Source organism: Oncorhynchus clarkii, chromosome 23, assembly GCF_045791955.1.
Source record: "Oncorhynchus clarkii lewisi isolate Uvic-CL-2024 chromosome 23, UVic_Ocla_1.0, whole genome shotgun sequence".
NCBI classification, from domain to species: domain Eukaryota; kingdom Metazoa; phylum Chordata; class Actinopteri; order Salmoniformes; family Salmonidae; genus Oncorhynchus; species Oncorhynchus clarkii.
The window spans coordinates 7590386-7734564 of NC_092169.1; the positions used below are offsets into that span (position 1 = coordinate 7590386).

Sequence of the window (144179 nt, forward strand, 5' to 3'; positions counted from 1 at the left end):
CTGTATCGACGCATGGTCTGAGGCACTTATACGTGAACGTTCTCTCTACGTGCTTATTTGGTAAAAATGTAGAAAGGCGATGCATTTGGGACGATCGTCGTAAAGCTTCATTTACATCGCAACGGGGTAACTGGGTTACTTACTGCATCAACTTCTGTCTTTTTATTAACCCATGTAAATATTACAATAAAAACAGATTTGTGGAACCAATAACGTTATCTAGGCTACATCAAGTGAATGAAGGTAGGCCTATATGAAGGTAGGCCTATATGAAGGTAGGCCTATACAAATCAATAAAAATACACAATTTCAAAAAAATACTTTTATTTCTTTATCCAGGTACTGTTTTCCTGATATTACTGTTATTACAGTGTTGTTATTATTGCTGTCATTGCGGTGAAATTGACCTCTGAATGACATTCAGTATCAACACAACTAAAGTGCTTCATAATTGTGCCATTTGATAATCTGTGTATTTTAGTTTATGTTTTATATCAAATGCAGGTGGTGGGGTTTACACCCTAACCACCACCTTTCAAAAATATGAAATGAAATGTAGGCATGAGGTTTGTACATTTTCCCTAATTGTTTTTTAGAGAAATTGCATTTGGATTTATCATGTAACACGTTTCTGCAGGAGAAGAGGTGATATATCCTCTCCTTGGTCCTCTCGCTTCTTTTTTGAAATATCATTTCAACAACACACAAATCAAACAAAAGTTGAATAAAACATGAAATATTTTCTTATATTTAAAATCAAACAACTTTATAAAACATATGTCCAAATACAATTATTAAGAAATAAGACAAGTACACTGTACACCCCTAATGTGATGGGAATGTTGCGCATCTTTGGAAAATAATTGTCTTCCAGGTGAACATAATTTCCACGCAAATGTCCAAGCTCACTGTCTGCAACCAGGATTCATTTAGCTTTCATCGTCTGAATCACTGTTGCGAATGGGATCCCTTTGGGGCGACGATGACTTCAAAGTGCTCTTGCTGCTGTCCTGCTTAGAGGTGCTGGATAGGTCTATTGCCATGTCCTCGCTGTCGTCTATACCACGAGAGCGATTTGGCCAGGACATGTCGTTGTCTTTCCCTTTAGTTTCCTCGGAGTTAGTATCCGAGTGGGTAAACTCTGGCATTCCTGGGGACTTCTTTACTATATCCATGGACTTCTTGTGCATTCCTGCGTAAAGTGATCAAAATGAAAAACAATTAGTCTCAGCGCAGCCTATAGCAAAATAAAGCAAAAAATAAATAGACATTAGGCCCATAGGTCTATTTGTTAACTAAAATGTTGGCCTAACATTTAGACCTTTATCGTTATAATGTATACGTTATGAAATGTGTTGGCTGAATTTCCATAAAACATTGCTCGGATACAAAACACATCTCAGCTATGTATTCAAGTGATTAAATACATATTTGAGTCTTATATTATGAATAAAGCAAACAACCTGCTGGCTCACCTAGAAGCCAGGGAGCACAGGAGCCCATCATCCCGCTTTTGGCGGAGTTGATGATTGATTCTGGCAGAGGGATGGAGTGGCGGACCATGGCACCGTAGAGCCCATACTCTGCCATCACACTGCTGCGTCCCCAGCACTTCTCACGTTTCCTCCACTTGGCCCGACGATTCTGAAACCAAACCTGGAAAATAGGAACCAATGTTAGATATTTGGACAATTTTGCAGATTAAACTATTTCAATAAGGCAGTTGTAAATTTGCACGCTCGTTCAACCTTGTAGTAGCCTACATGTTGTTATAAATAGCATACCTGTATTCTGTCCTCAGGCAATTCTGTCTTCATTGCTAACATTTCCCTGGCATACACATCTGGGTAATGTGCCTCATGGAATGCCTTTTCCAGCTCCTCCAGTTGATGAGAAGTGAACACAGTTCTGTAATGGATGGATTTTATTTTTATTGAAAGCATTAGGACACCGGCGTCCTAACGGCATTCATTGTACTTATTTAATGTAATAGCCTACTCAATTTCTCTTTTAGCTCTGGCGCAATAAAACTGCGTCATATGTACCAACCTGTGCCTCCTTTTCTTTCTCTTCTGTGAGTTCCCTGAGTTTTTCGAATCGTTTCGTTCACCAGAGAGACATTCGTCATCTAAAAAATAAACGGGAAACATATAGGCTATTAAAGAATAACAATCAAACCCAAATACAACATATAATTGTTAATTTATAATTGTACAGAAAAGTTCAATAAATCGAGTGCTTGTAAATGGAATATAGAGTCATCAAATTTAGCGCGAGTCGAAAATTGTTATTTTGGATAGGTTTAACATTCAATCAACATCTTAATTTTGAGAGATAAAATTACGCTACGTCAATCTTGAATGCATTGAATATTTTAAATAAATTGAGCTACATGAGGTTTCAGCACCCCCTGAGAATACATGCTAAGTGGACAGCTAACTGTAACTGTAAAGTCAACCATTTGAAATGAGCTGTACCAGAGTAGGCGTCTCTTTGTTGCTCCATATTCTGCATGAAATGGCTCTCCGTCCTGGACTGAAGGAGGGGTATGTGACTCGGTAGGAAGCAGGGGCCCCCCGGAGGTTGCTGAGCCGCCAAACTGCACAGGAACCCCAGACCAAGAGGCAAGGATCCTCCAGCGAAAGGGAATCCCATCCCAGCGCTCTGAACATCCCCGTGTCCTCCTACTCCATAAGGTCCGGATGGGCGAGGCTGGAGATCCGTTTCAAGACCCAGTAGGTCCGTGATGGCAAAGCCTTTAGACCTAAACCCAGATCCATGAAGTCGTGATTTATCGATCCCAAATGCAGGCGCCAGCATCTTGACTTTGGGCTTTTCGTCCTCGCCATCCTCTCTTCCTATCATGGTTGTCATTGTAAAGGTCTATACTTCTCTTTTCCCTGCAGCTTGGGTGATGAGGTGGCAGACATATGGGAGGACAATTTATCCCTGTGTTGTGTCCCGGGGGATAACCTCCAGTGACCAATCAGAGCGAACCTGACCCGTCAAACCGAAAGGAGGCGTTTCCCTTTTTCAATCCTAAAGGATTAATTGCCACCAATTTTGACTCAAATCCGATAAGGATTTTATCCTCTGTCCCCTCTATCTGAACTGGTCCTAAGTGTTTTTCTCTGATGTCAAATGGCATTTATGTAGGTCTCCAGCTAAACAATAGTGCATGCTTTACATCTTAAAAAATCAACTTTATTTTAAATGTTTATAAACATTTTTCAATGATCAATCTTCATTTTATCTCAATCTGCTGTTGCTGTGCTATGGTCATTGCTCAGTGAAGTTTATTTATTTTATTTGTTTTCTAAATGTGTAAATGAGGAAACATACTATCCTAACGAAAATCGCTGTTTGCCCGTGCAGTGAAAATGTGAGAATAGCCTCTTGACTAGGAGTAGTCTAGCGTAATATATAGCCAAACTGGGAATAGGTTTAAAAGACAAAAAATATGAACATTTGAGAATAAATTCAAGTCATAGGTTTATTCTAATCACTCTCTGGGATTGAATTAATTGAATGTTAAATTAATTTAGGCGAATAATTGTATACTAAACTACAGCAAGCTAATGATGCAACCTGCAGAATAAAGAACAAGAAATAGCCTGGAAAGGTGGCCTGACGATGTCAGTTGACACATTTCGAAAAAAAGAAACTGTCAATGCAACATCTCAATGATTTTTGATATTTTACATATAAATATTTTGCTACATTTCTTTGCACCACAAGGTGAAAATAAATGTAGGCCTATGCCTGACAGAAAAATGATCATGAAGAAAATCTATCATTTCCATGCACATCACATCTTGCGTTCAAAGGACTTTTACAAATGATAGTTTTCAACATTTGATTCAATCTTTACAACTCTGGGCCTTGTTTCCCAGAACCTTCATATAGTTAAAGAGAAACTCCACTAAAAAAACGATATTTTTGTATTTCTTTCATTAGTCCACTGTTGATAGAGTCCCAAAATGTTTTGCATGTCAGCTGTCAAGTTTTAAAGATATTGGACTTTTGAGAAGCAAAGTGTCACCGGCCACATCATCATGGTGATGAAAAATGCCAATAGACCTGCAAAATAATAAGGAAAGTATGCATTCATTTAATATTAAAGAAAGGTCCAAATCTCCCAGACAAGATGTTCTGGATTAACAAACTATAGTCAAACCTCCATTTGGGTAATTGGTTTTTGAATTAGAGGGTTATTTGTTTCTGTTTTAATTTACTTAGCTTTAAATAACCAACAAAGTTTGTGCAATAAAAAATATCACCAATTAGGCCTAACTGGCCTAACTGTGTTATGCGAAGTGGAACAGGGGAACCCAAGAGCAGACTCAGACGAGGAGACTGGGATGAAGTAACCAAGGTATTTATTGAAACACAGGGGGGAGAGGGAGTGCAGGTCAGGGGAAGCTTGGGCGGGTTGCTGGAAACCAGGTGCGGAGGCTGAGGCTGGAACGAGAGGGGTTGGGACAGCATAAGCAGGTCCCGAGGGGGAATCCAAGGGAGTAGTAGAGTGGGGAATCCAGGACAGAATACCAGGATGAAGATACATGGGACTAGAGACAGGGACCAGAGTCAGAGCGGGCAGAACTGTAGCAGAGAGGAAAACAGTGTCAGGCAAGGAAAACAGGCACAACAGGATAACAGGATCTGAATAGTAACAAACGTCTAGAAATGTCGACTGACTGAGCAGAGATTATGATCTGGCAGGGTGGAAGTGGCAGGGCGAAAGTGGCAGGGCTGAGTATTTGTAGAGGTCTTGATTGTGGAACAGGTTGCAGCTGGTGGGGATCTGCTCTGACTCCAGCACACCTGTCTCCGCCCACACAATCACACACACATAGAGAGAGAGAGGGAGAGAGTACTGGGGGAGTGGCGGCAGGTCAAGGAGACACAGGATGAGCAGTAGAGGGCGTTGCAGGAGCAGATGTGACAAACTGAAGATGTAAAATCAAGGTGATAACAAATGGAGACTTAACAGCATTTCACTCACAAAATTGACCTTCAACAGGCTACCCTTTGTAGAAATTTTATCAGTGTACTTTTGCATTGCATATGGGTCATTCTTAAATTGAGGTGATATTTGGGCAGGTCATTTATAAAACCAAATTTTTCTGCGTTTTTATTTATTTAATTGTATTTGGATACATCTCCCATTCTAAATCAACTAATATGGCAGCTTAATGACTTGAAGGCTGAAATTACATTTTTCCATAGACTTTAGTAATTTAATATTAGCACTTGCAAAAAGTAAACTTAAAAATGTCAAAAATTTGATGTAAATGTATGTTTTATTTTGTTTATTATACTACCCTCTATGGAGGACCAAACCTGCCGTAATTAAAAATAAATAAATATATGAACACATAAATAGATACATAAAATACTAACCTAAACACTGCTCTGTCATATTGAACGCACACCAGGCAAATCCAATTGATCCACCAATGATGTTAGATACCACCCACATATGTTTACTTGACACCCCCTCCTTATCATATTGGAGGAACAAATACAGCAATAAATAAATGAAGAAATAATATAAATGAATACAATTAAAGTGTGATTCATTATTTAAATAATTACAGTTTTTATCTATTTATGTGTGCATTTATTCATCCATTTATTCATGTATCTATTTATGTGTGTATTTATGTATTTATATGTGAATTCATGTATTTATTAATGTCTTTATCTATTTACTGTATGTGTACATTTATTTATTCATTTATTTATAATTATGGCAGGTTTGGTACTCCATAACATTGTCAAAACGTCATGCCTTTTAACATAATGTAAAATCCCATTACATAGAGAATGTTGCAAAGTGGACTATATGTAGTAACTTACTTTGAAGAGATTGTGACTGGGTCTAAATAGGTTTTTGGCGTTTGGTAGGCAAATTTTTAATTTTTTATATTTTACTGCCATTTCCTGAAAGTCAGATTCTTCCCACAACCCAGCAATAAAAAGTCAGCTTCAGAAGTATCTGTGTTCACCACATTCTGTTAGTTTATCATTCGATATAGTCGCCAAACTTGTATGGAGGGAATTGTTTACATGTTGTCAAATGTGCCAAAAATATGTTGGAAATATGTGCCAAAAATGCTGTTTATGTACATGGTTTAGTAATTTACAGATATAAATATGACAAAGTATATATCCACAAGCTGCTTTATGTAAGTTCCATAACAAAATGATGAAACCAAAATATTTAAGATGACTTCATCCAGTGTCCAGAAAAATAGATTTGCAGTAGATGTAAATATGCACATATTTAATGAGATATCGCCTCATTAGTAATTTACAGATATAAATATGACAAAGGTATAGCTCCACAAGCTGCTTTATATAAGTTCCGTAACAACATGATGAAACCAAAATATTTAGCCTGACTTCATCCAGTGTCCAGAAAAATACATTTGCATTAGATTCAAATATGCAAATTGTTAATGAGATATCGCCTCATTTGCATATAATACAATATTTCAGAAAAGTTGTAATAGAAAAAAGTATTATATTGGTGTCTATATTCAACTGTGATATGAATAAGGGAAATATATGCTCTTTTAGGGTGTGGTGCCTTCCTTTAAATAATTTGTACTATTATGATAACATTGCGCCACCAGTAGTGAAGGAGTAGTAACACCGATGAGACATTTTAGTTATTGAGGATTTTCTAAGGTCATTAACCTGAGAATCAAGCTTTTAAAAATAATTTACTAAGGTTATATGATTAATAATTTTGCTCACAATGTTATTTCCCTCCTTATAAAGTGAGTAACACCAAGTGACACTTTGAATTAAGACACACCAAATGATCAATGGAATCTTAAAATGGAGGGTGTGATTAGCTAATTATTGTATTTAATATAGACCCCTCCCCACGATAACAGTTTGCCACTGAAGGGAATGCTCAAGGTCCTTGTATATCTTTGTAATGAGTGATTTTCAAGGCGGTAACACCAATGGCATAAAACTGAGGGACAGAAATTATACTAGTAAAAAAAAAAAAATTTTAATAGCGTTCCTTGCTTTTATTGATCTGTACAATATATTTGATACGTTTTTTAAAACAATTGTATAGCATTAAAAATAATAGATCTATATTATCTATATTATCCAAAAACACGTCACTACAACTTTATACATGACTGGGATGAGCCAATTTGATTACCCTAAGACTGCAGGAAATGTAAACTTGTAGTGTATTAAATAGTCTTCTGAAGCTTGACATTTCCATTTAAGAATGTTAGACTGAATTATAATCCACGTAATAATTCATATTTGCTGTTGCTGCAGGATTATTTTCCTGCTGTATGAAACTGGCTCAAATTAAGATCCTACATCTGTATGATGTGTAACTGTTTGTAATTTGAAAGTGTTTTTCATGGTTGCAATGGAAAGGGATGTCAAATGCCACCGCATTTCAAGAACCAGCCATCTCCTGAAGTCATCAATGTAAAGGAATTTCGTCTATTTTTCACCCATCTTTTAACCTAAATCCAATGACATGGTGACATTTTTGCGTTGATTTCACGTTGAATTCACGTTAGTTGACAACTCAACCAAATGTAGATCAAAACTAGACGTTGAACTGACGTTGTGCCCAGTGGGCCTCTTAGTACACTTTCACTGAGGCCTGAGAACCATATTTAGAGAAAATCTGATGTTCTAAATAAAGTTTGTAATCTGACCCTTCGCCAAATGTCCTGTCTGAATAGATATTAGGATAAGTTTGTTTTGACATGGACATGTATTATCTTTATTTCTGCAGTTAAAGTTAATTCTGAGGTCTGGGAAGACAACGAAACTCCTTATGTGGACAAGTAAATCGGGAAATTATGACCAGGTATAAAAAAAACTTCCTCGTCTGCCCAATGACTTTTCATTTAAGGAGGTGAAAGTGTATCGAGTCAGTCTCTGATTTAAAAAGCAATTAGAGAAATCGTCTTAACCAAGATAATTACACCAAATGCATTACCTTTGTTTAATCTAGCATTTGAATGGAGCTGTGTGAAATCTGCTTTTAGGGAACGTATCTACCAAAGAGCACGTGATGTGTTTTTCACACAGCCTTAGATCGAAATGGTTGTAAATAGCTAATAGTTCGTTTATACTAGGAAAATCGTGGGATTTGAACATGATAGGCTGTGAATTCAGTTATTGGAGATAAGAAGTGGGCCATCCTAACATCGAATTATCCGAATTTCAAATGATGTAAAATAGATGATTCAGGATAATCCACAGTTAACATCAGATAAGCTTTTTCAATGTCAATTAAGAGGTAAGTAACATAAAATGATTTATTCTCATCCCATAAGATTAAATCAATGTCCTCAATGAATCATTATGCATTAGACTTGTGGGCATGCAGTAACAATGATCAGGTTTACTGCATCGAAAATAACGACAATAAGGCCAATAAGAATCTATGCAGGCCTGTAAACCCAGACCCATAATGTACACCAGCACCATCATTAGTAGGCTACCAGGATTGGTATTCAATTTGTTTCAGCAGTTTCTAAACCCATATTGCAGAATCTTAAAATTAACACGGGGTAAATTTAGGAAAATTAAATAAACACAACACCCTCTTTAATTTGATAGAAATAACACCCTTAAAATACTCCGAATAAAACATCCCACTTCCCTTAAAAGGGCGCTTGGAGTGAATTGAGCGGAGGGGGGAAAAAAACATTATTTTAAAGGCCAGATTGCAAGACTGGGTTTCATAGTGTCATCAAATGGGATTACATGGGATTAAGCTAATCAGTAAAAGTTATCTGCTCAATATTTTCCAGATAATATTTCTAGGTGATTCTCCACAGCCAATATTAATAAGCTCTTAAAGAACATAACATCAAAAATTGCATTTTGCTCAACTTTTCTCCGGCTATCCCTGGCACATGGAGGTCGTTTGATTTATAGATGGGCCACGTTCCTGACATATACAGTGCCTTCAGAAAGTATTCATACCCATTCACCTGACATGCTAACCTTGAACCATTTCAAGGATAGCTTTTCTTTTTTTTGGGGGGGGTTATGATATTTCTGCCTCTGTAACTTTTTCACTCATCATTATTCACGATTCATTCATGATTATCCGTAATCATAGTAGCATCCACATTAATGTAGAAGTGTTTAGAAACATATTCTATTCTTATTTACTATATAAGTGACTGCAAAATGACACAATACATTATTTACAGTTCATTTTTATTGGACACAAAATAATCTGAAACAAACCCAAAACACACTGCAAATGCATCCAACAAGTTTGTAGAGTCACAAGCTTGATGTAATCATCGTATGCTAGGAATATGGGACCAAATACTACATTTTTGACTATTTTGAGTCGGTTCACCCGATATAGATTAAAATACCCTCAAATTAAAGCTGACAGTTTGCACTTTAACCTCATAGTCAGAGCAACACTGGACCTCACTGTATTTCAGATCTCTTGACCATGGACAGTCTTCTTCCTCAAGGACTGTTGGTACTATACACAAGGCAAATCTGGCAGATGGACAAATCCTCTCTGGGGTGGGGGCATGGACCGATGGGTGTGACCTCATGATGCACACTTGACAAACGTGTGGTGTAAGCAGACAGACTGGGCTGAGTCCAGATGTTTGAGCCTTTCTATTAAGATTCATCAGGATTTGTAATCACCAAGAACATGAGACACTGCTGTCGTAACATAGCAATGGAGAGAGCTCCTTACTTCCTCATCAGCCAATGTTAAGGACCCCCTGCTGTTCTCTTCCTGATCTTGTTGTCTCTGCATCAGGACAGTCTCTTATGCCACTGCTTATTTAGCGCTCAAAGACATGTGGCGTCACACTGTGAGACATCTCTTTGAACACCCCACCCTCCACAATTACTTGGCTAAGACTCCCCTTCCAGCAATCTTTATCTCATGAACCTGCCATGAAGGGTCTAAGCCATTGAGGAGTGGGGGTTCTAAGCTGACATATGTAGTTGTTTTAAGAAGGGCATGCCATGGATCACTTAGCTATTGGATTTAGAATTTTAGGACTCCTTTAGATATATATAAAAAAAATGCTACAGACGGTTTCGTGAGAAGACCGATTTTCGGGATGTCTCCTGGGCTCTGCCACTTTCCACTGCAGATGCGGAAGGGCGACAGGCGGATTGAGACGCAGCCCATGCAGATATCTCTAGTTTAAACTGACGGAATTTGATGTTACTTAGATTGATGCACGGGTGCATCAATAGACTCTAGGGGTTAAGGCGAAGCAGATCTCGTAGTTTTGTCAACCTCACTTAAAGCATGCTCTGTTGCACATAACACACATACAGTATGCATGCATGCATGCAAGTGCACGTGCATGTGCACACATACACACAAGACACCACCCTGCTGCCAGCAGAAAACTGCACATTAATGGACTGTAAAATCAGTTTTTACATCATTTTCATATATATATTCTTTAGTACAGTATAATCTTCTGTATAATGAAAACATTACGCAACTACAATGATTGCTAAACATGTGCAGATTTACAAAGGGTATACAATGTGTCCACCTCAGTTTTGATTGTATGATTTAAAAATGTACTTACAGTGTTAAGGTTTAGTGCTCATCCAAAATCTACTAAAGTGTGTGTGTGTGTGTGTGTGTGTGTGCGTGCGTGCGTGCGTGCGTGCGTGCATGCGTGCGTGCATGGCATGGGGTAAGGTCGCATAAACCGCTGCTCACTTCAGAAACCTATGTCATATTTAATTTTCAACATGGATTATAATTATATCAAGAAGAGGATTCATTGATTTTGGGGGATGAATAATGTTCAGATTAAGGTTTTTAGATTCTTTGCTCTCAGAGCTTTTATCCTGATCCAGATTTCTGTCGGTTTAGCACTTTATCTTTCTTTCATATCTTAACATTTTTAGAGTTTTCTCGGCTTTTGGTTTTGTAATTAATTGCTTGTGTTCTGTAAGTACAGCAACCTTTAATTCCATTGGATGACTTGATGATAGATTGAAAAGGGGCCCATGGTTGCATCTGTTAAAATCAGCTCCTGTCCGTAATCATCACCAATAAGGGGAGTCCATACCCAAAAGGTCACAGCATGTGTGATGGACGCATTAGGCCACATTTCATTATTTATCTTGTCTTCTTGCTCTCACGTTAACATATACATTTATGTATTTTTCTCTATTGTATAAAATATTTTATACAAACTTCAATGGTTGCTTTTTATTCTCCATTGTTTCGTTTTTTACAAAAATATAACAGACATCCTGTCAATCACTTTATTACAGAATCAGAGAATATTTAGGCTCTATAGTTAATTTAAAAAATATTTATATTGAAGGTTAATTGTAGCAACAGTTTTTCTTCCCATCTCTGAATAACAAAATCTGATCTACAATAAACGCTATATCTACTTATTGATTCTGAGAAAGAAGAAAACAACAATGACAACAACAGTACAATAAAAGCATATAAAGTGCCTTCAGAATGTATTCACACCCTTTTATTTTTTCCCACATTTTGTTGTGTTCCAGACTAAATTGATATTTTGTGTACTTGATCTACACACAATACCCTATAATGTCAAAGTGGAATTATGTTTGTAGAAAATTTCAGAAATTAATAAAAATGTAAAATCTTAAATGTTTTGAGTCGATAAGTATTCAACCTCTTTCTTATGGCAAGCCTGAATAAGTTCAGAAGTAAAAATGTGCTTAACAAATCACATAATAAGTTGCATAATCTCCTTCTGTGTTCAATAATTGTGTTTAACATGATTTTTTTATGACTAGCACGTCTTTACCCCACACATACAATTATCTGTAAGGTCCCTCAATCGAGTAGTGAATTTCAAGCACAGATTCAACCCCAATGACCAGGGAAGTTTTAACAATGCCTCACAAAGAATGGGTCGATGAGTACATTTCAAAAAAATAAAAAGCAGACGCAAAAGTTATTGATTAGGCTTTGGATGGTGTATCAATACACCCAGTAACTAAGATATAGGCATCTGCCACGTCGTAATAATGATGATTGGACCAAGGCGCATCGTATGTTGAGTTCCACATATTGTAATGAAAGTGAAAATAAGCAACGAAAAAAACAAATAAACAATAAACTAACAACGAACCTGACTACAGATATGCTATGTGCACTAACTCAAAACACATACATACAAACAATATCTCATAACCCACAGGTGGAAAAAATGCTACTTAAGTATGATCCCCAATTAGAGACAACGATAACCATCTGCCTCTAATTGGGAATCATACAAATCACCAACATAGAAAATCAAACCTAGAACCCCACATAGAAAATATAAACTAGAACAAAACACCCTAGTCACGCCCTGACCTACTCTACCATAGAAAATACAGGTTTTCTATGGTCAGGACGTGACAGCACCCCCCCACCCCAAAGGTGCGGACTCTGACCGCAAAACCTGAAACAAAAAGGGAGGGTTAGTTGGGGTGTCTAGTGTCGGCTCTGGTGCGGAACGAAGTACCCGCTCATCTGCCAGCATCGGGGGCGGCTCTGGTGTGGGACGAAGTACCCGCTCATCCTTTGGATCCAGCCATGGACCCAGGCTGAACACTTTGTCTGGACTGGGCATCGGCGCAGGGGAAGGCTTCCGCCATGGAGCAGGACTGGACGCTGTGCCTGGACTGGGCATCAACGCAGAAGAAGACTCTGGCCTTGGAGCTGGACTGGACGCCGTGCTTAGACTGGGCATCGGCGCAGGGGAAGGCTCCGGCCATGGAACTGGAGGTTTCAAACCGTTGACCGTCGCAGGAGGTTCCGGACCGTGGACCGTCGCAGTAGGTTCCGGACCGTGGACTGTCTCAGGAGGTTCCGGACTGTGGACCATCGTTGGAGGTTCCGGACTGGGAACTGTCGCCGGAAGCTCTGGACTGGGAACTGTCGCCGGAAGCTCTGGACTGGGGCTCGTTGCAGGAAGCTCTGGACTGGGGCTCATCGCAGGCAGCCTGGTGCGTGGGGCCGGCACTGGTGTTACCGGGCTGGTGACATGCACCTCAGGGCGAGCGCGAGGAGCAGGCACAGGACGTACTGGATTGGGGAGGCGCACTGGAGGCCTGATGCATGGGGCCGGTACAGGTGGCACCAGACTAGTGACACACACTTCAGGGTGAGTGCGTGGAGGAGGCACGGGACGTTCTGGACTGGGGAGACGCACCTCAGGGCGAGTGTGAGGAGCAGGTACAGGACGTACTGGACTGGGGACACGCACTCCAAGGAGAGTACGAGGAGCAGAAACAGGACGCACCTGTCTGGGAAAGCGGACTTGAGGGAGAGTGCGAGGAGCAGGCACAGGACGTACCGGACTGGGGACACGCACTTGAGGGAGAGTGCGAGGAGCAGGCACAGGACGTACCGGACTGGGGACACGCACTTGAGGGAGAGTGCGAGGAGCAGGAACAGGACGCACCTGACTGGGAAAGCACACTTGAGGGAGAGTGCGAGGAGCAGGCACAGGACGTACCGGACTGGGGACACGCACTTGAGGGAGAGTGCGAGGAGCAGGCACAGGACGTACCGGGCTGGGGAGACGTACTGGAGAACTGGTGCGTATAGCCGGAATCAATGGTACCGGAACTTTAACACACTTCTCAGGACGAGTAGAGCTGACTCAGGTGGCACCAAACTGACAACATGTTCCTTTAGTCCAAATCCGTGCATCCTCCACCAACTCAACAACTCTCCCATTTCTCTCTCCTCCAAATTCTCCTTCTTCTCCCAGACTGGCTCTGGTTCACTCCTCAGCTCCGCCGACTGCTCCATATTCCCCCCCCCAATAATAATTTCTGTGGCCTTCCTCCCCGACTTCGTCACTGTCCCTCCTTCGCTGCTTCCGCCTGCTTCCATGGCTCTTCTCCCCAGCCATTATGTCGTCCCAAGTCCAGGATGTTCTCTCCCTAGTCTTCTCCAAAGACCAGGATGCCATTACTTCCTGGGCACGCTGCTTGGTCCTTTGTAGATGGGATATTCTGTCACGTTGTGTGTGTGTGTGTGTGTATACTTTTAATGAAAGTTAAACTAAGCAACGAAAAAAACAAATAAACTAACAACGAACCGTGACTACAGATATGCTATGTGCACTAACTCAAAACACATACATACAAACAATATCCCATAACACACAGGTGGAAAATATGCTACTTAAGTATGATCCCCAATTAGAAACAACGATAACCAGCTGCCTCTAATTGGGAATCATACAAATCCCCAACATAGAAAATCAAACCTAGAACCCCACATAGAAAATATAAACTAGAACATAAACCCCTAGTCACGCCCTGACCTACTCTACTATAGAAAATACAGGTTTTCTATGGTCAGGACGTGACAGAATCCTTCCTAACTCAGTAGCCCAAGAGGAAGGAAACTGATCAGGGATTTCACCATGAGGCCAATGGTGATTTTAAAACAGTTACAGGGTTTCATGGTTGTGATATGAGAAAACTGAGGATGGATCAACAACACTGTAGTTTTTCCACAATACTAACCTAATTGAAAAGAAGGAAGCCTGTACAGAATACAAATATTCCAAAGTATGCATCCTGTTTGCAACAAGGCACTTAAGTAATACTGCAAAAGATGTGGCAAAGAAATTAACTTTTTGTCCTGAATACGAAGGGTTATGTTTGGGGCAAATCTAACACAATACATCACTGAGTACCACTCTTCATATTTTCAAGCATGGTGGTGGCTGCATCATGTTATGGATATGAGTGTCATCGGCAAGGACTAGGGAGGTTTTTGGATCAAAAGAAACAGAATACAGCTAAGCACAGGCAAAATCCTAGAGAAAAACCAAGGTTCAGTCTGCTTTCCAACAGACACTGGGAGATTAATTCAACTTTCAGCAGGATAATAACCTAAAACACAAGGTAAAATCTACACTGGAGTAGCTTACCAAAACGACACTGATTGTGCCTGAGTGGCGTAGGTACAGTTTTTACTTAAATTGTCTTGAAAATCTATGGCAAGACTTGAAAATGGCTTTCTAGAAATGGTCAACAACCAACTTTACAGAGCCTGAAGAATTTAAAAAAGAATAATTATCAAATATTGTACAATCCAGGTGTGCAAAGCTCTTAGAGACTCACCCCAAAAGACTCAGCGGTAATCACTGCCTAAGGTGATTCTAACATATATTGTCTCAGAGGTGAGAATACTTATCTAATCAAGATATATTAGTTTTGTCTTTGTAATACATTTGTAATAAATATTATAATTTTTCATCCACTTTGACATTACAGCGTATTTTGTGGAGATCGTTGACCAAAAATTACAATTAAATCCAGTTTAATCCCACTTTGTTACACAACAACATGCGTAAAAAGTCCAAAGGTGTGAATACTTTCTGAAGGCACAACAGCAGTACAGAGATGTTAGATCGGCATTCAGGCCAGCGAGTTCAATCTTGGTTTCATCAGACTAGAGAATCTTGTTTCTCATGGTCTGATAGTCTTTAGGTGCCTTTTGGCAAACTCCAAGCGGGCTGTCATGTGCCTTTTACTGAGGAGTGGCTTCCCGTCTGGACACTCTACCACAAAGGCCTGATTGGTGGAGTGCTGCAGAGATGGCTGTCCTTCTTGAAGGTTCTCCCATCTCCACAGAGGAACTGTGGAGCTCTTTAAGAGTGAAGATCGGGTACTTGGTCACCTCCCTGAACAAGGCCCTACTGCCCCGTTTACTCAGTTTGGCTGGGCGGCCAGCTCTAGGAATAGTCTTAGTGGTTCCTAACGTCTTCCATTTAAGAATTATGGAGGCCACTATTTTTTATTGTATTTTTTATTTCACCTTTATTTAACCAGGTAGGCTAGTTGAGAACAAGTTCTCATTTACAACTGCAACCTGGCCAAGATAAAGCATAGCACTGTGAACAGACAGCACAGAGTTACACATGGAGTAAACAATAAACAAGTCAATAACGCAGTAGGAAAAAAAGAGTCTATATACATAGTGTGCAAAACGCATGAGGAGGTAGGCAATAAATAGGCCATAGGAGCGAATAATTACAATTTAGCAGATTAACACTGGAGTGAAAAATGATCAGATGATCATGTGCAAGTAGAGATACTGGTGTGCAAAAGAGCAGAAAACTAAATAAATAAAAACAGTATGGGGATGAGGTAGAGTGGGGCAAAAAGTATTTAGTCAGCCACCAATTGTGCAAGTTCTCCCACTTAAAAAAGATGAGAGAGGCCTGTAATTTTCATCATAGGTACACTTCAACTAATCCAGAAAATCCCATTGTAGGATTTTTAATGAATTTATTTGCAAATTGTGGTGGAAAATGAGTATTTCATTACCTACAAACAAGCAATATTTCTGGCTCTCACAGACCTGTAACGTCTTCTTTAAGAGGCTCCTCTGTCCTCACTCGTTACCTGTATCAATGGCCTGAGGAGGTAGGAGGAGGTAAAATTACAGGCCTCTCTCATATTTTTAAGTGGGAGAACTTGAACAATTGGTGGCTGACTAAATACTTTTTTGCCCCACTGTATTTCAAGGCCTACCTTCAAAGTCAGTGCCTCGTTGCTTGACATCATGAGAAAATTAAAAGAAATCAGCCAAGACCTCATAAACTAAATATTAAACTTACACAAGTCTGATTCATCCTTGGGAGCAATTTCCAAATGCCTGAAGTTACCACATTCATCTGTACAAACAATAGTACGCAAGTATAAACACCATGGGACCACGTAGCCAACATATCGGTCAGGAAGAAGACGCGTTCTGTCTCCTAGAGATGAACGTACTTTGGTGCGACAAGTGCAAATCACTTCCAGAACAACAGCAAAGGATGTTGTGAAGATGCTGTAGGAAACAGGTACAAAAGTATCTACAGTGCCTTGCGAAAGTATTCGGCCCCCTTGAACTTTGCGACCTTTTGCCACATTTCAGGCTTCAAACATAAAGATATAAAACTGTATTTTTTTGTGAAGAATCAACAACAAGTGGGACACAATCATGAAGTGGAACGACATTTATTGGATATTTCAAACTTTTTGAACAAATCAAAAACTGAAAAATTGGGCGTGCAAAATTATTCATCCCCCTTAAGTTAATACTTTGTAGCGCCACCTTTTGCTGCGATTACAGCTGTAAGTCGCTTGGGGTATGTCTCTATCAGTTTTGCACATCGAGAGACTGACATTTTTTCCCATTCCTCCTTGCAAAACAGCTCGAACTCAGTGAGGTTGGATGGAGAGCATTTGTGAACAGCAGTTTTCAGTTCTTTCCACAGATTCTCGATTGGATTCAGGTCTGGACTTTGACTTGGCCATTCAACACCTGGATATGTTTATTTTTGAACCATTCCATTGTAGATTTTGCTTTATGTTTTGGATCATTGTCTTGTTGGAAGACAAATCTCCGTCCCAGTCTCAGGTCTTTTGCAGACTCCATCAGGTTTTCTTCCAGAATGGTCCTGTATTTGGCTCCATCCATCTTCCCATCAATTTTAACCATCTTCCCTGTCCCTGCTGAAGAAAAGCAGGCCCAAACCATGATGCTGCCACCACCATGTTTGACAGTGGGGATGGTGTGTTCAGGGTGATGAGCTGTGTTGCTTTTACGCCAAACATAACGTTTTGCATTGTTGCCAAAAAGTTCAATTTTGGTTTCATCTGACCAGAGCACCTTCTTCCACATGTTTGGTGTGTCTCCCAGGTGGCTTGTGGCAAACTTTAAACGACACTTTTTATGGATATCTTTAAGAAATGGCTTTCTTCTTGCCACTCTTCCATAAAGGCCAGATTTGTGCAATATACGACTGATTGTTGTCCTATGGACAGAGTTTCCCATCTCAGCTGTAGATCTCTGCAGTTCATCCAGAGTGATCATGGGCCTCTTGGCTGCATCTCTGATCAGTCTTCTCCTTGTATGAGCTGAAAGTTTAGAGGGACGGCCAGGTCTTGGTAGATTTGCAGTGGTCTGATACTCCTTCCATTTCAATATTATCGCTTGCACAGTGCTCCTTGGGATGTTTAAAGCTTGGGAAATCTTTTTGTATCCAAATCCGGCTTTAAACTTCTTCACAACAGTATCTCGGACCTGCCTGGTGTGTTCCTTGTTCTTCATGATGCTCTCTGCGCTTTTAACGGACCTCTGAGACTATCACAGTGCAGGTGCATTTATACAGAGACTTGATTACACACAGGTGGATTGTATTTATCATCATTAGTCATTTAGGTCAACATTGGATCATTCAGAGATCCTCACTGAATTTATGGAGAGAGTTTGCTGTACTGAAAGTAAAGGGGCTGAATAATTTTGCACGCCCAATTTTTCAGTTTTTGATTTGTTAAAAAAGTTTGAAATATCCAATAAATGTCGTTCCACTTCATGATTGTGTCCCACTTGTTGTTGATTCTTCACAAAAAAATACAGTTTTATATCTTTATGTTTGAAGCCTGAAATGTGGCAAAAGGTCGCAAAGTTCAAGGGGGTCGAATACTTTCGCAAGGCACTGTACATGACCTAAACGCTGCCAGTTTCTGCATAATTCAAGCAGGCAATGAGCCCCGTCAGGTCTTTTTAAAAATGGCGGGTGGGGAAGCGAAACTAATGCGTGATAGTGAGAAGGAGAGATGTTGTGTGGGACAATTGCTTTTTTTCACTCGATCTGTCCAACTTACCACCTTATCGCCTCTAAAATGTAAATAAAACACTATAAAGAGTTTATATATTGTGTCATTACATACCTATTTGAAAGTTTGCGTCGAATTTGAATCTGGTTTTTAGGGCGGTGCTAAAGTGATCTTAGAAGTAAACAGCGGCTTTGAGAATGATGATCGCATGCAATGATGACGAAAAAAATGACTAGGTATCCCCCCTTACCCCCGTCACTGTCCATTTCTTGATTTTAAAGAATAATAGAAGTGGTGGAGAGAGATTGTAAGTCAGAAATAGTTGCTTTATGCATGTACATTACAACATGACACGTCAAGCTGTAACGGAGGGTCAGTTTTTTCAACTTTTCTCCAATACTATAGGGCCATTACCATGTCGAACAACGCTTGAATAGGAACCTAGTTCACACCCCCAATTTTGATGTCAACACAGTCGCTACAGTCCCATTAGTTTTCTTTGTAGCCTTGTTTGAATGTTGCGGTTGCACACATTTGTACGGAACGGGGTGAGTTTACGTTAGCTCAGTTAGCAAGCTCTATGAAAGCCTTTCTGGATTTTTGTTGTAGATTCCGTCTCTCACAGTTGAAGTGTACCTATGATAAAAATTACAGACCTCTACATGCTTTGTAAGTAGGAAAACCTGCAAAATTGGCAGTGTATCAAATACTTGTTCTCCCCACTGTACATTAAACAACCTGCCCAAGACAACTCTTGTTTGGATTCAGTCTTTGCCACTGCATTTCTTAATGACCAAGCTGTACACCACACTATCTACCAAGAGAGTTCTCATCTATATTATTCGTAGCCGTCTATTTACCACCACAGACCGATGCTGGCACTAAGACCACACTCAACCAACTCTGTAAGGCCATAAGCAAACAAGAAAATGCTCATCCAGAAGCGGCACTCCTCGTGGTCGGGGACTTTAATAAAGGCAAACTTAAATCAGTTTTACCAAATTTTTACCAGCATGTGCAACCGGAGGGAAAAAAACTCTAGACCACCTTTACTCTACACACAGAGATGTGTACAAAGCTTTCCCCCGCCCTCGATTTGGCAAATCTGACCATAATTCTATCCCCCTGATTCCTGCTTACAAGCAAAAACTAGTGACTAGTTCAATACGGAAGTGGTCAGATGACGCACGCGGATGCTATGGTTCAGGACTGACTGTTTTTCTAGCACAGACTGGAATATGTTCCAGGATTCACCCAATGGCATTGAGGAGTATATCACCTCAGTCATCAGCTTCATCAATAAGTGCATCGACGACGTCCTCCCCACAGTGACCGTACGTACATATCCCAACCAGAAGCCATGGATTACAGGCAACATCCGCATCTGGCTAAAAGTCTAGAGCTGCCGCTTTCAAGGAGTGGGACACTAATCAGGACGCTTATAAGAAATCCTGCTATGCCCTCAGACTAACCATCAAACAAGCAAAGCGTCAATACAGGATTAAGATTGAATCCTGCTACACCGGCTCTGACGCTCGTTGGATGTGGCAGGGCTTGAAAACTATTACGGACTACAAAGGGAACCCCGACGCAAGCTGCCCAGTGACACAAGCCTAACAGACGAGCTAAATGCCCTTTTTGCTCGCTTTGAGGCAAGCAACACTGAAGCATGCATGAGAGCACCAGCTGTTCTGGATGACTGTGTGATAACGCGATAGCCGATGTGAGCAAGACCTTTAAACAGGTCAACATTCACAAAGGCAGGGCCAGATGGATTACCAGGATGTGTACTCAAAGCGTGCGCGGACCAACTGGCAAGTGTCTTCACTGACGTTTTCAACCTCTCCCTGACTGAGTCTGTAATACCGCCATGTTTCTAGCAGACCACCATAGTCCCTGTGCCCAAGGAAGTGAAGGTAACCTGCCTAGATGATTACCACCACGTAGCACTCACATCGGTAGCCATGAAGTGCTTTGAAAGGCTGGTCATAGCTCACATCAACAGCATCCTCCCGGATACCCTAGACCCACTCCAATTTGCATACAGCCCCAACAGATCCACAGATGACGCAATCTCAATCGCACTCCACACTGCCCTTTCCCACGTGGACAAAAGGAACACCTATGTGTGAAAGCTGTTCATTGACTAGAGCTCAGCGTTCAACACCATAGTGCCTACGAAGCTCATCACTAAGCTAAGGACCCTGGGACTAAACACCTCCCTCTGCAACTGGATCCTGGACTTCCTGACAGGCCGCCCCCAGGTGGTAAGGGTAGGCAACAACACGTGTGCCACGCTGATCCTCAACCCTGGGGCCCCTCACGGGTGTGTACTTAGTACCCTCCTGTACTCCCTGTTCACCCACGACTGTGTGGCCAAACACGACTCCAGCACTACCAACAGTGGTAGGCCTGATCACAAACAACGATGAGACAGCCTATAGGGAGGAGGTCAGAGAACTGGCAGTGTGGTGCCAGGACAACAACCTCTCCCTCAATGTGAGCAAGACAAAGGAGCTGATCGTAGAATACAGGAAAAGGCGGGCCGAACAGGCCCCCATTAACATCAACATGGCTGTAGTGGAGTGGGTTGAGAGTTTCAAGTTCCTTGGTGTCCACATCACCAACAAACTATCATGGTCCAAACACACCAAGACAGTTGTGAAAAGGGCACAACAAAATATTTTCGCCCACAGGAGACTGAAAAGATTTGGCATGGGTCCCTAGATCCTCAAAAAGTTCTACAGCTGCACCATTGAGAGCATCCTGACAGGTTGCTTCACCGCCTGGTATGGCAACTGCTCGGCATCTGACCATAAGGTGCTACAGAGGGTAATGTGTACGGCCCAGTACATCCAGGACCATCCAGGACCTATATAATAGACGGTGTCAGAAGAAGGCCCATAAAATTGTCAGAGACTCCAGTCACCCAAGTCATAGACTGTTTTCTCTGCTACCGCATGGCAAGCAGTACCGGAGCGCCAAGTCTAGGACCAAAAGACTCCTTAACAGCTTCTACCCTCAAGCCATTAGACTGATGAACAATTAATCAAATGGCCAATAGACTGTAACATTAAGTTTGATTTGATTTGAACTCTTGTTTGGCTTCAGTCATGGCCACTGCATTTCTTAATGACCAAGCCGAAAATGAGGCCAAATCAGGAAGTTCAGCCCTCCTTTAATGTTTACCATGATGTTTCAAAACTGTGATTTGCTAATGAATAAGCTCTTCAACAAGTTATACTATAGAGTACTATAAAATACCACTCGTACAGTTACCTAGGGCAAATTAAGTTGGTATAATATCATCAAACTTTTGGTGAACTCTCAGATAAATGTTTATTCTGGTTGCTTTACCAGAATGTTTCGTTGGTGCATTGAGCATGATTAAACCATTGTTATAATATCCCATACATGGTATATAAGCAGTGACGTCGTGAGCATTCAGTCATTGAATTCAAACAAATGTATGGGGCACTGAGACTCTGTAGACCCAAATCCTTATCTCATACACTGTTGGGCTTATATGAAATTCAGCAAATTCAATTGGTAAAATAAGCGGCAGCGATAAAGCAGCAATCAAAACTCCCCCAGTTTAATCATACAGTAGATTAAAAAAATAAACATTTGTATAAAGCCAGTAAAAGCATTGTGACCTTTAATATCAGGACAATAACAGAAAATACATTTAACTGGTAAATCTGTTTCAATCAGTTTCAATCAGAAAATCTGATTGAACTGTAAAACATAACTTTCCCCGGGAAACGTGCTAAATGATTTGTGTTGCCTTAAGGTCATGGGTCAAATTACGGGTCAATTGTCACCCCAAGTGTCGATCAGTATGGGACACATACCCAATAAGCAAGTACCTTGACTCAACTTGAAGCCTAGCCCCTTTAAATGTGAGTTGTTTCATTACATGATAAACTGTTAATTTAATTGTTTTTCACTTACATTACATGATTACCGCAACAACCCAGGGAATCAAATCACTTAATGCATTACTGTCTACAGGATGATGTATTGAGGCCAGGCCAGGCACTCAAGCTCCTTTAGCACAATGACTGTTGATATTTGCTTTTAATTTAAGCAATTCCAATCCAGTACAAGACTCATTAACGTGCCAGTAGATTAACTCATTCGAAGCAGAGGTTATCCTCCCCTTAATGCCTTTTTCATGAAGGATAATCCGAGTTAACTTGGATTTAGGGCCTACAATGAGATAAGCAGCAAATATTAAGTGATGACCAAATAAATAAGATGCCTCCTGATGCAACCTGTGGTGTGGGTCCTGGCTTTTGTTGTCTGATCTCGCAGAGGTTGATTGTTTTTGTAATTTACAGCAATTCCACTGGAGGCATTCAATTTGCTTAATTTGTAATGTGTGTTATTGTCAGTCATTGTAGCTAAGAGCTCGGAGGTGATACACTGTATTTAGGGAAAACATAATGATTTTTGAGGTAGCCATTTCTGCGACACACTAATGTATAGGCTGTGACTTTTTTTGTATGCGACATGCTGACTTTACCATAAACTGCGGGAAAAATGCGCGGACTTCAACATTTTGAGTATTAAAGAATGGGAACCCATTTACCATTCCCAGTGTAAAATGGTGTAAAAATAAATACATTTTAAAAAAATAAAACATTTCAATTTTTTTGGGGGGTGTATGCAAAAGTTCACAACGTGGTGTTTGAGTGTGGTCTTTTCTTTTCACTGCTGTAACTTCTTCCTTGATAACATATTCATGACTAAAACACATTTTGAGTCTCTACGGAATGAAATAAATGATCATATCATGGATACAACCAATTCTGACCAGGCATCTGGTGGGGCATCCTGGGGGGATGTCAAGGAGCATATGCATAACATTAGCTGGGGAACAACTGTTTCACCTCGGGGAGGGAGAGGGTCGTAGAACCAACTGTGCTACTTCTGTTCTCCCTGTCCGAGGACTGCACGCCCCACTGCACAGCCACACAGGCTCTAGAACACAGGCCAATGCTACTCTGTGCATGGATGGTAGAAGATGGCCATGCACTCTGCCATCTGTGTTAGAAAGTCCAGTTTAGCCACAGACAGTGTAACGTTGCAATAAGAAGGGTAATACATTATTTCTATTTCTATGGGTAATACAACAGAGAGATGTGTAAAACAAACATGATGATAGTGTAAACTCAATTGTATCCTGGGGAACATTCAATGAGAATGGCAACTGCATTGACAGTGAAGCTTTTGGCCTTCATGTAACAGTGCAAACGATATAAACAATAGGTGTAATTAACTATGACCTTTGCGGACTCTTTTCTTTGCAGCGTTCATTTTGGAACAGTTTATTTGAAATTAGTAATACAAAAAAAGACAAATAGAAAACAAATGCCATGTACTCTCATTGGCCACCAAGCATCTCCGAATCAGCTCGTAGTTTTATTTTAGATTTCACAGACTTGAAGGTTAAATTCATTGTCATTAATTGTGAATTAATGTTTGCATTTTAAACCGATTTTCTTCTTATTTTCCTTTTCCCCTCTTTTCCAATCTGTTCTTAGCCTCATTTACTCTAATCCTGCCACACAGTTGGTGGGGAAGGACGAAGCGGGCACACGCCTGTAAGACAGAGACAAACGTTAATGGGAGGCATTACTGCCCTGGACACTTTATACACATCACCCAGTAACCCCCCTCTTCCCCTGCTTCCCTTATCCCCCCTCCCTTCCTCTGGTCTGTATTGAGGTAGTAACAGCCAGGGAACGATGAATGGCTAATGAACTCCCGATAGCACCCACCAAGGAGCATCTACAGTGCCTTTAAAGGTGAAAATGAGCTATATTCAAGCCTAATGTATATTTTGTATACTTTTACTCTGTCAGACATACAACAGCTTAATGTTATTATTTTTAGTTGACCCCTTTTTTCCCCAATTTCATGATATCCAATTGGTAGTTACAGTCTTGTCCCATCGCTGCAACTCCTGTACGGACTCACGAGAGGTGAAGGTCGAGAGCCGTGTGTCCTCCGAAACACAACACTGCCAGGCCGCACTGCTTCTTGACACACTGCTCGCTTAACCCGGAAGCCAGCCGTACCAATGTGTCGGAGGAAACACCGTACAACTGGCGACCGTGTCGGCGTGCATGTGCCCGGCCTTCCACAGGAGTCGCTAGAGAACGATTGGACAAGGACATCCCGGTTGGCCAAACCCTCCCCTAACCCGGAAGATGCTGGGCCAATTGTGCATCTCCTCATGGGTCTCCCGGTTGCTGCTGGCTGTGACACAGCCCAGGATCGAATCCGGATCTGTAGTGATGCCTTAAGCACTGCATTGCCTTAGACCGCTGCACCACTCGGGAGACACTAATGTTGTTGTTTTTGAGAGATTTACATATTCATTATTGCAAAAGAGTGAAACAAATTCAGGCTCACTTGTACAGAATTCCCTGATCAGTGACGTGGATGTGGGGTAGAGCATTCGTGGCAGGTGTGCCCTCTATCAAACTTTATGGTCACGTGAGGACGGAGGGCACTCGTGGCAGGTGAGCCCTCTATTTAACTCTATATATGGCCATGAAGGTATATATAGGTATTTATATGGCAGATTTGAGGGCGCTTCCTTTCAATCCGGATCCTTCACCCAGATAGAGTTGAGCAATCGAGCACGCCAAACAATTCTCATAACAAGAAACCTACACGCATTATTGAAATAGAAACCATACAAACATACTCTACAGACCCACTGGCTAGTCCATCCTAATTAAAGCCAACCAAGTCACTATTCAAGACTGGCTACAACTGTCAATGTTCATTCCATGCCATGTAGCATCTTCCTAATCTGAATATATAAAGACATTCATAATTGCATCTCTGCCTCCGTCCTGCTCTCTAACTGGAGTCTCACATTAAATGGGCATCATCATAACCCTCACCTAAACCTCAACCTCAATGAGTTTGTTTCCTGGAGACTAACCCAGGTCCCTGGAAGTCTGGCCCTCTGGCCTTAGGGAGATAGGGGACTACTGCCTGCCCACTGCCCCACATGAACATACCCAAAGTGGCAGATTGAAGACAGATGGGGGTATGAGGAGCACGGGTCTTCATTTACTGAGGAGGAGGAGGAAGATGAAGAGTGGCTGAGTTGGGTCAATCTTTTTAATCATCAAATGATAACACAAGACATCTGCTGCCAGGGCCTCAGTGCCAAGGGTCTGGCGACACGTCGAGGAGTGTGCCAGGCTCCTCTAATCGTACCAAGGACTTGCTTTATTCCTCGATATTCCTGTGTGTTCACAGTTCAATCCCAATACACCCCCCCCCCCCCTCCCGCCCCCCCGCCCGCGCCCCCGCTCCACATACTATTTAATAATCTTGTGTAAATACTGCTGTAGATACAGGTATTATCAAAAAATGTAATGACTGGTGCAATCTGTTGTGAAAATAAATCCCCCAACCTCACAGCTTGAGTTTGGTCAGTTTTGGATAAAAGAGAGGTATAAAATATTTTTATCATGACGCTAAGCATAAAGACACATGGCTTAGTCTTTGCATGCAACCTGATAAATGTGGAACAAAACCCAGATTTGTGTCATGGCCAGAGAATGGAGAATTAGATACTAATAACTCGGTAATCCATCAGAAAAATTGTACTTTTCTATTCTTCTTCCCTCGCAACATGGACCATATGTCTGGTACTGGGCCATATGTGATCTGTTCTACCAGACAGAAAAGGGGCAAAAGCAACAAACAAAAAAAGTATTAATCCTTCGACTTTTTATAGCACAGTTATTGTTTGAATCAAGGGCAGATTTTGTTTTCATTTTCTTTGTAATACTCTTAAGGTTCCTCCCTATCTCTTACACCCAGTCTTCACCCAGTTAAAGCTGACCTCTCGCCCCTTGAGCTGAGAGAGGATTTTCATTCCTTTAACCTTATGACCAACTGATGTTTTCAATAGTTTGTAGAAAGAGAAAGGGGGGGGGCACTAAGCTAACACATGGATTTGTTTTAAGATGATCATACCATGGATCATTTAGCTATTTTAGGACCCCTTTAGGTATCCATTTTTTATATTTGATAAAACATTGAATTTGGCCTTTACTACTATAGCCCATATAAATGCATCGAAGAACACATTCATAAATGGCAAAAAAGACAGTCAGAAAATAAATTGTGCGGACGCTACAGACGTTTCGTGAGAAGACCGATTTTCGCAATGTCTCATGGTCTGACAAACACTGTTGCGGCTCAGCGACCTTCCACCGCAGATGCGGAAGGTCAACATAGGCGGATGTGTTGGATTGAGACACAGCCCTGATATCTCTAGCTTAAACTGACAGATTTTGATGTTACTTAGATTGATGCGCGTAAACAGACTCTTAAGAATGAGTCTCTCCATAATTGACTTGATGATCTAATTACCACACATGATCTAATTACCACACTTTGAGAAGGTGGAGAGAGAGGGAAGAGTGAAAAAAGGAGAGATAGAGAGCTTTCACCCTAAGATGAACTGAGTCCAACAGACAGGTTTATAGCTGAGAGGAGAATGGCAGCATTTTGAGACTGGCTAACTGAAACAGACAGATTATTTTAATAGAAGTGGGGGTGAAGAATGGGGGGGGCTTCCCAACAATCTGTTGGCTTCCCAACAGCAGTGAATCAAGAAGACCAGAATAGTATATACCTTACGTTTTTAAGTTTGCAGGACTCCATTTCCCTCTCTCTCTCTCCATATCAATCTTGAACTAAAATTTAGCCCTGATAGGAGATTGGTGAATTAGTGACCCTTTGCCTCATCAAGCAACAAAGATGCTTACAGGTCAAGGGAGAGGGGCCATTCGGAGAAATGATCAGGCAGCCTATTGGGATCCATACAGACGGGCCTAATAAGGCGACTATCCGAAAAATAGGGGTTCTCTGCCATGTCCCGATACCTAGCCCCTTCTATGTGATAGAACGTTGGAGAGGCCACCTCGCTATATAAATACTGTTCTAAGGAACATGTAGGGCTACTGTATAGGAAAAAGGTAGGGGGGATTAATTTCATAAAGTTCATAGAAATGAATAACAAAATAAAACTATATGAGAAATGTCCTGAACAAGCAAAAGTTGAACGCGACAGTTCTTTCAGTGCCCTTTTAGAGCAGGGATGGGCAACTTTGATGGGGGTGAGAAACAAAAAATCTGATTTCATCATGAGTGGCCGCAGTTGCTCACAGGTCTGCGTACCCACTTTCCAAGGGGTGCAATTTGTTTTACATCTATTCCACCTACGAACCCCATCTAGCGGGCGTCGCTATTGTCCATTTCTAAGCTTGCCAACCGCTGAAAAACATCCAAAAGAAGAAACAACACAGAATTAGAATTGGAGACATGCCGTTTTGATTTTGAACATTCATTGTGTGGACTAAAGATCCATTGAACTGAGTACCCAACTCAAGGGTCCACTCAAAATGGCTGAACTCCATTCTTTGAGCATTTAACAGTAGCTGCCATGGAGTACCATGAGGAGATCCAATGAGGAGAATAACCGGCTACGGAGACGCTGCGGATCCCAGCAGAGATACAACTGTGTAGAATAGGCTCCCTCCAGTTCTTTCTCGCTGTCTCTGAGGAGGTTACTCTGAGCAGCAGCACTGTGGTAAGGACTGTCCACAAAGAAAGAAAACAGGACGAAAATGGAAAGAAGAAAGAAAATTAAGACCCAGAGATCATCTGTCAAGAGATGGGAACAAAAAGGCAGGATCAACACTGTTAGGAATGAAAAGCAAGACCTCTTTCTTGCTGTGGGTTTCAGATAAATTGATGTTATGGATTTACTTTTGTAAAACGTTTAATGTCAATACAGTTTTTATTATATTTTACAATGATGTAATTATCTTTTTTTTTCTTTTTTTTGAATTTTACCCCTTTTTCTCCCCAATTTCGTGGTATCCAATTGTTGTAGTAGCTACTATCTTGTCTCATCGCTACAACTTCCGCATGGACTCGGGAGAGACGAAGGTTGAAAGTCATGCGTCCTCCGATACACATACCCAACCAGCCGCACTGCTTCTTAACACAGCGCGCATCCAACCCGGAAGCCAGCAGCGCCAATGTGTTGGAGGATACACCGTGCACCTGGCAACCTTGGTTAGCGCGCACTGCGCCCCGCCCGCCACAGGAGTCGCTGGTGCGCGATGAGACAAGGGCATCCCTACCGACCAAGCCCTCCCTAACCCGGACGATGCTAGGCCAATTGTGTGTCGCCCCACGGACCTCCCGGTCGCGGCCGGTTACGACAGAGCCTGGGCGCAAACCCAGGGACTCTGATGGCACAGCTGGCGCTGCAGTACAGCGCCCTTAACCACTGCGCCACCCGGGAGGCCCATGATGTAATTATCAAACTGTACAGAATATTTTAGGAAACCATGGATTGAAGTCCAAGGAAATAATGGATCCAGCTGGACTGCAAATACAATTGTATGGCTCTATTCAATCAAGCTTTTATGATTTCAGTTTTTTGCAACACAGGACAACACCTTCGGATCCATACACTAAAGGAAGTAACAAATTCATATACACGGTAACTTCAAACATGATAGAATAATTTGAACTTTGGATTTATCCCAGAAACGTACTGGTTTTGAATTGTGTTTTCAATGTTAAGCCACTTTTCTGCACTTTTCTTGAAGTGCATATGAAAAGTATTATAGAATGCGGTTCAGTTTCAAAGGTAGCCTTCATGCCAATATCATTTTAGTTGTGCAAAAATGTGATCCTTGTCTGACGTTTACAGTTTTCAAACTTGACCTCATTCTAACAGCACAGTCAGTTTTGATATGTTTTTATTCTACAAGTGGCCATACATTTCTGTATTGTTTCCTAAAATGCCAATTATGTCTCAATTAGCATTTTGCATACCGAAATGTTATTCAGACACTTTTGTAGAAAGATGTTGGTTAATTGAAGAGATAGCAAATTAGCATATGTATGTGCTTTGTAACTTTTTTTGTCAGATTGGCACGTGTACCAATTCTGGTTTGTGCACCAACATGGCTCCACAAATGCATGGCTGGACGGTTGCTGCTTGGATTGAAAGAAATGGCTGAGACATGGTGTCAGTACGGTGGTAACCCTTAATCATTAGCCATTACTGCTAATGCCAGCCGACATGATTGTATTGTGTGTCATGTCTGGCTTGGCCTCACTTTAAGGGTGTGATTATGGACTATATAAGGAGGGGCCCCATTAGAAGACTGCACCCAGACTTCGAGACTACTAGGGGTCATTATAAACCATTGTCTAATTGACAAAACTTTAATCCCAGTCGAGGAGTTGTTTACATGAACAAATTAGGTTAATCTATCCTGGGCTATTTGCATAAATGTGCATTTTTTAAATAATTACTGGGCCACCGTCAGACTGCGTAGGGTTGATTTGCAGGTGGATGAAGCATGGCCAGACTATCGTATCCTGTGCCATAGGCTCATTTAAACAATGGACCAGCAAAACAATTAACAACACAACCAAGAAGGCCTGGTCTTCAGCATCATTTGTGCTAGTGACCTCAGGCATTATCACTGTCTGGGAGGAGAATTATAGGGCTGCAATTACTGCTATTGCTTACGATGCCCTTTGGATTCAATTATTTCAGTCATTTAAGGTCACATAGGGTAGCAAAGTAGAATTAATGTGATGAAAAACTATGTTAATTGTTTAATTTATTTAATTAAATTGTTTCGGTTTTATGTTAATGTCTGGAAATATAATTCTGTAAACGTAGTTGTACTGCTTTGTTGTTCTTTCTTCAAATCCATTGGTGCTTTCATGTTTTTAATGAACATTTTGGATTTACAGTGCCTTCGGAAAGTATTCAGACCCCTTGACTTTTTCCACATTTTGTAACATTACGGCCTTATTGTAAAATGGATTAAATAAAAAAAATCCTCAGCAATCTACACACAATTCCCAATAATGACAACGTGAAAACAGGTTTTTGGACATTTTTGCAAATGTATTAAAAATTAAATAAATAAATACCTTATTTACACAAGTATTGAGACCCTTTGCTATGTGACTCGAAATTGAGCTCAGATGTATCCTGTTTCCATTGATCATCCTTGAGATTTTTCTACAACTTGATTGGAGTCCACCTGTGAAAGATTATATTGATTCGACAGGATTTGGAAACGCACACACCTGTCTATATACAATGGCTTGCGGAAGTATTCACCCCCTTAGCATTTTTCTATTTTGTTGCCTTACAACCTGGAATTAAAATTGATTTTTTGGGGGGGGTTTGTATCATTTGATTTACACAACATGCCTACCACTTTGAAGATGCAAAATATTTTGGGGGGTGAAACAAACAAGAAATAAGACAAAAAACTTTGTAGAGCCACCTTTTGAAGTAAATACAGCGGCAAGTCTCTTGGGGTATGTCTCTATAAGCTTGGTACATCTACCCATTGGGATTTTTGCCCATTCTTCAAGGCAAAACTGCTCCAGCTCCTTCAAGTTGGATGGGTTCCGCTGGTGTACAGCCATCTTTAAGTCATACCCCAGATTCTCAATTGGATTGAGGTCTGGGCTTTGACTACACCATTCCAAGACATTTAAATGCTTCCCTTAAACCACTCAAGTGTTGCTTTAGCGATATAATTAGGCTCATTGTCCTGCTGGAAGGTGAACCTCTGTCCCAGTCTCAAATCTCTGGAAGACGGAACCAAGTTTCCCTCAAGAATTTCCCTGTATATAGCGCCATCCATCACTCCTTCAATTTTGACCAGTTTCCCAGTCCCTGCCGATGAAAAACATTTCCACAGCACGATGCTGCCACCACCTTGGGGATGGTGTTTTCGGGGTGATGAGAGGTGTTGGGTTTGCACCAAACATAGTGTTATCCTTGATGGCCTAAAAGCAAACGTTTTGTCTCATCTGACCAGAGTCCCATATGTTTTGGGAGTCTCCCACATGCCTTTTGGTGAACACCAAATGTGTTTGCTTATTTTTTTCTTTAAGCAATGGCTTTTTTTCTGGCCACTCTTCCATAAAGCCCAGCTCTGTGGAGTGTACTGCTTAAAGTGGTCCTATGAACAGATACTCCAATCTCTGCTGTGGAGCTTCGCAGCTCCTTCAGGGTTATCTTTGGTCAGTTTTTTTGCCTCTCTGATTAATGACCTCCTTGCCTGGTCAGTGAGTTTTGGTGGGCGGCCCTCTCTTGGCAGGTTTGTTGTGGTGTCATGTTCTTTCAATTTTTTTATAATGAATTTAATTGCGCTACGTGGGATGTTCAAAGTTTCAGATATTTTTTTATAACCCAACCCTGGTCTGTACTTCTCCACAACTTTGTCCCTGACCTGTTTGGAGAGCTCCTTGGTCTTCATGTGCCTCTTGCTTGGCGGTGCCCCTTGCTTAGTGGTGTTGCTGTCTCTGGGGCCTTTCAGAACAGGTGAAGTCGGAAGTTTACATACACCTTAGCCAAATACATTTAAACTCAGTTTTTCACAATTCCCGACATTTAATCCTAGTAAAATTTCCCTGTCTTAGGTCAGTTAGGATCACCACTTTATTTTAAGAATATGAAATGTCCAAATAATGGTAGAGAGAATGATTTATTTCAGCTTTTATTTCTTTCATCACATTCCCAGTGGGTCAGATGTTTACATACACTCAATTAGTATTTGGTAGCATTGCCTTTAAATTGTTGAACTTGGGTCAAACGTTTCGGGTAGGCTTCCACAAGCTTTCCACAATAAGTTGGGTGAATTTTGGCCCATTCCTCCTGACAGAGCTGGTGCAACTGAGTCAGGTTTGTAGGCCTCCTTGCTCGCACACGCTTTTTCAGTTCTGCCCACAAATGTTCTATAGGATTGAGCTCTGGGCTTTGTGATGGCCACTCCAATACATTGACTTTGTTGTCCTTAAGCCATTTTGCCACAACTTTGGAAGTTTGCTTGGGGTCATTGTCCATTTGGAAGACCCATTTGCAACCAAGCTTTAACTTCCTGACTGATGTCTTGAGATGTTTCTTCAAAATATCCCCATCATTTTCAGACCTCATGATGCCATCTATTTTGTGACATGCACCAGTCCCTCCTGCAGCAAAACACCCCCACAACATGATGCTGCCACCCCCATGCTTCACGGTCAGGATGGTGTTTTTCGGCTTGCAAGCCTCCCCCTTTTCCCTCCAAACGTAACGATGGTCATTATGGCCATACAGTTATATTTTTTGTTTCATCAGACCAGAGGAAATTTCTACAAAAAGTACGATCTTTGTACCCAGACATATGGGGAGGTTTTGGAGCAGTGGCTTCTTCCGTGCTGAGCGGCCTTTCAGGTTTTACTGTGGATATACTGTAATTGATTCTGTTGGAAAGGGGAGAAATTGTGCTTTACAATGGTATTGACATTACAGTTGATCTGGAAGTATTACATTTTTGGGGCGCTAAAATAAGTGCAATTGTACGGACCAAGGCGATGTACGAGTTTATGTGAGTTTACGTTAGCTAGCTACCTAGCTAGCTCCTTCTTTAGCTTGCAGTGTGACTAATGTAAGAAAAAATTGTTTAGAAAATTTAAATGGATTGTTCAGTAGAATTAATGTCATGTCTGTATTAGATATCATTTAATTGACAATACTAATGTTAAATGTTCTTGGCTAGACAAGCAATGCGTTGCTTGCAAGCTAGCTAACTTAGCTAGCTTTAGTGAGGGTTGGGTGTCTGAAAGAATTTATAGCTAGCTAGATTATTTATAACATATATTAGCTCTATTTTTGCCCACCTACAGTGGTCTGGAGCCTCAGCTGCCTATTGACAGACCCCAGGCAATGTAAGAAGTATTTTGTATAATTTAGCTAGCTTGTTCCCAATGAAATGTGTTCATGAACATTAACCCTTTATTTATTCTTCATCTTGTGTGAAATTGATTCACTGACTCTCTGTCCCAGCATTATCCACAGGGTAACTGTCAATGTGTGAGTTTGCAATGGACACTGGAGGTGAAGGAATCTGCACTTTAAGCATCAATTTTATGTTCATGAACATTAACCAGTAATTCTTCATCTTGTGTGGAATGTTTTCACTGACTCTGCATTATCCACAGTGTAGCTGTCAACTTGTGAGCCTGAAAATGGACACTGGAGGTGAAGGAATCTGCATTGTAACTATGAATTTGACATTCAAATACATACTTTTGAAATACAGATGTTAAGTGCACAAAGGTCATTTAAACATTATATTTTGTGTTTCAGATGTGACCTTACAGTGATTCCCATGTCGCATTTCAGTTATTATACACAAAAGTTATTTGAGCAAAAAATAAAGATTATTGAAAGCACTTTTAGTTGTCAGTCATGTGCTATTCATTCAAATTTGTCAAAGTGATTTATTGCTCTACTTTTAGTTTTATGCATATCATTTTAATGTAGCCTAGCTCCAAAATGTAAGGTAAAAAGACAACATTTCCATTCATTAAAATACATGGCAATGTATATTTATGAAATATTTATGAAATATATTTTGGAACATATTTTACTATTTTACACAAATCATTCAAATCCAGACAGAAAATATTTACACAACAAGCAATCTAATATCTCACAGTCAAAACTCTCCGTCGTTTAGTTCACCATTCTGCGATTCTCACTGCATGCGCTCAAAATGTATTTCCATACTATATATTTAAACATGCAGTTGCTGTCGGAAGTTTACATACACATTTGCCAAATACATTTAAACTCAGTTTTTCACAATTCCTTGTCACGGTCTTCCTCCTCTTCATCTGAAGAGGAGAGGCGAGAAGGATCAGAGGACCAAAATGCGGCGTGGTATGTGTTCATAGTGAATTTTAATAAAGAAAACACTGAACACTGCAACACTATACAAAAACAATAAACCAATGACGACCGTGAAGCTACAAATGAGACCTGTGCTGACACAAGCCACTAACATAGACAATCACCCACAAACAAACAGTGGAACCCAGGCTACCTAAGTATGATTCTCAATCAGAGACAACTAATGACACCTGTCTCTGATTGAGAACCATACTAGGCCGAAACATAGAAATCCCCAAATCATAGAAAATCAAACATAGACTGCCCACCCAACTCACGCCATGACCATACTAAATAATGACAAAACAAAGGAAATAAAGGTCAGAACGTGACATTCCTGACATTTAATCTTAGTAAAAAATGCCATGTCTTAGGTCAGTTAGGATCACCACTTTATATTAAGAATGTGAAAATGTCAGAATAATAGTAGAGAGAATGATTTATCTCAGCTTTTATTTCTTTCATCACATTCCCAGTGGGTCAGAAGTTTACATACACTCAATTAGTATTTGGTAGCATTGCCTTTAAATTGTTTAACTTGGGTCAAACGTTTTAGGTAGCCTTCCACAAGCTTCCCATAATAAGTTGGGTGAATTTTGTCCCATTCCTCCTGACCGAGCTGGTGTAACTGTGTCAGGTTTGTAGGCCTCCTTGCTCGCACACGCTTTTTCAGTTCTGCCCACACATTTTCTATGGGATTGAGGTCAGGGCTTTGTGATGGCCACTCCAATACCTTGACTTTGTTGTCCTTAAGCCATTTTGCCACAACTTTGGAAGTATGCTTTGGGTCATTGTCCATTTGGAAGACCCATTTGTGACCAAGCCTTAACTTCCTGACTGATGTCATTAGATGTTGCTTCAATATATCCACACCATATTCTTTCCTCATGATGGCATCTATTTTGTGACGTGCACCAGTCCCTCCTGCAGCAAAACACCCCCACAACATGATGCTGCCACCCTCGTGCTTCACGGTTGGGATGGTGTTCCTCGGCTTGCAAGACTCCCCCTTTTTCCTCCAAACATAACAATGGTCATTATGGCCAAACAGTTCTATTTTTGTTTCATCAGACCAGAGGACATTTCTACAAAAAGTACGATCTTTGTCCCCATGTCCAGTTGCAAACCGTAGTCTGGCTTTTTTATGGTTGTTTTGGAGCAGTGGCTTCTTCCTTGCTTAGTGGCCTTTCAGGTTATGTCGATATAGGACTCGTTTTACTGAGGCTATAGATACTTTTGTACCTGTTTCCTCCAGCATCTTCACAAGGTCCTTTGCTGTTGTTCTGGGATTGATTTACACTTTTCGCACCAAAGTACGTTCATCTCTAGGAGATAGAATGCGTCTCCTTCCTGAGCGGTATGACGGCTGCGTGGTCCAATGTTGTTTATAGATGAACAGATGAACGTGGTACCTTCAGGCATTTGGAAATTGCTCCCAATGATGAACCAGATTTGTAGAGGTCTACAATTTTTTTTCTGAGGTTTTGGCTGATTTCTTTAGATTTTCCCATGATGTCAAGCGAAGAGGCACTGAGTTTGAAGGTAGGCCTTGAAATACATCCTCAGGTACACCTCCAATTGACTCAAATGAGGTCAACTATCAGAAGCTTCTAAAGCCATGACCTAATTTTCTGGAATTTTCCAAGCTGTTTAAAGGCACAGTTAACTTAGTGTATGTAAACTTCTGACCCACTGGAATTGTGATGCAGTGAATTATAAGTGAAAATAATCTGTCTGTAAACAATTGTTGGAAAAATGACTTGTGTCATGCACAAAGTAGATGTCCTAACCGACTTGCCAAACTATAGTTTGTTAACAAGAAATGTGTGGAGTGGTTGAAAAATGAGTTTTCATGACTCCAATCTAAGTGTATGTAAACTTCCGACTTCAACTGTATATATAAACTGAACAGTACTGGAACCAAAATCAAACCTTGTGGAACGTCACATGTGATATGTATTTCTCTGAGTTATGTTCACCAAGGGTGACAAAACACTCTTGACCAGTTAAATAGGTATAAAATAATGTGTCTGTTTGAAAACTAATTTCTTAAGAATTTTGCTTAAGAAGGAAAGGTTGGAAATTGGTGGAAAATTGCTAAGAGCTGAAGAATCTAGATTTATTTTCGACAGAGGGGGTTTCCCCATAGCAGTTTTTAGTGCAGTGGGGAAAATGTCTGTGAACAAGGAGTGATTAACAATAGCTTGCACTTCTTCAGATATGCAATTAAAACTGTTTTGAAGAAGGCAGTGGGGATAGGATCGAGAAAGCAGTTTGAAGGCTTAAGTTGTGATATCACTTTCCTGAGCATGCCTGTGTCAACCAGGTAAAATAAACCTGTAGTGCCGTTGCGTGGTAGGCTAGGGCACATATCATCAAACTTCTCATCAGATCTTAATTGACTGATAGCCAGACTAATCTTATCTCTGAAATATGCCTCAAACTCATCACATTTACATGTGGAGGAATGTTCACATAGGTTTGAGGGGGTAGGATTTATCAAACCATCAATGGTCGAGAAGAGCACTCTCAAATTATTCTGATTTATAGTGATCAAGTTAGAAAAATGTGCTTGTCTGGCCTTTCTAATTACCTTGTTATATATGACAAGTTCTTCTCTCAGAATATCATAATGGACCTGCAGCTTTGACTTTCTCCACTTTACCTTTGTGCAATTCTGTGGATGTGGCCTTTTTCAACCTTACTGGAGCTATGGTTGCCCTTAATTGTGCTTTTAAAGTGATCAACTAATTCATCACAAGAGGAAGTCAGAATAGGTGGTGGAGTATTGTTCATACACTCAATAAACTCAATAAAATATGTAGCAACTTCAGAGGTAACATAGCGTTTCTTAATGATGTGTGTAGATGGGTGAGACATTTTTTTGTTGAATCCTTTTTGAATTCAGGCTGTAACACAACAACATGTGGAATAAGTCAAGGGGTCTGAATACTTTCTTCGGAAAGTATTCAGACCCCTTAACTTTTTAATGGGTCTGATTCTACAAGCTTGGCACACCTGTATTTGAGGAGTTTCTCCCATTATTCTCTGTAGATCCTCTGAAGCTCTGTCAATTTGGATGGGGTGTGTCGCTGCACAGCTATTTTCAGGTCTCTCCAGAGATGTTTGATCAAGTTCAAGTCCAGGCTCTGGCTGGGCCACTCAATGACATTCAGAGACTTGTCCCGAAGCCACTCTTGCATTGTCTTTGCTGTGTGCTTAGGGTCATTGTCCTGTTGGAAGATTCCTTCACCCTAGTCTGAGGTCCTGAGCGCTCTGGAGCAGGTTTTCATCAAGGATATCTTTATCCTGACTTGTCTCCCAGTCCCTGAAAAACATCTCCACAGCATGATGCTGCCATCACCATGCTTCACCGTTCAGGCCAAATAGTAACATGTTGGTTTCATCAGACAAGATAATCTTATTTCTCATGTTCTGAGAGTCCTTTAGGTGCCTTTTTGGCAAACTCCAAGCGGGCTGTCATTTGACTTTTACTGAGGAGTGGCTTCCGTCTGGCCATTCCACCATAAAGGCCTGATTGATGGAGTGCTGCAGAGATGGTTGTCCTTCTGGAAGTTTCTCCCAATTCCACACACAGAGAAACTCTGGAGCTCTGTCAGAGTGACCATCAAGTTCTTGTTCACCTCCCTGACCAAGGCCCTTCTCCCTGATTGCTCCCCGGGCAGCCAGCTCTAGGAAGAGTCTTGGTGGTCCCAAACTTCTTCCATTTAAGAATGATGGCGGCCATTGTGTTCTTCGGGAACTTCAATGCTGCATACATTCTTTGGTACCCTTCCCCAGATCTGTGCCTCAACACAATCCTGTCTCGGAGCTCTACTGACAATTCCTTTGTCCTCATGGCTTGGTTTTTGCTCTGACATGCACTGTCAACTGTAGGACCTTATATAGACAGGTTTGAGCCTTTCCAAATCATGTCCAATGAACTGAATTTACCACAGGTGGACTACAATCAAGTTGTAGAAACATCTCAAGGATGATCAATGGAAACAGGATGCACCTAAGCGCAATTTTGAGTCTCATAGCAAGGGTCTAAGTATTTATGTAATTAATTAATTAAAACATCTCTAAAATCCTGTTTTCACTTTGTCATTATGGGGTATTGTGTGTTGATTAATGAGGGAAAAAAAACAATGTAATCAATTTTAGAATACGTCTGTAACGTAACAAAAAAAATGTCAAACGTGAAGGGGTCTGCCTACTTTCCGAATACACTATGTATAAGTATATGAAAACGGCAAATGTTGTAATATGTCCATGTATTTTGGTACATATAAGACTTAAACATATATTTATGTATCAGTAATTTACTTATACATAAATACATTTACATTTACATACATGTTGTTAAAATACATGTAAATATAGAAATTTTCTGTATGGGGATATATCTACATATTCAGTTCATAAATAACATTAACATTTGTGATCAATGGTACAGTAAAATACCCTGATACAATCTGCCAAATCATAAATTAATTGATCAAATCATGGAAATAACCTTTATTTTGAGAGTGCAAGCTATGGTAATTGCATTTACATTCACGGACAATTCTCAGTGGAGTTTCCCGAAAGACAGATGGTTGGTCATATAAAATGTCTCCAAGCTAAATAAACAGATTGGGACAAAAATCCTGATCTCCACATTCATTTTAAACGGAATACCACAGATCATGTGTGCCATTAAAATTAAATATTTTCATAGCTTAGATGTCAACCTTATATTGAATCAGTGATATATATCTCTGGTCCATAAAATGAGTGAGAAAGCTATTCCCGGAAGGGATTACGCTGGAACCTCACACTTCAAGTGACAGAAAGACTACAAGAATTTTAATTTAATTTTAACATTAATTCTGTGCAGTGGTTGAAGGTGGCAATATGGGCACGATCTACAGTATAAAACTCAGTTTTACAATTGAGTGTGTGATATATCTTTTGATGTGCCAAAACACGTAACCCTCAGATTGCATGACACATTCCACTGCTGCTCCACATACCATTCATGATTCCTCCCCCCCCCCCCCCTTCTCCTTATACAATACATGGCATGTAAAAATAAGCCAGGTTAGGCTAACTTAATTTTCCTTAAGTGAAAGTCTCTCAGTGAATTCTAAATCTCTCCTCCCCACCTGCTCCCCCAACAAGGGATTAGCCATAGTTGTGATTCTTCCCTTTTTTCATTTAATAAACAATGTCTGCAGATTAGCCTGACGATTCAGAACACATCAAATAAAGAAAATTGCATTAAATTATCACATTAATATTATTATAGTTCCCCTGCCTGCACTCCTTTAAATCATTATATAATGAATCAAAGTGGTATTACCCACTTATCCCTTTTATTTCCCATTTATAAAGGACCTGAGCTAGTAAATATTGGATTGGAACTGCATAATGCAATCAGCTATAAGTGAAATACTGGAGTGGAGACAGGACTATATTAGCAATAGCCTCCACAAAGGGCAACCAAGGTCCTGTGCCTACATGGGTTGAAAAATAGTGGAGGTGTTTGGGTACTTTTGTATAACGTTTTAAGATTTTCTGACATAGGTGATGCTTAAGAGTGCTGAAAGTAACCTGAAGTTTTCACCTGGACCTTTGGCTCAGTTGGCAAAGGATGGACATATGAAATTGGGGGACACTAGTGTCAGCCCGTCGTTAATGATTATGCAGTCAGTTTCCATGTATGATGGCAAATTTGGTAAATGACTAGAATGTAAATGTAAGCTCCTTTGGACATGTTCTGTATTTTCTCTGGTTTTACAGTTTGGATTGTAGTATCAACACCTCACCAAATCCCACATTATTTATATTGGAGAATACAATCCAAAATCAAAAGGGGGGTGTATATGTGAGAAAGAGGAGAGGATTCAGTCAACAACCATGTGACTTGTAGTTACTTGCTATATATCTAGGCCACATGATAAGGAGGATTATTAGGAAATAATTCAGGGATTTATAGGGATATAATTCAGTGTAAATACAGTATATTAGAATAGTAAGTAATAGAAGATTCCACTTTCATCTTTTAAATCAGGGTTCTCAAAGGATTAGGAGATGGGCAGCATGGACATCTGGCCTGAGCTACCTTTAATTTTTCTAAGTAAATATGTGTATTTTATGTATTTCTTCGAGCAAAGCATTGGCTGTTTATAAATTCCTAAGGTCATATACCATCATTCTGACTATCGAAGATGTATTGTTATCTTTCATCCTCTTCAGTAATTGGGATAATAATATTCAAAAGAGCTGTTTAATTCAAAAATCTAAAACCCAAGACTGAAAGTCTGTAATCCAGCCTTTCTTGAAGCATACTGTACCAAACTCTGCAAAAAGAAATAGACTACTGATTAATCTCATTGGATTATTTACGTTGCCTTCAACATGATTGACCAGTAGAAAAGAAATTAAAATGTGTGTTCAATGGGATTTTCTAGGAAAATCCTGTTATGTTAGTTGAAAAACCACTTTGATAATAAGGAATGACTAATTCTCCAAAAGTCGATTAAATGTCATCTCATCCGATGTCGCCCTGTCCTCATGAAATACAGCAGGTCATGGCTTTTGCTGAGGTTATGTATATTTAGATTTACCAATAAGAGCTGGATTAGACACATTTTTTCTGTAAGGGGTTTTCTTATTATTCAGGGTATAGGCTACTGCTCACCCGTGTGTCAATCTAAGTAACAAAAAATATCCCCGTCAAAATCTGTCAGTTTAAACTAGAGAAATCTGATTAGTATGGGGTGCGTCTCAATCCTCCAAATCCGCCTATGTCGGCTTTCCGCGTCAGCGGAGGAAGGTGGCCGAGCTACAGCGGTGTTTGTCAGACCATGAGACATCTCCAAAATTGGTCTTCTCACGAAAACATCTGACTGTCCGAACGGTTTGGCCTAAAAACTAACAACAGTGTTCTCCGTTATGCTCTACAACCCACACGGAACTCATCTGAAGGTAACCCATACAAATGAATGGAAGCACGGAGGTAAATTTGTGCCAACAAAACTATGGGGTTAAATATGTAAAAAAAAAAAAAATCCTAAACGTTCTTATAGGTCCTAAATATAGGACAAACACTTCAAATCCTTGTTCCTTATGATGAATAATTGAATACTAATATCTGACTGTCTTGAAGGGCATTCAGGTGCGTACATTATTTCCCTTCATAAACTGGGTAGTTCGAGCCCTGAATACTGATTGGCTGACAGTCATGGTATATCAGACCATATACCACGGATATGACAAAACATTTATTTTTACCTCTCTATTTATGTGGTAACCTGTTTATAATAGCAATAAGGCCAAAGCCTAAGGGCTGTTTTTAGGCGTAACACAACAAAAAATTCAAAGGCTTTCATTCTCACATGTTCTATTTTTGAGCTGCTTTTGAATGCAAAAGTCGACTTGAAAACATTATTAGCATTACTGAATTCGATGTTCATAATAGCAAGCTAGGACTAATGGTTTGGTTAGCTAAACTAGCAAGTCTGTTTGTTTGGTTACCAAGGCAACTAATGTAGCTATCTAGTAAAATTGCCAGATTGAACACATTTCTACATGCAAATGAACACATTTCTAGTGGCAAATTATAGCCATGGTATATAAGGGTTATAATCAACAAGGGGGTCTATGTGTTCTCTGGAAAATAATGCAACTCTGTGGAAAGTAAGTTCCACTCCTTTAGCGTAACTGTGTGCATAGAAAACAAGCCATTAGGGAAACAGAAATGGTCAAATATATGTTATTGAGTCATCCTAGTTTTAACAGTAATCCCACAAAGCTGTGTCAACCTGCTGTCTTTATTTACTGTGACTCAAGAGTCTGATAGAAGAGACTATGATGCTAGTTATGAAAAGAGGGACATTTTGAAAAGTCCTAACCCATTTCTATCCACAATGAAGGGAAGCATAGTCCGTGCATTAAGATATTTGGACAATATTTATCTCAATCATCCTCTGTGTTGAGTTGATTTGTCGATTTCTATATTTGGAATTTGAAAGGAAAAAGTGCTTTATGACATTATTAGAATTCAACCCTCTACAGACTCACCTAAGTGAACCCTCCTTAAAATATAGGAATATACACATGGTTTGCACTCTACTACTACCACTACTTTTACTACTATCTATCTATTCCAGTACTACTACTACTACTACTACTACTACTACTACTACTACTATTAGTAGTTTACTGTTTAGAACATTGAGAAAACACTACCAATATTATGTAGTTATATTCTTACTGCACCTCGTGTTCACAATAGCTTATAAGCAATTTAATAGTAGTACTAGTAGTGGTTACCACTTACCGTGTGGTTAAAAGTGACTAGATAGAACTAAGGGGGCAAAGACATTCCTTGAGAATCCATGATCATAGGCATGATGGGAGCAGAAGCAGGTCAGAGGGGCTCTTTCCTCCCCACGCAGACATTTCTGCCTCGCTTAACAACTTAGTTGGATTAGTCATCATTCCATTGAAAGTGCCCCTTAATGATCTGAAGTAATTGTTCTAAATGTCATTTGTATGTAAATCTCTGTGCCGATTAGGATCCACTCAACGTGCTTTTGTTATTATTATCATTATTATTAAAATGTTTGCTCATGGAGGAGAAAGATTACAGAACCATCAAGCATGTTGTCTGACCCATTAACTGATAAAAAGCTGTTAGGGGCTTAAATATTAAATTACATATATGGACCACAGAGTGATGAAACTGTACTATTTCTCTACCTCATGAAGAGTGTAAAGGCTTTAGACTGCAGAAAGCTCAGAAAAACGTCCTGAGAGAGAGAGAGAGAGAGAGAGAGAGAGAGAGAGAGAGAGAGCGAGAGAGAGAGAGAATAAATAAAATAAAAAAATAAAACCTGGTCCTTTTTTTAAATATATTTTTGTTACAGTTCTTTTCTCATAATTTTTTTTAGTGTCGATTGGCATAAATCCTGACTCCATGCAGCACACTGAATTGTAGATTTGTTATTTTATGCTCCAATTATATATCCTTTGAATAGTTATGACATGGCGTCCTCTACATCTGCAGAGACTTTGAATTCTGGGACTCTAATTGAATATCTACAAAACCATCACCAACCTCTCTTCAAATTCCCATAGCCCCTCAATGCCAGTCATTTATTTACACTGAACAAAAATATAAATGCTACATGTAAAGTGTTGGTCCTATGTTTCATGAGCTTAAATAAAAGATCCCAGAAATGTTCCATACTCACAAAAACCTTTTCTCTCAAATGTTGTGCACAAATTTGTTTACATCCCTGTTAGTGAGCATTTGAGCCTTAGTCAAGATAATACATCCACCTGACAGGTGTGGCATATCAAGAAGCTGATTTAAAAGCATGATCATTTCACAGGTGCACCTTGTGCTGGGTACAATAAAAGGCCACTCTAAAATATGCAGTTTTGTCACACAACACAACCGCAGACCACGTCTTCACCTGTGGGTTCTTCTGAGACCAGCCACCCGGACAGCTGATGAAACCGAGGAATATTTCTGTCTGTAATAAAGCCGTTTTGTGGTCAAAAAACGAATTCTGATTGGGAGGGCCTGGCTCCCAAGTGGGTGGGCCTATGCCCTCCCAGGCCCACCCATGGCAGTGCCTCTGCCCAGTCATGTGAAATCCATAGATTAGGGCCTAATGAATTTATCTCAATTGACTGATTTACTTTTATAAACTGTAACTCAGTGTAGCCGATGTGAAATGGCTAGCTAGTTAGCGGTGGTGCGCGCTAGTGGCGTCACTTGCTCTGAGACCTTGAAGTAGTGGTTCCCTCTGCAAGGGCCGCGGCTTTTGTGGAGCGTTGGGTAACGATGCTTCGAGGGTGACTGTTGATGTGTGCAGAGCGTCCCTGGTTCGCACCCAGGTCGGGGCGAGGAGACGGACGCAAAGTCTATACTGTTACATTGATGCTGTTGACCCGGATCACTGGTTGCTGCGGAAAGAGGAGGAGGTAAAAAGGGGGGTGAGTGTAGCGGATGTGAAATGGCTAGCTAGTTAGTGGTGGTGCGCGCTAGTGACGTCACTTGCTCTGAGACCTTGAAGTAGTGGTCCCCGCAGCTTTTGTGGAGCGATGGGTAACTATGCTTCGAGGGTGACTGTTGACGTGTGCAGAGCGTCCCTGGTTCACGCCCAGGTCGGGGCGAGGGGACGGTCGTAAAGTCTATACTGTTACATCAGCAATATCTTCAAAATTGTTGCATGTTGCATTAAAAATGTGGTTTCACAAATTGAAGTTGATGCAGTGATGCAGATGCAGATGCACTGTGCAGTCATAGGATATATTTGTCTGATTAATCGATTCTAACAATGGATAAGAGTTGTTTTTGTTTTCTCACAGACAAATTATTTACTTTCCATAATAAATTTGCCTACTTGTGTGGCTTCAGGTAGGTAGGTAGTTTAACAAAATCTGGACTAAATAATTGTCAGAATTATGGTCACAGGGTTTTTGGGTAGTGCCAACCTTCAGTACTGGAAATAATCTTGCCACTTTTAATTTGCCAGATAATGTACAAACCACTTTTGAGCCTATATAGAAGCTATTTGGTATTTTGCCGGGTTAATCTGCTAGTCGGAACAAGGAAACTCGAAAATGTCGGACTTGTTAAATGGATGCAGTTATACACGTACCGCGTTCAACCAGTCAGCAAGTCGGACATTTTTTCGTTTTCTAATTCCGACTAGTTTATGAACGCGGCATTTTCTTCACACGTCATCACTAAAACACACACTGATGTAATCAAACAGAGACTTGGATTGGATAGAGGTCCGCGCACCAAGCTAATTAATTATTTGACATGAGTTTTCAAACTATCGTCCCAGATAGGAACACCGAAAATGCGAATGGAATCAGAATAAGTAGCTAGCTAGCTATTTATGCTACACGCATAGGATTTGCTCTCGTAAGTTGTCTTCAATATAAGCAAGCCAGGAACAAAGCCAGTTAGCTATTTGCTACACTAGCTAACGTTAGTAAATGTTGTTTGTCTCTTACTGTACTACAATACAGTGACATCTAGCCTGCCAGTATTTACACTATCCTACTTAAGATTTCATGCTAGCAATTCAAAAGGGAGAACATTACAGTACCTAGTAGTGTACGTTAGTTAGTCACTAAAGCAATTAGCTAGCTTATTTAGCTAGTACTAAAACGGTGTTTTATAGCTAGTGGCGATGGTGTTGAAAAGCTTGAAATTATGTATACAAGTAGCTAGCTAAACTTTGGTGGCCCCCGTGATGTCACCTTTCTAACAGCCCTCTATCAGATCGCTAACTGCTGTATGTGTTTCATTTTTAGGACGAACGGCCTTCAGTTCTGTATGGAACTGCAGAATGTGCCTTACACACACCAGTCACCATGAGATTACCAAAGTTGGCCAGTGTTTTTGTCTTCTTGGGCTGCCTGGCAGCTTACCTGATGTTTGTTAAGCGCCACTATGATGGTGTAAGGCCAGCCATCTCCAAAATACCACCTCACTTCCCACACAGATTGGGCTTGTTGGGCAGTCCCAACAGACCAACATCCTCAGAAGTGGTCAGCGGACGTTTCCAGTATGGCGTTATGTTTGATGCTGGGAGCACAGGGACAAGGATCCATGTCTTCAAGTTTCAACTGGAGGACAACGGTACAGTACACGTGTGCATTGTTGAAAACAAATATATTACACTGGGAGAGGTAGAAATGTTACCTCCATACTTCTGAACCCAAAATTAAAACGCTGTCTCTCTTCCATCCATTAATGGACTTGTTTTGGTGAATAGTATTATGAATAGCATCTGCATATGTAGTTGACCAAAATGGATCAATTAAATGTAGCTCTGCATTGTTTTTAGAATTTGTAATCTATGTGTGGCAGCAAAAGTATTAATTACAGATTTGAATCCATGTGAGACATGTAAGGCTTTCAGGCTTAATTTGTATTATGTGCCTCATATTAGGCTTACGCTACCCCATACCAGGAATCCCCCCAAAAAGTTACTGTAAAGCATCGCCAAATGGCTTAGTTACCGCATTATTTGAACATTAAGCTAAATAATTTAAGTGCTCTTTTGGCTTTATTATTAAACCAATGATTGTTATATTCTGATGGCTACCAAGCACCTACTATTTATGTTGAAATAGCCCTCATTGTTTTTCCACAAACACGCAACATGTCAAGTAGAGGTTCACAGAAGCAATGTAGAAATTCTGAGAAGATAGAACATGTCAATTTTTATGGCAGTGTTATATAGGCTACTTTATAATATCACACCGCTTGCCATGGGTTTCTGCTTTGGTGGTAACTATTAGCATTACTCAAGTCTACATTAGCACCCTACAATTCTTTCAATTGTGAATTAAATGTCAACTGTATTTCACTGCAATGGGCTTCATGCTATTTGTTCTGTCTTTTTCTACAGAGGCTCCTAAATTGGCACATGAAACATTCAGAGCAATAAAACCAGGTCTATCTGCATATGCCGATGACCCAGAAAAGGTTACCAACTTCATATATCTATTTGAAAAGAACAGTCAAGATACTCCTAAATGTAGACCATCTCTTGTTATTGCACTGACATTATCTTTAGAAATCTAATCTCTTGGTTCCACTGTGGTTTGTTTCTTAGTGTAAAGAAGGGATCCTGGAGCTGTTGGCTGTGGCCCAAGGCAGCATTCCCTCCTCCGTATGGAGCAGCACTCCTCTGGTCCTCAAGGCCACTGCAGGCCTCCGTCTTTTGCCTGGGGAGAAGGCCACACACCTACTGGACAGGGTGAGCCTTTCACCACTGGCCAATGTCTGTGGACTCACTGCGTCGATATATTGCCATACCACAAACACTGCACAGTTCCCACTCTTTCACCTTGTGGAGTTAGCATTTCCGTTATCTGTTTTGTTACATTTCACCCCGATTTCAGATTTTACATTGGAAAAAGACGAGTTGTGCTGGTAGGTTGGCAGCGGTCAAATAATGAGTTGCCCACTTACAAATGAGCTAGGCTATGTAATTGCATAACTTGTCTAAATTTACCCCATGCTGTTGGTGGTCCTCCTGGTACAGTAATACCATCAGCTGAAAGCAATTAATGACATGAATGAATTGCATAAGTGACCTCTTTGTTTGATCACCTGTCAGTGTTCCAGGTCCTCCACGCCTTTCACAGATCCTCCTCTGCACCTCTTTCTTTTTTCTCTCTCTCTCCATTTAATAGCCTATGACAGCTTCACCTAAGGACTACACACCCTAAACCTGTTTAGTTTGTAGTTGAACTATTACGTGGCCAAGTGTTAACACACCCAACTCCTTTTTACAACAATGAGGGGTGTGAATTGAATGCACGTCATCCTTGTCCTAAAGATGCATAAATGTGCTATCTATACAGCTCGTGAATAGTAGTATTTATATATTGCAAAGTTGATTTCATGTAGATAATACCTTATAGAAAGAATTGTGTCATGTACATGAAGAATGTACAGTTGATGTTGGAAGTTTACATACACCTTAGCGAAATACATTTAAACTCAGTTTTTTACCATTTCTGACATTTAATCCTAGTAAAAATTACCAGTCTTAGGTCAGTTATTAAGACCACTTAATTTTAAGAATGTGAAATGTCAGAATAATAGTTGAGTGATTTATTTCAGCTTTTATTTCTTTCATCACTCAATTTGTATTTGGTAACATTGCCTTTAAATTGTTTAACTTGGGTCAAACGTTTTGGGTAGCCTTCCACAAGCTTCCCACAATAAGTTGGGTGAATTTTGGCCCATTCCTCCTGACAGAGCTGGTGTAACCGTGTCAGGTTTGTAGGCCTCCATGCTCGCACAAGCTTTTTCAGTTCTGCCTACACATTTTCTACAGGATTGAGGTCAGGGCTTTGTAATGGCCACTCCAATACCTTGACTTTGTTGTCCTTAAGCCAATTTGCCACAACTTTGGAAGAATGCTTGGGGTCATTGTCCATTTGGAAGACCCATTTGCCACCAAGCTTTAAATTCCTGACTTATGTCTTGAGATGCTGCTTCAGTATATCCAGATAAATTTTCCTTCCTCATGAAGCCATCTATTTTGTGAAGTGCACCAGTCCCTCCTACAGCAAAGCACCCCCACAACATGATGCTGCCACCCCGTGCTTCACGGTTGGGATGGTGTTCTTCGGCTGCAAATCTCCCCTTTTTCCTCCAAACATAACGATGGTCATTATGGCCAAACAGTTCTATTTTTGTTTCATCAGACCAGAGGACATTTCTCCAAAAAGTACGATCTTTGTCCCCATGTGCAGTTGCAAACCGTAGTCTGGCTTTTTTATGCCGGTTTTGGAGCAGTGGCTTCTTCCTTGCTGAGCGGCCTTTCAGGTTATGTGGATATAAGACTCGTTTTACTGTAGATATAGATACTTTTGTACCTGTTTCCTCCAGCATCTTCACAAGGTCCTTTGTTGTTGTTCTGGGATTGATTTGCACTTTTCGCACCAAAATACGTTAATCTCTAGGAGACAGAACGTGTCTCCTTCCTGGGTGATATGACGGCTGCGTGGTCCCATGGTGTTTATACTTGTGTACTATTGTTCGTACAGATGAACGTGGTACTTTCAGGCGTTTGTAAATTGCTCCCAATGATGAACCAGACTTGTGGAGGTCTACACTTTTTCTGAGGTCTTGGCTGATTTCCCATGATGTCAAGCAAAGAGGCATTGAGTTTGAAGGTAGGCCTTGAACTACATCCACAGATACACCTCCAATTGACTCAAATGAGGTCAACTAGCCTATCAGAAGCTTCTAAAGCCATGACATCAATTTCTGGACTTTTCCAAGCTGTTTAAAGGCACAGTCAACTTAGTGGATGTAAACTTCCTACCCACTGGAATTATAAGTGAAATAATCTGTCTAAACAATTGTTGGAAAAATGACTTGTACAAAGTAGATGTCCTAACCGACTTGCCAAAATCATAGTTTGTTAACAAGAGACTTGTGGAGTGGTTGAAAAACGAGTTTGAATGTCTCCAACCAAAGTGGATGTAAACTTCCAACTTCAACTGTATGTGGAAAACAGCTTCCAAACATGGTTGAGGAAGAACTGACCTTAAGCTTTCTATCTAGGTGAGGGAGGTGTTTGGGGAGTCTCCATTCCTGTCCAGAGGGGACAGTGTGTCCATAATGGATGGCACTGATGAAGGTATGTCTGGCCCTCACCCACTTGTAGTTATACAAAACATGTCATTCCCTTGCAGGTGTTTCTAGTGTCATGTACTGTGGGACTCACATTTTTGTATACAATAAAACCTTTATTTTTATTTTTTTTTGTTATAGATGCAAGATTCCCCCTTAATCCAATTAGAATTCAATGTTTTTACACTGCACCCGGTCTTAGTGAAGCAATATTTCCATGGCCTTGCCAATTTAAGGACATTTCCTTTTTTTAAATCCTGTGTACATCCTGTAACAACAGTGACTTTTTGATGTAGAACATTTTTTTCTCATTTGATAGTTCTTCTAATTCATAACCATTTCTAGATGTTCTTTCGTCTTGCATGATGAATTGGAGGTAACATAAGTTATCACAGGACTGGATATTTGGGATCACTGATTAGGATGTTTCTGCACAGTGTTGCATTGACTCTGAGAGAGAGGTCACTCAGTTTGACCCTGCCCTGAATTACCCAATGCATACAGAGGCACTTAGCGGATTATGGGAAAAAAGCTAGTTAAATGTGTCAATCTCCGCTTTAACCTCCATGACTAATTACAGCAAAACTTTTGACAGGAGTGCAGAATTAATACAATTTGTAAATAATGGAGTTGGGACTGGACTGGAGCCCTCTGTGTCCAGTGGAGTGGCCTAGATGGTAGAGGCCCACTCTGGTCCATTACTGGCTTGTTTGAGCAACATCAAGCTGTTTGGTGACAGGCTATGTTTCTGTGGCTACTAGGTTCTGGTCCTTTTGCCTGGTATTGACCATTCAATTCTCTGCAATTACTGTGGGCATTAACGCTTTAATAGGATTGTTATATTGAAATAAGATATACATTGGTGTTTTGTGTTGAAAGCCATGTTTGATATAGGCACAAAAGCAGTACATAAAATATTTTAAATCCAATCCTTTTAAAGTAGTTTATACAAGCAATTATGGGCATGTAGGATAATGTTCCGTTTAATCTCTGCAAACCGAGTATCCTCCATTTGATTTCTGAGGCTGAAAATGTTGTCTTCTTCCCCAAGTCTATCAGCTTGTTACAGTGGAGGTGACCTGACCCTTGGAAAATACCTTTTATGATTACTGAATTCACTTTGAAGTTCACGTTTTTGTGCCTAATGGACAAATTCCTCTGGCGTCATTGCTGAGCTGTAATGCTAAACTCCAGCTCGATCCATAACCGGATTTCACTGCCTTATTATCAGTTTGATTTTTGCCGCTCTTTCCCCAGACGCTAATCCTAGTGGAGATTACACATGCTTCTCTGAATCGAACAGACTTATACAAAAATATAAGTGGTATTTGAGGGAGGACGGAGGGATAAAGTGGGCAAAGTGTATGGTATCTAAGCGACAGTGTTTTGGTCATAATGACTACTAGCGCAGCACTCTTTTTAAAGTTGTTTGTTTGTAAATGTCAGTTGCTTCTTGACATCTTACTGTAAGAGTTTTATCCTAAAGCTCCTATGATATAGTTCTGAGTCCATAAACTAGGAAAGGGTTGTTAAAGGCACTAATGCACACAATGGAGTCCTACTCACTGAGTGCAAACATAATGTATATAGCATAATCTCCTCATTTGACCTAAATAGTTGACCCCTAAGCACTGTTGCATGACTAACTGTTAAAGGTTAGACATTTTCTATTTTTTGTTTTTTTGTTTAAAGGATTTCAGTACAAACTATGTAAGAGGGATGAGGTAATCACCATCTATTTTTTTTCTTTTTTTTCCCCTCACAGGGATCTCTGCTTGGATCACTGTCAACTTCCTCATAGGTGAGATGCTTTCAAACTTTGTTTACTGTCAGTTGCTAATGGCATAGACAGCATTGGTAAGGATCGATATAGAGTAAACTCTTAGATTAAAGGTGTACTAGATGTAAGATAAAATATATTCCAGTGGGAATGTGACCATCTACTAGGGGTGTGCATCTTTCCCTTTCAAGACGATTTGATACGTATCTAGATGCATGGGATACGATACTGGAGCCATATGTTTTAGTTTGGAACGATTCAGTGAACTAAAGGCCAAGACGTCCTGTACTGACCCCACCACCCTCAGGGGCCCTGGCCCCAAGCTCAATGTTCAGAACAGGCTTTACTCTGGTACATAAACAGAACACCAGCTAAATAGATTAATCTGGACAAGAAATGTTGATTACCTGTTATTGGATTAGCCTAGCGCTGCATCCCCAGTTCCTCCTTGGTGACCACACTGGCACCCCCCCCTGCTCTTTCTCCCCTTCTCTCTCTCCTCCTCTCGCTCTCTCTGCAGGGGGTCTCCACGGCTCTGACACACCCACTGTGGGGATGCTGGATCTGGGAGGGGGGTCCACCCAGATCACCTTCTCCCCCCAGGATGAGGTACAATAAGGCGACTACTGTGTTTGATAGGGAATGTGCATGCCCGTACACGCACGCACACACACATACACACACACACAGTAGATAATGAAGCCAGATCTCTTCTCTAAAGCAACACAAACTACCGGGATGTCCTCTCATCTTAGGGCTTAATCAGCAAATGCCCCGCTAATCCTAAAGGGCTGGTAAATAAACGTTGTTGGACATTAGGTTGGAGGGGGATTTCTTGTTCCTTAACTAGGTCAGGCCTTGTACGCGAGGGATTGAGGACCAATTTACCATGTCATTACACTGCTTTTCAAAGAGTTTAAACTCTCCCGGCAAGCCGTTCACGCCGTAGGGGTGAAATTGGTTTTGCAGATTGCAGCAGGTTTTTTTTTTCTCTCTCTCTTCTTATTGAGTAGTCCTTGTCTGTTTGATGTCAAACAGCACAGTGTGATGTTTGTTGTATAAGCTCTAGCTGGTCACCCAGGAATTGGGGTTCATATAAGAAAGCATGTACCATTCTGACGTTTTTAAATCTAGAAATGTTTTGTTTGCAAATGTATAAAGCCACACAATTTTATGTGTTGCATCTTCTCTTTCTCTCCAGAAAACCATCCAGACCTCACCCATCAACTACATTACATCATTTCAGATGTTCAACAGCACCCACACACTCTACTCACACAGGTACTATCGTGCACTATGTTTCGACGGATAATTGGGCTTTGTGGAAAGCCCTCCTCCCTCTTTATGTTAAACCTACGGTGTGATGCAAACGGCTATATTATTGCAGCTGTCAATATATATTTTTATTGAAATGATTCCTACCATTAAATTTTTTGTTTGCATGGAGTTTTAAGAGAATCTGTAGCACAAATGTATATGGCAGTGTGGTGTGTGTGTGTGTATATATATATGCGCGCTCTGAAGTACACTCTTTGGCTTAATAATATCTTATACGAAGGCTAAGTGCTAAAGCAGCTTTGGTGGGACATTTACAGTGGGACATTTACAGTGGGTATCATAAGTATTAACCCTCCTTGGATTTCTTTCATATTTTTTTGTGTGTTTGGGATCATAGCTTGACAGCAATTTTTGTCATAGATTTTCAAATGGAGTTAAGTCAAAACTGTGACTTGCCGTTATTGTCCTGCTGAAAGGTGAATTCCTCTCCCAGTGTCTGGTGTAAAGCAGGTTTTCTAGGACTTTGCCTGTGCTTAGCTCTGGACCGTTTCTTTTTATCCTGAAGAACTCTGCCGATGTCAAGCACACCCATATCATGCAGCCACCACCATGCTTGAAAAGGAGACAGTTACTCAGTGACGTGTTGTTGGATTTGCCCCAGAAGGTTTTGCATTTTGGCCAGAACGTGTATGCCTTTGCTGTGTTCTTTTTTTTCTTCAGTATTATTTTAGTGCCTTGTTGCATACATATTGGGGCGGCAGGGTAGCCTAGTGGTTAGAGCGTTGGACTAGTAACCGGAAGGTTGCGAGTTCAAACCCCCGAGCTGGCAAGATCTGTCGTTCTGCCCCTGAACAGGCAGTTAACCCACTGTTCCCAGGCCGTCATTGAAAATAAGAATTTGTTCTTAACTGACTTGCCTGGTTAAATAAAGGTAAAATAAAAAAATAAAAAATAAAAAAAAATATGCATGTTTTGGAATGTGTTTTCTTTTTACACTCATTTAAGTCATTATTGTGGAGTCTCTACAATGTCGATCCATCCTCAGTTTTCTCCCATCACAGCCATTGAACTCTGTAGCTGTTTTAAAATCACCAATGACCTCATGGTGACATCCCTGAGCAGTGTCCTTTCTGTCCTGCAGTTCAGTTCAGAAGGACAACTGTCTTTGATATCTGGTTGGTTTATTACAACATCCACAGCGTAATTAACTTGACCGTGCTTCAAGAGATATTCGATGTGTTATTGTTACCCATCTACCAATCACTGCCCTTCTTTAAGGCTTTTGAAAAGCTCCCTGGTCTTTGTAGTTGAATCTGTAGTTGAATTTCAATACTTGACCGAGGGATGTTACATGTATGGGAGACGAAGGAAGGGGTAGTCATAAAGTTATGTCAACTCATATTATTTCAGAGTGAGTCCATGTAACTTGTTGTTTTTTTTTATACCATATTTTACTCCTTAACTCATTTAGACTTGTCTAAACAAAGGGGTGAATACTTACACAACGACTATATTTTTATTCATTTGTAGAATTATTTTTCTTACTTTGACAGTAATAGAGTTGTGTAGATCAATCACAAAACAATCACAATTAAATCTGTTTCAATCCCAACAACAAAATGTGAAAAACTCCAATGGGGTAAATAGTTATGGTACATACTGTAGTTTAGTTTTTGGCACTGTGGAGGGCTCTACCTGCTTTCCTGAAATGCAGCCCTCTCTGTGCTGTTGTTCAGAGAGTGAAACAGGTGTATTCTTTCTGTCCTCGGGTTAGTGTATGACCCTGCTACGTTTTTTGGCATGTTGCACAAACTGTATGACTACACACACTCTGACACCTCTCTCACTCTCTTATTTCTGTGTATCACAGACTGATTCTGCTTTCTTTTTTCCACAGCTACCTTGGTCTAGGCTTGATGTCGGCAAGACTAGCTATCTTGGGAGGAATCGAGGGACAGCCTTGTATGTGGTTTTTCAATTTGCTTTCATCGTTGACTTTTAAAGACCCTGCCCGTCCCGATAAATAAGCCATTATCTAATCTTTTAATAACATGGACCAAGATTAATTCCTTGCATGCCAGCTGTTGCTGTGATGTAGTTGATGCCTGGCTTTAAGAACTGCCAGCAGTCGAATGCCCCGGATGCAGTTCTCCATGGGGATTTTCATTTTATACACTTGAATTTTAATCAGATTTCTTTGATATATTTGTTTGTTGTATAATCTATTTATTTTCAATGTTCCCTCAATTTATTTTTGGTTATAGGGTTGCTTTAGTGTGCCACCAGATGTCGGCCAATAGTCTCAAAACCTGTTGGAGCACAGCAATTTCAGATGCTCTGTCCCCTTACGGCTTTATACTTATTGTGGAAATTGTTGGCCGAACGACAACACCGCATTAGTTCGATGTTTATTTTTGTAAAATGTAGACTTCTCCAGCCATAGCTTTCATATATATATCCCGCCTGTGTACCAAAACATGACTTATGCTGGTCAGGTCAAAATTCAATGTACATTCTCTCTGTTCTATTTTCAACAGTAGAGGGCAGCAGCACAGAGCTAGTAAGCCCCTGCTTGGCCCCGGAATACTCTGGCCAATGGGAACATGCAGAAGTTCTGTATACTGTGAAGGGCCAGAAGGCAGGTACGGTAAAAAGAGAATAATAACTAACTTAAAATGAATATTACTAACTCTTAAGTACCAATTGTTACGCCAGTTAATGAACAATTAATTGCCTGTCAGATCGTGACTGATCTGACCCATTTTGGTGTGTATAAACAGTTTTGATTCTGTTTCAGGAGAGCCCATGTATGAGTCATGCCTTAGGAAAGTGGAGAAGATGCTGTATAGAAAGGTGAAGAAGGCAGGGGAAGCCAAAGATATGGAATTCTATGCCTTTTCCTACTACTATGACAGAGCTGTGGATCTGGGTGCTATTGGTAGGAACCCTACCTGCCTTTTGCCACAAATGAATATGCTGCCCAGTTTTCTATAATGATATCTTAATTTAGTAACTGAATGTAGTTCTATTCTAATCACCCCACTAACTCAGATGAGAAAACAGGAGGGACTATAAAAGTCAGCGACTACATTGATGCTGCCAACAGAGGTAAGACGGCGCCCTCATGCGGCAGTTTTGTGTACTGTATGTGGTTCACTGCTACCAAACTGAATTTTGAGTAGAAACATGACTTATCCCTTATTCATCAACGTTTAGGCATTCACACATTTTTAATAAATAAGTAATCCAAGTTCTATTGGAATTTAGTGAATACTTGCAAGAAATCAGCATATAGTATGCTAATTTACAAGCATGTCTTGCTTTCTCGCAGTGTGTAACGGAATGGCGGTTACTTCAGGAGAGAATCCTTTCCTTTGTCTGGATCTAACCTACATCTCTGGGATGCTGCAAGAGCTTGGTTTCCCCAAAGATAAAGTATTTAAGGTAAGAACCAAATGCAAATAAAAGCCATTTATCATTCATTCGAAATTAACTGTGATGGTGTCGCACTGAGGCTGTGCATTTCCATGGGTCTGCATCCGACGGCCAAAGAGAACTGTGATTGGTGTGTGTTTTCAGCTGGCGAGGAAGATTGACGAAGTGGAGACTAGCTGGGCTCTGGGGGCTACTTTCCACTACATCGAGTCCCTCCGCAGTCAGTGAGCTGCCAGTCTCTCCTCTCACTTATCACTGCCCATGACGTGCCAGTGATTCTGTGCTGCAAAGTATGTTCTGGGAAAATGATTGTAACTGTTAAGTTTTATCAAAATGTGAGTTTATATTACCAGTCGCCTTTGGATGTTTGACTTATCTTTTGGCAGGTGTGATTGTTTTGTACTTATAAAGGAATGTTAGTTGTATAGTAATCAAGCACATGGTGTATTTTGAAGGAGCATGACCTATTACCTATTTGGTATTTTTAAATATAAAGTTGCTAAAATTTTAATGTCTGTACAATTGTATACGGTTCAGAATCATGAACAAAAATATTGAAGGCATATGTATTTTGAATGATAAAACAAATTGAAACAATTTACAGATTCAACACCTTTATTAGCATATTCTGCTCAGACAAGCCATAGCCTATACCACTGACATATATTTTCACTATAAAACAGAATTGATCTTCAACATGACATTGGGGAGCAGCATATCCCCAGTCTCATAGGAATGCATCACACCACTCGTTCAGGCACTGGGAGCAGGATGCAGCATTCCTGGTGTTGGCTCCACTAGTGACCTTCAGCCACTCCGTGAACAGCTCCCCATCCTTCCGCAGCAGCAGGAACTGGCCCAGGACCACAAAGGCCTAAAAATAAGAGATGCAGCAGTTATCCTAAATGAGGAAATATTACTTTGTTGCAGTGGGCCTGTTCTGACTGCAGGTCAGCGATGTGGGGCTACTGTCCATGGTGGAAGATCAAAACAATCCTGGTCCTGGGCACTCACAGTGGTGCTCTTCTTTTTGTTCTTGCCCAGCACTAACACCTGATTAGCGAATTAGGGGCTTGATTAGTTGAATCAGGTGTGTTGGTGATACAGGGATAGAACAAACATGTGCATGTAGGATCAGGATTGAGACACCCAAAAATCCATAAACTGAAAACACTTACCCTTTTACAATGGGGCCTAAAAGTCCCCATTTGCCAAGGCAAACTCAATGCGAACTTCAGAGAGCCTCACATTTCTGAAAAAACAAAATGAAAATTTAATTGATTTAATTTGGCAAATGTAGCCATCTAGTCTTGAATGTATGGAATGTGAAGTGCTGGGTCATCCACAGTATGCTAGTAAAAAGGAACAAATGTACTCACTTTGTCAAACCCTTGCTCCTCCAGTATCTTTCAGAAGACTTCTCCAATTCCCGACAGTGAGTCAGTGCAGTTTATCACCCATCGGTTCAGCAACAAAGTCCACTGAGAAGCGGTCAACATTTCTACAAGAGACCGCTGTGCAATGATAGACTAGTAGTCAAACAACTAGGTTGTCTACCCTCACTCACCCTAATAACAGATCTAGTTGTGTCTATGAGCCATAGGCCTAAATCTTGCACTTAATATTCCAGTAGGTCTAAACATGTTGAAATAACTAGCAGAGATGTTCATAAGTCTTTGAGGTAGAGTCTAAGTCAAGTTAAGTCCCTTTTGGCAATGGCTTTCTGCCTGCTGTTGGTTAGGTCTATAAACCTTGTAAGTTATTTGAAGACTCCCTTTTTGGCAGGTGGTGGTGGTTGTTCTTCTCTACTACTGCTCTCTGTAACGGTGATGCATTGTACCTACCAATCACACTCTCCTTCAATTCAGCTTGATCTTCATATGGTATGAGGAGGGCATCATGATCAAGCCAGATCAGGCGGAAAGAAAGGTCCGGCAGTGCAGCCATTATGGATACATTGTCACCAAATGAAAGTTTCGTTGCCTGTTCATCCGAGTGCTCCATTCTGACATTCACAAACAACCCCTGGAATCGGTGTTTGAGTGACTGCTGTAGTGCTTTTACCTGACTGACTAGGTGATGACTTGTGCTCAGTATACTTTGCAGATGATAGTGCTGCCCTTCCTTGTGTACTGTCACTCAACTGAGTCACCACTCCAGGCCACCACCCTGAGTAAGTGGCCTGGACAAAAGGGTCCAAAATGTCCACTAGCTCCAATAGCTGGCTCCATTCCCCTGGTGATAAACAGAGCTCAGCTTCAAAATGCTTCTTTCAGACCACAGGTAGTATGTGGTAAGCTGCAAAGTTTAGTTACTAGGGCGGCAGGTAGCCTAGGTGTTGGAGCATTGGGCCAGTAACCAAAAGCTTGCCAGCCGACAAGGTAAAAAATGTGTCGTTCTGAACAAGGCAGTTAACCCACTGTTCCTAGGTCGTCATTATAAATAAGAATTTGTTCTTAACTGACTTGTTGTCCTTTTAGTGGTCTGTGAGGTGCCGTCGATCCTCAACGTCAACCTGGGCAAACGTCCCACCATACAGAATGAAGTTACAAGGAAAGAGCTGGAAAGCAGAATTGAGGGCCCTGAAAAGATCTTGAAATGCTGTCCAGCATACACATAACATAAATATAAATGCAACATGTAAAGTGTTGGTCCCATGTTTCATGAGCTAAAATGAAAGATCCCTGAAATTTTCCATACACAAAGAAGCTTATTTCTCTAAAATGTTGTGCACTAATGTGTTTATATCCCTATTAGTGAGCGTTTCTCCTTTACCAAGATAATACATCCACCGTCCAGGTGTGGCATATCAAGAAGCTGATTAAACAGCATGATCATTATACAGGTGCACTTTGTGCTGGGGACATTAAAAGGCCACTCTAAAATGTGCAGTTTTGTCACAAAACAATGCCACAAATGTCTCAAGTTTTCTTTTTACCCCTTTTCGTGATATCCAATTGGTAGTTAGTCTTGTTCCATCCCTATGGACTCGGGAGAGGTGAAGGTTGAGAGCCATGCACCCTCCAAAACACGACCCTGCCAAGCAGCACTGCTTCTTGACACACAGGTCGCTTAACTCGGAAGCCAGCCGCACCAATGTGTCAGAGGAAACACCGTCCAGCTGGCGACCGGGGGCGGCTTGCAGGCGCCCGGCCCGCCATAAGGAGTCACTAGAGCGCGATGGGACAAGGAAGTCCCGGCTGGCCAAACCCTCCCCTAACTGCGATGCAGTGCCTTAGACCACTGCTCCACTTGGGAGGCCCGATGTCTCAAGTTGAGGGAGTATGCAATTGGCATGCTGACTGCAGTAATGTCCACCAGAGTGGTTACCAGAGATGTGAATGTTCATAAGCTGCCTCCGTCATTTTAAAGAATTTGGCAGTATGTCCAACCAGCCTCACAACCGCAGACCACGTGTAACCACGCCAGCCCAGGACCTCCACATCCGACTTCTTCATCTGCGGGTTCGTCTGAGACCAGCCTCCCGGACAGCTGATGAAACGGAGGAATATTTCTGTCTGTAATAAAGCTCTTTTGTGGGATGAGCGGGTGTTAAGTGTGGCTTGTCCTATGAGGAACAAACAAAAAATATTCCTCACAGAATGGAAGTCACCCACCCCCTTTGCTTCTGTAGAAATGATTAACACCATTAATTTGGAAAATATCATTTTTTTCAGGACTAACTCCTCCAGCAGATTTCTCAAGATTTGGGGTCTGTTTCTGGCAGTTGTAAAAATACTTTAAAGTACTACTTAAGTCATTTTTGGGGGTATCTGTCCTCTACTATTTATGTTTTTGACTACTTTTACTTTACTACATTCCTTAAGAAAATATTGTACTTTTTATTCCATACATTTTCCTTGACACCAAAAAGTACTCATTACACTTTGAATGCTTAGCAGGACAGGAAAATAGTCAAATTCAAGCACTTATCAACTGAACATCCCTGGTCATCCCTACTGCCTCTGATTTGGCAGACTCACTAAACACACATGCTTCGTTTGTAAATTATGTCAATGTTGGAGTGTGCCCGTGGCTTTCCGTAAATTAAAAAAAACTAGAAAATGGTGCCATCTGGTTTGCTTAATATAAGGAATTTTAAATGATTTATACTTTTACTACTTAAGTATATTTTAAACCAAATCGTTTTAGACATTTACTGAAGTAGAATTTTACTGGGTGACTTACTTGAGTCACCCAGTAAAGGTATTTTTACTTTTACTCAAGTATGGCAGTTGGGTACTTTTTCCACCACTGGTTTCTGGACAATCTGGACAGAGACTGACTGTGAACACTGACTAGGAACGCTTATTGTTGTAACTGTCATTGTTGCTCTATTCTTGTCCCATGTCTTGTTTAAGCAATACTTAATTTCATATGTCTGGCAGCTGTGTTTTTTTGGTATTTTTTGTGTGCTTTTGTTCTGTACTAAATTATTATTTTTTTTTTTAAGAATCGTGGCTTGGCGGGTCATGTTTCGGGGGATGCATGACTCAACCTTCACGTTTCCCGAGCCCATTAGGGAGTTGCAGCGATGAGACAAGATCGTATCACAAAAAAGGGGGTAAAAATTACACACAAAAAAAATCCCTTTTGTGGGGAAAAAAACATTCGGATTGGCTAGTTATGGGCATTCTGCCTGCACAGTTATGTGAAATCCATAGATTTTGGCCTAATGAATGTATATCAATTTACTGATTTCCTTCTGAATATTCTTTTCAGTATACATGTAGGGTTGCATTCCATTCCAATGAGCACTCAAAACATGCCCCAAAGGCCTGAAAACTAGCCCAAATGTATTTTTCACAGCAAGAGTGGAGTTACCATATTTATACACTAAACCTTTTATTTCCAATCTAATGCATTCATACAACTGATTGGCAATGGTGATAGAGCTGAGCGAATTTATGTAATGCGTTAATGCGCCCAAAGTCGTTTTCCAGTGCTCTGTCTGCATTATTTCTTGATGTGCATCAGTTCTGGCGTATTAATGTTTTACAAACAAGGGGTTGGAAATAGGCATCTTCATAATGACAATATACAGTTGAAGTCGGAAGTTTACATACACTTAGGTTGGAGTCATTAAAACTTGTTTTTCAACCACTCCACAAATGTCTTGTTAACTATAGTTTCGGCAAGTTGGTTAGGACATCTACTTTGTGCATGACAAAAGTAACTTTTCCAACAATTGTTTACAGACATATTATTTCACTGTATCACAATTCCAGTGGGTCTGAGGTTTACATACACTAAGTTGACAATGCCTTTAAACAATTCCAGAAATGTATGTTATGGCTTTAGAATCTTCTGATAAGTTAATTGACATAATTTGAGTCAATTGGAGGTGTACCTGTGGATGTATTTCAAGGCCTACCTTAAAACTCAGTGCCTATTTGCTTGACATGGGAAAATCTAAAAAAAATCAGCCAAGACCTCAGAAAAAAAAATGTAGATCTCCACACGTTGTTCATCCTTGGGAGCAATTTCCAAACGCCTGAAGGTACCACGTCCATCTGTACAAACAATAGTACACAAGTATAAACACCATGAGACCATGCAGCCGTCATTCCGTTCAGGAAGGAGATGCGTTCTTTCTCCTAGAGATGAACGTACTTTGGTGCGAAAGGTGCTAATCAATCCCAGAACGACAGCAAAGGACCTTGTGAAGATGCTGGAGGAAACAGGTACAAAAGTATATATATCCACAGTAAAACGAGTCCTATATCGACATGACCTGAAAGGCCGCTCAGCAAGGAAGAAGCCACTGCTCCAAAACCGCCATAAAAAAGCCAGACTACGGTTTGCAACTGCACACGGGGACAAAGATTGTACTTTTTGGAGAAATGTCCTCTGGTCTGATGAAACAAAAATAACTGTTTGGCCATAATGACCATCGTTATGTTTGGAGGGAAAAGGGGGAGGCTTGCAAGCCGAAGAACACCATCCCAACCGTGAAGCACGGGTTGGCAACATCATGTTGTGGGGGTGCTTTGCTGCAGGAGGGACTGGTGCACTTCACAAAATAGATGGCATCATGAGGAAAGAAAATTATGTGGATATATTGAAGCAACATCTCAAGACATCAGTTAAAGCTTGGTCACAAATGGGTCTTCTAAATGGACAATGAGCCCAAGCATACAATAAAAGTTGTGGCAAAAGGGTGTAAGGACAACAAAGCCAAGGTATTGGAATGGCCATCACAAAGCCCTGACCTCCATCCTATAGAAATGTGTAGGTAGAACTGAAAAAGCATGTGCGAACAAGGAGGCCTACAAACCTGACTCAGTTGAATCCCCCTCCCCCCATATATCATGTATTTTTTTATTCGGTACTCGCAATTTTATTTATTCGGTATTTGCGATTTTAACAACAAAATTAAATTGTATGTGCACTATGTAATTTGGCACGGACTTTTAGTCGCAATAAGTACATTTAATGGAAACAACTCTGATGGGAAAAATAAGCCATTTTTATTTTCAGGCAGATGAGAATATTCGCATCAAAATCTGTTGCCAATTGTACGAAAACCTAGCTATAGTCCAGTGTGACTTTGATTATGCCTGCGCATCCTTGTTCTCCAACAGCCCCAAACATCTAAAGAATAAGCTACAGACCAGTTTTAGCTACAGACCAGCTAAAACAGCCTTGCAAGAATTGTACTTAACCCCTGCCCTCATACTCATCTGGAGGTCAAACATTTTAAGCAGCTAGCCTGGTTTATCTGTGGAGAAAAGACTAGTATTAATTCAACTTGGTCGGGTCCACAGAATCATCATGGACTCAGCCCCCAGGTACCTGTCCACCTATTTTTAATTTGTTAGATCAGTCAGAGACACTAATATACACTGTTTTAAATGTCAGTCTAAGAAATTGTTTTTGTCCCGGCGCTGTTGAGTGGAACCATCTCCCAGAGCAACTCATAACAACCACAACCACTTTTTAGAAGATTGTATCTGTATCTCTGTAATGTGTCTGTATCTACAGTGCATTCGGAAAGTATTAAGACAGCTTGATTTTCCCAACATGTTACGTTATAGCCTTATTCCGAGATTACATTATTTTACACAATACCCCATGATGACAAAGCGAAAACAGGTTTTTAGAAATGTTTGCAAATGTATTAAATAAAAATAAAACAGAAATACCTTATTTACGTATTCAGGTCCTTTGCTATGAGACTCGACATTGAGCTCAGCTGCATCCTGTTGCCATTGATCATCCTTGAAGTGTTTCTACAACTTGGAGTCCACCTGTGGTAAATTCATGTGATTGGACATGATTTGGAAAGGCACACTCGTGTCTATATATGGTCCCACAGTTGACAGTGCATGTCAGAGCAAAAACTGAGCTAATGAGGTCGAAGGAGTTGTCCGTTGAGCATGCATCATGCCATTCAATTCAGTTTACCTTTCTTTACTCGGTCACATCCATGTAGTAGTTCCTGAGGGTCGCTAGCATTAGTGGATCATATTAGGCTAACATCATTTTGGGACATGTAGCCTATTTTGAATCATTATGGAACTCATAGTCTCCTAGAGTTCATAGAACTCATAGTCCACACATAGCAGTTTAAACCTGGAGCCTGGCGCACGGTTCACAATGACTGGACCCTTGTCATACAGTTCCATGATTAGTGAGGATTAGAATAGATTAGTAGGACTATTGTTCAACCCCTATTGTACACTTTTTCCCCAACGATTGAACTTGAATGTCAACTTTCAGGATGAACCAAACCACTATTTTGATTTCTCAATATATTGTGTGCGTAAAGGCTCTCCAACCCTGTTTTTATGATTCATACATACTTTCCTAACCCTAATATTTGCCTAAATAATCAATTTAATTTACATTTTTTTACCTACCAATTAGTGCTGAAACGGAGAGGAATATGCATACATTTAAATGGATTTCTTTAATTGATCACTATATTCTGAACCCGTTTTCTATAGGTATTCTAGGGAATCTGTTGACAAAATTCAAATTAAAGGTACACCGTATTTAAAGGGATGGCTTAAAATAAATGTACTGAAAACCCTCTTGAATGAAAACGCCACAAATCTGTTGGACAGCTAGTGGGAGGGTTTGAAATACATTTATTCAGTGCTTGCAAGGTAGACACACCTATAGAGCGCATTACGCGCCAGCATTTGGTAAGTCTGAATACCAACTACTGAGAAGTGCCTAGAAAATGCTTACATTTCCTAAATCTGAATCGGGCCCTTCGTCATTAACTGTATCAATCTATTCAAACTATAGCACACACACACACACTTGATCAACATAGATGATTTTCCTTGATTTTCCTTGCTAGTTGTAGGTATTGGAATCTTCTGTCGTTTTTACCCTCTTGCCATTTAGGTTGTTGATCACCAAATGTATTTCTCTCCATAAGTGTGCTGTTTAAAAGATCATGGTCGAGTTTGAAATGGATGACGGGACTGTCATTCTTTTGAAGAAAAACAGTCAGGTATGTTCAAAACCCATAACCTTACTATACATGTGAAAACCACCAGTATATACACTGAACAAAAATATAAATGCAGCAATTTCAGAGTTACAGTTCATATTAGGAAATCAGTCAATTGAAATAAATTCATTAGGTCCTAGTCTATGGATTTCACAACTGGAAATCTGTTGGTCACAGATGCCTTAAAAAAGGTAGGGCCGTGGATCAGAAAACCAGTCAGTATCTGGTGTGACCACCACTTGCCTAATGTAGCTCGACAAATCTCCTTCGCATATAGTTGATCAGGCTGTTGATTGTGGTCTAAGGAATGTTGTCCCATTCCTCTTCAATGGATGTGCTAAGTATCTGGATTTTTGCAGAGAATTGGTACACGTCGAAACAGAGCATCCCAAACATGCTCAATGGATGACATGTCTGGTGAGTATGCAGGCCATGGAAGAACTGGGACATTGTCATCTTCCAGGAATTGTGTACAGATCCTTGTCATTATCATTCTGAAATATGAGGTGATGGCGGCGGATGAATGGCACTACAATGGGCCTCAGGATCTCGTCACGGTATTTCTGTGCAATGAAATTGCCATCGATAATAAATGCAATTGTGTTTGTTGTCCATAGTTTATGCCTGCCCATACCATAACCCCACTGCCACCATTGGGCTCTCTGTTCACAACATTGACATTAGCCAGTGGTGGGAAATGTACCCAATTGTCATACCAGAGTAAAAGTAAAGTTAGGGGGAGTTTACCCATTGAGCATGTTTGGGATGCTCTGTATCGATGTGTACGACAGCATGTTCCAATTCCTGGCAAAATCCTATTTAGCAATCTCACTAGGATAAAGACCTCCTCCATTTCTGCCATTATTGATCGTGATCGTGATACCTCACATCTCAAAATAGGGCTACTTAATGTTAGATCCCTCACTTCAAAGGCAGTTATAGTCAATGAACTAATCACTGATCATAATCTTGATGTGATTGGCCTGACTGAAACATGACTTAAGCCTGATGAATTTGCTGTGTTAAATGAGGCCTCACCTCCTGGTTACACTAGTGACCATATCCCCCGTGCATCCCGCAAAGGCGGAGGTGTTGCTAACATTTACAAATTTCAATTTACAAACAGAATAATGATGTTTTCGTCTTTTTAGCTTCTAGTCATGAAATCTATGCAGCCTACTCAATCACTTTTTATAGCTACTGTTTACAGGCCTTCTGGGCCATATACAGCATTCCTTACTGAGTTCCCTGAATTCCTATCGGACCTTGTAGTCATAGCAGATAATATTCTAATTTTTTGTGATTTTAATATTCACATGGAAAAGTCCACAGACCCACTCCAAAAGGCTTTCGGAGACATCATTGACTCCAACATGTCTCTGGACCTACTCACTGTCACAGTCATACTCTGGACCTAGTTTTGTCCCATGGAATAAATGTTGTGGATCTTAATGTTTTTCCTCATAATCCTGGACTATCGGACCACCATTTTATGTTTGCAATCGCAACAAATAATCAGCTCAGACCCCAACCAAGGAGCATCAAAAGTCGTGCTATAAATTTTCAGACAACCCAAGGATTCCTTGATGCCCTTCCAGACTCCCTCTGCCTACCCAAGGACGTCAGTTAACCACCTAACGGAGGAACTCAATTTAACCTTGAGCAATATCCTAGATGCAGTTGCACCCCTAAAAACTAAAAACATTTGTCATAAGAAACTAGCTCCCTGGTATACAGAAAAGACCCGAGCTCTGACCCAAGCTTCCAGAAAATTAGAACGGAAATGGCGCCACACCAAACTGGAAGTCTTCCGACTAGCTTGGAAAGACAGTACCGTACAGTATCGAAGATTCCTCACTGCTGCTCAATCATCCTATTTTTCCAACTTAACTGAGGAAAATAAGAACAATCCGAAATGTATTTTTGATACTGCCGCAAAGCTAACTAAAAAGCAGCATTCCCCAAGAGAGGATGGCTTTCACTTCAGCAGTAATAAATTCATGAACTTCTTTGAGGAAAAGATCATGATCATTAGAAAGCAAATTACGGACTCCTCTTTAAATCTGCGTATTCCTCCAAAGCTCAGTTGTCCTGAGTCTGCACAACTCTGCCAGGACCTAGGATCAAGAGAGACACTCAAGTGTTTTAGTACTATATCTCTTGACACAATGATGAACATAATCATGGCTTCTAAACCTTCAAGCTGCATACTGGACCCTATTCCAACTAAACTACCGAAAGAGCTGCTTCCTGCGCTTGGCCCTCCTATGTTGAACATAATAAACGGCTCTCTATCCACCGGATGTGTACCAAATTCACTAAAAGTGGCAGTAATAAAGCCTCTCTTGAAAAAGCCAAACCTTGACCCAGAAAATATAAAAAACTATCGGCCTATATCGAATCTTCCATTCTTCTCAAAATTTCAGAAAAAGATGAAGACAAGCAATGTATACGAAATGCTTCAGTCTGGTTTTAGACCCCATCATAGCACTGAGACTGCACTTGTGAAGGTGGTAAATGACCTTTTAATGGCGTCAGACCGAGGCTCTGCATCTGTCCTCGTGCTCCTAGACCTTAGTGTTGCTTTTGATACCATCGATCACCACATTCTTTTGGAGAGATTGGAAACCCAAATTGGTCTACATGGACAAGTTCTGGCCTGGTTTAGATCTTATCTGTCGGAAAGATATCAGTCTGTCTCTGTGAATGATTTGTCCTCTGACAAATCAACTGTAAATTTTGGTGTTCCTCAAGGTTCCGTTTTAGGACCACTATTGCTTTCACTATATATTTTACCTCTTGGGGATGTCATTCGAAAACATAATGTTAACTTTCACTGCTATGCGGATGACACACAGCTGTACATTTCAATGAAACATGGTGAAGCCCCAAAATTGCCCTCGCTAGAAGCCTGTGTTTCAGACATATGGAAGTGGATGGCTGCAAACTTTCTACGTTTAAACTCGGACAAAACAGAGATGCTTGTTCTATGTCCCAAGAAACAAAGAGATATTCTGTTGAATCAATTAATTAATTAATCTTGATTGTTGTACAGTCGTCTCAAATAAAACTGTGGATGACCTTGGCGTTACTCTGGACCCTGATCTCTCTTTTGATGAACATATCAAGACTGTTTCAAGGACAGCTTTTTTCCATCTACGTAACATTGCAAAAATCAGAAACATTGTCCAAAAATGATGCAGAAAAATTAATCCATGCTTTTGTTACTTCTAGGTTAGACTACTGCAATGCTCTACTTTCCAGCTACCCGGATAAAGTACTAAATAATCTTTGTATTTAGTGCTAAATACGGCTGCTAGAATCCTGACTAGAACCAAAATATTTGAGCATATTACTCCAGTACTAGCCTCCCTACACTGGCTTCCTGTTAAGGCATGGGCTGATTTCAAGGTTTTACTGCTAACCTACAAAGCATTACATGGGGTTGCTCCTACCCATCTTTCCGATTTGGTCCTGCCGTACATACAGTACCTACACGTACGCTACGGGCACAAGACGCAGGCCTCCTAATTGTCCCTAGAATTTCTAAGCGAACAGCTGGAGGCAGGGCTTTCTCCTATAGAGCTACATTTTTATGGAATGGTCTGCCTACCCATGTGAGAGACGCAGATTCAGTCTCAACCTTTAAGTCTTTACTGAAGACTCATCTCTCAGTGGGTCATATGATTGAGTGTAGTCTGGCCCAGGAGTGTGAAGGTGAACGGAAAGGCTCTGGAGCAATGAACCGCCCTTGTTGTCTCTGCCTGGCCGGTTCCCCTCTCTCCACTGGGATTCTCTGCCTCTAACCCTATTACAGGGGCTGAGTCACTAGCTTACTGGTGCTTTTCCATGCCGTCCCTAGGAGGGGTGCGTCACTTGAGTAGGTTGAGTCACTGACGTGATCTTCCTGTCTGGGTTGGCGCCCCCCCCCCTTGCGTTGTGCCCTGGAGATCTTTGTGGGCTATACTCGGCCTTGTCTCAGGATGGTAAGTTGGTGGTTGAAGACATCCCTCCAGTGGTGTGGGCGCTGTGCTTTGGCAAAGTGGGTGGGGTTATATCCTGCCTGTTTGGCCCTGTCTGGGGGTATCATCGGATGGGGCCACAGTGTCTCCTGACCCCTCCTGTCTCAGCCTCCAGTATTTATGCTGCAGTAGTTTGTGTCGGGGGGCTAGGGTTAGTCTGTTATCTGGAGTACTTCTGTCTTATCCGGTGTCCTGTGTGAATTTAAGTATGCTCTCTCTAATTCTCTCTCTCGGAGGACCATGCCTCAGGACTACCTGGCATGATGACTCCTTGCTGTCCCCAGTCTTCCTAGGTTTTGGCCTTTCTAGGGAGTTTTTCCTAGCCACCATACCTCTACACCTGCATTGCTTGCGGTTTGGGGTTTTAGGCTGGGTTTCTGTACAGCACTTTGAGATATCAACTGATGTAAGAAGGGCTATATGAATAAATTTGATTTGAAGTTAACTTAGAAAGTGAAAGTTACCCAGTAAAATCCTACTTGAGTAAAAGTATTTGGTTTTAAATATATTTAAGTATCAAAAGTAAATGTAATTTCTAAAATATTCTTAAGTATCAAAAGCAAAAGTATAAAAATGTCAAATTCCTTAAATTAAGCAAACCAGACGGCACCATTAGTTTTTTATTGACGGATAGCCAGGAGCATGCTCCAACACTCAAGACATTTACAAACGAAGTGTGTTTAGTGAGTCTGCCAGATCAGAGGCAGTAGGGCTGACAAGGGATATTCTCTTGATAAGTGTGTGAATTAGACCATTGTCCTGTCCTGCTAAGCATTCAAAATGTAACGAGTACTTTTGGGTACAAGGGAAAATGTATGGAGTAAAAAGTACATTTTCTTGATAATGTAGTGAAGTAAAAGTTGTCAAAAATATAAATAGTAAAGTACAGACAACCCCAAAACTACTTAAGTAAAAATACTTAAAAGTACTTTATACCAATGACATTAGCAAACCCACACGTCTGCCTTCTGCCCAGTACAGTTGAAATCGGGATTCATCCGTGAAGAGCACACTTCTCCACCGTATCAGTGGCCATCGAAGGTGTGCATTTGCACACTGAAGTCAGTTACAACGCTGAACTGCAGTCGGGTCAAGACCCTGACGAGGACAACATGCACAAAGATGACCTTCCCTGAGATGGTTCCTGACAGTGTAGAAATTCTTCAGTTGTGCAATCCCAGAGTTTCATCAGCTGTCCGGGTGGTTGGTCTCAGACGTAATGATCATGCTGTTTAATCAGCTTCTTGATATGCCACACCTGTCAAGTGGATGGATTATCTTGGCAAAGGAGAAATGCTCACTAACAGGAATGTAAACAAACTTGTGCACAAAATTTTCAGCTCATGAAAAACGTGTTCATGTTGCGTTTATATTTTTGTTCTGTGTATGTGTTTTGTGAGGCAATGAACATGATTAACACTCAAACTCAACTTCTCAGTCTCCACAGCACTTTGCCAAAATGGAAGTGTGAGCAGTTGATTCACCAGGGAGTCTTATATCACGTCTTGGATCAAATACCATACCTTTGTTTCGGCAGAGAGGATTACCCATTGAGTGATACAATTGCTTCAGGTCATGCCATTTTGAGAAAGTGCTTTAAAAACAAGAATTAATACATACTTAGCTCGAGGACATGTATTACTTGGTCAGTTTTGTTTTACATTGATTGTGTAGTGCATGACAAATCCACAGCTGGCATGTTAGTGTTTTTACAATAATTACCTAAATACATTGTCCCAACAACCTTTTTTAGTACTCAAAAGGTTGACTGTACAGCAGTGCATCAGGGCTGAACATTTTTGTAAAATTTTATAAAAAGGGCATGTGTATCAAAACTTTACATTTGTAAATACTGTACTGCGCTTTTGGTTGATACTTTAAAAATACCATAAATAACTTTATTAAACAAGTAGCTAAACCATTTCTGTGATTCAATTTGTGTGACTAAGAGAGGTTTCAGCTTTACGCTTACAGTACCATTCATCGCAGACAGACCAAAACGTAAAGTTACGTACTTTAATGGAGTGTGTTTGGTGATCAAACTGGAATGTTATTTATACATTAACATCTAATTGACGCTCAGACCTACCAACACAGCATGACGCTGGAGGATAGTCTGTTCGTTACCTTCTAATAACCTAACAGACTACCTGCCTCTACAGAGAGAATACTTAATAAACTTCCGATCGACCATCACAAAAAAAGGGTCTCACGTTAATCTCAATATAATGAAAATAAAAAAAAATTATATACACAAAAACGAGTCATGCATATTACCCTAGTAGCTGAAAACACTTAACATTCTGTTCCACTTACCCACAACCTGTGCAGTCAAACCCACCATCCCAAGAGGAAGGTGTAGCACAGTGATTTTGTTATAGATTGTACAAAATCATATTGTGGACCACTTGCCACATTAAGCATAGACATGTCATTGGGACAGTCATCCCTATACTAAGGTTAAGGAAACTGTTTCACAAATGTCAATGTATTTCGGGGAATAGCATTGTTCTGAGTAATAGGGAACTCCTATGCCGAGAGGGAGGCAGGGGCGATCTTACGAAGGAGCTTGTTGAGGGCTGTAATCTTCTCCTCTAAGATGAAGTTATTTTTCTCAGCAGTCTTCTGCCGCTGCTCAGTGACCTGCAGTGCCTTCATCAGCTGGGAGTTCTCCACATACAGGTCCTTCAGCATAATGTCCGACTTGGCATTCTTCGCCAGCTGTGGGAGGGAAAGGGACACAATTAAATAGTCCGAATTTCAGGACATGTTTCTCTGACTCTGCTGTTTGTCTCATATGAACGGTAAACTGACCTGCTCCTTCAGCTGGTTGACCTTCTCCTGCAGAATCATGCGCACACTCCTCAGCTTGGTCTCCACCTCCTCCATCCTCTCCTGCATGTCCCCCATCATCTTTTCATATAGCTCCTGAGCACCAACAGAGAGAGGGTATTTAGACCATGTCAACATCATACACATTTCCTGTGGTGCAGTGAAGTACCTGCTGCAGGCCCATCTGAGAACTGGCTTTCTGGGCCTGTGTGCGGAGGGTCTCCTCCAGCTGCTGCCCCCTGCGCCGCTCCTCTGCCAGCTGGGCCTGGAGGTGTGCCAGCTGCTCCCTAGACCCCAGTCCTGCCTGCTCCCTGAACTGCTGCAACTGCTGGGCATGCTGGACCTGGGCCAGGGTCAAGGCTGTCTCTGCCCGCAGTGCCTGCACAAAAAAAAAACTGTGCTTGAGAATCGACTACATTGTAGTCAGATTTGCATCCCAAACTATTCTTGCTCAAACGGATCCCCTCAAACATGCTGATAGACTCAATAGGACATAAGAATGGAGTTTGGACATTTTCATGAAAGGAATTAACCTAAACTTTCAGAAGCCTGAGGGGGAGGAATAGTGCAAACTTGGACCATGGTGTTAGTTGCTTAATTTGAGTTTAAATTGGCAAACCTGCTTTCAGTTTAGAGATTTGGTGCCTCGGCAAAAGTAAATTGATAAATGATTTGACCAAAATGTGTGGCGTAATCACCTGGTCCTGTGCCTCCGCCCAAGCAGCCTCCAGTTGTGCCTGTTTGCTCTTCATAGTCAAGCACTCCTGGGTCAGACTCTGTACCTCGAAGTCTTGGCCCTGCAGCTGACACACCTGAAGGAAACAAAGCATAACCGTGAACTTCAACCTACATTTCAGAAAGACTACCAAAGACACTGGTCACCAATGTTCCCTCACATTTTTTGGGGCACTGAGCAACTTTTAGGTCTTGTTAGCAGAAACTTGAACGTGGTGAGAATTTGGTGCAACTTCCGGCGTGCATTTATAGAACACTGAGGCTGTACCCTTACAGTTTTAGACAGTAGCCAATAGGCATAATGTAGGCCTACCAACAAAACAAAAGAGCAAATCCCATAACATTTTCACATAGAAATAGGCTTCTATGATATAGGTCAGTAGCCTACATGTGGTGTTCAATGCAAGCCTACATTGCATGAGACTTAAAAAAGTACATTTACGAAGGACTTGACATTAATTCATGATTTTTTTTACTTGGTCTTCAACACCATGGGCCAAATAGGTGACTGTAAATTGCATTGTGTTATATGACGCAAGAAACCACTTTACAAAATAAATAAGTATTATTATTACTATACAGAGAATTAGACAATGCAGAGGGCTAGCCTCCATATTGGGTTATTACTATACAGAGAATTAGACAATGCAGAGGGCTAGCCTCCATATTGGGTTATTGCTATACAGAGAATTAGACAATGCAGAGGGCTAGCCTCCATATTGGGTTATTGCTATACAGAGAATTAGACAATGCAGAGGGCTAGCCTCCATATTGGCTTATTGCGCCTTTTTATTAAGACATATGCTTCTTACCGGACTGGCTTTTCAAAGACAGCTTGAAATGTAGCCGACACGTTGTTCTCTTGTAGGAAGCAGTAACTCCCCATTGCTGACCTATACTCATCTATAACTGGGCTAATAACTCGCTAACTAGCAAAGAATATCAACAAATGTGCACATCTGAACTGAACGTGCATTCACTCGCAGGGGATTGAAAGACAGCTCGTGGGCTACCCCGTAGTGCTCTGCCTCTGCCTACAAAAATCAGACTCATTTGCTTTGGTTTGTTGCATTAAAAAAACTGATATAATGTTGATTCGTCTGCAGGGCCCGGCATTTCTTCTGCACGGCAGTCCTGGAGGAGGCGCGTGGCCGTTTACTTTTAGAAATGGTAAAGTCTACAAAACTTGGCCCACTCTTATTAACATATTCTAGTTTTGGGAGCAGAAATGAATTGAGATTGAATGTTTCATCAATGAGAACATTTGCAGAATGTTGGCCAAGTCCCATCTAGCGCCGTCTTCTCCCACTGGACTTCCTCTCAATCTCCATATTTGGTGGCGAGAAGAAGTGCTAAACCGATGCTTCAGATTTATACAGCCGGTGAGCCATCTGTCTCCTATCTGTGCTACTATGTTAACTTACTGCCCATCACATCAACTGCCTCAGTGTTATGTTGTTGAACAAGGAAGAACAATAGCTTCAGGAGCAAGTGACGTAGTCCTACCTCGTGGAGCAGCTCCTGGTTTCGAAGGCGCAGGCTCTGGCACTCCTCCTGTAGGGCCATGGTGGCCGCCTCCTCATGATGTTTCTGGGCCAGACGCAGCTGCTCCTTCTCCCTACTCAGCCTGCCCATGCTGGCCTCCAGCTCCTTTACCTGATGATCAGCACACAACAATGAAGTCCGTCAAAGAGCTGTTGTATCAATACTCTATATTAAAGAGCAAATTCAGGAGCAGCAAAAAGTGAGGCGATATTTCTAAACGTTTTCATCGTCGGGATGTCACCCACCTTGTCCTGGGCCTCCTGCAGCATCCTCTGGTGGTTGGCAACTTCCTGGTCCTGATCAGTCTTCACCTGACCCACAGCCTGGAGTTTGGAACGAAGCAGCTCTGTCTGGGAGTCCACGGAGCGAAGAGAATCCTGGAGCATCTCAACCTGTAAACAAAACATTCATACATAGTCAGAGGAAACCTAGCATTTAGTACTTGGAAGATGACAAGCCTCCCCCAACAGAGATGCTATAGCCAAGTAGATCCTTCTCTCACTTTATGGGTCCTCTCCTCTGCCTCCCTCAGCAGCCTCTCCTTATCCTGCTCCAGCCACTGGTGCTTCAGGGTCAGGCTGGTCAGCGAGGACTCCACCTCTGACAAACGTTGGAGCTAAGAACAAACAAAACATTCAAGAACCAAGGTTCATTAATGAGACCCTTTTTTAAAATGCTGAACAATAAATTGGCTTACATTCTTCACAATTTAGACCAAACTTTGTATCAAGACCAGGGATGGTCAACTTTGATAGGAGAAACTCAAACGGAACACATCACGAGGGGCCGCAGTGGCTCGTGGGTTTGCGTACTCACAAACTGGCAGCATCCCTAAAGTGAAGCATGCTGGTGGCAGCATCATGCTGTGGGGATGTTTTTCAGCGGCAGGGACTGGGAAACTAGTCAGGATCGAGGGAAAGATGAACGGAGCAAAGTGCAGAGAGATCCTTGATGAAAACCTGCTCCAGAGCTCTCAGGACCTCAGACTGGGTGAAGGTTCACCTTCCAACAGGACAACAACCCTAAGCACAAAGCCAAGACAACAGAGGAGTGGCTTCGGGACAAGTCTCAATGCTCGAGTGGCCCAGACTACAGGTCGACAGATTATGATTTTTCAATGCCGATACCCATTATTGGAGGACCAAAAAAAGCCGATACCGATTAATCTGCCAATTTTTTATTTATTATTTATTTATTTAAACTTAATTTAATACATCAATAAAATCAATTTAGCCTCAAATAAATAATGAAACATGTTCAATTTGGTTTAAATAATGCAAAAACAAAGTGTTGGAGAAGAAAGTGAAAGTGCAATATGTGCCATGTAAGAAAGCTAACGTTTAAGTTCCTTGCTCAGAACATGAGAACATATGAAAGCTGGTGGTTCCTCTTAAAATGAGTCTTCAATATTCTCAGGTAAGAAGTTTTAGGTTGTAGTTATTATAGGAATTATAGGACAATTTCTCTCTATACCATTTGTATTTCATTAACCTTTGACTATTGGATGTTCTTATAGGCACTTTAGTATTGCCAGTGTAACAGTATAGCTTCCATCCCTCTCCTCGCCCCTACCTGGGCTCGAACCAGGAACACATCGACAACAGCCAACCTCGAAGCAGCGTTACCCATGCAGAGCAAGGCGAACAACCACTCCAAATCTCAGAGCGAGTGACGTTTGAAATGCTATTAGCGCGCACCCCGCTAACTAGCTAGCCATTTCACATCGGTTACACAAGCCTAATCTTGGGAGTTGATAGGCTTGAAGTCATAAACAGCGCAATGCTTGAAGCACAACGAAGAGCTGCTGGCAAAATGCACGAAAGTGCTGTTTGAATGAATGCTTACGAGCCTGCTGGTGCCTACCATCGCTCAGTCAGACTGCTCTATCAAATCATAGACTTAGTTATAACATAACACACAAAAATACGAGCCTTAGGTCATTAATATGGTCGAATCCGGAAACTATCAACTCGAAAAAACAAGACGTTTATTATTTCATGATGTCTTCACTATTATTCTACAACGTAGAAAATAGTACAAATAAAGAAGAAACCCTTGACTGAGTAGATGTGTCCAAACTTTTGACTGGTACTGTGTGTGTGTGTGTGATAAATATATATAATTATTGTTCTGTCCCAAAGGTCGCCCATATATACCTTTTCCTTGGTGGTGTTGAGCTCTCTCTCCAGCAGCTCCTTGTCATGCTGCCAGGCTGCCTGCAGGTGAAACCTCTCCCTCTCCTGCTGGGTGGAGGTCTCCTGGAGCTGCCTGGCTGCGGCCGCCCCCTCCTCCTGCTCCTGGGATACCTGCGCCAGCCGCTCTGTCAGCATCTGGACTGCCCCCTGGTCTCCACGGAGACGGGAGCTCAACTCAGCGTTTTCGTTGCTCAGCTGCAGGTTCCGGGCGCTCATGTCCAGGAGCTCCTCACGGTATTTGGCGTTCTGAGCGGGAGGGGAGCGAGGAAGGGCTCATCAGACTGGGTCTTGGGTCATTGAGAATGTTCATGTGTCCATTGATCAAATGTAGGCTATGAAAATCTATAAGGCTGAAAGGGTCAGTTGAACTATGCAGGGTGATTATGGTAAAATGGAGAAAAAAAAAGTTTGAAAACAAACCTCTTTGCAATGCCTCTCCTGCTCCTCCCTGTTCTTCTCATGTTCCTGCTCCACTATGTCCAGTTTCTTTCTGATGGAATCAAAGATGGAAAGGAATGATTCATTGCCGTGTAGACAGGATAAAGCTTAAATATGACGTTTGTAAGCCCTATCTGAATTGAGCATTTTCTCACAGCAACATTACTGACGGATCAACTTACTTCTTCTGAATAATCTCCACCTCAAGTCTCTGGACATCCTGCTGTAACATGGCCAATCTGTCCTTCAGTGCACTGTTCTCACAGTTGACCTTGTCTAGCTGAGATCTAGCGTTGAAATAGTTGAGATATGAGTTTCTCCTCAAATGCATTTTTCTGGGTAATAATTTCGGGGAAGAATTTACAATTTGACGCTAACATTTCAGTTCCAAATAAAACTGGGTGAAATCAATGCACTTCTGTGGTGAAGTAAAATGGACACGGGATTAGACAGGTAAACATTCAAATGATACAAATGTTATTCACACAAATGAAATCTACTAGCATGCACACCTAGGTGAAAACCATTCCGTTAGAGAGAGATAGTAAATTGTTAATGCATTCCAGACAGTTTGATGTTGGAGGTGTAGAAATGGTTGAAGTCAGTTTTTTATTATAATTTTTTTTAAATGTACTTTTTACCCCTTTTTTCTCCCCAATTTTATGGTATCCAATTGGTACGGTCTTGTCCCATTGCTGCAACTCCTGTACGGACTCGGGAGAGGCGAAGGTCGAGAGCCATGCGTCCTCCGAAACATGACCCGCCAAGCCGCACTGCTTCTTGACACACTGCTCCCGGAAGCCAGCCGCACCAATGTGTCGGAAGAAACACTGTTCAGCTGGCAACCTGAAGTCAGCGTGCATGCACCCAGCCGCCACAAGGAGTCGCTAGAGCGTGATGGGACAAGGACATCTCAGCCGGCCAAACCCTCCCCTAACCCGGACGATGCTGGGCCAATTGTGCGCCGCCTCAGGGGTCTCTCAACCACGGCCGACTGCGACACAGCCCAGGATCAAACCCGGATCTGTAGTGACGCCTCTAGCACTGCGATGCAATGCCTTAGACCTCTGCGCCACTCGGGAGGCCCAAGACAGAAGGTTTCTGAAGAGAAAAAGGTGAGGATCTCTTTCAGATGAGAGCTGGTCGGTTGCAATTAGTCATTCAAATCTCAGCCTCCATATTTGGGGAAGAAAACATTGCAATCAGGCAGGTGAAGGTTAGTCGTTTCGAAGGTTGGTTTGATTTCTGGTGACCGGCCTGCACGTCACAAACCTGTGTGGACTGGCAGGGTCCATCACCATCTCCAGAGCCATGACCAGCTTCTCCATCTCCACCAGCTGCTCCTTCATCCTGCATTTCTCCTTCTCAAAGGCCTCCTCCAACCCGTGGACCTCTGCCCGAGAGGACAGCAGCGCCTGCTGGAGCTGGACAATTCTGCCAGCTTTTCCTCTGAGGGAGTGCAGCTCACTCTCCTTGGTCTCCAGCTGGGTGTTCCGCAGCTCCTTTTCCCTATAGTGCTTATTAGACAGGGCTTCCGCCATCTCTAACAGACCTGCCATCTGCTTCATATCTGACACAAGGTGGTGTACCTCTGTGTATTTGGCCTCTAGCTGGGCCCTTAGATTAGAAACCAGGTTGAACGTTTCACTCAGTTGGGCTTTCAGCTCTGTGATGTGGTCTCGGAGTTTGGATGATTCTGTTTCCATTTCTACGATCTGGTTGGAGAGTTGGTCTGCCAGGCGGATGTAGTGGGCGTTCTCCTGGCTCAGACTGTCCGTCTCTTCCCTCTCCAGGTCCAGAGTGGATTGGATCTGTGTGACCTTGGTTCGTTCCTGCCTCAAGGCTTCCTGTAGATTCTCCTCTGCCCTCTTCCATTGGTCTAACTCCTCAGTGACACAGTCAAGATCTGACTGCAGACGGTCAATGGTTGTCGTGCGTTTTCTCAGCTCCTCCTTCAGCTTTGCTCGGTCCGTCTTCAGGGAGACCATCTCAGCAGACTGCCTTGAGCGTTGCTCAACTTCGTTTCTCAGAGCCACCCGTACCGTCTCCAACTCCCCCCTCAGGGTCGCTGTGTCTTCCTCTTTGGCCCTCAGTTGAACTTGCTGTTGTATGAAAGCACTGGACAGACGGCTGCAATTCTCTGCCAACGTTTCTTTGTCCTGAAGAAGTGTCTCAGATTCAGACCGTAGAATACGCAGCTCCTCGCTTAGCTGAGACACCTCACTGAAGAGCGCTCTCTCTCTATCCCTCACCAACCCCAGCTCCTCTACAGCTTGCTGTTCAGAGGTCAGGCGCTCGGTCAAAGTCTCATGAAATGCCAGAGACACAGTGCTTTCCTCTAGCTGGGCACAAACCACCTCCAGTCTGGCCTGCAGTTGACTACACTGACCGCAAGTCTCTTCTAGTTTAGCCTCTGACTGACTGTGCTGTATATGTGACTCAGAGGCCAGATCAGCCTGCTTTTGCAGACTGGCTGTGTGCTCCTTCAGCTGCAGAACCTCCTCCTGATGCTCCTCCTCCAGCCTCTTCCTTTCCACAGCGGCCCGGCTGCAGATCCTGGCCTGCTCCTCACTCACCCTCTCTGTGCTGTGGAGCCTCTCCCTGTGCCTCTCCTGCTCCGGTTCCTGCAGGCACTCACAGTGTAGCTGGTGCATGAGGCTGTGCTGGGCCTGCTGTGTCTTCATCTGAGACACCTGCTGCTCTGCCTCTTTCCTGATTACATAGCACAGACTGTTCACTTAGGCACACACACACAAACTGCACACCAGTGTATGTGTTATGACTTAAAGGGATGAAGTTGTAGGCACTACGGTTGGCACAAAAAATTAAAAATTTTTGAATGAGAAACAGGTAGCCAACCTATAAAACAATGTGAACTTGAAATTAATTGAGTTGAATGACAAAATACAGGCCAAGGAAGTAAGATAAGTTGGCTACACCCACCTTACGAGCAGCACTTCCTGGTCCATTCTGAGCTTCAGCTCAGCCTCCAGCTGGTCCTTCTCCGAGGTCAGCCTCTGGACCAGGTTACTGATCTCCCGGGCATAGTTCTGCTCCAGCTCTGCCTGTTCGCGCTGGGCCCTTCTCTCCTGGTCAGTGCCCCAGCCTGGCCCTCCCAGGCCCCCGGAGCTGCGCTGTAGCTGGGCCTGCAGCTTCTCCACTTCCTCCCTGAGCCTCTTAACCTGCTCCTCCACCTGGGCCTTCTGCTCCTCCAGATCACTGATCTCCACCTTGAAGCCCTGAGAGATGTCCTTCCTCTCCACCTCCATGTTCTGCCGCATCAGCTCCAGGCTGCGCTCGTAGAAGTTCACCTTTGAGGCAAGAATGATGAAGGGTCAGGGATATCCCAGAATTTGAAAAATGCACCTCCCATGTACTGTGACCTTCCTTTTTTATTTTATTATTTTTTTTACATCTAGTTTCACTCAAATTACCTACAATTTTGGACCTCTTAATTTCACAACAAAAAAATAGGAGCCGATAATCAAAACAATACAAAAATGCGTGAGCCTGTCTGTCACAACGCCTCCTCTCTACCTTGGTCTCTAACTCAATCTTCAGGTCCTGCACCTCTTGGCTGTGCCTCTCCTTAAGCTGTCCCATGGCCATCTCAGTCTCAATGCTCACAACAAGACCTGGCAGACTCTCCAGAGAACCCAGGCCTGAGGGAACAGAAACAAAGTAACCAAGGTTGTGCGAGTCACACCCAACAGGCTTTTACGGAGAGGGAGAAAAAAATAACCATTCTTACCATTCTTATTGGCCACTTGAAGCTTTTTCCTCGCCATAGGAGATATGCCTCTCTTCATCTCCGGGTCATCTGAGGCACAATGGACAGGATTACAGTAAAGAGTAGTTAAGTGACTTACGCTAAACTGTGTAACTGGAGAGCTACGCAGTGGCGGAATGAGAAGGTGTGTGCATTAGAGAACCACATTTTATAAAATGTTCAGTTAACACTTTAGTATACAGTAGGTCTAAATAAATACACTGAACAAAAATATAAAACGCAACATGTAAAGTATTGTTCCCATGTTTCATGAGCTGAAAGAAAAAAATCCAGACATTTTCCATACGCACAAAGCGTATTTCTCTCAAATTTTGTGCACAAATATGTTTACATCCCAGATAGTGAGCGTTTCTCTTTTGCCAAGATAATCCATCTACTTGACAGGTGTGGCATATCAAGAAGCTGATAATGACCATTACACATGTGCACCTTGTGCTGGGGACAAAAGGCCACTTTAAAAATGTGCAGTTGTGTCACCCACAATGCCTCGGATGTCAAGTTGAGGGAGTAACCATGCCAGCTCAGGACCTCCAAATCCAGCTCCTTCACCTTGTGTGGGGGGCCCTCCAAGGACCACCCATGGCTGCACCCCTGCCCAGTCGTGAAATCCATAGATTAGGGCCTAATGAATTTATTTAAATTGACTGATTTCCTTATATGAACTAACTGAAATTGTTGCATGTTGCGTTTATATTTTTGTTCAGTTTACATTTCAAAGTAAAGACTGAAAACGAGAAAAACAATATTTAAATATTGGAGAATATCAGGAGAAAACAGGGATATACCTGAGTCTGACTCAGTAGTCAGTGATCGTCGGCTGGACCAGGCGTGTGTGGATGTGTCCCTTTCCTGTCTGGATCTCCTCCCTATCCCCTGACTCTTTAAAAAATCCACCTCCGAGTTCAACTCGTCATTCTGGTCCCGCAGCGCCTGTGACACACAAACTTGTCATTTAGCAGAGTGGTGACACTTCAGACAAACATAAATAACACATCCAGCTAAACACAGCAGACTTACTATAGAGATAGAGCAGCACCAGTCAACAGTGTCCTCACTAACTGCCACGTGCACATGCTAGTAAAGCCACACAGCAACACTCATTCTGTGAACCCAGAATAACACGCGCTCACCTTCACTTTCTAGGTTCCCAAAAATGGGAGGCATTTGGATAAATCAAGAGGCTTGTCATGATACACTCAAACTGATCTCAACTCTGTACAGGCAAGTGAGCAAAAACAAAATCTGTTTGCCATGAATCATGAATGTTATGCATGCCGTGTACAACCAATTACTATGCTTTGGAAAATTGTGAAAGGTAAGCCAGGTCAAGCCTAGTCTTGGTAACAGTCTTTGTAGCTTACAATCCACTCCTTACCAGTCCTGTCAATTGACAAATTAGTGGAATGTTAGCTAAAAAGAATGGTAGCCAGGCTAAGTCAAGCCCCCTCGGGGCTTCCACGCAAGGCATGATTCTTTAAACACAGACGAGAGCACAGATACACACTTTCTCTGGCTCCTTCTCTCGCTTACCCGGCACTGCAGCTCGAACTCCTTGATGATCTCAGAGAAGCGCTCCTCCTGGTTAAGCAGTCCTGTGTTGTTCGGATCCAGGCTCCCAAACTGCGTCAGCCAACCAAAACGGAAACTGTCATCAATCATTCATAGGGAGTGAGCTATGCAGTATTACCAGAGGGATGAGTTACCACAGAATGGCATCACACCCATCCTCACATAGCTCCCACTCACCTTGTCTAGTAGAAGCTGGTCCAGGTCTCTCTGCAGTTTAGAGATGGTTCTCTCTGTCTCTGACAGCTTCCCCTTCAGAACACTGCCCTCCTCCTCCAAACGGCCTTTCTCCTGTTAGCCCAGAGGGAGGGTTACTTAGTGATACGATAACGCTTGAAGATATCCAACACAGTATAATCACGCCACAATAAAAAACAATAGGGGGTACTAACAACGGGCAGATTGTTAAGAAGCTAAGCAGCAGTCTGCCATTGGTTGGTTGTCCGTGAACGGGTGGGTCTAGTTGGAATGTGAATAGAGCGTGTTTGAAGGTGGATGTTGAAAGCAGGAAGGCCAAGACAAAAACTTGTTTGTTTTTTTAATCACATGGGCTAATCTAATACTCTCCTTTGAGTTCTCTAGTCTAGAGAAGAGACTGGGAGGGAGATGAAAAATTCCTTGCAGAACGTTAACCAGTTTATACTCACACAAAAGTCTATTCAAAAGCTTAAGGAACCTAAAGCAATGAGATCAAAAATAGGAGGTTAAGCTCGAGGAATCTTGTAGGAGGGGTGGTCAAACAATTGCCTGTCTTATTAGCACGCTTTTCTCATTGTAAAAACCTCATGGGGCATCTCTATAGGGCCAGGCACCTGGGTGGCATTGCAGACTTCCTCGTGCAGACTGGCATCGTGTGCCCGTAGGACCTCCACTTCCACTTTGAGCTTGGCCCGCTCATGCTCCACCTGCTGCAGCAGGACCTCGTTCTCCTGCGCAGATTCACTACGCAGGGCCGTAAGCCTATCCCGGAACTCCTGCTCCAGACCCCTGCCAGTCAGAGAGAAGTTTGACTAAATTGCCTCTCCTCCATTCAACAGGAGTTACTTTACAGTACATTCAACAAGGTCAACAGCTCACACTCAGCTCAGATCATGAAAATTCACAACCAGTCAAGCAAGATTTTCCAACCACAAGATCAGTCTGTAATCTATAACGAGAAGGAAGAACAGGTCTTACTTGATTTTGGTTTCATTCAGTGACTCAATGGCGGCGTGTCTGTCATCCACCTCGCTGACCAGCTGGAGGTTCCTCCGGTCAGCCCACTCCAGGTCGGCCTTTACCTTGTCCCTCTCCCGACACGCCTGGTCTGCTAGGACCCTGAGGGACAGCCAGTGGACAAACATTTCAGCATGGACCTTACCACATCACTCACCAGAATGACCCGATAGCTCAGGACATCATGGAGGACTAACTTTAACAGCAGAGATATATATATACAGTGCCTTGCTTCAAACATAAAGATATAAAACTGTATTTTTTTGTGAAGAATCAACAACAAGTGGGACACAATCATGAAGTGGAACGACATTTATTGGATATTTCAAACTTTTTTAACATTTCAAAAACTGAAAAATTGGGCGTGCAAAATTATTCAGCCCCTTGACTTACAGTGCAGCAAACTCTCTCCAGAAGTTCAGTGAGGATCTCTGAATGATCCAATGTTGACCTAAATGACTAATGATGATAAATACAATCCACCTGTGTGTAATCAAGTCTCCGTATAAATGCACCTGCACTGTGATAGTCTCAGAGGTCCGTTAAAAGCGCAGAGAGCATCATGAAGAACAAGGAACACACCAGGCAGGTCCGAGATACTGTTGTGAAGAAGTTTAATGCCGGATTTGGATACAAAAAGATTTCCCAAGCTTTAAACATCCCAAGGAGCACTGTGCAAGCGATAATATTGAAATGGAAGGAGTATCAGACCACTGCAAATCTACCAAGACCTGGCCGTCCCTCTAAACTTTCAGCTCATACAAGGAGAAGACTGATCAGAGATGCAGCCAAGAGGCCCATGATCACTCTGGATGAACTGCAGAGATCTACAGCTGAGGTGGGAGACTCTGTCCATAGGACAACAATCAGTTGTATATTGCACAAATCTGGCCTTTTTGGAAGAGTGGCAAGAAGAAAGCCATTTCTTAAAGATATCCATAAAAAGTGTCGTTTAAAGTTTGCCACAAGCCACCTGGGAGACACACCAAACATGTGGAAGAAGGTGCTCTGGTCAGATGAAACCAAAATTGAACTTTTTGGCAACAATGCAAAACGTTATGTTTGGCCTAAAAGCAACACAGCTCATCACCCTGAACACACCATCTCCACTGTCAAACATGGTGGTGGAAGCATCATGGTTTGGGCCTGCTTTTCTTCAGCAGGGACAGGGAAGATGGTTAAAATTGATGGGAAGATGGATGGAGCCAAATACAGGACCATTCTGGAAGAAAACCTGATGGAGTCTGCAAAAGACCTGAGACTGGGACGGAGATTTGTCTTCCAACAAGACAATGATCCTAGCCCTCCTACCCAACAGGTCCCAGACGTGCTCAATGCTATTGAGATCCGGGCTCTTCGCTGGCCATGGGAGAACACTGACATCCCTGAAGTTATTTGGATTTTTACTAATTATCTTTGAAAGACAGGGTTGTTTCTTTTTTTGCTGAGTTGATATTATATCTACATTACGCATATAGAATCCAAATAGGCTTACCACGGCAGCAGAATACTGGCTAATTAATACTTAATGAAAGAGTGCTGTATTTTGGTTCCAAAGTTGGGTCATTAAATTGACAAAGCAATGACTTTTACAGTCAACAATATAAAAGCAACATCTCTCGTCGGAGCCGTAGTAAAATCAGTCAGAACCAAAATCAATTATGTAGGCTACAGTTTCTCTGCACATTAGTGAAGTTGAACCAATGATTCCCCCTTAAAGCAATGCCTGACCATGAAATCAATAAACAGTCGACGTAAATTCATTTAAGGGTCACTGGCTCATACAGGAAATTAACCCAGGGGATGCAACAGAGCTCGTCAGCTTGTAGTCCTAAAAAAAGAAAAGGAAATGAGTTCCCAATGGTTCGTTCAGCCATTCCTATGGGGGGAAATGAATGGGGTTTTGGGATGAGCGCAGAAATTAAGCCTGTGTTAACTTCAGACCTTAGGAAATATTACACGGTTTGTTCTTGGAGATAATATCAGTCAGTTAAACATGACCTTTATGAATTATAAAAGCCTTTATGTGCTCGTTTTGCTTCCATAAATGCTTCAAAATGCTTTGAACAAAACGTATAAGAAAGTCCTAAGCCTTTGTTTACCACTGACCTTATTTATTTTTATCCAAAAACCCATTAATTTCCCCATTATGCTTAAACCAATGAGCCAGGGCGGCGTTAGTGCCTACAAAAAGGACACCATTACTATTGCTCTCTATGGACTCTCTTTGACCTTCATTCGAGAATCCAATGGAAGCGTGCAGTACCAAAGTATACAGTATCAAACCAAAGACCCACTGGAGGAACTGGATCTCGTTCTTGTAGGAGATGAGGGCTGCCTGGTGGATGCCGTTGCCGCTGACCAGCAGCTCATTGTCCAGGGCCAGGGTGAGCTCCGACAGACTGACCCGCTCTTCCAGGGGGAAGTCCAGAGTCTGGCGGGGACCAAACAGCACGGGTCAAACAGCATGGAGTGCAATTTGGTGTTTTAGAGCCAACCTCCATCCCTGAAGCTCTCATGGACTAGGTGTTTTGACAACTGGTGTATGGTATATACAAATTCAGGTCAAAGTTCAGCTCATTCTCATGTTTACACTCTACTGTATTTAAAATGTGTCAGATTACACAATTATCTCGGTAACACTTAATATAAAAATCAGAGCGTGTCTAGCTAGGGGCTTTTGTAGGCTGCGTTACATAGATTATAGTTCCACACTAAAGCATCTAATCGAAAGCAAAAGAGCATCAGCTACATGGAACTGGCAATCTCAATTCTACTCCTATTTCACTTTTCACACACAGGAAGGAGACGCCCCTAGAAACCCTGCAGCTTTCTTTATCCCGTACAAACCAACTAACACCAAGGCTCTTCAACAACATATCAATTCAAGCAGCCGTAAAAGGCAGAGCACTCAACATTTCAAGGCTACTTCTGAAAATAACTGGCACAAGCAATGAGCATGTGTATCTGTGACAGCAGGAGATTTAAAAAAACAAACAAAAACAAACAGTACTTGCATGAACACGTGCATTGGTTCAAAACTAGTCCGGGACTAACCTGTAGGATGTCCCTGCTGTTCCGTATGCCCTCGCCGGTCCAGAGGGCGATGACCCTCTCTGGACTGGTGCAGCCCGACCCTTCGTCCAGCCTGGTCAGCAGCCTCTGACCCACAGTGGCAGACAGGAGAGAGGGAGAGGTGGAGCGCACCGTCCGCTCCTCGAAGGCCTGGGAGAAAACAGAGGAAGACATGAGAGCTACAGGAACAGGCTAGCGGATGGCCCAATTCAGTTCCTCCGCCGCAGAACACCGCTGCAGACCACTGTGCAGTGCGGACGTGCTTGTGTAGCCTCACTGCTGTTCCCACAATGCCATAGAAACACAAAGAAGTCCTTGAGAGGCATGGCATTGTCGCAGGTAAACCTCCATCGGTCATGCTGCCCCTCGCCAAGAATAACCTGACCTCCCCCACTGTGCATTGTTTAATCCAGGCTCCCACAGACAAAAGCGCCTCAGTGCCACACACACACACACACACACACACACACACATATGTGTTTCACACGCTGCTAATAAACGCCTTTTTGGTGTCGTAACACTTAATATGGCTGAAATGCAATACATGATTTCTGGCAGACTTTCTCCTTGTGTGGATATGGTCATTCGGCAAAGGAATGCTGGAAGGGCAGACTGAGCTCTGCCCTCAACAGTCAATGACTTGATCGGCAGCTGCCTAAAGTTCCTTAATTGACCAGCAGGAAATTGGTCTGAGTGACAGACGGCAAACTTACACACAGAAACTGTACCAGTATAATTAGTAGGCTTTGTATGTCGGATACTGAAGGGATAATGTATAAATCAATAGATCATATCATTTTGAATACTTTATCACGCCTATATCTTAATACTAAACTATGAGCCACAGAGAATATCTCAATAGCCCCCTTAAAAACCCCTATCAGCCACCCATTTAAAGTAAAGTGACAGTGTATTTCTTATAAATAGAATGAATCTCAAACTCCCTTCAGTTCGAGCCAGATGGAGGTCCCACGTGCCAATATATTGTCATTTGTGTTATCCACGGATCATTGTTCTGGCCTAATTACATACATTTACTCTACTGACCCAGACCCACTCACATACGTTTCCATAGAAATCAATTACTGTTAAAACATGTACGCATGCCCTAAAAAGGGTGTCTGCCTGTCTGCTCACCTGCTGGAGTGAGTGCTGGGGGTTGGGACGTATGGGGGTGGAGGAGGAGGTGGGAGCTGGGACACTCCCCTCTCTGAAGAGACCCTTCTGGAACTCCCTGAGGCTGACCCTCCCATCCAGGTCAGTGTCCAACTTTCTGAAGAGGGCGTCCAACTCCTGTGTGATAACACGTAGAGTCAGGGGTTAAAAACACAAAGTCAAATTCACACAGATATCATTGGCTTGTAACCACTGACTGCAGTCTGACTACCTTCCCGTCTCCTTGGTGTACACCCATGGATTAAAAAGGAATGGACGGACGTACCTACTGATAGACGAAACGGTGAAAACTCCCTTTAGCCCAAGTTTACACTAATCCAATACTTATGATCCCTTGAGGGGAAGTGAGCAAGTGCACACTTCCGGGAATTAGGGAATTAAAACACAACCACTGGCTGGAATGTTGGGCTGGCCATACCTCTGGATTCAGGTCCGGAAGGCCAAGGTGGTCACAGACCAGGGACAGCTCCTGCCTGTTCAGAAAGCCACCTACTCCAACCCCCAGCTCCTCCCACACCGCCCTCATCCGGCTGTCTGTCACCTCGGCCCGCGGCCTAGGGGAGTGGAGCGTGCTCTCCGAACTGTCCCGCTTCCATCGCTTCTGCTGCCCTGAGACACACACACACACACACACACACACACACACACACACACACCAGGATGGAAGTCCCTCAGAGGGTATAGCAGTAGACTGTATGAAAAGGGCCAGGAGTTTTTCCTGATCACATGACTGAACCAGGAAAAACCCGTCTTGAAAAATGAATGTACAATGAAGTACACTTAAAAAGTTTAAATCACCTTTAAATAAAAATATTGAAGTACCTTGTGCCTCAAAAGTCTGATGGATGGCGTCCTTATGGCTTCCGGTGTCCTCATCCGACTTGAGACTCTGGAAGTAAGACATTGACGAGTGTCACCAAGTGTTCACAACTGAAAAATTATACGGCCTAAAATGCTGACCCGTATGTATGCCTGTCCACATACAGTATACAGTGTGTGTGTAAGTGTGCCTTCTGTGTGTGAAAGAGAGAAATCTGTAAGCGAGTGCTAGCCTGTTAGTGATGAGCAATGACAACAGAGAGAGACCAATTAACTGACCATAAGGAATTCCAACCCCTTCTCAACATTATTTCTGCTACAGTGCGCAAGAAGAACCAGTAAATTGTGATTCCAGCAGGCTCAAGAGTAGACTGGACTCCCCAGCAGCATATGGGGCCGTTAGCTCTCACGCAGACAAACTAATTATGGTCTTACATAATAAAGTTTAACTGAAGCTAGTAATGGAAGTCAGTTATTGAGTACTGTATACTGAGGCAAGTTCCAAAGCACTTTGTAGAATTAAATGCATAACTTCAGTTTATTATGTAATACAAACTTCCCTAATCTAACCAAATTAATCCTGGCAACATCTTAAACAGAGAATATATTTGTGGAAGGATTGGCTGCTACCGTCTTGGTGCCAAGGTCACATTTTCCCCCTCAAATCTTTGAAATGTCTCATTTTAAATCAATCCCATGTGGAAGACTGGTCTATTGATTTCATGGTTTCTTTATAAGGAATCAATCTGGGCACGGCACCAAGCTGCAGAGCCACATCAGAAACAGGCCACTTATCATGGGACAACAAGACACTATCAATTTTTTATCATCTGAAATTCTTGAACAACATTTAACTCATCCATGAAAGGCTTTTCAAAATGGGAACACTGTGCTGGTTTCGGGATTGTCTAATCCCTCCCCCTCCTTTTCTCTCTAACAAATCCATTTGGTTCTCTCCAACACATGGCAGGCTACCCCTGGTCAGTGAGTTTATTATTGTTGTCATAGGCACCACTTTAGGGTCATAGAACACCATTGTGCTCCTTACTACAGTGGCCCGAGGCTTAAGAAATGTAAACAAACACTGTAACAACACAAAATGGTGGGCAGTGATGTAGTCAGCTGAGAAGGTAAAGACATGACTAATCCTCAACATATCAAAAGGATAAAAACATTCAAAACCAATCATTTCAGCTGGATGATGAAATCCTAACATTCATGTCCGTAAATCAACAACAGATTGACGATGAGTTGACTACCCGCTGTAACCAGACAAAAAGGAATACTCCGTCTGAACAGGGAGAATGTTACAGAACTCTCAACAAATAGAATGTGAATGAAAGGTGAATGGAAACTGATGCTAACTTAAGCATGCCAGCTAAATGGGACACCAACATTAACACGTCCTTGAGAATGCTTCTTCGGGCACTTAACCCAGACGACACGCTGCATTGTAGAAGGATGTGTAGACAAATGTAAGTTGCGTATGATAACTTAATAAGACATATGAAGTGATGTGAAGAGGGATAACCTCGTGTGAAATATTTAACAGGACCAGTTCAATTATTTACATAATAAGGGGTAGATGACGGCAACATTCCACCACCAAAATTCCACAAAGAAACCGTGTTTCAGCCCAAAAGCGGTAAACGACCCATCAACTCCCCAGCCCCATGAATCCCACCCTCCCCCATTCCAATCACATATTTATCTGGGTGAACTATGTCCCTGTTACCAAGGAGTTGACTGTTACTACGCTCTACCTGAGTGAACTGCTGTGACCAAACCACTGTAGCCAACAATACAACAGGGACGCTATACAGTAGTTAAACTCTCTATCCTCCAGTAGCAAGGAATCCACCAAGGCTTAAAGCTGCTTACATAATGCCTTAACTGCTGGAAATGTTAACTATTTAAAAAATAGATTATTGGTGGAGAGCTTAATGAGAAACATGGCACAGGGATCTGCACTATGGCTTGACAAGGGAGAGAGGGTGCTTTGGAAAGACGTAATCTCACGAGTTATCAGAGATAGTCAGTGCAGCGTTACATAAAAGCTCTAAATATTTCAAAGTGAAAAAAGAGAGAGAGAGAATCTGGAATAACAGGATGGGTTTCTAAAATGAGCACTTTGTTCACAGGCAGCGGCCGACAGAGGTCAACCATTGCTTTTCGATGATTATGTCGGCTAGGTTTATGTATGCATACTCATAGATAAAAAGTGTATAGCCTCATTATCAAAATCTCTATCCAGGCCATTTATGCAACTCTTACTTCAACTAACCTACTCATTCCAGACTCAGAACACACACACACACACACACACCAGACAGGCAAACGGTGGTCAACTGCAAAGGGCGCCAAACTTTTCACTCACAGCGGTGTTTCACGGCGAGTCTTTAACACAGACAGATACCCGTCAGCCACCACGATGACCTTTCCTTCACTAGTTGTCTTCTACGGTTATACAATTTAGAGCCCAAAACAATGGGCCTTCAATAAACATGATGTTGGGAGATAAGCAGACAGCACCCCCCCCAACCATGACTTTTCCTGGGCCTCGCTACCGTCATTTCACACCTAATAATACTGTAATAAAATGCAATGAGACCAATGAAAGACAAAGCCATGGAAGATCAGATCCCTTAAGTACCTGGCATATGCACCAAGCCAGCAGCATAACAGAGGATTACACTCATTCCAATATTATCAGACTGAGTCAGCAGATTCAAAATCAAAGCTCTCCTCCGTAAGGTAGGAGGTTCTGACTAGTAGAGAGCTTATTATTTTATTACAATGTATATCACATACATTAACACTTTGTCAATATAAAGCAATGAGAGAGAGAGCGAGAGAGTCAAAGCTAAAACTGGGGGAATGGATGTTGTGGGGCAGGAGCGGGGAGCAGCCATGAGCGCTGCCAGTAGCACATTCCATATAATCCCACTTTCTGGGTGTGGAGTGGAGCAGTCTGCTCAAAACCCCAAGTACCTCTGAGACTCAACTCTCTCACTCAGTTATACAGTGGTCTGAAGAGAAGTATGGTGTGGAATCCTAGAAAATGTGTGGTTGTCAACAAATTGAAGGTCATAGAGATATTTGATTCAGACCTCACCCAGCACAACACACCATTCAAGGGATGTGAAGGAAATTCAAGTGAAGCACTGACTTGCCTAGTTAAAAAATAAATACAGATGGGAATCTCGCTCCAAACAGTCAGATCTAGATTAGGGCCCTGCGCCAAGCTTGAGAAGTCAAAAGTCAGCCATCTTTGTCAGCAACTCTCAAATTAGTGCACAGCAACAGAATAAAACACAGCAGACAAAAAGGTGAGAGGGGTGGAGGAGGAGCACGTCTTACCTCCACACTCTCTAGAGAAGTAGAGCGTCTGAGTTTTATCCTCCTCACGCCAGCGGGAGAGGACTCCTTCTGCTCCGTCCTGAAAGGACGAGAGCCCTCTGAGTCAGCTGTGAGCTCAGAGTCAGGCCTGTCCGGCTGGGACCGCCGGCCGTAGCGCTTCGTTCCCTTCACAAACTTGGGCTTCACTTCCTCAGGAACAACTGGGAGGGCCGGGAGAGGAGAGGAAAGAGATGGTGATTGGGAAGGACAGAGAGAGATTACAGTGAAATGCCTTTCTTGAAAGCTCTTTCCCAACGATGCAGTAATCAATATCAGTAGTACTATAAAATAAAGAACAAAAACACGAAAAATAAATAAGAATAACATAAGTAAGCTACATGTACAGTACCAGTCAAAAGGTTTTTTTCTTTATTTGTACTATTTTCTACATTGCAGAATAATAGTGAAGACATCAAAACTATGAAATAACACATATGGAATCATGTAGTAACCAAAAGTGTTAAACTAATCAAAATATATTTCAGATTCTTCAAAGTAGTCACCCTTTGCCTTGATGAAAGCTTTGCACACTCTTGGCATTCTCTCAACCAGCTTCATTAGGTAGTCACCTGGAATACATTTCAATTAACAGGTATGCCTTGTTAAATTGTGGAATTTATTTAGTTCTTAATCCGTTTGAGCCAATCAGTTGTGCTGTGACAAGGTAGGGGTGGTATACAGAAGATAGCCCTATTTGGTAAAATACCCAGTCCATATTATGGCAAGAACAGCTCAAATAAGCAAAGAGAAATGACAGTCCATCATTACTTTAAGACATGAAGTTCAGCCAATCAGCAACATTTCAAGAACTTTGAACGTTTCTTCAAGTGCAGTCGCAAATACCATCAAGCGTTATGATGAAACTGGCTCTCATGAGGACCGCCACAGGAAAGGAAGACAGAGAATCATTTCATTAGTTAACTGCACCTCAGATTACAGTCCAAATAAATGCTTTACAGATTAAGTAACAGACACATCAACAGTTCAGAGGAGACTGCGTGAAATCAGGCCTTCATGGTCAAATTGCTGCAAAGAAACACCTACTAAAAAGGACAACAATATGAAGAAAGACTTGCTTGGGCAAAGAAACAAGATCAATGGAAATTAGACCGGTGGAAATCTTTCCATTGGTCTGAATAGTCCAAATTTTGGTTCCAACCGCCATGTCTTTGTGAGACACAGAGTAGATGAACGGATGATCTCTGCAAGTGTGGTTCCCACTGTGAATCATGGAGGAGGTGTGATGGGTCTTTGTTGGTGACACTGATTTATTTAGAATTCAAGGCACACTTAACCAGCATGGCTACCACAGCATTCTGCAGCGATACGCCATCCCATCTGGTTTGAGCTTAGTGGGACTATTATTTGTTTTTCAACAGACAATGACCCAACACACCTCCAGGCTGTGTACGAGCTATTTGACCAAGAAAGAAAGTTATGAGTGCTGCATCAGATGACCTGGCCTCCACAATCCCCCAACCTTAACCTAATTGAGATGGTTTGGGATGAGTTGGACCACAGTGTGAAGGAAAAGCAGCCAACAAGTGCTCAGCACATGTGGGAACTCCTTCAAGACTGTTGGAAAAGCATTCCAGGTGAGGCTGGTTGAGAGAATTCCAAGAGTGTGCAAAGCTGTCAAGGCAAAGCGTGGCTACTTTTAAGAAGCTCAAACACACACACACACACACTTTTTTGGTTACTATATATTTCCATGTGTTATTTCATAGTTTTGATGTCTTCAGTATTATTCTACAATGTAGAAAATAGTAAAAATAAAGAAAAACCCTTGAATGAGCAGGTATGTCCAAACTTTTGAATGGTACTGTATGGGAGTGAGTGTGTAGAGTCCTTTGAGTGTGCATAGTCAGTGCAAAGATAAAAAATGTAATACAGACAAAAAAAAGTGTCAATGCAGATAGTCCAGGAAGCCATTTTGTTCGAACTTTTAGCAGTCTTATGGCTTGGGGATAGAAGCTGTTCATGAGCCTGTTGGTGTAAAGCAGAGAACAGCCTATGGCTTGGGTGGCTGGTCTTAAACAATTTTCCCAGCCTTCCTTTATCAAACATGTTGGCTCACTATTTAAAAAGAAGACGGAGAACAAGATAGGATGAAAAATATGTCCTTGTCTATAACTGTTCTGTACTATTTGTATGTTTTATGTGTACACCGGTAAGAGTAGCTGCTGCACGTGCAGTAGCTAAGGGAGATCCTAATAAACTAAACTAAAAACAGCAGACTACCTAGCACTACCTAGAAACAAAAAAAGTATATACATTTTTTTACAAATTGATATACTTGGAGTCAAAGTATCGATATAATATTTTCCACATAAAACATAATCCAAAGATAAAAATCACAATATGTAACTGTATCAATTAAAGTAGTATCACTTATTGTATCAACTGTATCAGTACTAAAGAAAAACATTTTTTTTTGACCAGCTGGGTATTTTGTCTGCCCACAATTACTACTATAAACATATTCTCACAAAAGCTTGTTAATGTTTAGTTACAAAGAAACAAGGGAGAAACTGTAGTGTAGACTTAGTAGTAGCCAAATCTCTGGTCATACAAAAAACATTGTCAAACACACCCTTTAAAAAAAGGGCATTTCAAAAAGGACAGTGGTCATCAGTTCCCAGAAACTAACTTGGCAATAAACTTAAATCGTACTGTAACATTCTGGGAAGGAGGAGGGAAACTCTGGTGCCCTCCTAGATCCTCCTACTGCAATACCCGAAAACTCAAGAAACACATTTCAAAATAAAAAGAACACACACCAATGTATGGACAACTAAAGTTCACAAAAAGTAAATGGCTGTATAATACATGGTATCTTAACTGAGTTTGGGTTTGTTAAAAAAGGTACAGGACGTTTAAAACAGTTGAATCAGTATTTGTTTCAGAATAAAATCCATCCTGGAGCTAAATCAGGACAGAGATTATTAACTGGAACAACTGCATTTCCGTAGGGAGGGAAGATACTAAATATAGCCTATCCCTTTGATGTCTCCAATAGTACGGTCGTCATTTACTGTAGGAGTCCTCATTCAGGTGATCTCACGGTCAATCCACCCTGTGCAACAAACCAGAATATCCAAAATAAAGTACGAGTCTAAAAAATCATTTTGATTTTGCTTTCGATGAGGTCATACTAAGGCAGACTATCTCATATAAAAGCAGACGTTTATCCACAAGGATACAATGTTTACTTAAAACAATCCATCTTAGAGTACAAATTATACCATGACATTCAGGTGGGTCTCTATTGTGCTACGCAATTGCGCAGCACAATTTAATTTTCATGGGCCTAACAATAATAAAGATGTCATTTAAAATGGTAAAAATGAATAGCCTTTTAGTGTGGTATGAACACAACCACTCATATTTTCATCTGATTGTCAAACAGATCATATGAAAAACATATGAAATACTTATTTTCCACCATAATTTGCAAATAAATTCGTAAAAAAATCCTACAATGTGATTTTTTTTCTCATTTTGTCTGTCATAGTTGAAGTGTACCTATGATGAAAATTACAGGCCTCTCTCATCTTTTTAAGTGGGAGAACTTGCACAATTGGTGGCTGACTAAATCCTTTTTTGCCCCACTGTATACTCACGCCATTTCATGAAAGGAAATAGACATCGGTTACAAAACACCAAACAGTGTAACCAATGACATTCAGTGATTGCCATTGATTCGGCCTACACATCTCTCTGACAAATTTAATTTTTTTTGTAGCCTGAAAAGCTGGGACAACTGTAATGGGGCTGAAACTGAATGGTCACCCTAACACACACACGGTCAACATACTAGACTAGGCTACAATGTGTATTACCATGAACTTGAAATAGGTATGACGGTAGCCAGTGATGTAGTGGGGTAAACTCTGCCTGTCGCGGTAAATTTTTTAAAAAGTATCGTTCCATATACTTTCAATGCATTTTTCTGAAAGGGTGGGTAAACTGTGTTCACCCTGCACTAGGCCTACACCGCTGCCGGTAGCCTATCCTCTCGGCTGAAGCAATTTTACACACGCAGAACAGGTAGCCTACATTCAATATAACACATGGAGTTGAATCAAAACATGTTTTCTACCCAAGTTCATGAGTTGTCCATAATTCATGAGTTAATGGGTGGAGTCTTCACAGCTCGTGTGACAAACATTTCTTTCTTTACATGAAATTACATTTATGACAGTGTTATTTGTCACTATTAAGCATTTAACCATTTAATTAGAACATTTACCTTAAATCCTGTACAAATCGTGGATCTTGGAGATCACAGAAAGTGCACTGTAAGTGTAACTATGTCTACTTATCACTTCGTTATATATCGCTGAGAAAACAGTTAAAGGACAGTTAATGTAGGCCTATGCCATTGCAAAATCTAATTCTTCTAACTGAAAGAGTCACCTTGCTGGATGGATTGGATGCACATTAGTGTCTAGCTGTAGGCTAGATGTCTAGTGAGATTGTTGGCCATCATCAGCTGATCCAGGAAAGAAAACAAATATTGATAGAAAATACTCAAGCTAAATACACTGAGTACACAAAACATAAAAAGGAACTTCTTCCCTATAATTGAGTTGAACATAGTGGTAAATATATGACAAATTGTTCAATTTGCATTATTTAGAGACGCTCTCCACCCCCCCCCCCCCTGGCATTCGCACCTCGAATCTGATCAATAAACCCAATCTTATTCACCACATGGGGCCAGTGGACATGGAAAAACAGCAAACTGAACTGATTAGGTACATAAACAAAATCAGTGGGTTTGCGCAGACATCTAAATGCAAAGCCCCACCTCCCCAGCATGCGTGTTTTACCTGGCTCCAGGTAGCTGCTCTCCTCTTCAGAGGTGCTGAAGTCCAGAGAGCGTGATAGCACAGCTACAAAGCCTTCTTTGAACTCCTCAAAATTCACCTGCATAACAAAAGGGAAAGTTAATTGTGTACACTATTAGCAATGCACATGCCCCGCCCACATGAGGATATGTTCTTTTTAGCCATCCATTTCCTGTGTTTGAGGGGTGCAAAATCAACTTATCACTTAAATCTCGGGGCACTGATTGTTTTCATACTCTGGCGGCTCTTCCCAATCTTGCTTGTGCCATTCGTTTTCTCCGTTAACAAAAACAGTGGAAATGTTTGTAATAACCTGCCAAACACTCTGGTTATGGCTGAAGCAGCCTCAATGGAATACATTGGCTTAACGTCGTATCTATAAGAAAGCTTCATCAGTGATTTTTTGTGCAATTGAAAAATACAGTTGAAATGTTTACAAATGAGATGCGCTGAAATTAAAGCAACTTACGAAAATGAACACTGATTGTATGGACCGGTCTGATCTCGCAAACAATACAATGCATTTGAAAAGTATTCAAACCCCTTGACTTGTTCCACTTCGTTATGTTACAGCCATATTCTAAAATATACTCAATAAAAATCGATCGACACACAATAAAAAAATCTAAATTTTTTCACATTTACTACATATAAAAAACAGGAATACTTTATTCGCCTAAGTATTCAGAACCTTCGCTATGAGACTCAAAATTGAGCTCAGGTGAGATGTTTCTACAACTTGACTGGAGTCCACCTGTGGCAAATTCAATTGATTGGACATGATTTGGAAAAGCACACATCTGACTATAGAAGGTTCCTCAGTTGACAGTGCATTTCAGAGCAAAAACCAAGCCGAGGTCAAAGGAATTGTCCGTAGCGCTACGAGACAGGATTGTGTTGAGGCACAGATCTGGGGAAGGGTACCAAAACATTTCTGCAGCATTGAAGGTCCCCAAGAAGACAGTTGCCTCCATTCTTAAATGGAAGAAGTTTGGAACCACCAACACTCTTCCTAGAGCCGGCCACTCGGCCAAACTGAGCAATCAGGGAGGTGACCAAGAACCCGATCGTTACTGACAGAGCTCATCTGTGGAGATCGGTTGTCCTTCTGAAAGGTTCTCCTATCACTCCACCAATCAGGACTTTATAATAGAGTGGCCACACGGAAGCCACTCCCCAAAAGGCACCAAAAGGACTCGCAGACCATGAGAAACAAGATTCTCTGTTCTGATGAAACCAAGATTAAAATTTTGACCTGAATGCCAAGCATCAAGGTCTGGAGGAAACCTGGCACCATCCCTATAGTGAAGCATTGTGGTGGCAGCATCATGTTGTGAGGATGTTTTTCAGCGGCAGGGACTGGGAGACTAGTCAGGATCGAGAGAATGATGAACGGAGCAGAGAGATCCTTGATGAAAACCTGCTCCTGAGCGCTCCGGACCTCAGACTGGGGGAGAAGGTTCACCTTCCAACAGGACAACGACTCTAAGCACACAGCCAAGACCATGATGGAGTGGCTTCGGAACAAGTCTCAATGTCCTTGCGCCGGGACTTGAACATGGTCAAACATTTCTGGAGAGACCTGGCTGTGCAGAAACGCTCCCCATCCAACCTGACAGAGCTTGGGCTCATGTTTGATTCGATTTTCAAATACCTTTTCATTCATGTCAGAGTGATTCGGGACAAAAGAGTGCTGAGTAGCAGGCAGTTAGCAAGTTTGGTAGGCTACTAATGACCATCAGCAGTAGCAGAGCATGGAGAAGCCTATTTATAGTGACTAAACGGTCACACCTCGTGACCGACAGTGTGGCACTAATACAGTCACCGAAACAGTCCAATATTTATTTACATTATTAATAGGAGTGCATTATAAGAAGTTACATTTTACAAAAGATTGAATACCTGAATCCCCACCAAAATGCCTTTACTCCATTCATTATTTGTTTTATGTGGTATAATTCAGTCAATATCTGATCGATTTGTGCATTTATAAGAATAAATTCAATGACTGTTGCGTACCATTATGAGACATGACTACAAAGGGAAACCCAGCCGCAAGCTGCCCAGTGATGCAAGCCTACCAGATGGGAAAAATGGATTTTAAGCTCGATTTGAGGCAAGCAACACTGAAGCATGCATGAGAGCACCAGCTGATCCGGATGACTGTGTGATCCCGCTCTCCGTAGCCAATGTGAGCAAGACCTTAAAACAGGTCACATTCACAGATTGCCAGGACGTGTACAGAGCACGCGCAGACCAACTGGCAAGTGTCATCACTGACATTTTCAACCTCTCCCTGACTGAGTTTGTAATACCTACAGTTGAAATAGGAAGGTTACATACACCTTAGCCAAATACATTTAAACTCAGTTTTTCACAATTCCTAACATTTAATCCTAGTAAAAATACCCTGTCTTAGGTCAGTTAGGATGACCACTTTATTTTAAGAATGTAAAATGTCAGAATCAGAGTAGAAAGAATGATTGATTTCAGCTTTTATTTCTTTCATCACATTCCCAGTGGGTCAGAAGTTTACAAACACTCAATTAGTATTTGGTAGCATTGCCTTTAAATTGTTTAACTTGGGTCAAACATTTTGGGTAACTTTCCACAAGCTTCCCACAATAAGTTGGGTGAATTTTGGCCCATTCCTCCTGACAGAACTGGTGTAACGGAGTCAGGTTTGTAGGATCCTTGCACGCACACGCTTATTCAGTTCTGCCCACAAATTTTCAATATGATTAAGGTCAGGGCTTTGTGATGGCCACTCCAATACCTTGACTTTGTTGTCCTTAAACCATTTTACCACAACTTTGGAAGTATGCTTGGGGTCATTGTCCATTTGGAAGACCCATTTGTGACCAAGCTTTAACTTCCTGGCTGATGTCTTGAGATGTTGCTTCAATATATCCATGTACTTTTTCTACCTCATGATGCCATTTATTTTGTGAAGTGTACCAGTCCCTCCAGCAGCAAAGCACCCCCACAACATGATGTTTCCAACCCGTGCTTCACGGATGGGATGGTGTTCCTCGGCTTGCAAACCTTCCCCCTTTTCCTCCAAACATAACGATGGTCATTATGGCCAAACAGTTATTTTTGTTTCATCAGACTAGAGGACATTTCTCCAAAAAGTACGATCTTTGTCCCCGTGTGCAGTTGCAAACCGTAGTCTGTCTTTTTAGTGGAGGTTTTAGAGCAGTGGCTTCTTCCTTGCGGAGTGGCCTTTCAGGTAATGTTGATATAGGACTCGTTTTACTGTGGCTATAGCTAATTTTGTACATGTTTCCTCCAGCATCTTCACAAGATCCTTTGCTGTTGTTCTGGGACTGATTTGCACTTTTCGCAGAACATGTCTCCTTCCTGAGAGGTATGACGCCTGCGTCGTCCCATGGTGTTTATACTTGCATACTATTGTCTGTACAGATGAACGTGGTACCTTGAGGTGTTTGGAAATTGCTCCCAAGGATGAACCAGTGGAGTTCTACAATTTTTTTATGAGATCTTGGCTGATTTCTTTTTATTTTCCCATGATGTCAAGCAAAGAGTTTGAAGGTAGGTCTTGAAATACGTCCACATATACACCTCCAATTGACTCAAATTATGTCAATTAGCCTATCAGAAGCTTTTAAAGCCATGACATTTTCTGGAATTTTCCAAGCGGTTTAAAGGCACAGTCAACTTAGTGTACGTAAACCTCTGACCCACTGGAATTGTGATACAGTGAATTATAAGTGAAATAATCTGTCTGTAAACAATTGTTGGAAAAATGACTTGTGTCATGCACAAAGCGGATGTCCTAACCCACTTGCCAAAACTATAGTTTGTTAACAAGAAATGTATGGAGTGGTTGAAAAATGAGTTTTAATGCACCAAACTAAGTGTATGTAAACTTCCGACTTCAACTGTACGTTTCAAGCAGACCACCTTAGTCCCTGTGACCAAGAAAGGGAAGGTAACCTGCCTAAATTACTACAGTCCCGTAGCACTCACGTCGGTAGCCATAAAGTGCTTTGAAAGGCTGGTCATAGCTCACATTATCCTAGAAACCCTAGTCCCACTCCAATTCGCATACTGCCCCAGCAGTTCCACAGATGACGCAATCTCAAGCGCACTCCACACTGCCCTTTCCCACCTGGACAAAAGAAACAACACCATCATTAAGTTTTCAGACGACACAACAGTGGTAAGCCTGATTAGCGACAACGATGAGACAGCCTATAGGGAGGTCAGAAACTTGGCAGTGTGGTGCCAGGACAACAACCTCTCCCTCAAAGTGAGCAAGACAAAGGAGCTGATCATGGACTACAGGAAAAAAAGAGGGCCGAATACATCCCCATTCACACAGATGGGGCTGCAGTGGAGCAGGTTAAGAGTTTCAAATCCCTTGGTGTCCACATCACCAACGAACTATCATGGTCCAAACACAGCCAGACAGTCATGAAGAGGGCACAACAACACCTCTTTCCCTCAGGAGACCGAATTTTTTTTGGCATTGGTCTCTAGATCCTCAAAAATTTCTACAGCTGCACCATCGAGAGCATCCTGACCGTTGCATCACCGCCTGGAATGGCAACTGCTCCACATCCGACCGTAAAGCGCCTCAGAGGGTAGTGCGTACGGCCCAGTATATCACTGGGGCCAAGCTTCCTGATATCCAGAACGTATATACTAGCCGGTGTCATAGACTCCAGTCACTCCAAAATTGTCAGAGACTCCAGTCACCCAAGTCATAGATTGTTCTCGGTTACCGCATGGCAAGCGGGCCTGGAGCACCATGTCTAGGTCTAAAAGGCTCCTCAACAGCTTCTTCCCCCAAGCTGCTGACTATTTACACTTTATATTATGTGTAGTGTAGTTACTATGTGTAGTTACTTTACCCCTACTTGCATGTACAAATGACCTCGATTAACCAATACCCCTGCACATTGACTCAGTACCGTTACCCCCTGTATATACTGTAGCCTTGTTATTGTTATTTTCTTGTGTTACTTTTAATTTTAAATAATTACTTTAGTTTAATTAGTAAATATTTTCTTAGCTCTATTTCTTGAACTGTATTGTTGGTTAAAATCTTGTAAGTAAACATTTCACGGTAAGGTCTAAACCTGTTGTATTTGGCTAATATGTGACAAATACAATTTGATTTGACTACTGAATAAAAAGGTAGGAAAGTGTCATAACACAGCTACTACACAACTATGCATGTCAGAACTTAAATTCCTCTTACTTTAAAACATGTTAAGGTAAATCCACAACAGAGAGAAGTTACTAAAGTGGTCTGGTCTCATACCCGAGCATAGTGGTGTGGTCCTAGCAAGGTGTCCAACAGTAGGGGAAGGTGAGCATCCAGGGATAGCTTGTGGCAAAGGGCTGACAACTCTTCCTTGTCCAGGTAACCAGTGCCTGTGGTGTCACAGCTGTGAAACTCCTCCTTCAGCTGGGCCACATAGCGGTTCTGCTCTTCCTCATCCATCCCAGTACATATTGCAAGGCTTGCACCTACAGTGAAGTGGGATGGCGGACAGGAAGAGACTGTGGTAAGCACAATAAACGTTCAATCACGTCTACATCTGCAATCTTGCACAATACACACACACACACACAATGCAACTTCAATTAGTCTTACATCCAGGCAACTCTATACATTGCAATAGACTACTAGGCCTGAACTACGTACTGTGGTAAAATGTTTTCGTGAGACGGACCATCTAAATATATTTGCTGCCCTTACAGGCTGACTACACCACTCGCGTCGCGTGCGCGATCGTTGCTAAATAAATTTTGAAATTGTTCAATTATTGCACCAAATTTTTTTTTGCCAAGGGCTAAAAGAGAAGTCAGTTCTATTTGTGACGCAGATCACGCTGCAAGTCCTGCCTCTCCCATCTCCTCACTGGTTTATAGAAGCAGGTACCCACGTGCCATCTCCTCATTGGTTATACCCACGTGAAAGATGAACGAGGTCAGTGGCGGTAATACACCTAATTTATGAAAGTTGCCAATCGCAATATAAAGTCAAGAGAAGAAAAAGCCTGGAAGGAAGAGGAGAGATGACTAGAAACGATTCGTTGACCGTTTTATGTGTGGATTAATTTGCGGAGTAGAGGAACAAATTAGCTAGCAAATGCAAATTAACTAGCTAAATTGCCATAAATGTTTAATGGTTTTCAACCTGTCCCCAAAATAATATAATTGGCTCAGAGTTTGTTTTGATATTTTAACCTGCGTACCGTGATTGCATTTGGTGTGGCGGGACAAAATACATTTATGCACAATTTTTCCCCCCATGGCCTTGGATTACAGCACAGGCCCAAAACATCTGCCTCAGTGGTTGCAATGACCTGCACTGAATTCTGGAGTTGGTCTTGATTGGCATCAATTATGTAAGGCGGGTGAGTTCTGTCATTATTGTTATCACCTTAAAGGCTAATTATTTTGTTTGGCCCCTATACATACCATTGCAAAAAAAATAAAAAATAAAAAATGTAACTTGCTATACATGACCGCCTACAACCTTCGGGTTTAGTAGCACAAGTAACAGCAGTTCATAAATACCAGCATATTCAGCAATTAATGTCCAATTATGTCACTTTGAATAAACTCTAAACTTTGAATAAACTCTGGCACAAGTTGTAAAGGATTGAGGTTGGGTCAACATTTGGCAATGAATAGGCTAGAAGAGAATGCTGTTCAAAGACTACAGCTCATCGTTCAACAGTCCCCTCCAAGCTCGGTCCCCTGGGACTGAACACCTCCCTCTGCAACTGGATCCTGGACTTCCTGACGGGCCGCCCCCAGGTGGTGAGGTTAGGCAACAACACTTACGCCACACTGACCCTTAACACCCTCAGGGGTGTGTGCCTAGTCCCCTCCTGTACACCCACAACCACGACCACGGTTGACATTTAATCCTAGTAAAAATTCCCTGTCTTAGGTCAGTTAGGATCACCACTTTATTTTAAGAATGTGAAATGTCAGAATAATAGACAATTATTTCAGCTTTTATTTCTTTCATCACATTCCCAGTGGGTCTTTATTTTACATACACTCAATTAGTATTTGGTAGCATTGCCTTTAAATTGTTTAACTTGGCTCAAACACGTCGGGTAGGCTTCCACAAGCTTTCCACAATAAGTTGGGTGAATTTTGGCCCATTCTTCCTGACAGAGCTGGTGTAACTGAGTCAGGTTTGTAGGCCTCCTTGCTTGCACACGCTTTTTTAGTTCTGCCCACCAAATTTTCTTTGGGATTGAGGTCAGGGCTTTGTGATGGCCACTCCAATACCTTGACTTTGTTGTCCTTAAGCCATTTTGGTTTTGAAGTATGCTTGGGGTCATTGTCCATTTGCGACCAAGCTTTAACTTCCCAACTGTTGTCTTGAGATGTTGCTTCAACATATCCACATAATTTTAGTCCCACATGATGCCATCTATTTTGTAAAGTGCACCAGTCCCTCCTGCAGCAAAGCACCCTCACAACATGATGCTGCCACCCCCGTGATTCACGGTTGAGATGGTGTTCTTCGGCTTGGAAGCCTCCCCCTTTTTCCTCCAAACTTAACATTACGGCCAAACAGTTCTATTTTGTTTCATCAGACCAGAGGACATTTCTCCAAAAAGTACGATCTTTGTCCCAATGTGCAGTTGCAAACCGTAGTCTGGCTTTTTTTAACGGCAGGTTTGGAGCAATGGCTTCTTCCTTGCTGAGCGGCCTTTCAGATTACGTCTATATAAAATACTCGTTATACTGTGGCTTTTGCTACGTTTGTACTCTTCACAAGGTCCTTTGCTGTTGTTCTGGGATTGATTTGCACTTTTCGCAACAAAGTATGTTCATCTCTAGGAGACAGAACGTGTCTCCTTCCTGAGTGGTATGACGGCTGCATGGTCCCATGGTGTTTATACTTGCGTACTATTGTTTGTACAGATGAACGTGGTACCTTCAGGCGTTTGGAAATTGCTCCCAAGGATGGACCAGACTTGTGGAGGTCTACAATTATTTTTGAGGTCTTGGCTGATTTCTTTAGATTTTCCATGATGTCAAGAAAGAGGGACTGAGTTTGAAGGTAGGCCTTGAAATACATCCACAGGTACACCTTCAATTGTCTCAAATGATGTCAACTAGCCTATCAGAAGCTTCTAAAGCCATGACATCATTTTCTGGAATTTTCCAAGCTGTTTAGAGGCACAGTCAAGTTAGTGGATGTCAAGGTATTGGAGTGGCCATCACAAAGCCCTGACCTCCATCCTATCGAAAATGTGTGGGCAGAACTGAATAAGCACGTGCGAACTAGGAGGCCTACCTGACTCCGTTACACCAGCTCTGTCAGGAGGAATGGGCCAAAATTCGCCCAACTTATTGTGGGGAAGCTTGTGGAAGGCTACCCAAAATGTTTGACCCAAATTAAACAATTTAAAAAGGCAATGCTACCAAATACTAATTGAGTGTATGTAAACTTCTGACCCACTGGGAATGTGATGAAAGAAATAAATCACTATTATTATTCTGACATTTCACATTTTTAAAATAAAGTGGTGATTCTAACTGACCTAAGACTGGGAATTTTTACTAGGATGAAATGTTAGGAATTGTGAAAAACTGAGTTTAAATGCATTTGGCTAAGGTGTATGTAAACTTCCGACTTCAACTGTACATTTGTGCTTTTGTTAAATCATCAACTGTTTGGCGTAGTAGGCTGTGATTCGATGATAAACTAACAGGCACCGCATTGATTATATGCAATGGAGGACAAGCTAGTTAACATAGTAATATCATCAATCATGTGTAGCTAACTAGTGATTGTGTGAAGATTGATTGCTTTTTATAAGATAGGTTCAATGCTAGCTAGCAACTTACCTCCATGCAGCCACGAGGTCCTTTTGACACTGCACTCGCTAACAGGTGGTCAGCCTGCCAATCAGTTTCCTCGTGGAATGCAATGTAATCGGCGTCCAAAAGTGGCGTTTACCGATTGTTATGAAAACTTGAAATCGGCCCTAATTAAAATCGGTCGACCTCTAGTCGAGAGCTTCAAGTTCCTTAGCATCCACATCACTAAGGACTTAACATGGTCCACACACTCTTTACGAGGGAACGACAGCACCTCTTTCCCCTCAAGGGGTTGAAAAGATTTGTCAAAGGCCTTCAGATCCTCAAAAGGTTCTACAGCTGCACCATTGAGAGAAAGTATTCAGACCCCTTGACTTTATCCACATTGTTACATTACAGCCTTATTCTAAAATTGCAACAAAAAAAATCCCCCTCTCAATCCCCACACACAGACCCATAATGACAAAGCAAAAACTATTTAAACATTTTTACAAAAGTATATATATATATATATATATATATATATATATAAAAATAAAAAAAATCTTATGTAAATGTGATTTTGTTGAAGCACCTTTGGTAGAGACCTTTGGTACAGCCTCAAGTATGACGCTACAAGCCTGGCACAGGTGTATTTGGGGAATTTCTCCCATTCTTCTCTGCATACCCCCTCAAGTTCTGTCAGGTTGGACAGGAGCGTCGCTGCACAGCTATTTTCAGGGATGGTGCCAGGTTTCCTCCAGATGTGACCCATGGCATTCATGCCAAAGAGTTCAGTCTTGGTTTCATCAGACCAGAGAATCTTGTTTCTCATGGTCTGAGAGTCCTTTAGGTGCCATTTAGCAAATACCAAGCGGCCGGTCATGCGCACACAGACTAACACTTACACTGTATACTGCTGCTACTCATTTTTCAAATGTAATTGGTACATTTTCAAAAAGTACAAAACTTTAAACTGATAACACTTGTAATGCGCCCCATCTTATTTTCAGAACATTTGATTGTGCATTCATATCTTTCACCGCCAAGTCATTCAAGCAACAACAAAGAATTATGAAATACTATGAGAACATTTTGTTTATTCACTATTAAGTCATTTAAAATAGCATTTAAAGCTGCAATGTGTTACCTTTTGGGCAACCTGACCAAATTGACTGGAAATGTGAGTTACAGATCTGTCGTTCTCATTGAAAGCAAGTTTAAGAAGCTGTAGATCTGTTCTGTGTGCACCATTTCTATGTTTTCCATTCTTAAAATGTTGTTTTACTTTCAGTTTTGTACACCAACTTCAAACAGCTAAAAATACAATATTATTGGTTATGGAAGATATATTTCACAGCGGTTTTGATGGCACAATGATTCTCCACGTGCTTGTTTTGTCAAACTGAAATTAGGCAAACTATTAGAATTTTAGCAACCTGGAAATGGCGGAGTGATTTCTGCATATTGCATCTTTAATCCAATAGCAAAAAATACAAGATACAAATTTCAAAACTGTTCTTTGAAGTGCTGAAGAGAAAGCATAGTAGATGGTAAATATTATTTTCTATACAGTATTTGACTATAACTTGACATACAAATTATAAAAATAGATGTATCTAATGGCAGGTTGTGAGCATGTTGATAAATACAGCCTCGGCTTCATTATCCTTATACAGTACATACAAAGGACAAATCATCAGAAATAGGGGTATTGTTAGCGAATGTTAACATGTATCACAGTGTTGTATGCCATTTCTGCCCCATGCAACATTGTACCAGATCACATTTTCTACGTGACTTGTCAACTGATACATTATCGCCTGTCTCTCTGTTTGAAAGTGTTTCAATGGAACTCACATAATGAGTGGAATATATTGTTATATAAAACCCAGCTATTTCAGCAGTGCATTGTACACTACACTATAATTCCTAATGGTAGTACATAAGAGTGACTCTTTCCAGTATGTGCAATTGAAGCACACTGGCTGATGGAGAATGCAGTATATGAGTAGGCAGCCCTTGTCCTGGAATGATTTAGATTTACATTTGGTTCAGTTGTCAACGAACGTGAATTCAATGTGAACATTGGCATTGACAAATCCAATGACATTTCACTATGTCAGTGGATTTAGGTTTAAAGTTGGGTGAAACAAAATGACAAAATGCCCTTGTGTTGATGACTCTTTGCAAATCCAATTAGTTTTACAGTACGTTAACTAGGCACTACATCATTTTGGTTCAGTAGTTATCCGTTTCGAGCAGTTTGATTGATAGTCGTTATCATAATTGTACATTAGAGTATATACACACACACACCATACTTTATATGTTTCTACTTTACAGACATACATTTTCATTATGTAGTTCTCAAAGTCTGTAGTAGACGAACCAGTTAAAAATCTATAGGTTTATCAAACGGTTAAGTGATTATCAATTAAGAAAGTCAGATTTTAAAAAAATCACTTCGCCATTTCCTGGTTGCTAAAAATCTAACATGCTGACCACACCGCTTGCGTTACGTGTGTGAGCATGGCAAAATAAATGTACACATACATGTTATTCAATCATTTAATCCAAACTGCTCGTGCACATCTGCGTAGCCAGGCACTAAAAAAGAACTTAGTTCAATTTGACACCTGATGCGCTGCAAGTCCCGCCTCTCCCATCTCCTCATTGGGTTTTAGGAGCATATATCCACGTGGCTGATTGAAAGATGAACTGATGTCCACACTCCAGTCGGTAGTGGTAACGCACCTTAAAGTTGGTTGCTAACTGCCATATAAAGTCCAAAGAAGACCGAAGGAGGAGAGATTACTAGAAACAAACTAGTTTTACCCTTATATCTGTGGATTCAATTGTCAGAGTGGAGGACCTTGTGCATTTCAGGTAAAATAACAACCTAGTGTTTATATTCCAGGACAAATTAGCTAGCAACAGCAAGATAACTAGCCAAATGTCCATGAATGTTTCAAGTGTTTCGACCTGTCCCCAAATTAATATAGTTTGTTCATTGTTCGTTTTGATAGTTCAACATGCGTGTCATGATTGAGTCTGGTGTGGATGGACAAAATCAACATGCGCGCGATGGCGCATGCCCGGTCTAGTTAGCATGTAATAGTTTGTCTAATTTCAGTTTGTGGCGCAAAACAAGCAATTATAGTGTAGAGAATCATTGTACCATCTAAACCGCTTCTAAATATATTTTCCATAACCAAAAATATTTAATTTTCAGCTGGTGTACATAACCGAAAGAAAGAGACACAAAAACAAAATTTAATAACGGGAAGCATAGAACAGATGTACTGCTTCTTAGACTTGCTTTCAATGAGTGACAGATCTATAACACCCATTTCTATGCGCATTTGGTCAGGTCACCCAAAGTTACATATTGCCGCTTTAAGTAATAGTAAACTGTATTTTAACAAAAGATAAGAGAACTATCTAAGGAATAATCAACCTTCCACTGAGTTGCATTATTTTCCAGAGAACGCATACAGCCCCTCATTGATTATTCCTTTTAAACTAAGGCTATAATTTAACACATTTTCCACTAGAAATGTGTTGATTTGCAGGTATAAATGTGTTCAACATCCACTGAAGTAGCAAGTTTACTACATAGCTACAGTAGTTGCTGTTGTAACCAAACAGACTTGCTATTTAGCTATCCAAACCATCAGTCCTACTTTGCGATTATGAAAATCAAATTCAACAAAACCAAATAGGCCTACTGTTTTATATTTGAATTCTGCTTTCAAAAGCGGTTCAAACAAAACATGTACAAAAAAATGAACTACAGCCATTGCATTCTATCACGCAAATAACTGTGCGTTATAGGGAAACAACGCATGCTCTAGAATGCCCTTCAAGACAATCAGAAAGGACTATTCAACAATGCCATTGTAGAAATAAAAAATAATGTGAGCATTATATTGTAAAAGGCAATTACTTTATATGAACATGTATTGCCATCTGAAAGATGAAACACTGATTAAGTTTAGTGAAAAAGTGTCTGATTTAATTGAAAATGTGCTTAGAGTTATGAAACTTCTGCCCTTTTGATGATCTGTTAAGTTTTGTACTAAGAGTTGTGGAAATATACTACATGGGCCTACTTGTGAAAACTGCACCTAAGCTATTAAAAAAAGTATTTTATCTCTGCATTGTAAGGAAGGGATCGTAACTAAGCGTTTCATGATCAAATCTACACCTGTTGTATTAAGGGCATGTGACCATTTGTTTTTATTTGATTTTCTTTATAAGTAGGAATAAACAAATTCATATAAATCATTATTGATGCATGTCTTTTTCCAATCACCCCATTGAATAAATAAAGTTGCCCATAATTGCACACTGTGCAAAGAAAAATATAGCCTGTCTAATGTCATGAATTAACAGACTAGTCATAGTTTGTTCTAGCCCAGCATTGGACTAAAGGATCCTAACGTTACTCCTTAGTCCAAGGACCTAACATGGGCTCCCGAGTTGCACAGTGGTCTAAGGCACTGCATCTCAGTGCTAGAGGCGTCACTGCAGACCCTGGTTCGATTCCAGGCTGTATCACAATTGGCCGTGATTGGAAGTCCCATAGGGCGGTGCAAAATTGGCCCAGTGTCTTTCAGGTTGTAAATAACCATTTGTTCTTTGCTGACTTGCCTAGTTAAATAAAGATACAATTGAAAAAATAAACTTTGTATAAAAAAGGGCTAATTGGCTCTGGAAGACAAAACAGCCAAATACTCCATCTAAACATGAATCATGCTGCATGGTCCTAGAAACATAAATCACTCTACTTTCATATCACATCAAAATAATTTCACAAACGCAAAACACACTTACCCTACACACCACAAGGTGCCGATGGCACCTTAATTGGGTAGGAAGGGCTCATAGTGGGCCTTAAGGCTGGAACAGTATAAATGGAACGGTAAGGAACACATTAAACACATGGTTTCCATGTGTTTGATACCATTCCATACACTCCATTCCAGACATTATTATGAGCCGTCCTCCCATATGTAGCCTCGTATGCTGTTTAAATCGGTTGACACAGTTGCGGCCTACATTCTTTTTTAGTGACAACACATTTGTGGCATCAGTATTCCCTTTAAACACGTGTTGAGAGATGCATAAAGCCTATTACCACTGGTAGTCCACTCGGTCTTCCATCCGTTTTCCGTAAACAAGCACTGTAACATGGAAATTAGACCGTGTGGGAACCCTAACCCTTAGGTGTGTATCGATTTAACACACATATTTGTTTGCATTATTATTTCTTGCCAATATAAATTAACCTCCTTATGCTTCCAAAACCGTACCGCAAGTAATGCATAATTTTCAGACAGAACACACGGCTCATAACAAAAAAATCCCCCCCCCCTACAGAAGACGCCATCCAATGACTTGTGCAATGTAATAGAACAGAGGCGTGATCAAGGGCTACATTCATTCTATCACAGATTGATCAATACTAGGCAGCATCTTGGCTTGAAGTCGCAAGCGTGAGTCGGCTATGCTTCACCATGGGAACGGGAAACCAGCCATGACGAAACAAAGATAAGGGAAAATAGAAGACAAAAAGGATACAAAGTAGCCTATCCAAACTATCCACTTTTCGCGCACTCTGTGAACTAAAACCGTTACCAAGTAGCATCATCCTTTCCATTTGTAAACAATAATAATTGCTATTTTCTGACAAAGTAGGCTAGCCTAATAATAATTAAATTGTTCTTACCGTTTTAACAGTAGCCTATACCTAAGCCTCTAAGAATAGTCCAACATGAGCATCGGATTATGTGTTTTCTTTTTGAAAATATGAAGATGGGTTCCGTCTGTCTCGGTGTTCTTTTATGGAAAACGGGTCATGTTTGCATAGCTCTTGTCTATGAAGTGACCACAAGTAGATATATGCGTGGCGGGTGGAAATCTCACTCCTTACGTGGGCTACAGAGGGAAGATCTCTCTCAATATCCTCCTAGCGTCCACTGGAGGCTGGCACTCAGAAGTACCGAAAGCTAGGCTACGCTTTGTTTTGAGGCGTTTGAAGAAAACGAGCGCGTTATTTTTGCACAGGCGTTGCTGACGCATGCCAGATCTTACAACGCATGGATAAGTATTTTAAGTATCAGCTAACCATATCGTAATTTATAGCAACCTGTCAGTCGATGACGTGGCACGCAACCATTGGTTGATGCATGCAACGTCTGAGCAGGGGAATGGAACCATTTTCATGCTGGAGGCTCAAACTCGCAGCCCCTACTGGTCAGACAGTTGTCTATGTATTTATTTAGGATCAGAGAGCTGGGGCTTGAACGAGTGCAGGCAACTGCCGACTGACTGATCAACAAATCACCTTGGCTTGCATCATAAAAAACGACTCATTATTATTTGCAGATCAGTCAATCATTCATAATTTACTCATCATACATCATGGTTTTGATCCTCTCGAACACTGCCCTAGAGTACATTACTGACTGCTCCAGACTGTAATGCCAAATTAGTTGTCTATTAGCTTTATGCCTGCACAGTAGGCTACAAAAGACACCTATCCTACTTACGTATACTACAGCATTCTGTGCAAAATATATTTTTTATTTATTTCACCTTTATTTAATCAGGTAGGCCAGTTGAGAACAAGTTCTCATTTACAACTGCGACCTGGCCAAGACAAAGCAAAGTAAGTGCGACAAAAACAACAACACAGAGTTACACATGGGATAAACAAATGTACAGTCAATAACACAATAGAAAATCTGTATACAGTGTGTGTAAATTAAGTAAGGAGGTAAGGCAATAAATAGGCCAAAATGGTGAAGTAATTACAATTTAGCAATTAACACTGGAGTGATAGATGTGCAAGTGTAAATACTGGTGTGCAAAAGAGCAGAAAATAAAAAATATTGGGATGAGGTAAGTAGTTGGTTGGATGGGCTATTTACAGATGGGCTGTGAACAGCTGCAGCGATCGGTAAGCTGCTCTGACAGCCGATGCTTGAGGGAGATATGAGTCTCCAACTTCAGTGATTTTTGCAATTCGTTCCAGTCATTGGCAGCAGAGAACTGGAAGGAAAGGCGGCCAAATGAGGTGTTGGCTTTGGGGATGACCAGTGAAATATACCTTCTGGAGTGTGTGCTACGGGTGGGTGTTGCTATGGTGACCAGTGAGCTGAGATAAGGCGGAGCTTCACCTAGCAAAGACTTATTGATGACCTGGAGCCAGTGGGTTTGGCGATGAATATGTAGCGAGGACCAGCCAACGAGAGCATACAGGTCGCAATGGTGGGTAGTATATGGGGCTTTGGTGACCAAACGGATGGCACTGTGATAGACTACATCCAGTTTGCTGAGTAGAGTGTTGGAGGCTATTTTGTAAATGACATTGCCAAAGTCAATGATCGGGAGGATAGTCCGTTTTACAAGGTTATGTTTGGCAGCATGAGTGAAGGAGGCTTTGTTGCAAAATAGGAAGCCGATTCTAGATTTAATTTTGGATTGGAGATGCTTAATGCGAGTCTGGAAGGAGAAATTACAGTCTAGCCAGACACCTAGGTATTTATAATTGTCCACATGCTCTAATTCAGAACCGTCCAGAGTAGTGATGCTGGGTGGGCGGGCGGGTGCGGGCAGCGACCGGTTAAAGAGTATGCATTTTTATTTATTTTTTTTAACAGTATTTTTATTGGAATTTCACAATTTTCACCCATATTAAGAGATACAACAACAGAGACAAAGCCCACAGAAAAAAAGAAGAAAAACAGCACCCACTTACACATATCTACGCGTATATATATATATATATATATATATACACACACACACACACACACACACACACACACACACACACCCAAACATACACTCATGCATATACACACATATACGCGTACGCACACACACACACCCATACATACGTACACCATTTTCCTCTTCCCGCTCGGTGCTTCTCTCACCCACCCCATCACCATCATTGCGTCTCTCAATACATACATTTTAAACAAACTTACAAACAGAAATTAAAAGAGTATGCATTTAGTTTTACTAGCATTTAAGAGCAGTTGGAGGCCACAAAGGAGTGTTATATGGCATTGAAGCTCGTTTGGAGGTTTGTTAACACAGTGTCCAAAGAAGGGCCAGATGTATACAGAATGGTGTCATCTGCGTAGAGGTGGATCAAAGAATCACCTGCAGAAAGAGCGACATCATTGATATATACAGAGAAAAATGTCGGCCCGAGAATTGAACCCTTTGTCACCCCCACAGAGACTGCCAGAGGTCCGGACAACAGGCCGTCTGATTTGACACACTGAACTATATCCTAAAAGTAGTTAGTGAACCAGGCGAGGCAGTCATTAGAGAAACCAAGGCTGCTGAGTCTGCCGATAAGAATACGGTGATTGACAAAGTTGAAAGCCTTGTCCAGGTCGATGAAGACGGCTGCACAGTACTGTTTACTGCCAAAACTATAGTTTGTTAACAATACATTTGTGGAGTGGTTGAAAAAGGAGTTTTAATGACTCCAACCTAAGTGTATGTAAACTTACGACTTCAACTTTTTTTTTCTGTAACAGTTTGCTTCTAGATTGTCTCCCCCTTTGAAGAGGGGGATGACTGTGGCCGCTTTCTAATCTTTAGGAATCTCAGACGATATGAAAGTATCGTTAACCTCTACATCACCAGAGGAACAGAGGAGGAGTAGGATAAGGGTACGGCTAAAGGCTATAAGAACTGGTCGTCTAGTGCGTTCGGAACAGAGAGTAAAAGGAGCAGACTTCTGGGCATGGTAGGATAGAGTCAGGGCATAATGCACAGACAGGGGCATGGTAGGGTGCGATAAGAACTGGTCGCCTAGTGCGTTCAGAACCGAGAGTAAAAGGAGCAGACTTCTGGGCATGGTAGGATAGATTCAGGGCATAATGCACAGACAGGCGGTGATGCAACCAGGATGCTCTCGATGGTGCAGCTGTAGAACTTTTTTGAGGATCTGAGGACCCATGCCAAATCTTTTCAGTCTCCAGAGGGGGAATAGGCTGTCGTGCCCTCTTCACAACTGTATCGGTGTCTCCAACCGTGTGACCACACCAGCCCAGGGCCTCCACATCCATCTTCTTCACCTGTGGGATCGTCTGAGACCAGCCACCCAGACAGTTGATGAAACTGAGAAGTATTTTTGTCTTTTGTCTGTAATAAAGCCCTTTTGTGGGGCTGGGCCTGGCTGCCGAGTGGGTGGGCCTGACTCCCAAGTGGGTGAGCCTATGCCCTCCCAGGCCCACCCATGGCTGCATCCTTGCCCAGTCATGTGAAATCCATAGATTAGGGCCTAATGAATTTATTTAATTTGAATGATTTCCTTATGTGAACTGTAACTGAGTAAAATCTTTGAAATTGTTGCATGTTGCATTTATATTTTGTTCGGTACATATATATATATATATGTTATTATTTTGGGCAGTGTATGTGGATTAATGTACATTTTGCCTTCCCCTAATGGAATTTAATATTATTTTGTACATGTTTTACCCCAGTCCAGTTGGTGGCAACAATTCTCCTTTTGAGTTTAGTTTTCCATAAAACCCAAAGAGGAAAAAGATGCAATGCTCTTGACCATCCCACTGCTACTGTTCTAGATGACTGTTGGGAATATACTAGTAGACAAGTCAGTGGTTTTGGTTGGACAGTTTGCTGATGAGAGTGGTATGAGGGAGTTGGAGGTTGGCCCTTCTGTGGTGATAAGGGATGTTCCTCAATGGTTACTCCCAGATCCTGTTGTTGATTTAACCTTGGTAGAGAAAAGGAAAGATTGATCAGAAGTCAGTGATATAGGGAAACGGGTTAACAATTACATTGGTAGAAGTTTTATGCTTTAAAAAAAAAAACGCTTTTCACACATGGATCCAAGGACCCAGATAGTGGGCGCACAGGAGCAGGAGTTTGAATTTCTGAATTTGATATGGAGATATGTAGAAGACTAATAGGTGAACTGTCAGTATACTCAGTTGAACTGTTGGCAATAGTAGTTGCTTCCAGTGAGTGGAGGAATTACAACCTGTTAGAATTATAGTATGCTCAGATTCTCTGTCTGTATTGAATAGTTTATCATCTGGTAAATCTAAAAGGAGTGACCTACTATTGGAGGTATTCATATTATTATGGAGAATTGAGAGACCGGGTGTAGTAGTGAGATTCTGCTGGGTCCCAGTACTTTTGTGTGTGGAAGGGAATGAAATTGAAACAAGATTATTGATATTAATGTTTCACTGAGTAGAGGTCAGATCAAATGGAAGATCAGAGCCATTTTGATAGATGTCTGGCAGAAGAGATGGGACCGGGCCGGCATTTATAATCTCTCCAAAGAAAGGTTGGTGGACCAAGATTCAAAGGTCAGATTAGGAAGGAAGATGTGGTGTTTGCTTGATTGCACTTAGGACATTGTACATTGAACTCATTACATCTGGTTGGCAAGCATGTGAATGGTTTGTGTCTGGAGTGTATGGTAGAAGAAACGGTGTAAGAAAAGACCAAGAGGCTCCTTAACAGCTTCTACCCCCAAGCCATAAGACTTCTGAACAATTAATCAAATGGCCACCCGGACTATATACATTGAAACTACGATGCAGTGCCTTACACCACTGCACCACTCTGGAGGCCTTCCCAGTGATTTTACCCACACACCACTATTAATGCACTCTATTTAGCTAATCCACTCCCTGTACTCCATGTCATGTGCCAAAGAGACTGGTTTTTCTTCATCATCAAATTAACATTCTATCAGAGAACAGAGGATTTGATCACCCTCACAGCTATCCTCCAATCACAACAATTATGCAAATATTGGAACTCTTAATTTTCTCCACAGAACACGTTGGTATCCAAACCAGTCTTAAATTGCTTGCCCACACCCACACTATACTGGGGAGGCTCCAAGATGGTAGCATGGACGCACACTTCCTACCGAGCTCTACATATCAACTTTTGAAAGATAGTGAATTATTTTGAACTACCAAACTAATACTTTGCTTGCTAAAAACACCAGGTTATTGATGATTTAAGATGATATTTTCCAAAATGTCACAGCGCGCTGACAGAAAGGGAAATTGTATCGCTAATTCCTCAGCTAGCAATGCTCAGCCATCATCCAATGTCGTTACACAGGAGGCAAATGCTTTGATTGACAACTGCCACAACTATACTGGTCTGACAGACTCTATGACACTTACCGTGTCAGACGAGGATTTTCCTTTGCCTATAACCCCAAGCAAACCTCCAGCTTCCAAGAAAGGCATGTTTGAACTGGGCCCAGATGCCACTGCCAATAATGATGTTATCGCCACTCTTTCCAGGCTCACCAATACAAGGTGTGATGCCTTAGAGAAAATGGTTGGCGACAACTCAATGAAAATCGAGGGCATAAAAAAAACTGTTGACTTTGCATGCATGGAAATCAAGGATGAAGGTAGCCCACATCGAAAAGCGTGTTGAAAAGGAGGAGATAAAGATGGACTTGTGCCAAAGAAGAATCGCGGAACTCGAAAGCTACTCCAGACGGTGGAATCTGATACTGTACGGAGTTCCCGAAGCAGATGGGGAGAACGTGCGGCAAGAGACCATCAACGTCTGCCAAGCTATCCTACCTGTGGAGAGGGCTAAACTAGCAGATGTTGTCGACACTGTACATCGCCTTGGCACGAGAAGGCAGGGTGACTCCAAGCCTAGAGGTGTCATTCTCCAGTTCACATCATGGATCTTGTAAGGAAGTGCTATTTCTTATGCAGGTGACCAGCCTACTGCTATTACATTGCTATAACTGAGACAACGTATTTTCACAGTAAAACATGTTAGGTCCCATACAGGATAGCTCCCACACCCACACACACAGCACACACACATTACACACACTAACTGCCGAGGACACACAGATAAGACATACACCCACACATTGGGAGGAAGAGACAGCCTTGACTTGCAGAAACCAGCGCACACACCAAATCTCCTTTCTAGCCGAACATTGTGTGACTGAGGACAGCGCACACACCTAATCTCCTTCTTAGCTGAACATTGTGTGACAAGGAACGGCACGACAAGACTCAGAGGGATGACGGACGGCCCAACAGGACCAACCAGAAGACCAGAACTTCTAGACTCAACCTACTTTCTGTACTGTATATAACATACATGCACTCTGTTATCGGGGCTTCTTTTCTGCTGGTTCCTTAAGAACCGAATGAAATGGGCCCGTATACGTTGTACCAGATATCTTTACTCATAATTAAACTGTCACTTGTCATACAATAGACCACCTTGTCTGAATTGATCCTTGACCGGCTCACCCTCCTACATATCCCATTATCAACAGAATCTTGGTAGCAGAGAGATGGTTTACTAACGACCCAGTCCAGAGTGGTTGATGTGGGTGTGAGGGGGCGAGTTGGTGAAAGGACGGTTCCCGGAGGACAGGTGAAAACTTTAGGGGGGGACAACAATTCTGCTCAACTCGGGAAACTGATCTCTGGTCGACCACAAAATAAGGTAAGCAAAACCGGTTAAATCGAACTTTGCATATTGTTGAATAGTCATACCAAATTACGATCAGTAGTACCGAGTGTGGGTAAGAATTTTTGTGTAAATTTAACATAAATAATTGACTTGAAATTGACAGTGAAGTAAACATATGTGGTAATTAGAATATCCCGATAGTCCGGCTTGTGACCGGTCCGGCTTGTGTCCGGTCAGGGATAAGTAGTAGTAGACCTAAATAACCCGAGGGTCCGGCTTGTGTCCGGTCAGGGATAACTAACAATAAATATAGAATATTCCGATAGTCCGGCTTGTGTCCGGTCCGGCTGAGACCGGTCAGGAATAAAATAGTCAATATAGAGTTGCTACCGATAGTCCGGCTAGTGTCCGGTCCGGCTTGTGTCCGGTAAGGTGATCTATAATTGGGCATAGATTTAACCAATAGCCAGGCTTGTGACCGGTGAGGTGTCTACAAAAGGTTAATATATTGAATCTCTAATTAGGCATAGATATAACCAATAGCCAGGCTTGTGACCGGTGAGGTTAAAACCAATAGCCAGGCTTGTGACCGGTGAGGTGTCTACAAAAGATTAATGTATGTTGGACTGAAAAGTCCGCTTTGTGTTTTGGTCTGAACTGATGTGATAAATGTACAAATGTGTGACGTCGTGGAATAAGATGTTCTAATTGATCGATTTTGTTGAAGCTATGTACATGTAAGAATATTTGTGTGTCGACTATAGACTAAATGTAAACGGCGTTTCACAAGACCCTGTTATCATTACCAATATTTAAAATTACTGTGGAAAAGTATTTCCTAAATTCTAAAAAAACATTATCCAAATTGTTAAAACATTAATGTTGAAGATCATTTCCTGAATTGGGGCTCGTCTTTAATCATTAAACCATTATTGTCGAAAATTCTGGATATACGACGGAGAAGCTCTGAGTTAAGACAGAGTATGAGTAATAGTGTCTCCTAAGAATACATCACTGGCGCGAACCAGTGGCGGGCTAAGTATATCCAGAGAGTGTACAAAATATTTCTAAAAACACGTAACTATTATTAAACTAAAATGGCGAATCTGCAACCTCCAAAATTAAAATTCAATGATTTTCTAGATCAACGTATGCAAGATAGGTCAGGAGGAAAGGAACAGTGGAAGTCAATAAAGAAGGTTTGGGAAGGGTTGAAGTTGAAGTGGACACAGGCAGGTTATTTAGTAGGGGGAACGCCAAATAGGGTCCAGCTTAGCACAATGGAAGGTGAGTTGCGTGAAGCATTACAGGAAGCTAAAGACAGGGAGATAGAACAGAACAAGTTGCATGTATTCAAGAAGGAAGGGACTAAACAGAGAGAGAAAGCAGAAGCTGAATTGAAGATAGGAACTTGGGCTATCGAGGAGACGCGCAGAGTGCAACTGAATAAGAAACCAGAAGTGATGGGGGTGGTTACTCCCACAGAGGGGGAAGAGGAGCTGACGGACCTCCCTCAGGAGATGTCGCCAAATCCCTCTCTGCTGTTTGATGTAAATTACTAAATTTAAACTATTATGATGTGTGAGATTGGAAAATAGTTGAGAAAGTAATATCTCTATTGGCAACTGCAATTTTATTATTGATCGACAATACTTAATGGTGCATTGTGTATGGGATGTACTAGTATGCCTGGCTGGTAGGTGGTAACAGAGAACACTTACTACATGTATGAATGGTGGGTAACGAGTGACCACCAAAGTGCGAATGGAAAGCCATATGATGCGAATGTGATGTACTAGGCAGGGCCAAGTGTGAATGACGGATATTTGAATTGATTACTCGGACTTGAGACCGATTTAGCCTTTGGGAAAGGGTCTCTCTAAGGTCCTAACAAAGCATAGGTGTGTGTGTGAAGTACATCGGGTAGTAAAGTCGGCGCACTGACTACCAAGTTTGAGTGAGGCAGTTTTAGTAAAGGCATAGGTTGTTGACAGTATTGTAATGTACATAAAATATCGTTGAATATAGAAAAGGTGTTGAAAACGCTGAAGTCCACTCTAGAATTGAATGAAGGCAGAGAGGGTAAGGAGTGGAAGAGACGGGGTGAGAAGCTGTACGGAGAATGGACAGAAGGCGGGGCCATTGTGTCTCCCACTGGTCTGCTTGCTGGGGTGCATGAAATACGCTTGATATTCAGTCGGGAACTAATATCGGTATGAATGAGGTGGTACCGGTGAGAATGTTGAAAAAGTCGCAGGCTTGCTGATGGGAGTTATATCATAGAATATTGAGGGGGTGTGCATGACTGTTGGAAAAAGTGTTAAACTCTATTAACGTAAAATTCTGTGTGTAGATTTATATTATGAGGTTTGAACTATACTAATATTGTAGAATTACATAATCAACATCTGAACATACTTACGTTAAACATTAATTGAGCCACTGAATAATAGATAAGATATACACTAGGGACGGGGCGAAGGGTGTGTTCGATGTAAAACGGGAGTGATGTTCTAACCAAGTGCTGAGAAATAAGGTAGATTTATTTTGTTCTTTTAATTAATTTACACAAGTACTTCCCGGTTATTGATTTTGGTTTGATTGTTCAGATAACACCACTGAAATTAAACAGGAGGTTAAGGTATACTAACATTAGAATCTGTTTTCATTATGGGGAACAATGAAAGGCCCGCAGAGTGGATTGCAGGCTGATATTATTTTATGTTAAAGGGACAGTGCACGTTTATCACAATTGTGTGAGTTTATTGGCAGGGTATAAAGCATTTTGGGGAGACAATCCTTTAAAGACTGAATGAGTTACATGAAACATTGAGGAAATTTAAAACAAATTATTTGAAGGTATTATTATAATTATTAGGTTTTGTTTGTAGCAAACGTTTTGGGTTTAAGGGGATTTCCATGTTCCCAGAGACAAGATATCTTAAAGGGGTACACTCACATATGAAATATTATACGTTTTTATTTTCTGAGTCTTAATTAAATAGGTGAAATCTTTTGATAGAGGAATGTTGTTTAATATAGTAAGAAACACTTCTTTGAAGGGGTGGTATGACTTATGACCTCCATTGTAACTTTCCTTTGTGGTCTGATCAGCCTCATTGGAAAGCCATTTGGATGGAGAATCTAGGGTAATTTGTAATACTGATATTAAGGTAATTTAATACAAAAAGGCAGTGAAATTTACATTATAGTGTCAATATATTTTCTCTGATGAACGTGGTGTGAAAATTTAGCTAGGATAAGTTTTATTTATGGTAGACTCATGTTATTAAGTAAGTATTAAGTTAAGTATTTGGGACATATTTTGAGCCAACAGGGCAGGGAAGAAATTGAGATATTTGTGTTTGGTTTTAACACCTGTGTATAGGGGGTGCCATTTGAATATTTAATTTGTGGTCATGGGTAATACGCTTTTTATTTTTTTTTATTTTTAAGGTAAATTAATTATAGTGGGGTTTAATTAACCTATATAAGGACTTTAGAAAGTGCCACCATAGACATGTTTTTCTAAAAAAAAATCCATGAGTTTAGATAAAGCCAAACAGTGAGACATTTAGTTCAAATTTGGAAACATGAGAAAACGAGCTACAGACAGATAAGGGGAAAAGGCAGACAGAAGAGCCCTCCCCTGCACTGCAGAGACCTTGAAGGTTGGAGAGCAGAGAGGAGAAGTTTTAAAAGGGAGCCAGGACGAGCAAAGATAACAGAATGTGTAGATAACAGTTACTGAGTGGAGACAAAAGGGAGAATTGGACATGTGGAAAATGAAAGGGGCGCTCCTACATGATAATGTCAGAACAGAAGGATAATATACTAATCTTACCTAAGTCATTATTTGGAGTAGGTAAGGTTGTTACCTGGGCAGAGCCAGGTATCAAAAGGGGGATGGGTAAATTGTGGTCTAGGATAGGATGGGGCCTATTGGATAAGAAACTAAAGATATAATCAGATAAAACATATGAGAAACTGTTTGTTAACCAAGCCTGTATGTCCAGGATTTTATGCATTACAGGTGAACTACAGGTGAAGTCACTCAATCCAGTCCCAGAGGCTTGTTGGGGGGACCATACAAGGACTCCTGGTGACAGCTAGCTGAAAGAGCTACCCGGATTCATATCGCACGGGGGAGGGTAGGACACCCTGACACTGTCGAACAATAAACAGTGTTCGAGAGGAGAACTGGAATTAACAGGATTCCGGGGGCCATCTCTCGAATGAAGTAACCCTCCCTGTCCTGTCACCCCTGTTTTTGTTCATAGAAGTGAAGATGTGTCTGGCTCTTGCTAGTGATGTGTTCTCTGGGAGAGGGTGGGGCTTTACAGGAGTGTCAGTGTACCTGTGTAATGGGGGAGGGTGTCCATATGGGGATTACATGATAACCAACTTGGGACAATTCTAGGATTGGAGAAGAGGGTATTCTTATAGCATAGGGGATCCCACAAAGGTGGATAAGTTTTCCATCATATGGGGAAAACCTGGGAGCACTGTTGAACTTTGTAAAGGTGATGAAATCCTACTAACCATCAAAACTATTAAGCTCTCTGATGCAGGCACTTACACCCTCGGACTACAAAGGACCGGGACAGACACGATGGGTGTGTTTTCTATTAGGGAGCTGCCAAAACCAGAGGTCCCAGACGAACCAGGGCCAGACACACTCCTCTACCACCCCTGGACCGAACCTGCCACCTACCACCACTGTTAAAAAATCCCATTCAGGTAATTAATGTTAGAGACTACACAGCTATTGATCAATTAGGCACTGAGACTGGTTTTGATGGTAGGGACAATTTGTGGCTGTCTTATATGAGGTACACAGCTAAAACCCTGAGAAGAAAGGACTGCACTATTTGTAGTCATGCTAGACTTGTTCTGGCTACACACCCATTTGCTGTAGGAGAAGGAGAGGGGTGGTTGTGTATTCTGAGAGGTTTTTACCAGGTTCAGCCCAATTCAACCCTCTGTTCCTCTTTGAGCCTTGTGTTTCCTACAGTACCTCCTCATCGGGCCCCTTGGGGTGTTAAGGCATATGGGGGCAATTACAGTTGCATCACGGGTACAGGTAGTGGCATGGACTATGGGAGATTGCCTGAAGCTGATTGCAGCAGTAACATAACCATTTATGCCACTTGGCCAGTTACAGGCCTAAACCAAACTAGTGGTCTGGCTGATGTGTGGTGGATATGTGGACCCAAAAGAGTACTGAGACCCATTCTTAGAGGAGACTGGCAAGGTACGTGTGCTCTGACCAGTTTGATAATTCCACTGACCATTGTTGATGTTACTTCTGAACAGCTGTTGGGTTCTGTATCCAGGGGACCTGAAAACATTCCATCCCATGGGAGACATAGATGTAGTGCTCCATGGACAGAGGATGTAGTTGACATACACACTAACCTGTTGGGAGTGCCAGTGGGGGTTCCTCATGAGTTTCAGGCCTTGGGTAGGAATGATGGACTCTGGCACTTACTACCTATTATAGGTCCAGCCATAGTGGATGCTAGACAGACTGCATGGATCAGTTATATCTACTATAATCAACAGCGTTTTGTGAATTACCCCCGTGATGCACTCACTGGTCTGTCTGAACAGCTTGAGGCCACATCTATGGTTGCCAGACAGTCTGCAAGATGTTCGGTGAACAATGTTGCACGTATATTCCTAATAACACCACTCCAGATGGTGGTATAGCTAAGGCCTTTAATGGGCTTGGTGCACTATCTGCTGAGATGAGGACCATGGCGGGGGTGGAGGAGTCTGGACTGTTCTTTTGGTTGGGAGCCTGGTTTGGTAAGTACACTGGTATGGTGGTTACTGGATTTCTGACCCTAATTCTTGTATTTTTATTATTGATGTGTTGTGCTGCTTGCATCATACCGTGTTTTAAGAAGTCTGTTACAGATGTGACTCTAACATGTTTAATCCCATTAATGACTACGGATAACCCCAGTTGTAATTACTCTGCCTGGGATGCTGTCTATCCCATGACTAAATCTACTGCTAGGAAACCATTGTTTTCCAACAAGGTTGCCAGGGCACATTTCACCTGTGTCAAAATGACAGGAGGCGGTACTAATGTGGGACAGGTTCCTGGGAATTGGTGTCTGGATACAATCAACATTGTTGGGAGTTTCAGGCCAATATCCAGAGCAGATGTGGGGTGGTGGTGTGGCAACACTGTCCTGTTTGATAAATTACCCTCCAATACTACTGGAAGCTGTGCACTTGTTACTCTCCTTTTGCCTGTTTCTATCTACCCTACAGAGGCTGGAGACCTCATCCTTAGGGTCCAGAGGGTGAACCCTGAATATTGGAGGGGACGTTCCAGGCGTGCCACCACCCCATCTAGTGGTGATCCGACGTACATAGACGCCATTGGAGTCCCAAGGGGAGTTCCTGACGAGTACAAGTTGGTGGATCAGGTGGCAGCTGGGTTTGAGTCCTCCATTTGTTGGTGGTGCACTGTTAATAAAAATGTGGATAGAATACATTCCAGAATCGCATTGCAGTGGATATGCTACCGGCAGAGAAAGGTGGAGCTTGCACTATGTTTGGTGAACAGTGTTGTACTTTCATCCCTAATAACACAGCCTCCGATGGTAGCTTGACCGTAGCCCTAGAAGGTTTGAGGAATCTTAATGGTAAAATGAAATCTCATTCTGGGATTGATACCTCAATGTGGGACTCCTGGATGAGTGCCTTTGGTAAATATAAAACCCTGGTCTCCTCCATTTTGGTCTCCATTTCGGTGTTCGCGGCCATTTTGGTTCTCTGTGGATGCTGTTGCATTCCATGTATCCGTTCCCTTACCACTAGGGTTATCTCTAGAGCTATTGACCCTTCCCCCCTTTCCCAGATGTTTCCTCTGCTTGCTAATGACCTGCCCGAATTTGAGGATGAGGTTGAGAGTGCCTACTAGGTTTTGTTTTTCTTTTCATGAAATGCTATGACTGCTGAAATAAGGGATAATGAGTGACACTCTAGTGGGTGTCAAAAAGGGGGGCTTAAATTTCACACCATTTTCTTTTGTTCTGTTTTTCAATGAGCTGTTGTTCTCTTTTGACATGAGGGTTGCAAGTTCCTAGGTGGCTGGTAGCCAATCTAGTACATAGTGGGATCGAATGGAGAACATGAAGGTATTTTAAACTTTGTAATTGTTAGCCTAGTTTATGTCACATCTCTTAGGAGATGTGAAGAGAGGGAATCACAAAACTTTTCCTTCTGGGAAAAGTTTTCTTTTTGTGTCTGGATCTAGTTAGGTTGTGTCACGTCTCTGGGGAGACGTGAAGAGAGGGATTTGTAAGGAAGTGCTATTTCTTATGCAGGTGACCAGCCTACTGCTATTACATTGCTATAACTGAGACAACGTATTTTCACAGTAAAACATGTTAGGTCCCATACAGGATAGCTCCCACACCCACACACACAGCACACACACATTACACACACTAACTGCCGAGGACACACAGATAAGACATACACCCACACATTGGGAGGAAGAGACAGCCTTGACTTGCAGAAACCAGCGCACACACCTAATCTCCTTTCTAGCCGAACATTGTGTGACTGAGGACAGCGCACACACCTAATCTCCTTCTTAGCTGAACATTGTGTGACAAGGAACGGCACGACAAGACTCAGAGGGATGACGGACGGCCCAACAGGACCAACCAGAAGACCAGAACTTCTAGACTCAACCTACTTTCTGTACTGTATATAACATACATGCACTCTGTTATCGGGGCTTCTTTCTGCTGGTTCCTTAAGAACCGAATGAAATGGGCCCGTATACGTTGTACCAGATATCTTTACTCATAATTAAACTGTCACTTGTCATACAATAGACCACCTTGTCTGAATCGATCCTTGACCGGCTCACCCTCCTACATATCCCATTATCAACAATCTACAGGGATGCCATCTGGAAAGCAGCCAATAAATCTACTTTCCTACGCGATAACAATCTACGTTTTGCTGAAGACCTCTCGAAAGCAGACAGAGAAAGGAGAGAAACTGTGGCCAGCTGTGGAAAAAGCTCTTAATCGAAGGGCGCACTTTCATCAACGGATCCGAAATCAACCATAGACTGTGCCTGGTGGTCAACATAGGCTACCTAGATAGCTAGCTACCTCTGATGTGAGCAGATCCCACTCCCGGCTCTAAGGTGATTTAACCTTCATTCTAACTGCACAGGACTACTGGAGTAATGGATATTTGCTATCCATAAGTATTACCCTGCGAATCATTACCCGAAGAAACTCTTAGACATTAACATTGATTGTACTTTTGTGTTGAGCATCCAGAAACAGTTTCACATTTATTTTGGCATTGTCTACATGTAAAACGATTATGGAAAGATATTCACAGTTTTATAATTGTTAATATTCTTTATGACTTTTGTTTTTTATGGGAGAATGTGCTGCTCGGTTTCCATAACCATAATAAAGAAACATTTTTACCTTGTGCTAATGGAAAAATGTAATTGATAAATGTAAATTCACTAATAAAAAACCAGGCTTCTGTGTTTTCTATAAGGAATTCGAGCAGTACATTAAGACCATTATACATTCTTCTAATAAGAAAGCTGTTAAAACAATCAATGTGTGCATCTTAAGGTCTTTGTATAGTCTGTCATTTGTTGTACCCCCTATCATATGTTATCATTGTCTGTATACTTCTTATATGTATACTGATTTTTCTCCAATTAAAAAACAAACAAAAAATACTATACTGCAATTCCAACTACAAAACGCCATAGTTTTACAACAACTTGCCTAGATAACAGCTAAATGTTTGTTTTTGTCTTTGTTATATATACTCATTATTTTTTTCGAGGCTCCACATGGAAAATATGAATGTTATTTCCAACAACCAATGAGCAGTCTCTTTGGCAATGACAGGGAGTGGCAAGGAGTGGAATGTTCGCTAAAGAGACTGGTACTCAGACTAGATGTTACACATTGTCCTGTAAAGACATACACAAGTATTGTATTGCTATGACCAATCAGATAAACATGAATAGGTAAATGGGGCATGTAAATGTGTCAAAGTAATTGGTTACAATGAATCATTATTGGTTACAGTTATGCTATTTTCTACCTCAACTGCTCATTTTTGATCAGAATTTAATGTAATTTCGATCTTTCAATAAAGATGGGAGCTCGTTTTACACAGTACTTCATGTTTTTGTTGATTTATGAACCTTTTTGCACTGTAGCTGGCTGTGTGGACTTTCCTGTACAACTGCCATTTTTGTAAAAACCTTTCCACAACAAGTAAAAAACAAGCTCTGAATGGGAAAATCGTTTTGAAAGGTCATGCAACTCCGATTTCCAACTCGGGAACTCATGCCTCTTTCTAGAGCTCCGACTTTCTGACCTGAAGATCACTGAAATTTCTCGAAATTGAGTTTCCATTGATCATCCTTGAGATGTTTCTACAACTTAGGAGTCCACATGTGGTCAATTCAATTGATTGGACATGATTTAGAAAGGTACACACCTGTCTATATAAGGTCCCATAGTTGACAGTGCATGTCAGAGCAAAAACCAAGCCTGGAGGTTGAAGGAATTGTCCGAAGAGCTCCGAGATATTGAAGATCCCCAGAGCACAATGGACTCCATCATTCTTAAATGGAAGAAGTTTGGAACCACCAAGGCTCTTCCTCAAGCTGGCCGTTCACCGAAACTGAGCAATCGGGGGAGGAGGCTTTGGTCAGGGAGGTGACCAACAACCCAATCATCACTCTGACAGAGCTCCAGAGTTCTTCTGTGGAGATGGGAGAACCTTCCAGAAGGACAACCATCTCTGCAGAACTCCACCAATCAGGCCTTTATGGTAGAGTGGAAGCCACTCCTCCTCGGAAGCCATTCGTCAGTAAAAGGCACATGACAGCCCGCTTGGACTTTGCCAAAAGGCACCTAAAGGACTCGCAGACTATGAGAAACAAGATTATCTGGTCTGATGAAACCAATATTGAACTTTTTGACATGAATGCCAAGCGTCACGTCCGGAGGAAACCTGGCACCATCCTTATCGTGAAGCATGGTGGTGGCAGCATCATGCTGGGGGATGTTTTTCAGCGGCAGGGACTGGGAGACTAGTCAGGATCGAGGGAAAGATGAACAGAGCAAAGTACAGAGAGATCCTTGATGAAAACCTGCTCCAGAGCGCTCAGTAGCTCAGACTGGGGCAAAGGTTCACCTTCCAACAGGACAACAACCCTACTGTAAGTACACAACCAAGACATGTCTCTGAATGTCTTTGAGTGGCCCAGACAGAGCCTGGACTTGAACCCGATAAAACATCTCTGGAGAGACCTGAAAATACCTGTGCAGAGACGCTCTCCATCCAACCTGACAGAGTTTGAGACGATCTGTAGAGAAGAATGGGAGAAACTCCCTAAATACAGGTGTGCCAAGCTTGTAGCGAGAAAACTCGAGGCTGTAATCGCTGCCAATGGTGCTTCAATAAAGTACTCAGTAAAGGGTCTCAATACTTATATAAAATGTTTTTTTTTAATACATTTGCAAATATTTCTAGAAACCTATTTTTGCTTCGTCACTATGGGTTATTGTGTATAGATTGATGATGGAAGAAAACAATGGAATCAATTTTAGAATACGGCTGTAACGTAACAAAATGTGGAAAACGTCAAGGAGTCTGAATACTTTCCCAATGCACTGTAGGCTATATGTCCACTCTAGCCAACAGTGCGCAGATAGTGCTGGTTGGAAAATGTGCATATTGTTTATGGGATTTTAGAATATTCACATGAAAATCTGTAGCCAATTGGATGGAAAACAGCACTAGTCAGAGTAAATGTTTTATGATTATATCTTGCTCAGCAGACAGAGAATGTCCATGAGAGCCCACATGTGTGTACAGAGGGTGATTGCCAAAATACTAGATTGTACACTGGATTGTTACCAATTTTTGTTACACTGTTTATATACCTCTCCAGTATTTATATACTGGATTATTGACATAGCTCACTGTAATATATCTACTGCTGTATATATCATTCTTAGTATATATTTTTGGTGTATATACACATAGATTGCATTTGGATTACTGATAGTGTTATTTGGGTTGTTAACTGGCATTCGTGAGTTCTTGTTTTTTAGTTTTCATTATTTGTGTACACTATCGGTCAAAAGTTTTAGAACACCTACTCATTCAAGGGTTTTTCTTCATTTTTACTATTTTCTACATTTGTAGAATAATAGTGAAGACATCAAAACTATGAAATAACATGTGAAATCATGTAGTCGCCAAAAAAGTTTTAAACATAGGGTGGCTATTTCACATTCTCCAAATAGTCACCCTTTGCTTTGATGACAGATTTGCACACTATCAGCATTCTCTCAACCAGCTTCACCTGGAATGCTTTTCCAACAGTCTTGAAGGAGTTCCCACATATGTTGAGCCCTTGTTGGCTGCTTTTCTTTCACTCTGCGGTCCGACTCATCCCAAATCATCTTAATTTGGTTGAGGTCGGGTGATTGTGGAGGCCAGGTCATCTGATGCAGCACTCCATCACTCTCCTTCTTGGTAACACAGCCTGGAGGTGTGTTGGGTCATTGTCCTGTTGAAAACAAATGATAGTCCCACTAAGCCCAAACCAGATGGGATGGTGTATCGCTGCAGAATGCTGTGGTAACCATGCTGGTTAAGTGTGCCTTGAATTCTAAATAAATCACAGACAGTGTCACCAGCAAAGCACCCCCACACCATAACACCTCCTCCTCCATGCTTTACTGTGGGAAATACACATGCAGAGATCATCCGTCTACCCACACCATGTCTCACAAAGACATGGCGGTTGGAACCAAAAATCTCAAATTTCGACTCCAGACCAAAGAACACATTTCCACTGGTCTAATATCCATTGCTCGTGTTTCTTGGCCCAAGCAAGTCTCTTCTTTTCATTGGTGTCCTTTAGTAGTGGTTTCTTTGCAGCAATTTTACCATGAAGGCCTGATTCACACAGTCTCTGAACAGTTGGTGCTGAGATACGTCTGTTACTTGAACTCTGTGAAACATTTATTTGGGCTGTAATTTCTGAGGCTGGTAACTCTAATGAACTTATCCTCTGCAGCAGAGGCAACTCTGGGTCTTCCATTCCTGTTGCGGTCCTCATGAGAGCCAGTTTCATCAGTGCTTGATGGTTTTTGCGACTGCACTTGAAGAAACTTTCAAAGTTCTTGACATTTTCCAGATTGACTTACCATGTCTTACAGCAATGATGGACTGTCATTTCTCTTTGCTTATTTGAGCTGTTCTTGCCATAATATGGACTTATGGTATTTTAACAAATAGGGCTATCTTCTGTATACACCCCCCCCCCCCCCCACCTTACCACAACACAACTGATTGGCTAAAACTTAAGAATTAAATTCAACAAATTAACTTTTAAGAAGGCACAACTGTTAATTGAAATGCTTTCCAGGTGACCACCTCATGAAGTTGGTTGAGAGAATACCAAGAGTGTGCAAAGCTGTCATCAAGGCAAAGGGTGACTACTTGAAGAATCTTAAATATAATATATATTTTTATTTGTTTAACACTTTTTTTGTTTACTACATGATTCCATGTGTTATTTCATAGTTTTGATGTCTTCACTATTATTCTACAATGTAGAAAATAGTATAAATAAAGAAACACCCTTGAATGAGTAGGTGTTTTAAAACTTTTGACCGGTAGTGTACTTGGACATTTTTACAGCATTGTTAGGAGCTAGTAATGCAAATATTTTGTTCACCTAAACTGTTTACGCAACCAATAAACTTTTTGATATCCTTCCTCATTATTGGATATCCTATAGAATTAGGATGTATGTTGTGACTTGCACTAACAGTCAATAAATAGTGTAAACCTTTGAGTCTTTGATCATCTGTTACATGCTAAACATATTTATTATAATCGCGGTGTTATTCACCTGCTGTAATGTAATTTCACTTGTATATTTCACAATGTCCCCTTATGACTTCACCCTTCCAGCTGACACTAGGGGAGAAAGTTTCTGACCTGGAGCTCAATATAACCCACAAGGACTTGGTGATCGTGACCAACAAGGATACAGAGATAACTGCAGACCTCATAATCTGCTGCACAGGGTTTGAAAATCAACACTGCAGGATATAGTTCCAACCTGAGTAAGTTGCTGAGTAATTGTCTATCTTGTCCACTAGGGGGAGGCTTTGTGCCATGTGTGACTCCAAGGCAGCCGAAACCCCAAGACATACTGCTCAAAGCGCTGTTGATAAAACTATGATGAGAGTCCAAGATCTATGTAAAATAGTTTTGCTGGATATATAACAAAAACTTGTTTTATTCATCACAGTAATGCCTGTGAAAGCAGGTTTTCCTACTTACAAAGCATGTAGAGGTCTGTAATTTTTATCATAGGTACACTTCAACTGTGAGAGACGGAATCTAAAACAAATATCCAGAAAATCACATTGTATCATTTTTAAGTAATTAATTAGCATTTTATTGCATGACATAAGTATTTTAATACCTACCAACCAGTAAGAACTCTGTCTCTCACAGACCTGTTAGTTTTTCTTTAAGAAGCCCTCCTGTTCTCCACTCATTACCTGTTTTAACTGCACCTGTTTGAACTCGTTACCTGTATAAAAGACACCTGTCCACACACTCAACAAACAGACTCCAACCTCTCCACAATGGCCAAGACCAGAGAGCTGTGTAAGGACATCAGGGATAAAATTGCAGACCTGCACAAGGCTGGGATGGGCTACAGGACAATAGGCAAGCAGCTTGGTGAGAAGGCAACAACTGTTGGCGCAATTATTAGAAAATGGAAGAAGTTCAAGATGACGGTCAATCACCCTCGGTCTGGGGCTCCATGCAAGATCTCACCTCGTGGAGCATCAATGATCATGAGGAAGGTGAGGGATCAGCCCAGAACTACACGGCAGGACCTGGTCAATGACCTGAAGAGAGCTGGACCACAGTCTCAAAGAAAACCATTAGTAACACACTACGCCGTTATGGATTAAAATCCTGCAGCGCACGCAAGGTCCCGCTGCTCAAGCCAGCGCATGTCCAGGCCCGTCTGAAGTTTTCCAATGACCATCTGGATGATCCAGAGGAGGAATGGGAGAAGGTCATGTGGTCTGATGAGACAAAAATAGAGCTTTTTGGTCTAAACTCCACTTGCCGTGTTTGGAGGAAGAAGAAGGATGAGTACAACCCCAAGAACATAATCCCAACCATGAAGCATGGAGGTGGAAACATTATTCTTTGGGGATTTTTTTCTGCAAGGGGACAGGACGACTGCACTGTATTGAGGGGAGGATGGATGGGGCCATGTATCGCGAGATCTTGGCCAACAACCTCCTTCCCTCAGTAAGAGCATTGAAGATGTTGTGGCTGGGTCTTGCAGCATGACAACGACCCGAAACACACAGCCAGGGCAACTAAGGAGTGGCTCCGTAAGAAGCATCTCAAGGTCCTGGAGTGGCCTAGCCAGTCTCCAGACCTGAATCCAATAGAAAATCTTTGGAGGGAGCTGAAAATCCGTAATGCCCAGCGACAGCCCCGAAACCTGAAGGATCTGGAGAAGGTCTGTATGGAGGAGTGGGTCAAAATCCCTGCTGCAGTGTGTGCAAACCTTGTCAAGAACTACAGGAAACGTATGATCTCTGTAATTGCAAACAAAGGTTTCTGTACCAAATATTAAGTTCTGCTTTTCTGATGTATCAAATACTTATGTCTTGCAATAAAATGCAAATTAATTACTTAAAAATCATACAATGTGATTTTCTGGATTTTTGTTTTAGATTTCGTCTCTCACAGTTGAAGTGTACCTATGATAAAAAAAAATACAGACCTCTACATGCTTTGTAAGTAGGAAAACCTGCAAATCAGCAGTATATCAAATACTTGTTCTCCCCACTGTATATATATTTATATTAACTGGCCTATTTAATGTTTGTTTTACTTGGTTACACACTGTATGTTACATCATGATAAAGCACCTCACTTGACATTTAGCTCATTGGTCATGTACAGTAAGTAGTATGTTGCTAGGCTAGCTATGCACGTTTGTTTGGGAAGACTGTCCAATCCTAGCCTTAGAATGTATTGTGTACAGTGGGAAAGTACTTAAGTAAAAAATACTTTAAAGCACTACGTACGCAGTTTTCTGGGTATATGTACTTCACTATTTATATTTTTTGAGTAATTTTATTTCACTACATTCCTAAAGAAAATATTTTCCCTGACAACTCAAAGTACTCGTTAAATTTTAAATGCTTAGCACACAATTGATTGTGAAATTCACACACTTACTGGCGGACTCACAAAACACAAATGCATATTTTGTAAATAATGTCTGTGTTGGTGTGTCCCTGGCTACATTTTTTTACAAGGAAATGCCGTCCTGCCGTCTGCTTTGCTGTGATACTTAAGTATATTTTAGCAATTACATTTACTTTTGATACTTAAAACCAAATACTTTTAGACTTTTACTGAAATAGTATTTTTCATGACTTTCCCTTTTATTTTTTAAACTTTTGCCCCTTTTTCGCCCCAATTTTTTGATATCCACTTGGTGCTTTTCCCATCACTGCAGCTCCCGAACGGGCTCGGGAGAGGCGTTCGTGCAGGTAGTGTTCTCCTGGCATCCACCAAACCCAGATTCATCCTTCGGACTGCCAGATGGTGAAGCGTGATTCATCACTCCAGAGAACGCGTTTCCACTGCCCTCAGAGTCCAATAGTGCAAGCTTTACACCACTCCAGCCGACACTTGGCATTGCACATGGTGATCTTAGGCTTGTGTGCTCGGCCATGAAAACCCACAACCCAGTTCATAACAAAGTTCACAACAAACAGTTATTGTGCTTCCAGAGGCAGTTTGGAAAGGAAAGTTGTACAACTTAATGACTTCCACAGTCAAGAAGCCATTTAACCCAATCCCGACTTAATCGACATCCACGTCTTCGGGCGCCAGGGGAACAACTGCCTTGCTCAGAGGCAGAATGACAGGTTTTTACCTTGTCAGCTCTGGGATTCGATCCAGCAACCTTTCGGTTACAGGCCACTAGGCTACCTGCCACCCATGGAAACCCATTTCATGAAGCTCCAGACTAACAGTTCTTGTGCTGACATTCCTTCCAGAGGCAGTTTGGACCTTGGTAGGGATTGTTGCAACCGAGGACAGGTGATTTTTACACTTCAGCACTCTGCAATGCCGTTCTGTGAGCTTGTGTGGCCTACCACTTCGCGGCTTAGCCGTTGTTGCTCTTAGACGTTCCACTTCACAATAACAGCACTTACAGTTGACTGGAGCAGCTCTAGCAGGGCTAAAATTTGACAAACTGACTTGTTGAAAAGGTGGCATCCTATGACAGTGCCACGTTGAAAGTCATTGAGCTCTTCAGTAAGGCCATTCTACTGCAAATGTTTGTCTATCGAGATTGCATGGCTGTGTGCTTGATTTTATACAGCAACGGGTGTGGCTGAAATAGTCGAATCCACTCATTTGAAGGGGTGTCCACATTAGAGGCATGGCTGATTATTTAGGGCCGATTTCAAGTTTTCATAACAATCGGTTATTGGAATTTTTGGACGCCGATTATGGCCGATTACATTGCAATCCACGAGGAGACTGCGTAGCAGCAAGAAGCCAAAGTAAGTTGCTAGCTAGCATTACACTTATCTTATAAAAAACAATCAATCTTAACATAATCACTAGTTAACTACTACTTCGCCAAACGGGTGATGATTTAACAAAAGCACATTGGCGAAAAAAAGCACAATCGTTGCACCAATGAAGCTAACCAGAAACATCAATGCCTTTCTTAAAATCAATATACAGAAGAATTGTTTTTAAACCTTAAATATTTAGTTAAAATTTATTCATGTTAGCAGGCGATATTAACTAGGGAAATTATGTCACTTCTGGGTATATGCAGTAGTTTGGGTCCCTGGCTCGTTTCAAACTAATTTGCCAGAATTTTACATAATTATGACATAACATTTTTATTTATTTTTTGAATTTTTACCCCTTTTTCTCCCCAATTGTTGTGCAATGTAACAACAATATTTAGAATGATTCCGTTTTTAATTTTTTTAAATTTTTTTACCCCTTTTTCTCCCCAATTTCGTGGTATCCAATGGTTGTAGTAGCTACTATCTTGTCTCATCGCTACAACTCCCGTACGGGCTCGGGAGAGACAAAGGTTGAAAGTCATGCGTCCTCCGATACACAACCCAACCAGCCGCACTGCTTCTTAACACAGCGCACATCCAACCCGGAAGCCAGCTGCACCAATGTGTCGGAGGCTACACCGTGCACCTGGCAACCTTGGTTAGCGCGCACTGCGCCCGGCCCGCCACAGGAGTCGCTGGTGCGCGATGAGACAAGGAGATCCCTACCGACCAACCCGGACGAAGCTAGGCCAATTGTGCGTCATCCCACGGACCTCCCGGTCGCGGCCGGTTACGACAGAGCCTGGGCGCGAACCCCGGGACTCTGATGGCACAGCTGGCGCAGTACAGCGCCCTTAACCACTGCGCCATGATTCTGTATTTCACTGAAAGAATAAATGTTTTGTTTTCGAAATGATAGTTAACGGATTTGAACATATTAATGACCTAAGGCTCGTATTTGTGTGTGTTTATTATAATTAAGTCTATGATTTGATATTTGATAGAGCAGTCTGACTGAGCGGTGGTAGGCAGCAGCAGGCTCGTAAGCATTCATTCAAACAGCACTTTCCTGCGTTTGCCAGCAGCTCTTCGCAATGCTTGAAGCACAGTGCTGTTTATGATTTCAAGCCTATCAACTCCCGAGATTAGGCTGGCAATACTATAGTGCCTATAAGAACATCCACTAGTCAAAGGTATATGAAATACAAATGGTATAGAGGGAAATAGTCCTATAATTCCAATAATAACTACAACCTAAAACTTCTCAACTGGGAATATTGAAGACTCATATTAAAGGAACCACCAGCTGTCATACGTTCTAGTGTTCTGTGCAAGGAACTTAAACATTAGCTTTTTTACATGGCACATATTGCACTTTTACTTTCTTCTCCAACACTGTGTTTTTGCATTATTTAAACCAAATTGAACATGTTTCATTATTTATGAGACTAAATTGATTTTATTTATGTATTAAGTTAAAATAAGTGTTAATTCAGTATTGTTGTAATTGTCATTATTACAAATATACATATTATTTTTTAAAATGGCCAATTAAATCGGTATCATCTTTTTTTGGTCCTCCAATAAATCGGTTTCGACGTTGAAAAATCATAAATCAGTCGACCTCTAGTCAACATACTTTTGTTTATATTGTGTATTGCCTAGGTAGGTGAGCCTCACTCTCCTCTTCCCTCTCCTGTAAACCCTACTCCCGTCAGAAAGTTATTGTTTTGACCTTGATATCTGACTACACTCATCAGTATCGCACCAATCTTCAGTTAAAACCGTTTTTCCCTAGTATTGTTATTGACAATGCTGTTAGTGCCTGTTCTCAGATTAGCTTCTTGTCCTTTTTGATCCAACTAGAAGAACATTTTTATCTTGGTTATCTGTCCACCTGTTGTCCTGACAGAGAGTGTGACCCTGCTGTTGGACATGGGCCATAATGATGTAGTGGGTCAATTCAAAGGGCTATGGTTTCCCCACTGCCTCATCACCCAGGGAAAGAGCAATAACCTCCTGCTGCAGAAGAGCTGGAAGGAGATGGGCCAGAAAGCTCCTGAACATGCCATACAGAACATTCTGGAACAAAAGAGTGCCGGCACAGCCATGAATGAGTGACTTATTCTGGTAACAGCTTGCAGATGGTTTGTTGTTCTGACATGACTTGATATTAAACCAGTGGCATATCTGAAAATGTCTTTACATTTTGCAAAATACTTTGTATATTTTTTGTCATTTAATGCTAGTGTGTATCTTCATGAAAAAAAATCTGCATTTTATGATACAATTGAAATAAATGTTGAAACGTAAAGATAATTATTCACCAGCAGTACATACTGTAAGTGCTGTACGAACATTAATCTCACTTACCTGCTTGCTCATCAACTTTTTTTTCTCCATCTTTGTCAAAAATACTACACTTAACAAAAATATAAACATGCAACAATTTCAAAGATTTGACTGAGTTACAGTTCATATAAGGAAGTCTGTCAATTGAAATAAATTCATTAGGCCCTAATCTATGAATTTCACAACTGGGAATACAGATATGCATCTGCTGGTCAGAGATACCTTAAAAAAAAGTTTGTGTGGATCAGAAAACCAGTCAGTATCTGGTGTGACCGCCATTTGCCTCATGCAGCTCGACACCTCTCCTTCACATAGAGTTGATCAGGCTGTTGATTGTGGCCTCTGGAATGTTGTCCCACTCCTCTTCAAAGGCTGTGCAAAGTTTCTGGATATTGGTCGAATCTGGAACATGCGGTCATTCACGTCGATCCAGAGCATCCCAAACATGCTCAATGGGTGGCATGTGAGTATGCAGGCCATTAAAGAACTGGGACATTTTCAGCTTCCAGGAATTTTGTACAGATCCTTGCGACATGGGGCCGTGCATTATCATGTTGAAACATGGTAATGGCGGTGGATGAATAGCACGACAATGGGCCTCAGGATCTCGTCACGGTATCTCTGCGCATTCAAATTGCCCATAACCCCACCATCAGGGAATCTGTTCATAATGCTGACATCAGCAAACCACTAGCCCACACAACACACGCCGTCTACCACCTGCCTGGTACAACTGAAACCGGGATTCATCCGGGAAGTGCCCACTTCTCCAGTGCGGCAGCAGCCATCGAAGGTGAGCATTTGCCGGTTACGACGTCAAACTGCAGTCAGGTCAAGACAAGCATGCAGATGAGCTTCCCTGAGATGGTTTCTGATAGTTTGTGCAGAAATCCTTTGGTTGTGCAAACAAACAGTTTCATCAGCTGTCCGAGTGGCTGGTCTTAGATGATCTTGCAGATTAAGTCTTGGAGGTCCTGGGCTGGCGTGGTTACATTTGAGGCTGGTACTGCAAGATTCTCTAAAACATTGAAGGCGGCTTATGGTAGAGAATTGAACAGTCAGCTCCGGTCATTCCTGCAGTCAGCATGCCAATTGCACGCTCCCTCAACTTGACATCTGCGGCAATGCGTTGACAAAAATGGCACTTGTGGCATTTTGTCCACAGCACAAGGTGCACTTGAGTGATCAGCTTCTTGATATGCCACACCTGTCAGGTGGATGGATTATCTTGGCGAAGGAGAAATGCTCACTAACAGGGATGTAAACATGTGCACATTGAGCAATAAGCATGTATAGAACATTCCTGGCATTTTTTATTTCAGCTCATGAAAACTGTTGTTTGTTTTTTGTTCAGTGTAATTCAAATTTCCTTCCGTAGCAATGAAAGCCAATAATGAATTACTGTACATCAGTCCTCATTCCCCCCCCCCAGTGACATTTTTCCTATAATGTCACTAACCAAATGTAGCTACTTGGCTGTATAACAAACAATGATTTAAATGTGTCAAGTTCTTACAGTCAATCTGACTGTAGCTAGCGATGAAAGAAGCGACAAACGTCTCATTTGGGACAAGTACAACATCTGCCACCTACTTGCTTGTTTACCGGGTTATAGCAAATCACAGGTTTTAAAAACAGATTTCAAAAGAGTGCTTTATTATAGTACATTTCAAATATTAGAAGGCTTTAGTTGGTCCGTTTTCATTTATAGCACGTAGTACATGTCAATCACGTCGGATCAGGATCACAGAATTCATCGGCTGATGGCCATCTGCTCAATATGGCAATACATAGATAATCTTGACATAGGGTTGTTCAGCATCATTTGGCACATCTTAAAATACATTTAGCTTTTTCTGCTGCAAATTTTAACAAAATGTAAACATGGCATTCAAATTCCACTGGCAAGTTTAGTTAGAGTGAAAATGGTGTTTAACGCTGAGCATAATAAAAGTATCTTGCTCAGCCCCCCCTTCCCCCCCAGGAACAAAATACATTCATACTCCCTTTAACCTGTAAAGACCAATAAATATTATTCATTAAATAAACAGAACTGAATTATCAGCAAGACAACAAATATATGCATGTCAAGATACCAAGTCTGTTCCCAGCTACATAAAAACAAAGCTCAACATTCCCTTTCTAAAAAACAACTTTAGAATGAGGTGGGACAAAAATACCTGACATTTTCACAGCCGAACAGGCTTTTCTTTTAGTTAGGAATTCCTTTCAGGATACACAGCATTCTCACCAGAAAGTGACAGTGAAACCAAAAACCACTCCTGTGATGCATCAGAAAAAAAGCAACATGGCATTGCTTGCATCCTAAGAGCACAAAAATAAACTAGTCATCTCTGGTGCAAAAATTGAATAATTGTGCAGTGAGAGACCATGGGAAAGTTTGACTTTTCCGGCACTATTCCAGCTGCCATCATACGATCAAATAAATAACTACATTTATGTGAACACCCGACAAGTAGCTGCTTTCAGGAAGATTCCTTTGAGTTAGAACACAACTACACCATTTAAAGTGACCAAATATCTCACAGGGTGAGTTTTGGAAACCAGTTCAGAGAAACCAAAGGCCCACACCTACGAGACAGTCACAGTGAAATATGCTGTTGTAGGCTGATCCAAGGTAATGAGAAATGCCAAATATTGGGGTTGGGTATGGGCGTACCAGCTGCCAGCCCTCTTATTGGTCCATTGACAAACTCAGAAGAGAACCATGAAAATGTGTATGAAAACCAGTCGCACCAGCCTGAACAGAAACTCGCAGGGGGTGCCATTACATGTGCCTTTTGAAAAGCACAGATTGGAACTATGATACAAAGAGCAACATCTTCATGAAAACATTTCTGTAAACACTTCAGACAATGGAGGTCACTTGACAGGTTCAGGAAAATAGTTCACTGCTGGTAAACTAATGGCATAAGGTGTATAGGGAATGGATAGACTTGCCATTGTCGCAAAAAGCTTAAAACTGGGCCCCGTCAGGCAACGTAGCAATCCCTCCCCCGAACAAATTTAGTCCATCTTGGAGCTCTTGCCACCTTTGCCTTTCATGTAGGTCTGGTAGAAGAAGGAGGAGAAGAGGAGCAGGTAGCTGAGGTACATGAGGGAGCTCCACATAATGTTGTTCAGGTAGGAGTGGCAGTCCCCCTCCTGCATCCAGTGGTAGACCAGCCAACTGACCGTCAGCCCCATGGCCATCTGAGCGATTTGGAAGGTGGTGATGACCACGGCAAAGGGCCGTGGCACCCGGTAGCCAGCTGCCCGCACCGCGTAGTAGCTATACATGAGTGCGTGAACAGAGTAGTTCATGGTCATGAACCAGCCGCCTCCAGCCACTTGATCCTTGTAGGAGTACCAGGAGTAGAGCAGCACGGTAATGTGGTGGTACCAGTGCAGGAAGATCAGCCGCTGCTTACGGAGCACAATGAATGCCGTGTCGCCTGTGGAGGTCATTGAGAGGATACATCAGGACCAACAAAGTTATGGTCCCAGACATGCAGACGCACTTAAACATTTACTGCACATCTTCGACTAAGTTATATGGTTTGCCATAAATTAGACACTCATGGTAGGAGTGGACAAATTGCCAAGTTCAGACAAACGACTGGCAGTTCCATCCCCGGTTCTTACCCAGTTCAGGGGCTTTGCTCAGGACAAAGGCATAGGCCCAGAACTTGCTCACTGGTCCATTGTAGAAGCTCTGGTCACATATAGACTGTCTGAAACCGCTGGTTGAGAGGACATACAGCATGTACCATCCTGTTCGAATTGCTCCAATGATACTGCAATTAAAATAAAGTTAAGCATTACACTAGAGGGCAAGAGCAAAACTAAAAGTTACACTAGCAGGCTTGTAACATCGTGTGCATGTCTAGTCAATCTATTCGTTGAGAATGCTGAAACATCAAGCCATGGCTGAGTCGGTGCCACATGTTCATTTGTGCTAAAATCACAATGAAACAAGTTATCTTGCAAAATCAGCAGGCTATGGTTTGAAATAGGCTTGTTGTAATTCCATCTTTATTTGTATTATTTAGCTTTAATGCAGTCATTGGTGTGCTTAACAATGCACAAGCACCTTTTACACCCCCCCCCCCCCCCCCCCCCCCACACACACCTATCAATTAAAGTTATTATATTAAGTCATCCACAACTGTCGCTGTGTGAAGTTAATGCATTTTGTCATTAGTAATGTTCAAATAAAAATAAATAGCAACCATTCCTCAAATGAAGGGGATGATGCAACATTTACAATGAGGGAACCTAATGTCTTTGGTCCGCAACTCATAGCGCAGACACTTCATTCAGGATAAATGGAGTAAGCCCCCGAGTTACCTGCTCACTGGCAGGTTAAGTTCTGAAGGATTTGTAGCCAAATATACCTGGCTAAAGAGTTGAGCCATTTGTGAATCCGGTGTTCCGAGTTGAACTCTGAGTTCACTAAAGTTACATCACTAACTCCTTAAACCACATATGTAGTATAGGGCTTCCTGACAGCATGTCACTAGGGCAGGGTTCCACAACCCCGTTCCTGAAGCGCTACCCTCCTGTAGGTTAACTAACCCGATTCCTTTTATCAACCAGCTAATTATTAGAATCAGGTGCACTAAATTAGGGTTGGAGTGAAAAACCTACAGGATAGAAGCACTCCAGGAAAAGGGTTGAGAGCCCTGCACTAGGAAGACATATGTAGTAAGGTCACATTGGCATCTAGGAAACTGCCCTTACAAAGCAGTGCACATGTACAGTATGCTTAGTTCCACCACGTGAAAAGCATGAGGGTGCTTTCTGCACAAAACAATTCTTCATTTCAGCACAAAGTGTGATCTTAAAACAGTAGGAGTAAGAATTTTAAACACTCAAATGATTGACAGCCATCTTTCTACCATCAGGATTGTTAACAGATGGATGCATAATGAAAGTGACTTGTTGGCAGATGTAAAGAACAAAAAAAAAACTCACCTGAAGATGGCCAGGCTGAGTGACCACAGCACCAGTGGTCTGCGCAGACTAAGTTTAGGCCTCTCCTTCATGAAATGTTGGCCTCCAAAGACCAGTGCTGCATACAGGCCACAGAACACAAAGGCCTTGCTCCTGGTGAGAGAAACATGTCAGTAAGTTTCCTTCGATTGTGCCCATGGCAAGGTTACTCAGCTGCAATGCATTTCAATGATTGAACACACCCTAGGACTTTAATGAAGTGATGTTTTTACATTCACTATTACTCATGAAGGTATTTAACATGGCACACCCAGTTTACTATGGTGATATGTGAAATTTATTGACTAAAGCAATCAGCCCTAGCCACTTCCGTTGATAGTAGCTGGCTTGAAATGAAATGTAAAATGAAATGTTACATTTGTACAAAATATTTTCCCATGCTGTTTAGCTGACTTTTTTTTTAAGACATCCAGAGTAAACCACTACTAGAGGTGGATATTCTAATTTCAAAAGCAACAGAACAACGTGGCTGTTATTTGAGTAAAGAAATTTGTATAATATAGTTGGCTTCAACCTTAGGCTGTCAGAATTGTGACGTAACACCTGACGCTCTTCAATTTGAAGTGATCAAGGGCGACACCTGACCCTGACTCAGCTGTCCTGTTCGACCACACGAACAAAGTGATTTCATCATTATTTTGAAACCAAACAAATGTTATAAACCTACCAGTTTTCTTGCATCCATTCGATAGCGCCTCGCTCGTCAAATTGCTGCTCGAAACCATATTGAGAAAGTGGCACTTGATGATATTCAGTCTCATTCATTTTCGGTCTTACTCTCTCTAAACTAGGCTATGTATAATTTATTCTCTGTGATTTAAAAACCCAGTAGATTGGAGGCTACCTAGACTGTTAGATTAATCATAAACGCGCACATGCGTCCTCTCCACCACTACTCTACTCACACCTGATTTCATTTACGCACAAATAAAACCTTTACTATATACGGGCGTGGACTATGATGGGCTTCGGCCCTGCCCTCTCTCCTCCCACTGTGGGAGGATACTTTGGGAATTTTGGTTTCGACCAAGGTCGTTATAAAATGCTTAACAAAAGGAAAACTCACAGAACTAACAGTAGGCCTATAATTTATTATTTAGGTATGCTAACTTTGCAGGTTACCCATTATTACTTTGTAGCTGCGAAAATGCCGACGCACGTGGCAGACAGACAATTGTGCTGCAGATAACAGGTTGCCAGATTTGGTCAGATTGATCTGAAAGTGTCTTGAGGCTTTGACCCACACATTGCAAAATCATAACCTGGCAACTCCCCCGAATTTGAAAAGAATCATTGAGCACACAATTTGATTGATGTCATAAATAGTGAGGACAGTTGGTTACCATGCCAATGGGCAAGCTGGGTCCATAAAATAGCTCCAGAATGTTCAGTTTCCCACGCACTTAATTGTATAACACACAGCGAGTCAGCTAGTAGTTTGAGTTGTAATGTTTACTCATTGTCTTTGAGAATTAGGCTATATTTGTCATCAAAATGTCACAGCGTGCCCACAAGGAAGGGCTGTGCAATATCAAGATTTTATGTTTGGTTATTTTCTGTCTCATAAAGCCAGTTTTTGCAAAGCCAACTCCTGCAAATGTTTTTGCTTCCTCATCATCGCTGGAGCACATGACTTTGATCAACCCTGTTCAGAACAACCCCGATGTCACAACCCCAAAACTGACCCATTTTGTAAACACATTGCTTGGACAATTTGAGAGTTTGCTGGTGAAAGGTGAGACAGGAATTCAGAAGTTAGTCTAGGCCTAGCGTTAACAGAATGAAGTCAGAGAGGCAAATGTCTAAGGTTGTGGCAACATTTGACATTTTCCTCTGATTTCCCACAGATGGTACTTCTCCAGGTAATTTGGACCAGGTGACTCAAGGATATCCCGAACCCTACACAAACGCTAAAGACCCCCAGGGGCTTGTGAAGTCTCTAATGTCTGTTCTACAGACTTACAAGACGCAAACAGCATCACAAGGTGATTTGCTCTTTATTCTGTTCCTACTCTTTGTGTGAATGCACAAACCTGTGTGAATTTCACAATTGCTGAATTGTAAAATCCATTGTGAAATGGATTTTGAAATGGATTGTACATTTTGTTCTGATGCAGGCAATGATCACGTCTTCAAACTGTGGGGAAAAGCTCCAAAAACAAAGAAGAGCACCAATGAAATCAAACCCAGAGTCAACATATTGACAGACCCCACTTACTTCGAGCCACTTGTGAAAGTTAACATGATTTTGGGCCTCTTTTTCTATGGCTTCATCGTGATAGGTACAGTAGCTACATAACGTTCTGCTGTCTTTTTACTGCATGGAAATGTACTGTTCATCAGTTGATATTGATACAGCTTTAATGTAGATCTGCTTTGTATATTAAAATGAGCAGCAGCTGGGGTATGTTGCAGCAACAACGTTATCACGTTTGGTCTGTGCCTGGGCTTTTTTCACCAGTGTTTATCTACGACTCTGTCCGAGTTTCCATGGAGGCCAGAAGAAGATCTGACGCTCTAGCTGATGCCAGGCTGAAGAGAAAAGAACCACCCC

General features: G+C 41.6%; 4 protein-coding genes and 1 long non-coding RNA gene across 7 annotated transcripts; 1 reads left to right on the forward strand and 4 right to left on the reverse strand.

Moving 5' to 3' along the window:
- Positions 1-342: 342 nt before the first annotated feature.
- Positions 343-2894, reverse strand: LOC139381596 (visual system homeobox 1-like). Of its 2 annotated transcripts, none has more exons than XM_071125249.1 (5): positions 2478-2894; positions 2050-2128; positions 1785-1908; positions 1476-1656; positions 343-1192 (listed from the first exon to the last, which is right to left on the reverse strand). In XM_071125249.1, the coding sequence occupies exons 1-5, from the start codon at positions 2872-2874 to the stop codon at positions 930-932; spliced, it is 1044 nt and encodes a 347-aa protein (XP_070981350.1). In that variant the 5' UTR covers positions 2875-2894; the 3' UTR covers positions 343-929. The 2 variants fall into 2 exon arrangements, with proteins under 2 accessions (XP_070981350.1, XP_070981349.1); XM_071125248.1 differs by having other exon boundaries at positions 1464-1656.
- A 42227-nt stretch (positions 2895-45121) lies between these two features.
- On the forward strand, positions 45122-56724 carry LOC139381202 (ectonucleoside triphosphate diphosphohydrolase 6-like). The gene is made up of 14 exons (XM_071124645.1): positions 45122-45389; positions 45785-46112; positions 46888-46964; positions 47095-47238; positions 49566-49641; positions 51400-51435; positions 51935-52023; positions 52616-52695; positions 54590-54654; positions 55230-55334; positions 55490-55630; positions 55744-55800; positions 56024-56136; positions 56272-56724. Exons 2-14 carry the CDS (start codon positions 45845-45847, stop codon positions 56353-56355), a joined length of 1335 nt encoding a protein of 444 aa, XP_070980746.1. The 5' UTR covers positions 45122-45389; positions 45785-45844; the 3' UTR covers positions 56356-56724.
- A 163-nt stretch (positions 56725-56887) lies between these two features.
- Positions 56888-57613, reverse strand: LOC139381203 (uncharacterized). The gene is made up of 3 exons (XR_011628534.1): positions 57507-57613; positions 57306-57379; positions 56888-57001 (listed from the first exon to the last, which is right to left on the reverse strand). It is a non-coding gene; the product is annotated as an uncharacterized lncRNA (long non-coding RNA).
- Positions 57614-69232: 11619 nt separating this feature from the next.
- Positions 69233-101750, reverse strand: LOC139381746 (ninein-like protein). Of its 2 annotated transcripts, XM_071125493.1 has the most exons (27): positions 101548-101750; positions 96237-96333; positions 91363-91562; positions 88006-88072; positions 87602-87792; positions 87145-87300; positions 85990-86157; positions 85230-85366; positions 82894-83034; positions 82530-82704; positions 81898-82008; positions 81682-81771; positions 80937-81081; positions 80113-80181; positions 79899-80023; positions 79305-79672; positions 77634-79073; positions 76544-76648; positions 76344-76413; positions 75885-76169; positions 74231-74344; positions 73974-74120; positions 73690-73839; positions 72147-72260; positions 71618-71827; positions 71431-71544; positions 69233-71337 (listed from the first exon to the last, which is right to left on the reverse strand). In XM_071125493.1, exons 1-27 carry the CDS (start codon positions 101728-101730, stop codon positions 71146-71148), a joined length of 5364 nt encoding a protein of 1787 aa, XP_070981594.1. In that variant the 5' UTR covers positions 101731-101750; the 3' UTR covers positions 69233-71145. The 2 variants fall into 2 exon arrangements, with proteins under 2 accessions (XP_070981594.1, XP_070981595.1); XM_071125494.1 differs by lacking the exon at positions 77634-79073 and having other exon boundaries at positions 70619-71337; positions 101548-101746.
- A 36444-nt stretch (positions 101751-138194) lies between these two features.
- On the reverse strand, positions 138195-142508 carry LOC139381486 (very long chain fatty acid elongase 6-like). The gene is made up of 4 exons (XM_071125074.1): positions 142293-142508; positions 141587-141718; positions 140255-140406; positions 138195-140064 (listed from the first exon to the last, which is right to left on the reverse strand). The coding sequence occupies exons 1-4, from the start codon at positions 142388-142390 to the stop codon at positions 139637-139639; spliced, it is 810 nt and encodes a 269-aa protein (XP_070981175.1). The 5' UTR covers positions 142391-142508; the 3' UTR covers positions 138195-139636.
- Positions 142509-144179: the final 1671 nt, after the last annotated feature.

Excerpts from the sequence above, each read along its gene's own strand:
- LOC139381596 (XM_071125248.1), bottom strand. The coding sequence starts at position 2,874 with ATGACAACCATGATAGGAAGAGAGGATGGCGAGGACGAAAAGCCCAAA. Across the intron at positions 2,129-2,477 it reads ACAAAGAGACGCCTACTCTG|ATGACGAATGTCTCTCTGGT; the intron begins GTACAGCTCATT and ends TTTATTTTTTAG. Across the intron at positions 1,193-1,463 it reads GCTTCTAGGTGAGCCAGCAG|GAATGCACAAGAAGTCCATG; the intron begins GTTGTTTGCTTT and ends CACTTTACGCAG.
- LOC139381202 (XM_071124645.1), top strand. The coding sequence starts at position 45,845 with ATGAGATTACCAAAGTTGGCCAGTGTTTTTGTCTTCTTGGGCTGCCTG. Across the intron at positions 46,965-47,094 it reads ATGCCGATGACCCAGAAAAG|TGTAAAGAAGGGATCCTGGA; the intron begins GTTACCAACTTC and ends TTTGTTTCTTAG. Across the intron at positions 49,642-51,399 it reads AATGGATGGCACTGATGAAG|GGATCTCTGCTTGGATCACT; the intron begins GTATGTCTGGCC and ends TTCCCCTCACAG.
- LOC139381746 (XM_071125493.1), bottom strand. The coding sequence starts at position 101,730 with ATGGATGAGGAAGAGCAGAACCGCTATGTGGCCCAGCTGAAGGAGGAG. Across the intron at positions 96,334-101,547 it reads GACCACACCACTATGCTCGG|GTGAATTTTGAGGAGTTCAA; the intron begins GTATGAGACCAG and ends TTTGTTATGCAG. Across the intron at positions 87,301-87,601 it reads TTCCGGACCTGAATCCAGAG|GAGTTGGACGCCCTCTTCAG; the intron begins GTATGGCCAGCC and ends GTTATCACACAG.
- LOC139381486 (XM_071125074.1), bottom strand. The coding sequence starts at position 142,390 with ATGAATGAGACTGAATATCATCAAGTGCCACTTTCTCAATATGGTTTC. Across the intron at positions 141,719-142,292 it reads GAATGGATGCAAGAAAACTG|GAGCAAGGCCTTTGTGTTCT; the intron begins GTAGGTTTATAA and ends TTCTCTCACCAG. Across the intron at positions 140,065-140,254 it reads GAGCAAAGCCCCTGAACTGG|GCGACACGGCATTCATTGTG; the intron begins GTAAGAACCGGG and ends TGACCTCCACAG.